The 116,088-nt window shown below is 32.4% G+C and overlaps 1 protein-coding gene across 7 annotated transcripts; it reads left to right on the top strand.

The window, feature by feature from the left end:
• Positions 1 to 27,666: 27,666 nt before the first annotated feature.
• On the top strand, positions 27,667 to 105,611 carry LOC127723032 (MAM and LDL-receptor class A domain-containing protein 2-like). Of its 7 annotated transcripts, XM_052229446.1 has the most exons (34): positions 27,667 to 27,934; positions 38,532 to 38,593; positions 39,451 to 39,519; positions 39,763 to 39,855; positions 41,944 to 42,156; positions 43,292 to 43,366; positions 44,923 to 45,024; positions 46,911 to 47,001; positions 50,609 to 50,750; positions 51,275 to 51,359; positions 56,428 to 56,640; positions 56,904 to 57,030; positions 58,098 to 58,214; positions 60,499 to 60,608; positions 62,120 to 62,235; positions 65,040 to 65,194; positions 68,408 to 68,521; positions 70,498 to 70,589; positions 74,186 to 74,318; positions 74,922 to 75,097; positions 77,445 to 77,526; positions 80,733 to 80,827; positions 83,101 to 83,230; positions 84,510 to 84,685; positions 85,486 to 85,570; positions 87,721 to 87,815; positions 89,302 to 89,431; positions 90,046 to 90,221; positions 91,744 to 91,828; positions 94,404 to 94,498; positions 96,134 to 96,266; positions 96,588 to 96,769; positions 102,650 to 102,731; positions 104,689 to 105,611. In XM_052229446.1, exons 1-34 carry the CDS (start codon positions 27,853 to 27,855, stop codon positions 104,700 to 104,702), a joined length of 3,927 nt encoding a protein of 1,308 aa, XP_052085406.1. In that variant the 5' UTR covers positions 27,667 to 27,852; the 3' UTR covers positions 104,703 to 105,611. The 7 variants fall into 7 exon arrangements, with proteins under 7 accessions (XP_052085406.1, XP_052085407.1, XP_052085408.1 ...); XM_052229447.1 differs by lacking the exons at positions 96,588 to 96,769; positions 102,650 to 102,731; positions 104,689 to 105,611 and having other exon boundaries at positions 96,120 to 96,255; XM_052229448.1 differs by lacking the exons at positions 84,510 to 84,685; positions 85,486 to 85,570; positions 87,721 to 87,815; positions 89,302 to 89,431.
• Positions 105,612 to 116,088: the final 10,477 nt, after the last annotated feature.

Genomic DNA, 116,088 nt, shown 5'->3' with positions numbered 1-116,088 from the left:
AAATTTCCCCTCATAAATTTTACCATCCCCTTTTCATTGCCTTCTTGCAATATTAAGCTTACTGTTTGTGTCATATATGTGCATATGTATGTAATCAGAATCTTCCATAGATTTCATATCCAGTATATAAAATGGTAAAATAAAATTTCTTTTTGGTGTATCCATGGCAACAATCTGCAATTTTTTGTTATAAAATATAGCAAAAAGGGGGGAAAAGATATCACATATTTCCCCAAAATTTGGCCAAAAGTAGAATTTCAATCACTTCAAGTAATACCTTTTCTGAAACTGTTTACATATATCTTTCAATTAATCCAATGAAAATCATATGTCTTTCGTCTCATTTTTTTGTAAAATTGCGTCAAAAACTTCGTGTAGAAAAAAAGTGTTTGTAAACATTACATTAATTTCTGGACCGATGACCGGTCTAGCTATGAAAATACGGAGAGTCAAACAGAAAATAGCCCATAAAACATGTAAAAAATAATCTTGATGTTCTTATAAACCACCTTTGAAGGCTAAATTAGTACTCAGCTGTCTAAAAATGAATTTTATTACACAATAACTTTCATATTTGAAAAATCCACCGGGGCCAAAATGCGAAACCAAACTCCTAACTGTGTATTGCAACCTTAATAGTAAATATTTTTTTCAAATTCTCCCTTTTAACTAATTTTCTGTGTTCTGCTAGCTAAAAGAAGTAAAATGGCCTTTTATTTTTGAAAATTGGTTGAGTAATGAATATTTTATGAAGGTTAGCAGTTGACACTGAAACGCGACAAAAACTGATTTAAAGAAAGGTGCCAAGTCAAAGTGTAAAATATTGTTTCGACATCAATTTTTGGCAAAATGTTAAAAACTATACCTCTTTTGTCAGTTTTTTAATGTTGAAAATCTTTATAAGACCTCTGATGATGCAAAATTGTACAAAATTTAACAATTTCAAGCATGAAAATGTTAATCTTTATGTTTAATGTATACCAAAGACTTGATTAAAAAACTTGGTAATGGGGAATCAATTTCTTACAGCTGAATCAACTATACATTTAATATATGTCAAAATGTAACATGAAATCTTGATAAAAATAATGAATTGATATATTCGCAAGAAAAAATACAAAACATTCAATACTTAGGCTACTACATACTGTGCAATCCTTCAGAAGCAAGGGTTTAGCAAATAGAGTACAATTATAAGCCTTGTGTCAAAATGTCTAATTTTGGTTGCTAAGGACTGTAAACAATAAAATTGACATGTATTGTCATTCTTAAACACTTAATCCCCTCAGAAGTTGATTTAGAATCTAAATATCAATATATTTGTGGTATGAAAAGTCTTAAATTATACAATTCTGAGCTTGGTAAATATGCCATAAGGTAGCAATAAACAGTTAGGAAAAAATATTAAAATTTCCCCTCATAAATTTTACCATCCCCTTTTCATTGCCTTCTTGCAATATTAAGCTTACTGTTTGTGTCATATATGTGCATATGTATGTAATCAGAATCTTCCATAGATTTCATATCCAGTATATAAAATGGTAAAATAAAATTTCTTTTTGGTGTATCCATGGCAACAATCTGCAATTTTTTGTTATAAAATATAGCAAAAAGGGGGGAAAAGATATCACATATTTCCCCAAAATTTGGCCAAAAGTAGAATTTCAATCACTTCAAGTAATACCTTTTCTGAAACTGTTTACATATATCTTTCAATTAATCCAATGAAAATCATATGTCTTTCGTCTCATTTTTTTGTAAAATTGCGTCAAAAACTTCGTGTAGAAAAAAAGTGTTTGTAAACATTACATTAATTTCTGGACCGATGACCGGTCTAGCTATGAAAATACGGAGAGTCAAACAGAAAATAGCCCATAAAACATGTAAAAAATAATCTTGATGTTCTTATAAACCACCTTTGAAGGCTAAATTAGTACTCAGCTGTCTAAAAATGAATTTTATTACACAATAACTTTCATATTTGAAAAATCCACCGGGGCCAAAATGCGAAACCAAACTCCTAACTGTGTATTGCAACCTTAATAGTAAATATTTTTTTCAAATTCTCCCTTTTAACTAATTTTCTGTGTTCTGCTAGCTAAAAGAAGTAAAATGGCCTTTTATTTTTGAAAATTGGTTGAGTAATGAATATTTTATGAAGGTTAGCAGTTGACACTGAAACGCGACAAAAACTGATTTAAAGAAAGGTGCCAAGTCAAAGTGTAAAATATTGTTTCGACATCAATTTTTGGCAAAATGTTAAAAACTATACCTCTTTTGTCAGTTTTTTAATGTTGAAAATCTTTATAAGACCTCTGATGATGCAAAATTGTACAAAATTTAACAATTTCAAGCATGAAAATGTTAATCTTTATGTTTAATGTATACCAAAGACTTGATTAAAAAACTTGGTAATGGGGAATCAATTTCTTACAGCTGAATCAACTATACATTTAATATATGTCAAAATGTAACATGAAATCTTGATAAAAATAATGAATTGATATATTCGCAAGAAAAAATACAAAACATTCAATACTTAGGCTACTACATACTGTGCAATCCTTCAGAAGCAAGGGTTTAGCAAATAGAGTACAATTATAAGCCTTGTGTCAAAATGTCTAATTTTGGTTGCTAAGGACTGTAAACAATAAAATTGACATGTATTGTCATTCTTAAACACTTAATCCCCTCAGAAGTTGATTTAGAATCTAAATATCAATATATTTGTGGTATGAAAAGTCTTAAATTATACAATTCTGAGCTTGGTAAATATGCCATAAGGTAGCAATAAACAGTTAGGAAAAAATATTAAAATTTCCCCTCATAAATTTTACCATCCCCTTTTCATTGCCTTCTTGCAATATTAAGCTTACTGTTTGTGTCATATATGTGCATATGTATGTAATCAGAATCTTCCATAGATTTCATATCCAGTATATAAAATGGTAAAATAAAATTTCTTTTTGGTGTATCCATGGCAACAATCTGCAATTTTTTGTTATAAAATATAGCAAAAAGGGGGGAAAAGATATCACATATTTCCCCAAAATTTGGCCAAAAGTAGAATTTCAATCACTTCAAGTAATACCTTTTCTGAAACTGTTTACATATATCTTTCAATTAATCCAATGAAAATCATATGTCTTTCGTCTCATTTTTTTGTAAAATTGCGTCAAAAACTTCGTGTAGAAAAAAAGTGTTTGTAAACATTACATTAATTTCTGGACCGATGACCGGTCTAGCTATGAAAATACGGAGAGTCAAACAGAAAATAGCCCATAAAACATGTAAAAAATAATCTTGATGTTCTTATAAACCACCTTTGAAGGCTAAATTAGTACTCAGCTGTCTAAAAATGAATTTTATTACACAATAACTTTCATATTTGAAAAATCCACCGGGGCCAAAATGCGAAACCAAACTCCTAACTGTGTATTGCAACCTAATTCGGTAGGTCAAATTCGGGAAAAAGGGGACGGAATTGTAGTTACGACATTTGGAACATATCCGTTATCATCTGTGAAAAGGATATCATGGGCATAACGGTCAACCGACTCGTGATGGCGTCCCTAAAATTTACGAAGGGATGATTCAACTTCACCACTTGGAATTTTGGTTTAATAGCTCTCTTGTGAGCAGCAACCCTCTATCAAGGAAATCATGATAAGAAATACAAGCCCTGGAATATCGTATCAACTGGGAGATATATACTGCTGGAATGTTGCTACATATAGAAATGGAAAGTTCGATGGGATAGATGCGTTCAACATAAGTCACCAAATATTGAATTATTTAGTGAGAGAACATCATCTATATAGCGGAAAGGAAAGTTAAAGGGTACTTCTAACTTCTTTGCTTTCTTCCTAAGATAAGAAGTTCCTGTAAGAAGTCAGCCTCATATGAATAAATGAACAAGTCGGATAGAAGAGAGGCACAGTTGGTTCCCATGGGGATGCCGATTGTTTGTTGAAGAACACGTCCCCCAAACGTACCTGCATATTAACGAACTCTGTGCCACTAAACCTTAAACAAACAACAACCAATCTGTTCACAGTTTCAAAAATAGACTCGGCTTAATGAACATATTTGAGTGAGTTAAAAATGTAGGATAAAATGTCATTTTCCTCAGTTATTTTCTTCACATTGTTTTGTTTGTATTACAGTCAATTATACAAAAAAAAAGGTAATTGTGTCTTGTAATTCCAGGCTCTGTTCCCTATCCAAATGGTTACATGTAAAGTAGGTGTCCTTTTTACTGCAACATTTTGGATGTTCAACCGAGGTGGTCCAACTATTAATGGTTCAACGTGAATTTCTACAATGAAAATGGCTGACACCTTTTTGTTTTATATATCATTTGATTTTATTGAATGTTATTATTTTAATATCACATTATAATGTTATTGTCATGTCTCAGATGTATATACCTTAATTGGAATAAAATATTCTTCTTCTTCTTATTGGATATTTTAATTACGCTGCTCTGGTTTGCCTCATCTTTCTCGTTAAATAACGCATCAATTTGAAGGACATGATTCAAAGACAACTTTACCAAAACAACTTTTAGAGTTCATTCCTTTAAAGTTTTGCCGTGTCCATTCATACTGGCCCTATACGTTCAGTATGTCTTTAAACAGAAGTTAGAATACGTTTGCGACAGCCATATAGTTACGCGTTTTAGGAAAGGTTGTAACCAATCATGAAAAATTATCCTAAAACAAAAACTAGATCCATAACTGAAGAACAAAAGTATTAATACCGAATTCCAATGTAAATTAAAAAAGGTGAAGTCCATAAAACTGACAAATTCAAACACTTAACTATATCAACTAGCGGAACGAATGAAAAACAACTGTCATATTCCATACTTGAAACATGCATTCAACAAGGGTAACTTGTTAATTACTTTATTACGTGCAGTCTTATATGACATTTTAATTATTAAACAAATTCCAAAAATACTCGTCGACGTAATTTTAAAATAGCAGTGCTGCAGTTGAAAAATCAGTATCTGTAGATAGTTGAAATAAAACATTTCACTACTCTTGTGCATGAATGTTAATAGCTCGAAATTACATTTTTTCATTATTGACACCCAACCCGATTATTTTTTTTTTTATCAGAAATGGGATTAAGAGAAGCCATCTAGAAGGGATCGAAATAACAAACCACAACAGAGCCTGTAAAACTCAACAAGTATGGTATAATATACCCCTCCCAAAAAATAGCACATCCAAATCAAATCAAAGTCAATTGGAAATTTATACAAATTTATGAACACAAACAAGATAACTTCAGATTTACCAAAAATGTGATTGGAACAGATAAGAACAAGATGTTCCACAAGTAGGGATTTAAATACTTTTGCTTAAGTCGTTTGAAGATAAATATATTGATACAACTTTTGGTTCATTTCATTTAGGATCGCCAGCTTGTTCGAATGATGCATCATTATTGTCAAAGAGCGTTTTTGAGATACAAATTGTGTTAGACATGTTGAACATTATGCTGATCGTGAACGTTATATATTATCATGGAAAAGTTTTAAGGCATATCATGCCCTAGATAAATAAAATTCAAATGCATTGTATGTTTTAGAAAATTAAAAACTTAAGTGGATTTCACAGTGCACTTATTTTCATTCCTACAGAAGGTGTCAAAATAAACAAAGTTGGGAAAGAGTTTTGAGAACTTCCCCATCGGTAATAACTGAAGGGAACTGTATTGATTGCAAAGGACAATAGAGGAACAATAGATACCTGACAATAATTGGTGATTTAAACTGTGTACCTGAGTGAACCATATCAAGTGAAACTCAACTCTTTGTTAATTTTATCATCTTATGCAGGGACGAAAAAAAGTGCACTGCAAATTGCAGTTAAGTTTTTGATTAAAATGCATTTGAGTTTTATTTATCTAGGACATGCTATGCCTTAAAACTATTTAAAACAGGTTTGTCTGTACTCAAAGTAAATTTGAGGTGAAAACGCAGCCATTTTAGGCAAAGGGTCCACATGAACCTTAATTGGCTTCATGACATATAGCTAAAAGAAGTTGAGAGTTACACTCACATTAGTATACAGAGGCACTTTACACAATTTCCTAGAGTGAACAGCACATTCAACGATGTACATTCTCCGCGGGTAGTTACAAGTAGAGTCCACGATACATTATCCAATTTTGATCAATCTTGACAGTATCATGAGAAATGATTTGTGACCGCCAGATACTAGTTAGAATTGACACCACAAATAGTTGGTTTATCCATGTAACGAAAATACTAGACCAGCATAATCTTACATCCATTCTGTTTAATACCATGCCATCTCCAGGTATACGCGAGAACATTGTGAAACATGAATTCAATGCTTATTTAAAGATTTAAAGAATATAGCGGAAAAGGAAACATCAAATAAGTCAAGTATAGTACATCTGATTCGAACTTTGACAATAAGGAATCGAACACAGTCGTAAAATTTACATTACAGACGACTTTTCTACTACTTTAAGACCATAATAAGCATGTCTCTCCCGAATTGAGACAAATAAACGTTGTATTGGCCAACCATTACCTGATGGTAGCCGTAAGAGTCAATTTCAGTTAGTCTTCCTTTCAAAACCCTACTAGAGAAATTTTTATGTTAAGAAAGAACCCCTGCTAATGAAGTCCGTACCTTAACATGTACGTGCATAACGTGTCAGATGAGAAATAAAAGCGCCACACGACGGGACAGAGGGTTCGTTCTTTCGAAGAGATGGGAAGTTGACAATGGGAAAAGTGGAATCGTCACGTTTGCCATAATTCCTACTTTGCAGTTTTCTAACTGAACTAGTTTCAAGAAAAACTTATATACATTAAACATATCTTTTAGTTTGAGTTTTCAAAACATGTAATTAAAGACTTAAACTTTTTTTCTTTGAAAAGGTTTTTGTTTTGCATTCTGAATCATGAGAGTACAAAAAAGTCGGTCAGTATGGGTGCCCAATATATACCCATTGTAATACCAAAGTAAATTACCAGTTGCCAATAAAGTTTTTCGGATTCACGATACATGAATTGTGTTAAAAAAGTAGGTTGTCACAAATAAACTTTGCAATGCTCGTACCGTTAAGAGAAAGGTATTTCTCCGAATTTATGGCCGTTCTATGGTCCATATTTTACATAACACAGTTTGATAAATGTATAGGAAGAGCTAGAGGACAAGGGACATTATGACAGCCACTGCAGAGATACATATGAAATAGCATTGAAAAGAAAATGCATCATCGTGATCACAATATAATTAGATTATTACATACCATTTGTTTAATTAGATAAATTGTAACCCCTCGATCGAAAACGAATATCATCGTACTTCCATGCGCCTATATAACCATGCCTACTCGCTCCGCAATTACCGTATCACGGTTATGGACGTTAGAGCAGAAATTATCAGTGAAAGGATAACTTATCGGCGACCGACGCTTCAATGTCATAATATTAATCATATATTTATTAGACGGTAATATAGCCTAGCGTAAAAAAATATAATGGAAACAAAAAAGAAATTGACCAGAACAAGTGCTATACACAGATTGTCGATTTTCTGTGTCTCCTTTTTTTTTGTAAAGGAAAACTTCAGAGCGGATTATGCTACGATGATATAATGCAAAAATCAAATTGCAACGTCTCATGAAATGCAATTGGAGATATAAGATCTGATATGTAGTGTCATTCAATTTGAATAAACAATGTTTATACATAGCGATATTTTTTCTGTACCTCGCTAACGTACTTCGGTCTAGATGATTTATCGCGAAGATACATTTGTTAGATTTTTTCCCCCTATGTCATTTTGCTCAATTTTTTATTTCAAAATAAACATCTGATTTATTTTGTAAATGTTGCACCTATTCAACAAAATCATCGTTAAAAGAGTATTCAAAATATATTTGCAAAGATATTCATAACTTTATCCCACCACAGTGACTATACTTATATGTTTAAATATAGCTATAAATGAATTAAAATAGTTACGTATTTACATCAAAGATACAAGAGATTTCTTTAGATTTAAGCGATTTTGTGAAAAGTACTTGACAAACACGTTTGCATAACACCCACTGTTTAAATTCTTGGATTTTATTTTAAATCATTCTGTTGAATACGAATAACAATTAAATGTTAATGAGAAATTGAAAACATGGAACTTCCTTGAATCTCACGCTTTCACCTTTAAGATTAGTACAGCCCATTGTACTCTAGACTTTTTGATTTGAAGTGTCCCTGGACATATAAAAACATTCCTTAGATTTACCGACAACTTACATGTCGTTGAATTTTAACGTTTAAAATATAAAAAAAAAAAATTAATTCAGATCAAATTGAAATATACGAAGATTAAAACCTGATACTTAAATACATCTCACAAAACATGTTTAACCCCGCCGCATTCTTGCGCCTGTCCCAAGTCAGGAGCCTCTGGCCTTTGTTAGTCTTGTATGTTTTTTTAATATTAGTTCATTTATATATTTTGGAGTTTGGTATGTCGTCCATTTTCACTGAACTAGTAAACATTTTTATTTAGGGGCCAGCTGAGGACCACCTCCGGGTGCGTGATTTTCTCGCTGCGTTGAAGATCCATTGGTGGCATTCGGCTGTTATCTGCTCTTTGACCGGGTTGTTGTCTCTTTGACATATTCCCCATATCCATTCTCAATTTTATTAAAGTAGCAATGTAAAAGCTTTTGTGAATGTTTCGAATATTGTGCTTTATGACGTCGAGAAGAACAGGTCAACGAACCAGTTGAGTCATTCAAAATGTATTACTGTTTTTGTTATCAACTGCCATATTGCACTTAAAATCATTATCTTATATCTTAATGTGAACATTTCAGCCAAATTAGGAGGATTCAAAGTACATCCTATGAGTTTGACTGTCCCTCTGGTATCTTTCGTCCCTCTTTGGTTGATTTTGCATGCAAGTCATATGACCCACAAACAACAACAAAATGCAAGAATAAAAAGTAATAGTGTTTGTCCAAATTTGATCTAAAATCCGACGGTCCCTGCTTTGAGACAGGCTGTCTATCACATCTTTATGCAAAACCCGTTGGATGTTAACTGATTGATATTTTTGTCTTGGAAAATATGATTTATCTATTAGTTGTAGTTGGCTTTTGAAATGGATTTCAGTAACTGTGAGTACTCTCGGATAGTTACTTTGTTTCCAGTTTGATTGAATAGATGCGTTCAACATATTAACCACACTTTGAATATATAAAGAGAGGGCATCACCTTTATTTCAGAACGTGAAGTTTAAAGATAATGCTACGAAAATAACGACATGTGGTATGAGACAACTATTCACGATAAACCAAAAGGACGATAATATAGACATCTATAGTTTAATGATTGAAATGTTACACATTGTTGCTCGGTGAGCAATTCAGGCTAACCGGAGCCTCTTGTTTGTTGTTCCGGACCATATTTGTATTTGGACCATACACGTATATACTCATATGGTCCGACCATACGCGTATGGTTCGGGTAATTTTAAAACACGATGAAGGTTGAAAAGTTACCTTAACTGTAAATGGCATAACGTGTGACCCTACAATGTGTCATAAATAACGAGTTTCTAAAAAGGAAAATTTAACTTATCTAATACGACCTCATTACATTTATAACTTGTTGTTTTCAGTTTTTACTGCACTGGGTCGATACCTTTGCTGGTGTACTATATCAGTCCCAAAGGGTATCATCAGCTCAGTAGTCAGTACATCTTTCTAAAATTGTCCGTTTATAAATTTTCAAATTATAAAGAAACTAAGGTTTCAACTCCCTCAGGCAAAGTTGACTTTTGATAGATTTGGCTCCTTTTTATGTCTTTTTTTGTCATATAGCTTTTCAACTGTTTCGGTTCTTAAACATCCTTAGCTTTCAAATATTTCGGCTTTGAATTTTCCTGCATGACAAAGGTAAATCCAGAAAAGCGCTCCGGACGCATAAACTATATAGCTTGTTGTTTTCATTTTTTAATTATATGGTAATCATTATGACATAATTAATGAAATAAAGTAACTTTTACTAACAAGTAAACGCACCTTTACACGGTCATTATCGATTTCTTTACGAAACACTATATATATATATATATATTTCGTCTTAACAAAAAATAACAAGAAATATCCAAACGAACTGTTAAACAAGAGGTCAACTGTTTTACATACAGACACTTCGGGCATGGAACCCTTTTTTTTAATTTTTTTGTTCTCCTTATTTTGGTATTTCAGTTTGATAAAAGAGAGGCGAAGGATACCAAAGGGACATTCAAACCCATAAGTCGAAAACAAACTGACAAAGCCATGGGTAAAAAGAAAAGCCAAACAAACAACAGTACACAAAACACAGAAGACTAAAGACTGAGCAAGGTTAGGGTAAGGGTTAGGAATATTAGTAAATTAATATTTCTTAAATATTTCAAATTATGCTTAATTATTTAATGAATGTGTTTTTGTGCCTATTCAAGCTATTCTTACATGCATTTTGAAAATATGAATAGAGGGGCAGCACGTATAAATTATTGTCATTGTAAGATCGTATGAATAGGAACATTATCGTCAGTTAAGGATGTAGCCAAGTCAGATGTTCGGACTCCTTGGGTTTTTTCTACGATACAGAATGAAATATTTTGCCCCATATCACCCACTTTTCTTTTCATATAAGACTTCAATAGCTCATTGAAGGTCATTTACCAAAAAGGAAATTCTTTTCTTACGATATGAGACACTAATAATGCCAATGCTAAATATAAGGTAAAGATACGAGTCAGCCTTTCCCGCTATTTTTTCAAAAATTAAATATCTCGAAAAATAGTTCCATAAACTATCAATATTTTAAACTTATTTTGTTCCTTAAGGATGTTTGCTCCTCTGTTTCAAAATACACTACAAACCAGTAAAAGTCTGAAATGGCCTATATCTGTACTCGACTGTACTGATTTTTACTCGACCAGTCTGAATTGGTCTGAATTTTACTCGACATTACTCGACCCCAGTCTTAACCATACTCGACTGTAGTGATTTGTACTTGACCCTTATCTTTGCCATTGAAAATAGTCTGAACTATTACTCGACCAGTCTGAAACAGTCTTAACCCATTCTCGACCTGTACTCGACCTATTTTTTTCAGTCTAAACCATACTCGACCAAAGGTCTGAACAATACTCGACCAGTCTGAACCATACTTGACCAAATAACCTCTACTTTTTCTAAATTTTTACTGTTAAAATAAATTTCTTTTTAACTGACATGACAACAGCCACAATAAAATAAAGATATATTATAAAAACAGATTTTTACATTCTTACATGATTCTCAGATTTATCGAATAGAGATAGTTAAATCAAATTATCTTATATAATAATTTAATTATATTAATTTTAAAGTTTTAGAGTTTTGTTAAAAAAGATTTTCTTTTACCTAAAAACCACACCTATACTGAGGGTAATTAAACCTTATTAAGGTGCTTCTTGTTTGGCATATGTTTTTTTTTAAATTAATTTTCCTAAAAAAATGTACAATAGTTATGTAATTATCTTTTTAATGAGGTAACAATAGCCAACAAAATCACTGAAAATGTTTAACCTTATTTTAGAAATATATCTATTATTATAATTTGGGATATATTATATACAATATATATCAAAAAGGGATAAAAATTAAAGAAATTAATAAATTGTTCTTCTGATTAGTGGTGAAGTATAAAGTAATACCTCCTGCTTGGGGCAAACTCATGAAAAAGATCACACCTGGTCAGAGAGTATTAAATTCTAAATAACATTCATTCAAAATTGCAACATCCTGTGAAACTTAAATCACAAGGCCTTTTGAATTCACTAGATAAGTAATACACGAGTTTAAGAAAAATAGGGCTTTCTTTTTACCTGTAAAACACACATGTACTGAGGTAATTAAACCTTATTAAAGTGCTTCTTGTATGCCATGTCTTTAATTTTGACAAAAATTATTTAAATTTAGTTGAAATAAATTTTTACTGTAACTTTGGAACACATTTCCTTTTTTAAAAGTTTGTCACAGGATTACTATGGAAGTTCTATTATCAAGATTATATTAAATTCTTGGTTTAACAAAACAAAGGTGTCATTTTTAAAATTTATTAAGTTGCTTTATATGCTATTTTATATATATTTTAATAAAAAAATGTTCACTGCATTATTAATAAAACTCAACTGACACCATAAATCTATACGAGGCTTATGTTAATGGTGAAAATTGTCGAGTAACCATAAAATATATCTGAAACATTCAAAACATTTTGAATAACATTGAAAATATAAGTCACAATTCAGTTTTGCGATTATTTGATCAGCTTGTTTTATTTTTATTTTAAAGGTGATATATATGTATGTATATAAGTGTTGATGAATATGGTGATGAAGTTATATATGTTTATGTGAAATTTTGGTTTCAATGCTATATTGAATACATTTTTAATTTCAAATTGTTGTTCTAGCCAGGGGAAATAGCTGTTGTTAAAAACAGTTCCTAAATTGATGAAATACAATAGATAGATACAAAAAATAGGTCTAGGTTGGTTAAGACTTGGTCGAGTATGGTTCAGACTAGGTCGAGTATGGTTCAGACTAGGTCGAGTATGGTTCAGACTAGGTCGAGCATGGTTCAGATTAGGTCGAGCATGGTTCAGACGCGTATAAAATGGTTAAGTACTGGTCGAGTAAGGGTCGAGTACAAGTTCAGACTATTAAGTATGGTTCAGACTACAGTCGAGTATTATCAAGTAAATTTCAGACCAATTCAGACTGGTCGAGTAAAAATCAGTACAGTCGAGTACAGATATAGGCCATTTCAGACTTTTACTGGTTTGTAGTGATAGCATGCAAGATATTATTTATAAAGCCAGTTATTATAAATGGCATATAAAAAAATATTTTACTTATTTGACGATTTCCCTTTCCATTCTTGTCAAAAAAAAATCTGACAGAGTCTAAAATTGAAATATCAATATATATATATCAATATTTGCATTAATATTTTTATTTCCTTTGGAAAATAACATAGAAATTTTACAGTAAGATTGAAAATGAAAAGAGAAGAAAATATTGAAAAAAGTATGGTCAGAAAGAATATCAGACTAGCTATAAATATAATGGCTGGATCACAACATCGACGATGCTTTGATTTCCATTATAATTGAAAATATAATTGTTAAAACTCTTGACTATAAAATTATGTAATTATCTAAATGCAGCATGGAAAATGAGATGTCAAATTATTACTTAACATTGTATCATTTGTGTTGTTTTCTGCTGTTTATCATCGTGTCATATATGTAATATATGTTTTGATTGCCATAGCATGTAAATGCTTTTTGCAAATAAACTCATTCATTAGTTCATATTCAATTATTTAAATTTACAAGGTAAGAGTCATATGTGCGTATATAAATTTAAGTTTATGTCTATTTCTTAATTGTAAAAATCGTTTATCTAATTACTATTTTACCATGAATAATACAGAAAATATGTTTGATCTGTTATTTACTAGGTAATATGTATTGCAGTAAGACATTGTTCAATGTCTACAATCGTTGAAATAGTTCAAATTGACATTGGTATCTAATTTATATTGACGACATATTATACAATCAGTGATATATCATATAAGGACACACTAATATTTTATGAAATAACTAGTTATTTACATATGTTATATTGCTATTCAAATTTGTTTTATTTATAATATTACTATTAATAAACATCAGAAGCTTAGATCATATTACTGTTATTCCTAATAGGAATCCATCTACTACAATAACATAAGAAAATTTGTTGGAAATGTTTTAATCAATTTTTTTCCATCAAACCTGATTGATTATATTTAATTAATTATATTTCTTTGTAAAATATTGAATTTTAAGTTTAGGACTGTTAGTTCATCTGTTAGGCATGTATAAACTTTTTTTTTATAATTATGAATAAATATTTTAAAAATTTATTTGTTTATTGTTTGTGCTGCAAATGTATGCAAATGTAAAGAAGATAACTTTACATAACAAGTTATGAAAAGGGCTACATCATTTACAGATATCTTTTTCATCTATTCTTTCAGAACTTTGATTTAATCAAAAGTTTATCAATGATATGCTGTTTTTATAGACGAGTAAAATTAACTATAAAATTTTATTTTTAATGCATCCACCTAACATACGGCTAAATCATATATCATTCGAAAGCACAACATCTGTACTATCTTTTTTGCCCGGTCGTCAGCAATTCGTATGGTGCAGTTTCCATCATGTCACAACGAAAGGTCAAGGACAGACAACTTCTAATTTTACAAGATGTCGGTGTTTATGCATATTCTGTCTTCTGAATAATAATATTTTGTATGGAAATATGGAATTCTGTTAGAACAGATGTTAATAGTTATACTTATCAAGAGCACTTTGGAATATTAATGTCGGATTTTTAATAAATAGCGCCGTTTTCCAGATATTTCATTGAAAATGACAAAAATGCATGAAAACCAAAATTTTTGTCTGTGATTCAACTGTTTTTCACCATAAAATCAAATAACATACTTTATTTAGTGCTAAGGATGTTTTTGACATAATTAGATTACTGCAATTACGCTTCTTTTTAATAAAACAGGAAAGTTTTGGAACGAAACTTTGATACTTCAATATTTCAATATTTATATGTTTCCTTGGTTGTTTATACTGCATCTTGCATTGACTTAGGAAGTGAAAATTACTATAAGCTAGCCACCGAAATGTTCTGTATGCCTGGTCAAGGTATTTAATCTTATCAAACTACGTAATTCTTTTAAATAAATTGAGACTTTCGCAATTATATTTACTTACATTAATTTTTAGATGGAAATTCTAGCAATTCGCAATAACAACACATACACTCCCTGAATAGTTTGAATATACATAAATTATAATATAAAGATGATTGATGAATTGTTGTTGTTTGACGCAATTTTCGGTTCAGCACTTTTAGCTACTAAAGTATTTAGCGGCGATCATGTTTTATTTTAATGTCCTGTACCAAGTCAGGAAAATGGCCATTGTTATATTATAGTTCGTTTCTGTGTGTGTTACATTTTAATGTTGTGTTTTTCTTGTATCATTATTCTCCTCTTAAATTTGATGCGTTTCCCTCAGTTTTAGTTTGTAACCCGGATTTGTTTTTATCTCTATCGATTTATGAGTTTCGAACAGCGGTATACTACTGTTGCCTTTATTTATTTGTTTAGGCCCACGAAGTGCCCAAGGAACCACCGACCATCGGCAGGAAAACTGGCAATCCCCATCAACAAAACATAAGTTATAGTTATTAGTATCAAGGACGAAATTACTGTGTATGTGTCACAGAAAAAATCTACCAATCAGCATCAATAACCTTTTGTAAAAGTAGGCAATCTCTTACAAAACAAAGCAATTTTGATATTGATGTTTACTTCAGCTAATATTACAAGTAATGTTGTGTAATAGAAACAGAAATGTAAATGCATTTGAACCACTTTTGTTTCAAATTTAATTGGCCATGATTTTGCATTAAAATGTCGAATTAGATGTGCCACACAATATTTTAAGGCATTTAGAAAAAATAGCACTATTCTAGTAGATCATCTGTTAAGCATTTGTTGGACATTGGCATATTAACCTAAAGATAGAACATGTACATTAAGAATAAATATGGTTAAGATGAAGTTATTTTATTCTAAAATATCAATACAATTGTGAGAAATGATAATTGTGGTTGAATTTATCCAGTTGCAGTTGTTATCTAATAATTCGTTTCTATGTATGTTGCATTGTCGTTTTTTTGTTGTTTTTATTGTCGCACTTCAGTGTTTCTGTTGTTTTTTTGTTTTCCTCTTATTGTTGATGTGTGTTTCCCTCGGTTATAGTTTGAAACCCGGATTTGTTTTCTCTCAATCGATTGATGACTTTTAAACAGCGGTATACTACTGTTGCCTTTATTTATCCAGTTTTTAATTGGTTTTATGTCATCTAATCTTAAATTATGTTTGTGGACATCTATTGTGTACTGAGCCCTCTGTTGTTGATCTGACAGAGACTTTTGGTGCTTTTCTCACTTTATTTTCACATTTTTCCGTTCGGGTTTCTATTGGTGCGAAGATCTCACAACAATAATAGGTGATTCATACGTTCATGAAGAAAACCGTACAAAATGTCATGTATAAGTGTTAAAAACATGGGTTAAAACAATCTGACTAAAATTCAGATCGTTCACGACTCGCCTGCTCATTTATTGTATGAGAATAACGATATTAGACATCCATTTTAATAAGATTGGGTTTAACTTCATGAGATTGCTTGAAATCATGTATGTTCTGGTAATATTTAAGAGATAACTATTTTCAACTCTATTTGAATATGTCTATCATGAAACAAATTCCTTCACGTATAACCTCCATATATGCATTTTGAACTTCCTTAATTCTACCAAGCAATGTTGGAGGAATATTGCTCATTACAATGTTTTGTTATCCAATCGTTTGATGTGTTTCAGTTTTTGGTTTTGTCATTCGATAAGAGACTTTCCGTTTTGAATTTTCACTTGGAGTTTGGTCATTTTTGTTGTTTTACTTTTTTATATTTTGCATCAATATCTGAGTTTTAAGTTATGTTGTCTTTGTTTCGCTCAGCTTTGAACCTTATGGTTTTTATTTTTCTTTGGTTGAAAGAAGGAATACAATGACAAGGAGACAGTCGCAAACTATAGTCAAAGAAAAACAGATGACAGCATGACAAAGGCGAAAAAGTAGGATAGACACACAAAACTTCTTAAAACACTATACCGAAAAGTGCGAACACTACATAAACCAGTATGGTGATTACAGTTGCTCAGGAAGGGTATTTGATTTCAATTAATCTGAATAATTAATTTTCAGTAAAATTTAATAAAATAACTAGTAAAGTATATAATAATAGTCTAACATTAAAAGGAATTCGCCGGATTTTAATTTTGAAAAGCGCATGGTACAAACAGTTTGCATTCGAACATTGAACGATAATAAACTTAGTTACATGTCTTTCCACATCGGAAAACTATTTTTTTTACCAAATATACATTTTTTGTTCCTTAAAGTTCTTCCATTACCCTTTCTTTTAAATATGGTTGATCATTATCTGCCGATATTGGCAATATTATCCAGCCAATAAAAACAAAATGATCCCCATTTACAGATGGTGTTTTGAAGGGCAACTGCAAAAGCGTTATTAGAAGGCTGCATTTTGACCTATATCATATTAGTTACAGTTTAAAATGATGAAAAAAATTCCCTCGGCCTATAAACGATAAATCTTTTGTATTTTTGACATACAAATATTCAAACTTCAGAAAATATTTAGATTTTATTGCAATTTTATGATTTTTGGAAGTTTTTTTTTATAAATGCAATTTTCTGTAAATAAAGCGCAATCAACAATTAAGTTTGCATTTGATTTGGAATTATGGTAATTTGTTTTATAAGGTTTAGATCATTTTTAGAAAAACAAATCCATACAAGTACCAGAAAATGGCATTTTGTATAATTGTGACAAAATTTAGGAATGTTCAATTTTAACCTTTGACCTTGATTTGACAAAAATTGCACCGTACGAATTATTGACGACCGGGCAAATCAGAAAGTACAGATAATAAGCTTTCGAATGATATATTATATAGCCGTATGTTAGGTGAGTGCATTAAAGTCGTTAACTTGTCGTCTTTTTGAAAAATGTCACTCGCCTATTAATTACAAACTGGCAGATCGCTCCAAATATTCCTAAAATGGTGGTTAATATACATGTATTTACCAAAATTAAAATACTGCATGTCATAATATTCTTAAGAACATGGACAGGACTCCATACTTGAAAATAAAAGTCAATGACGTCATGAATCAGTGCATCAAATTCATGTATTACGCGTTCATCGCACCAATTTATCAATGAAATGCATGCAACTTCATTCATACAACCAAACGACTATTTCTTTTTACTTTATATTCTCAACCAAAACAAAACTACAGTTGAGCAGACATGTAAATCAAATCTTCATTTTTTTTTCAAAATTTCAACCCCAAAAAATTTGTCAGTCCCTTTTTTTTATACCCATCGATGTCAACATAATCATGTTTTTGTGTCAATGATGAAGTTAATTTTTATCTGTAAAGCAAAGAACTCAGTATAATTATATGGCTTCACTTGACAGGTGTCAAACCTACTATTATTCAACTTCATCAAAAATTACCTTGACCAAAAATTTTAACCTGAAGCGGTACAAAAAAATGAAAGGATGCACAGACCGAAAAACATAATGCCCCTAAGTGGGGCATGAAAACAAAAATGCCAATATTCTATATGTATGACATGATATCAAATGAAACTACATTGTACCAGGTGCAAAAAGTCAGCTACAGATTAGCATAATACCATGCACATTGAAGAATATATACCCATCGAATTGGTGTATGAACGTCAAATAGGGTTTATACCCATCGAATAACTCCGTCTCATTGGTGTATGAACGTAAAATAGGGTTTATACCCATTGAATAACTCTGTCTTATTGGTGTATGAACGTTATATAGGGTATATACCCATCGAATAACTCTATCTCACTTTATCTCATTGGTGTATGAATGTTATATAGGGTTTATACCCATCGAATAACTCTGTCTCACTTTATCTCATTGGTGTATGAACGTTATATAGGGTATATACCCATTGAATAACTCTGTCTCATTGGTGTATGAACGTTATATAGGGTATATACCCATCGAATAACTCTGTCTCACTTTATCTCATTGGTGTATGAATGTTATATAGGGTTTATACCCATCGAATAACTCTGTCTCACTTTATCTCATTGGTGTATGAACGTTATATAGGGTATATACCCATCGAATAACTCTGTCTTATTGGTGTATGAACGTAAAATAGGGTTTATACCCATTGAATAACTCTGTCTCATTGGTGTATGAACGTAAAATAGGGTTTATACCCATTGAATAACTCTGTCTCATTGGTGTATGAACGTTATATAGGGTATATACCCATCGAATAACTCCGTCTCACTTTATCTCATTGGTGTATGAATGTTATATAGGGTTTGTACCCATCGAATAACTCTATCTCACTTTATCTCATTGGTGTATGAACGTTATATAGGGTTTATACCCATCGAATAACTCTGTCTCATTGGTGTATGAACGTTATATATAAACTCGAAGGCAAATATAATACAAGCCCAAACGAAAAAATATAAACAAGTCAGAATTGAAAACAACGTTCAAACCTATGACTCATTTTCCCTACCATCACTCATTTTCCTGACATCATTTGTTTCCAGTTACTCCGGCTTCCTTACTTGACTCTTACAGTTTTAAGGATTCTTTTGGAATTTTTGGAATTTTACTAGTTTAAATACCAGGGTTCTTTTCATTTGGTAGGGATATACAAGTACGCATCCACGTCCAACTTTTAACCTTAGCCCAAATTTACTATTATTTTTTCTTTTCATTATAAAACTGCTATTTATTTGGAATGATAAATACGCAGCCTCTGTTTGTCATATTTTACCAGCTTATATCGATCAGTGCTGTTCTTTTGGGAATGTATTTACATGCAGTTGTTGTAACATCTTAACTGACGTCATTTTGGAATTTAAAGTTGTGCCAGTTCATATCTATAATTACTATTTTCATTTTAGGCATGTCTTTGAGTCGTTTTTTGGAAATTCAAAAAATTTATTAGCGTCTCTACATATGATGTTCGGGTGAAACTGTTTCACTTTTTTATTGTATAGAATTCAAGATTGCTATAGTTTAATAATCAGAATAGATTTATCTGATTCATTTTACATCGTGCTCATATTGATGAAGGATATCTGTTATCCGAAATATTTATAGTTACATTTGTTCGTTTATTGTCATTTTTTGGTGATGTTGTACCCTTTTAGACTGGTTATATATTATATTTTGTAGTGTACTGTATCATATTTATATGATCCATTGCCCCGTAAGATTTATCGTTGGCTATTATTCAGTCATTTTATATATGTATAAGTATATGTCTGAAACAGTGACAACTCTACAACAGATTTATCCATCGGATCACCAGGAATCGAAACGATATTTGGAAAGCCATATAATATACCTCAATTTAGGATAGACTCTTGAATTTTGAGGAGTCAAAATAGGATGAACGGATCATATAAACCCGAAGGCAAATATAATACAAGCCCAAACGAGAAAATATAAACAAATCTAAATTGAAAACAACGTTCAAACCTATGATTGCGTTATATATATGATCACGTATAAAAATTGCGGTTTTTATCCAACGCAATCATAGGTTTAAACCTTGTTTTCAATTTAGACTTGTTTATATTCTTTCGTTTTGGCTTGTATTATATTTTCCTTCGGGTTTATATAATCCGTTCATCCTATTTCGACTCTTCAAAATTCAAGGGTCAATCCTAAATTTAGGTAAATTATATGGCCTTCCAAATATCGTTTCGATTCCTAACATCACTGAAGAGACATTAATTGTCGAAATCCGGATATGGTGTACCAATTTTTGCACCTTATGTATGCGGTATACCATCTTTTCCGCAAAATTGTTGTTTTCTGTTTGGTATTGAATTAATAATTAAGATCCATTTTGTTAATTCTGGTGATCCGTTTATTTGGCAATCACCATGGCAGTCAGTAGGTTTTAGAAATATGTTGTTCGATCTGCTAGGCAAATGCGTTTTGTTAAAATATACTTTTTCACTTTTTTGGTCTTTAGGAAAATGTTGTTGTGTTGTATTTCGACCACGTCTACCAAGAAATTTGTTTTGCATGGACACGTATAAAAATAGCGGTTTTTATCCAACGCAATCAGAGGTTTGAACGTTGTTTTCAATTAAGACTTGTAAATATAAATATAACAAGTCTAAAAGGGTACATCATCACCAAAACATAATAATAATAAAATGAAAATGTTAAATATTTCGGATAACAGATATCCTTCATCAGTATGATCACGATGTTAAAGAAATCATATCAATCTAGTCTGATTATAAAACTATAACAATCTTGAAATTTATACAATAATACAGTCAAGATTGAACATCATACAGACGCTTGTACAATTCTAAATTTTTTTAAACATGACGTAGGTTATGTAGCTATTTACATCAGACACCTCAAAGATATGCTTCAAATAAAAATAGTAATGTGCGATATGAACTGGTACAACTCTAAAATTTCAAAGGTGACGACAGTTAAGATGTTACAACAACGATTGCGCGGAAATACATTCCCAATAAACAGCACTGACCGATCCAAGCAAGTATAATATTTCAAATTTGACAACGGTAGAGTGATTAAAAGAGAGGCTGCGTATTTAAACATCCCAAATAGATAGCAGTTTGATAATGATTAAAAAATAATAATAAATTTTGACTAAGGTTAAATAATTGAACTTGACTGCGTACTTATACATCCCTCCCAAATGAATAGAAACCTGTAATTTAAAGTGGTATAATTAAAAAATTCCTTAAAACTGCAAGAGTTCAATACGGAAGCCTGAGTTACTGGAAACAAGTGATGCTAGGAAAATGAGTGACTCATTCCATGTTTTTTTCATTTATGCCCTCTGGTGAAACTGTCCTTAGCTTTCTTATCCAAAACCTTTCCCGAGTCTGTCGGCCTTTGACCAACCCTCGTTGTGGTCTATGATTGTGATGGTAAGGTTTTTGAGATCAGCTTGGGCGTGCCGAGGTGATCTCAAATGACGACTTATGGGGAGGTCGGGTTTGCGGGTGTAGTCACTTCGATGGCCATTCATGCGTTTGTTGAATGGCTGCTCTGTCTCGCCAACGTACTGAATGCCGCATCGACATTGAAGAATGTATACAGCATTCTGGGTTTTGCAAGTTACATTGCAAAATATAGTAAACACAGACCCAGTGGAATGGCAAGTAAATGTTTTGAGTATTCAGTATTTGTTGGCAAGTCAGAAATCAGAATTCTGCACTTTAAAAAGAAGAGTTCATGGATTCCAAAACCAAGCAAATCTGCTACACTGGAAGATGTTATCGACAAAATCAAATCGGATGTTGTTCATCTAGCTAGCAACAAGTACTCGTCGTTTTATAACACCTCTTCTGACGAGAAAAAAGCCATACAATCGCTGAGAAATCGAGATGATATTGTGATAAAACCAGCAGACAATCGAAGTGCCGTTGTGATAATGGACAAAGCTAACTACATCGCAGAAGCAGAGCGTCAGCTCTCTGATGAGAGATTTTATAAGAAGCTTGACTATGACCCTACTTCCGAGTTTAGTTCCAAAATTATTACTGCGTTACAAACCATGCACAATGACGGTCACATAGATGAGGATACAATCGTATATTTAAAACCAGAGAACGCCAAGCCTGGTCGATTGTATCTTCTTCCCAAAATACACAAGGTTAACAACCCTGGCAGACCCATTGTATCCGCAAAGTGCCACCCGACTGAGAAAATCTCGGAATTCGTAGACTTTCATTTAAAATCTCATGTAGAAAATCTTCCTTCTCACATTCAAGACACTACAGAGTACCTTCGTAAAATGGAATCCATGAACCCTCTTCCTCCGGAAACTCTCCTTGTCACTTAACCAACATACCTCATGATGACGGAATACACCAGCCCAGTAGTCAGCACTTCGGTGTTGACATGCATATCAATTATATGGTCATTTTTATTAATTTCCTGTTTATAAAAATATGAATTTTTCGAAATATTAAGGATTTTCTTATCCCATGCATAGATAACCTTAGACGTATTTGGTACAACTTTTTGGACTTTTGGGTCCTTAATGCTCTTCAACTTGTACTTGTTTGGCTTTATAACTATTTTGATCTGAGCGTCACTGATGAGTCTTGTATAGACGAAACGCGCGTCTGGCGTATTAAATTATAAGCATGGTACCTTTGATAACTATTAGACACAACTACAGCTATAAAAGAGGGACGAAAGATACCAGAGGGACAGTCAAACTCATAGATTGAAAACAAACTGACAACGCCATGGCCAAAAATAAAAGACAAACAGACAAATAATAGTACAGATGCTACAACATAGAAAACTAAAGACTAAGCAACACGAACCCCACCAAAAACTCGGGGTGATCTCAGGTGTTCCGGAAGGGTAAGCAGATCCTGCTCCACATGTGGCACCCGTCGTGTTGCATATGTTATTACAAATCCTGTAAATAGTCTAATTCGGTAGATCACATTCGTGAAAAGGGAAGGGTATTGTAGTTACGACATAAGGAACATATCCGATATCATCTGTGAAACGGTTATTCCATAACGGTCAACCAACTCGTGATGGCGTCCGTAAAATTTACGAAGGGATGATTTTAACTTCACCATTTGGAACTCTTGGTTTAATAGCTTCCTTGTGAGCAGCAATCCTCTATCAAGGAAATCATGATAGGAAATACAAGCCCGGGAATATCGTATCAATTGGGAGATATATACTCCGTATGCAGGCGCTGCTGGAATTTTGCTACATAGAAATGGAAAGTTCACAATTTGGAAGCTGAAATCATCTCTTTTGTCGTAAAGTTTTGTTTTCAACCAACCCTCATTGTCAATTTACAGATGTAAGTCAAGATATGAGGCAGACTTAACTGTATCTGTAGTATCCTTTATCTCTAGCTCGATGGGATAGATTCGTTCAACATAGGCACCAAGTTTTGTATTATTTAGTGAGAGAACATCATCTTTATAGCGGAACGTAAAGTTAAAGGATATTGCTACCTTCGTATCTTTCTTCCTAAGAAGTTCCTGTATGAAGTCAGCCTCATAATAATAAAGAAACAAGTCGGCAAGAAGAGGGGCACAATTGGTTCCCATTGGAATTCCGACAGTTTGTTGAAAAACACGTCCTCCAAACGTAACAAATATGTTGTCAATCAAGAAATCAAGCATCTTGATAATGTCAGTTTCAGAGAATTTTTCGTTTGAATCAGAGTGATTCTTTACAAAGTAGGATTTATTCCTTTCAAAGACAAGATACTTGTATCTACGTTCGCCATTCTTTTTAATGAAGCAAAGTAATACCAACTCTTTCAATTTTTCTTTTAGTTTGGAATGGGGAATATAGTGTCATATCAACAGACCTCTACTATAAACCTACAGATAAACATTAGTACCTTTCTCCCTAAAGCTGTCACCCCAAACACTGTACAAAAAGTATTCCGTACAGTCAAGCTCTCAGTGTAAAGCGGATTTGCCCCTCTTAGGAGGCTGTCACTAAACGGTTACAGGAACTTCGCGGATTTTTGACCAAACGAGGTTATAAGAAATGGAACATAGATAAGGGGTTTGCGCGTGCTTACAATAATATCTGCAATGACCTATTACAGTACAAACAGAAGAGTCACAGCAAAATAGTTCCGTTTGTTTTAACATACAATCCCGCCTTTACTAACCTTTCACGTTTGATTTGTGCCAAGCACCCAGAATTATCCAAGATCTTTCCCGAACCTCCTGTCTTAGCTTTTCGGAGACCAGCAAGTCTGAATGACTTATTTATGAGAGCTGACGTCTCCTCTAATAAAAGCGGTTCAACTGCAGGATGGTGCAAGTCGTGTGGTAACAGACGAAGTCTGACTTGCCAACAAATACTGAATACTCAAACATTTACTTGCCACTCCACTGGTCTGTGTACACTATATTTTGCAATGTAACTTGCAAAACCCAGAATGTTGTATACCTTCTTCAGTGTCGATGTGGCATGCAGTACGTTTGCGAGACAGAGCAGCCATTCAACAAACGCATGAATGGCCATCGAAGTGACTACACCTGCAAGCCCGACCTCCCCGTAAGTCGTCATTTGAGATCACATGGGCACGCCCATGCTGATCTCAAAAACCTTACCATCACAATCATAGACCTCAACGAGGGTTGGTCAAGGGCCGACAGATTCGCTCGGGAAAGGTTTTGGATAAGAAAGCTAAGGTCAGTTTCATCAGAGGGCATAAATGAAAAAAACATCTCGTCCTTTTTCTAAAAAAGTTTCCGTACCAAGACCTTGTTGATAAATATTACGACGCTGTTTATTATCTTAATAACGTGTTAAAGTGTTTTTTTATTTGTCTTTATTAATACTACTTTTACTGTTTGGTCTATTTTTGGTGATATACATTTGACGTGGGTCTGTACTTATGCATCCCGTCATTGTGTTGTTTGTATTATTTTTCATTTTTACTTATCGGCTTTGTCCGTGTGACTTTATATGTTTCTTTGATACATATGACGTGTCTCTGTACTTTAAACATCCCGCCATTGTGTTATTGTTCTATTATACTTTTTGCATACTTTGAACTACAAAATTATTTTATATCTCTACCTGTGTGACATTTACATTCTGACGTCAAACACGCGATTCTACGCCAGAGTTAATGTTAAAATTACGATTCGGTCCCAGTGCTTAAAAATCCCTTTATTCTTTATTGGTTGATTTGGCATACATAAATAAAATACAAAAATAAGTAAGCAATGAACAAGGTTGCTAATTGTGATATATGTTTTTTTGTGCTTCTTTGTTAAATATTTGTTTGTTTTTGTTGTGATTAAGATTGTGACACGGTGTTGACTGCTGTACCCCTATTTTGACATTTATACCTTTCTTGTCTGTTTGTTTTATTCACGCATCGTTGTCAATATAATGTAATTTGATACCGTTGTCAAATTTGAAATATTATACTAGCCTGGATCGGTCAGTGCTGTTTATTGGGAATGTATTTCCACGCAATCGTTGTTGTAACATCTTAACTGTCGTCACCTTTGAAATTTTAGAGTTGTACCAGTTCAAATCGCACATTACTATTTTTATTTGAAGCATATCTTTGATGTCTCTGTTGTAAATAGCTAAACCTACGTCATGTTTAAAATTTTTAGAATTGTACAAGCGTCTCTATGATGTTCAGTCTTGACTGCTTTATTGTATAAATTTCAAGATTGTTATAGTTTTATAATCAGACTAGATTGATATGATTCATTTTGCATCGTGATCATACTGATGAAGGATATCTGTTATCCGAAATATATTTAACATTTGTTCATTTTATTATTATTATTTTTTGGTGATGTTGTACCCTTTTAGACTTGTTATACAATATATTTTGTAGCATACTGTATCATATTTATATGATCCATCGCCCCGTAAGATTTGTCGTTGGCTATTATTCATTTTATATATATATATATACGTTTCGATTCCTAACATCACTGAAGAGACATTAATTGTCGAAATCCGGATATGGTGTACAAATTTTTGCACCTCATGTTTGCGGTATACCATCTTTTCCGCAAGTTTATTGTTTTCTGTTTGGTAATAAATTAATGATAAGATCTATTTTGTTACATCTTGTGATCCGTTTATTTGGCAATCGCCAATGGCAGTCAGCAGAGTTTAAGAACATCAGTTGTTCGACCTGCTAGTGAAATGCGTTTTGTTAAAATTTACTTTTTCACTCATTTGGTCTTTTGGAAAATGGTGTTTGTGCTGTATTTAGACCCCTCTACCAAGAAATTTGTTTTTCATGCACGAGTATAAAAATGGCGGTTTTTGTCCAACGCAATCAGAGGTTTGAACGTTTTTTTCAATTTAGACTTGTATATATAGGTTTATATGATCCGTTCATCCTATTTTGACTCTTTCAAAATTCAAGAGTCTGTCCTAAATTATGGTAAATTATATGGCCTTCCAAATACCGTTTCGATTCCTTACATCACTGATGAGACATTAATTGCCGAAATCCGGATATGGTGTACAAAGTTTTGCACCTCATGTTTGCGGTATACCATCTTTTTCGCAAGTTTATTGTTTTCTGTTTGGTAATCAATTAGTGATAAGATCTATTTTGTTACATTTTGTGATCCGTTTATTTGGCAATCGCCAATGGCAGTCAGCAGGGTTTAAGAACATCAGTTGTTCGACCTGCTTGTCAAATGCGTTTTGTTAAAATATACTTTTTCACTCATTTGGTCTTTTGGAAAATGTTGTTTGTGCTGTATTTAGACCCCTCTACCAAGAAATTTGTTTTGCATGCACACGTATAAAAATTGCGGTTTTTATCCAACGTAATTATAAGTTTCAACGTTGTTTTCAATTAAGACTTGTATATATATATATATATATATATATATGTGTGTGTTTGTTTGTGTGTGTGTGTGTGTGTGTGTGTGTGTGTGTGTGTGTGTGTGTGTATGTGTGTGTGAGGGTGTGTTTGTGTGTATGGGTATGTGTGTGTCGAATGTGTTGTTATACATAAAAATTGTGCTTCAAATTCGTAAAGAATGTAATCCATAGAAAGCAACAATTTGTGTTAAACTTTTCAATGAAATCTTCTATTAGTGTTTTAAAATGATTAAATTTGATAATAATCGACATTTATTTTAAAAAATAATTAAAAAAATTACTTAGAGTAATAAAATAAGAAGGTCCGGTTCTATTCAAAAATTTCTTTCTACATTTATTCGACACACTATCTTGAAATACAATACATAGACAACGTACATTAGATTATGTATTTAAATCGCCTACGTCATATTTTTTTTGCAACAAAAACATTCTAAGTTAATGCTAGTATACGGGTGGATGGTTCTGGTTATATAAGCAGGATTTTTAGAAATTTTATAGTGCCTATAACCAGAATAGAGTTGTAGAGAGAATGATATAACCGAAAAACACAAGAAAGAAAAGGCATTTACTATTTGTACAGTTAACAACTTTTCATTTGTCTATAATTTTCAGTATGAAAATAACACTGTTTTATGTTTTTATATTTTGGACTATTTGTTTGATCACATCGCATAAAATTCCATCGCAGTATTTGAGTAAGTAGAAAATTTTTTATTCTAATTTAAATGTCAAAAATGAAATTTGAAAAGAGGTATGATATACTGTGGATTCATTTATTTTCGTGGGTACCAATTTTCGGGGTTTGAGGAAAACTTGTGTATTCGTGGATATTTGATTCCGTTGTTTTGCCAGAGTCTACATACAAGTATATAGATAATTGGCACTTCGTTGAAAATCTAATTCGTGGTTTACCAATACCCACGAAATCTTCGAAAATTGATATCCCAAGAATATTAATGAATCTACAATATACGATATAATGTAAAAATGCAGTGGTTCAAATAAAATAAAATTGAGAATGGAAATAGGGAATGTGTCAAAGAGACAACAATCCTACCAAAGAGCAGAAAACAATAGAATATCACCAATGGGTCTTCAACACAGCGAGAAAATCCCGCACCCGAAGTCGGGCTTTAGCTGGCTCCTAAACAAAAAATGTGTACTAGTTCAATGAAAATGAACTAAAATTAAAAAACATAAAAGACTAACAAATTAAATAAAAGTTTTTTACGCATCCACATCAATTCAATGTATTATCTTTTTGTTTTGTGTGTCCGCGTCCGTGTTATTCGAATTGATCATCTTTTTGTATTGTGTGTCGGCGTCCGTATTATTTAAATGGATAATCTTTTTGTATTGTGTGTCGTCGTCCGTGTTATTTAAACGGATCATCTTTTCGTATGTGTGTCCGCGTCCATGTTAATCAAATGGATCATCTTTTTTCGTATTGTGTGTCGGCATCCGTGTTATTCAAATGGATCATCTTTTCGTATTGTGTGTCCGCGTCCGTGTTATTCAAATGGATCATCTTTTTGTATTGTGTGCCCTCGTCCGTGTTATTTCAAATAAGTTATCTTTTCGTATTATTTATTCACACCATTACAATGGATCTTCATTTTGAACTTGACCGCGTTATTCAGAAAATCACTTATCCGTTCTTTCTCATTTGGGTATTAAGATAAAACGCAATACAAATCTCCCGTCTTTATATTGGATATCTAACACGTCTAAACTGTACAGTTATCTTTTAACAGAACGATATATAGCCAGGTTGCTAAACTGTTAGACAAATAATCAAATAACCTACAGCCATTCTTTTACGAGTAAAAGATGGCTTTTAGAAATATGTTGATCAGATATATTCAACCAGCGGTGTCAATCAGAAGATTCATAAAAAAGGTTTACTGCAAACTCTTAAATCACAATCTTTGCAATTTTGCAGAAACATCAAAACTATTATCCATGCTCAATTGAAAGATCCAATACATCACCTCAATACAGAGAGCTGTTTTTTAAGTTTAGGTTTCTAGAAACACAGGAATTGTTTAAGGTCATAAACATTTTTACTTTGAAAAGAAAACGTTCCGATTAAAAAAAAAAATAATAAAAAAAACCAACAAAATAAAAATAAAAAAAAAAAACAAAAAAAAACCAAATACACTAAAGATGACATCATCAGTATGCCGGACTTTTTGATACTTGTTTAGTTTGTTGGAATACTTTTTTAACATAGAGTCGATATTCCAATGAGTACTAATTGTGCAACTCTACAGATTGAATTGTTTTTACTCATAAGCAGAATTCATATATAACCTCTGGAAACACAAAAAGAAGAAGTCCTGTCACTCAATAGCCCACATGTTAGTGAGTGCGTACATCACATATATCCAAGTGAACTTGATATTACGAATACTACCGAAACTAAAAGGTCTGCTTTATATATTAATCTCTTCCTTTATATTGACACATATGAATTCATTCAAACAAGAATATATGACACTTCTGACGAATTCAATTTTCCAATCGTCAAATTCTCATTTCTCATTAGTAACATACATTATGTCCCATCTCAATCGATACGTTACGCTCGTGCACGTTCACACTATACAGACTTCATAACCAGGTGTATGCTTTTTAAATGTTTATAATATATTTTAAGTAAGATTAAACATAGTATGATGCCTATGTTGATGATTTACAGTATAGAAACAATTTTAAGTCCATGCATAACTGGCCTTGATATTTATTGAAATAATTTTATGTTTTAAGTACTATATGGTTTAATATTTTTAAATTATAGTTAAACATAGTATCCTGCCTATGTTGCTGTTTTTACAGTAAAGAAACAATTTTATATCCATAGCTGACGTATATATTTCTTTAAATAAACGTTTTTAATGTAGTGATATTTTGTTTCTATGTTAAGGATTGCAATAACCCAGACAAAATTACACCGGGCAAGATATGACAGATTTGTTATCAGTTCTAGGTCATGATATTAACAAAAGAGCCAATTTAAAAGCTATTAAACAACAGAGTTCTAAACGTATTCATTGTTTTAAACGAAATTTACAAATTTGTTCTACTGAAAAATTGATTTAAACAGGATTACATTGGTAGAATGGTTTGCGATATTTTCATTGAACATACTTAAATAATTTAGGTATAAAATTCTATTTGTTTTGCATTTGTAATGATCTATTTCTAATAATGTTTTCTTTTATCATACTATATTGCTTGTTTTCATAGACAACAGTTTCCGAAATTTGATAAGTGGTGTCGAATTGGGTGGAGCTGATGATATTTTACGATATCTAGACGCAGAAAACCTGATAATCTGTTTACCATGTTATTTCTGGTCTTTTCTCATTCCCATTCATTCATTCAACGAACATATGGTTGAAACAGAAAACTATCCTTATATTAAATTGTACCAACGCGTGTCATCGGATGACCCTTGTATGACGTATTTTATCAGGAGAGAAAAGGATTATGTAACCATAATATTGTACGTAAATATAAAATTTAAATGTCCCTTAAAAAATGTAAGATGTAGTTTCTATGACTTGAATAAGTGTATACAACTTTTGAACAAAATAAGAATATCGCTGTGAATGTAAAAAAAAATCGTAAACTTTCACTTTTACTGTTATAACTTGCCATAGTAATTTAAACTTATACATTTAAAATGTAACTAACATGTCACCGCACACCTTTAAAACCATGTTTATTTCTAATCTTGGTATCTATGATGAGTTTTGTTTACCGACAAATCAAGTTAAACGAACTGTTATTTTAATGTATATAATATTAAAGTGAATACTCGGATATCAAGTATAAAGAACAATGATAAAAACCTGATACCAAGTGAATATTTAAATCAAACACCTCATGATTATTAACAGATATATTTAATTCGCATAGAACATGTACTAAATTTGTCAGTTTTGATAGATGATACTTGCCTTTAAATTATCATACTAGCGTTAAACTAAGACAACAGTTGTTATCAAACTGAGTTTGAATTCTGCAATCTAAAAAGAATCAATTCAAATTCCTAATATGTAATAGTTAGAAGCATATGGCATCAGAGATTAGTAGTGGCGAATCGAGACTATTTATTGGTTTTATATTCCTGTAAAAGTTAAGAAAAAAAATAAAAGTTCTAATTGTAAATGATAAATGCCACTCTGTGCATTAAAGGGGCATTAGCTGTCAAGTTCATACCACCAATTTGACTCACATTCTCAGTTGATTTATAACATAATAAAACGTATATCTTAAGTATAAAACGTCTAAAATGAACAATTCACGATGCATGGACTCACATAAAATGTATCAGCATATCGTGTGTATTTTAGTGTAGACACCATATAATTAACCACCCAGGCGACCTCGAAGTCTGCCGATGTCATATAACCCAACATAAACATAAATATAGATATAAAAAGATAGCGAACACGTGCAATAGGATTTTTCTAGGTCTGTTTGATTTCATAATGGTTAAAAATTTATGTTAAACATCGTTTTTACCTGTATAAGAATGAGTTTTTAAGGATCCAATCAGTCAACCTTTGTTTCAATTTCAATGCTGACATTCTTTTCTCTTTAATAGCTGAACACGCCTTGTTTATGCGTAACCCATCTCTAGCTAAGGGGTTAAATTGAAGGTCACATGAATACGGATTCAATGAGGTAGAATGATTCACTCGCAAGTGATTAATTCATCAGCAATGTTTCATAGCTTATTTTGACAATTTTACCAAAATGGCTGCTAAAAGCAAATTATAATTTCACTATTTCACTTTTATTTATGATTGAACCCAAAAAAAAAATCATATTTATTTTTTTTATATTTTGTAGATAATGCCCCTTTAACTTCAATTCTTCTTTGTAAAAATATATAGAGATAAAGATAAATGTTTTCGACAGAAACAAATGCATTTCAAGACACATGACAAGGCCATAATCTATGTCCAGTTTCATAATAACTTTTAATCAGATTTGTTGCAATGTAGCATATGTAGCTAAAGCTTATATGTAAGCATCTCTGTTCATTTAAAAAGATTATTAATATAAGCTTATTTGAGAGTGAAAATCTTCAGTGTACGTTATAAAATCGAATTTTCGTGACCATGAACGTCATTCTTAGATGTGTTCATTCTACAGAAAGTCTATAAGCAGATAATATATACGGAAAGCGTTTGATGAGAAATAGTTGATAGGCGTATCTTTTTCTATCCGAAAAAGGTGGATTTGTGCAATCATAGGTGCACATGAGTGTTAACAAAAACGTTTAATACAATTATATGTGTCTCAATTCATTATCAATATATTTATGTTTCTATCAATTTTAACTTAATAATAGTAAAACATCATGTTTTTAATAAAAGAAAGGAGAAAATATGAAAAGGCCACTTTTTTGCCTCTGGTGTTCGAAAAGAAATACTAGATAATCATAAATTTAATTAATAACATCCTTAAGATGATCACAAATCATTAATCTATCGGACTGAAGTATTTATATGTTTAAATTCTGTGTAACATATTGACGTTTAGTGCAAAACAACAAAAAAGTGCATAAAATGCCATATTTTAGATCTTTTCATTAATATTTAGATATGAGCAACAGCTTTACCCAACATGGTATTTTGTAACTAAATTTTAAACCAATGACCGAAAATACATTAAAAATGGTCCATCTAACACAGTTCCATGTGTCTTAGAACTGGTCATTAATACAGGTCTAATACAGAATTTTTACTGGTCTGAATACAGGATTTTCACTTCCGGTTTTTAGTTCAAAAAGGTGTAAGAAAATGAATGTGAGTATTATACGAATTATTAGATTTAAACATATTTGATGACACAGTTGTTTTTTTTTTCATATGTAATAATATTTTAAGTGGCTCAAAGTGTTATTTACCTGTGAATAAAAGGGTAATTCAACGCACATAATTACTTTTTATGGTTATTCGACCATTTAAATGAAAATTAACCCAATCAGTTCATATTAATCCAGTACGAGTCTTCCTACAGATGTATTTGTCCTCGATCAGCTTTTGGTGGTTATTTGTAGTCACTGGTTAATAAAGGTGACATAAAATGGGTGCTTTCATATTAATCCTGTATTATGTACTCGTACAGTGGTATGGGTCTCGGTCAGATGTATTGGCCTCGGCTATGCCTCGAGGCAATACAGTTAATATCAACTCAAAACGACCGCACTTGCACATACCACAGGATTAATATGAAAACACCGATTTAATATAGAATTTTACAAAGCTGTTAATGTGTCTTTATATATATTTTGTCCAAAAACTATGCGTGAATTGGCCATTGTAGGTTTAAAAAAGCAAATTTCGACATGTTTATTACGTCTTAGTGATACCACAAGTAATTTTTCTGCACTAAATTGACCAGATTATACTAACCTATTCATTTATCAATAACATAATGTTTTTGAAGGCTTGCTTAATTTGACTATTTTTGCAATTTCAAGGGCCAAGTAGGTTCTTATCATACCTTCTCTTTTATCGATTGTGTACATTTCCATATTGTGATATTTTGAACGAAAGAGTTCGTCTTGTTTTGTTTCATAAAAAAGAATGGCCAACGTAGAAACAAGTATCTTGTCTTAGGGAGGGATAAATCGTGCTTTGTAAAAAAAAAACCACTCTGATTCAAACAAAATATTCTCTGAAATTGACATCATCAAGATAATTGATTTCTTGATTGACAACAAATTTGTTGTGTTTGAAGGACGTGTTTTTTAAACAAACAATCGTCATTCCCATAGGAACCAACTGTGTTCTCATCTTCCCGACTTGTTCCTTTGTTCATACGAGGCTGACTGCATACAGGAACTTCTTAGGAAGAAAGAAAAACGTTAGCAGTACCCTTTAACTTCACTTCCCGCTATAAAGATGATGTTCTCTCACTGAATAATTCAAAATTGGTGACTATGTTGAACGCATCTATCCCATCAAACTTGAGGGAAAGGATACAACAGATACAGTTAAGTCTGCCTCATATCTTGACTTTCTTCTAGAAATTGACAATGAAGGTCGGTTTAAAACAAAATATTACGACAATAGAGTTCAGCTTCCAATTGTGAATATTCCAGCAGTGACTGCATTCGGAGTACATATCTCCCAGTTGGTACGATATTTTAGGGCTTGTATTTCCTATTATGATTTCCTTGATAGAGAGTTGCTGCTCACATAGAAGCTTACAAACCAAGAGTTCCAAGTTGTGAAGTTGAAATCATCCCATCGTAAATTCTACTGACACCATCACTAGTTGGTTGACCGGTTTGAAATATCCGTTCCACAAATGACAACGGATGTGTTCCAATTGTCGCAACTACAATTCCACCCCCTTTTCCCCGAATGTAACCTACATAATTTGACTTATCACCGGGTTTGTACTAACATGAGCAACACGACATAGTTTTCTATGTTGTGTTTTGTGCACTGTTGTTTGTTTGTTGGTCTTTTTCGTTTTTAGCCATGGCGTTGTCAGTAAAATTTTGACTTATGAGTTTGAATGTCCCTTTTGCCTCTCTTTTTGAACGAATGTGTTCTTTTTAATTTTTTTATGTTGATATGCATATAAAAATATTAGTTTACGAGTTTATAACATCGGTATACTAATATTCCTGTTACTTTTACCAATCAGTAATAATCTGTCATGTACAAAATTAAAATAACAATTGCGTTTGAATCGCTTTTCTGGATCGACCTTCAACCGAAACCAAATACTTGAAAGCCAAGGACGAATAAGTATCGAAACATGTGAAGATCTAAATGACCAAGAGGGACATATAAATTGGCGCCAAATACTCATAACGCCAACATTCCCTTTATCGACCCAGAGCTATGAAAAATGAAAATAACACTTAACATGCGTGCAAAGCGCTTTTTTGGATTTTTAGTCATCAGGAACGCTCACAGCAAACATATTTGAAGCGTGCAAAGCACTTTTTTTGATTTTCGGTCACCAGGAACGCTCACAGCAAAAATATTTGAATGCCTAAGATGTATAAGTACCGAAACATGTGAAAAGCTATAAAACCAAAAGGGACCTCAAATTACATGTAAGGTCAGTTTTGTCTGAGGAAGTTAGAAAAGAGGGACGAAAGATACCAGAGGGACGGTCAAACTTATAGATCGAAAACAAACTGACAACGCCATGGCCTAAAATAAAAAGACAAATAGACAAATAATAGTACAGATGACACAACATAGAAAACTAAAGACTAAGCAACACGAACCCAACCAAAAAATGGGGGTGATCTCAGGTGCTCTGGAAGGGTAAGCAGGTCCTGCTCAGGAAGGGTAAGCAGGTCCTGCTCCACATATGGCACCCGTCGTGTTGCTTATGTTATTACAAATCCGGTAAATAGTCTAATTCGGTAGGTCACATTCGTGAAAAGGGAAGGGTATTGTAGTTACGACATAAGGAACATATCCGATATCATCTGTGAAAAAGTTATTCCATAACGGTCAACCAACGCGTGATGGCGTCCATAAAATTTACGAAGGGATGATTTCAACTTCACCATTTGGAACTCTTGGTTTAATAGCTTCCTTGTGAGCAGTAATCCTCTATCAAGGAAATCATGATAGGAAATAATTGTGAAGCTGAAATCATCTCTTTTGTCGTAAAGTTTTGTTTTCAACCGACCCTCATTGTCAATTTCTAGATGTAAGTCAAGATATGAGGCAGACTTAACTGTATCTGTAGTATTCTTTATCTCTAGTTCGATGGGATAGATTCGTTCAACATAGTCACCAAATTTTGTATTATTTAGTGAGAGAACATCATCTATATAGCGGAACGTAAAGTTAAAGGATATTGCTAACTTCTTATCTTTCTTCCTAAGAACCTTAGTTTCTTGATAATTTCTTAATTTATTAACAAATATTTCAGAATGAAATGCTACCTGTTATCATTTCCGAAGTCTGGGTTTGGCATGTGAAGAATTCCCGGTTGCTTGAGCTCGGAGATTTTAAATGGACAAATTGTTTCAATATTTTGAATTTCGGCTGTTTATTCACATATGGAAAATAAATGCAAATTAATCAAACGATCGTATAACATAGGAATTGAAACGATTTTTTTTCGGAAACCACACGTTGTTAATAATTCAAGTATTCATTTACGTCGACTTGTCTATCTTGTTAGGTACAGATCATAAGATCTTTTTATTAGATAATCCTTTAACACGAGAAAATGTTATTGAAAATTAAACAACTCTTTTTGTTGGTTTAAAACGGATAATAACCCCATACATAAATTGCACATAAACATAACACGTTGTGATCGTTTCAATATTATAAATTACGTTTTCAGCTGAAATTATGCTAGAAATTTGTATTGTGTTTGTATTAATTTGAGTTTTTATTGTTCAATACAGGGGCCCACAAACTCAATTAAAGTTAAACGATGCTTAAATGTTAAGTGTCAATTAAATTTTGAAGATATTCACTAGTTTTAAGTTACATTTAAAAGTGAGATATCGTTTCTTTAATTGATGTTTGTGCAACCTAGCCAAGGCTTTAATCATAAAGCCAATGACATGTTGGTATTTTTGACGTGTGTACATATCTTTATAATTTCTTTTTAAAAGATATGTGAAAGCCCTTCCACATTGAAAAAGTTATTCATGGCCATTTCAATAAGATTCAAAATTATTCCATTTATTTGATTTTGTAACAAAAAATGAGTAATACTATTTAAATTAGCTTTGTGCACGGACCTTGTCTTTTTTTAAAACTTAACACCTGCCTCGTGTTAAACATGGTAATAACACTTCAGCTATATCACAATGAAAAAATTTAGATAAATAGAAGTCCTGAGACATGACAACAAAATAATGTAGATTTTGCCCAGTAAATTTACGCATGTGCATTGTTTGCAAATACCAAAAATAAATCATCGTATCAGCTGATTCACTGCCTGGTATCCTTAGGATATCAAAAGACATTCAAATATTCAGAACACTGTTTTTTACACACCATGTCTTTGTCTCCTAGATCTTCAGTCCGACACGCCTAATAAGAACAATTTCTACTATTAGAGTAATATAAGATGAAGACTTGAACGTACTAATTTCTCCATCTACTCCTACAAACGTTTGAGAGTGCTGGAACTTTTCCCCGTCATTCTCAATACATGTCATTTTCAGTCAAGCCGTTGATAATTCAAACAATTATTTCCGATTTTTGTGTTAGTTAAAGTGACGGATTAAGAACTCCCAGTACTTCGGGACCAGAATAAACTGGTACAAATGACAAGATTTCAAATATTCAGGGTTTACTCTTTCCTGATAGTAACGCACAAGGTATATGATGACCTAGAATTTTGATAGGGTGTTTATATTTAAAAAAAAAAAACCCTTGAACTGTTACTCTTTTATGGCAATAACTCAAAATTTTATAGCTATATTATGACTTTTTTTATACTAACAGAGTGTTACTCTTTTAAATATATATATTCCCTTGTCAGACGACAACCCGATCTCAACAAAAAGTAAAATCACAAAAACACTGAACATCGAGGAAAATTAAAAAAGGAAAGTCCCTAATCAAATGGCAAAATCAAAAGCTCAAACAATCCATCGTTGCCAATAAAAGGATTCTGTTGTTCTTTGTATTACATGGAAAGAATGTATTATTGAACGGTTTATATAACCTTTGCTTCGGAAACATTATTCACAGTGTTTGATTATATTTTTACTGTCATTCGTGACATTTAATGATTGATCGAAAAGGTTTAGGAGAAGACATGACCTTATCGTTTTCGGCAAACATGATTATAGTGTAAATCGTTAGGATCCAAGTGAATTTTTCACTGCCTTATTGATGGCGTTGACCTACGGTCTTAATTTATCTATTATACTCTGTATTAAGCAATTGAAAACTTTCCGCCTTTTAATCAATTTGAGTTTGGTTCTTGCAATAATGAACTATCCACAATTTATGTTTGATTATGGCATACCCCTTGTTGCAAGATCGGAAACATTTCTATTCGTTGAAATGTACTTCCATTGTTCTAGCATGTATATTTATCAGTTTGCACATATGCTAAAACTTATAAGATACGGTATATGTACAACGTGTTTTATTATGTCTTTAATCCATTGATATAAAAAACAAGCATTTGTATATATATAATGTTTACAAATATAAAAGCTTGATATCGGCTTGGCTTGGTGGGCATGGGTGCATGCTGTGGGAGAGATGGTAAATAGAAAAAAATCACATGCACCAAAATTTCGTTTTTCAGGAAAAGCCAAAGCTGTGAATAATTTGAATGAACTTGAACAGCTTCTAAAAGAACGAAAATATGTAAGTACTTTATGTTCAATAATATCATGGAGTAAATGCAGTACAGTATAACTGATTAAACATATATAAAAATCTGTCTGGACTCACCATTTTCAAAACTGATGAGTCCAAAAATGCATCAATATTGAAATATTTTATATAAACTGAACACACATATCATGATTTTATAGCAAAAGTTTAAAAGTAATCTAAATTTAGTGTCATTTCATTGCTCTATTAGGTCATGGAGACTAAAATAATAAATTATATTGCAATAAAATATCTTCTTCTTACTGTTGGACTCACCATGGCCAAAAAATGACGAGTCCCTGGACTCGCCATCAAAAATCCTTAGTGAGAACCCTGATACAACACAATTTGTAATCAGATAATACATTTACAAGACAAAAAAACTGATTGAAAGAATATTTAAGTACGAGATACCAAAACATTTCTAGCCATCAAAGCTTATAATGCAAGTCAATACAGCAATCAAATGTAACAGCTGCTAGACAGCAGACATATGAAGAGTAAATGCAAGAACAAGACAGCAATCAAATGCAAGTTTTGTTAGTTGGCAGAACATGTGACGAGAAGATGCATATTATAGTGCCTATTATAAGTGTCATTTAAAGTATACCATAATGTCATCACTGTGTTAAAATCAAGGGATGGATTATGATTGCTAATGTGACATATACCCAAAATGACTAAAAAAGGAAGTATAAAACTAGAGGCCACCACGGGTCAACATGACAACTATCCAATATGACCAAGGATGTAAAAAACAACAAGTCATCGCAGGTCAATCAACAGATGGTACAGTTTACAATTTGCTTTTTTTGTTTTATGTCATTTATTTTGTATACTTAAATCAGGAAGCACAAGATCAAAAGGAGACCAAAGAAGAAATGAAGAATACTCTGCAGACAGAAGAAGAAAAAAAGGTAAAAGAGGATGCAAAAAATCATGTTCAACAGATTTTGGTTTCCTATTGCAGATAAAGTTTATGAAAAAGAAAATTAAATGTTTGAAATATTTCTTTGTATTCAGATTATGATAAACTTTAGTTATAACTTAACCTATTGTTTCTTTAAATGTTTGTTTCCAAAAAAATCTGGAAATATTAAAAAAGGATATCGATTTGTTTTCACTGTTAGTGTTTTCATTTTTCTACATCACTGTTTTAGGAGGAACAAGAATATAGTGATGTTGAAGAAGAAATGGATAGGGCTTCACAGGAAGCGGATGAAAGGGAGATGCATGATAACGATGAAATAGAGGTTTGGCTTTCTTTTTTAGTACTTTTCGGTTTGATCAGCTCTTTAACGTTTGTATAAAGGTTTCGGAATTTTGAATTTTTGACGTGTAGCATCACGGAGGAGATATAAGTCGTCGAAATGCGCATCTGATGCTTAAAATTGGTACCGTTAATGAATTTACAATAACCACTGAGGAATAGATTTAGTCCACGTATTAAATTTATTGATTTATATGCAAAAATCGTTATTTGACACTGAAATTCGAATCAAATCTGGGACTCCCACATATATTCCTACATCATTCACGAAAGGGGAGATTCTAAAAAAATCATATATGTTTTCTATCCTATGATATAAACACAAAGGAGACGATGAAAATATCCCGTCTATATACTAGAAACCCAACAATCCTGATAAGTACCGATTATCAGGTTATCTGAATATTGATATCGTAAAATATCAGCTGCCAGTCACAATATGATGCTTTTTGGTCGAGTAAGGGTAGCAAACGAGTTCATAAAAGGCTTCATATTGTGTCGAGCAGCAGATATTTTACAATATAAATATACAGACAACCAGATAATCGATTTATCGGGTTGTATTTGCGTATTTTGCATGATAGAAACAAGTGTTTTCTTTGTTTTACCAGCAAACCGGAAGATGACTTGAAAAGTTAGGGTCAAACATTCATTATGACGTCGGTGATATGTCCGGATCAAAGTTATTCAAGCCGGGTCAAAGTATTTGACGTCACAAAGCCGTGATATGCACTTTTATTAATAGCTGAGCAGAGTGATATAGACAGTTTGACGACCGATAAGAAACTATATAAAGCCGGCTGTCTATACATAACATTTTTTCTAAAGTTCTCACTACCTTTATTCTGAATGTTAAATATTGCCGTCAGAAATATAATGATCTAGTATATTCAACCAGTTATGTGAATCGGTGTTGATTCTCAGAAATTCTAAAAATCAACTTCAAAGTCTGCAATTGCAATACTTACAATTGTTGAATTATTCTCATGCAACTGAATAGCGACACCCTGTTTTAGATATTTTGGTACCAGAATAGTCGTCTGATCTGTTAATTTACCAATTTTTGTCCTATTCCTGGTTGCGGCATTTTCAGTTTGGATTCGAAGTGGAGACGGTTACCCTGGTGTCGTTCTTTTTAGAGATCATTCGATTCAATCAGTGTTTGCTCTTTTGGATTTGGAAAACCTAAAAGACTCAAATAGTTACTTAGTAATTTAATCATCTTGTATGGAGAAAGAAAAAGAAGTGTGAAGTGGATGTTGTTAAGTCAGACAAAAAGTAGAATGTACATGAAACAGAAAATAAAGGCAGCTTTTCCACTGCATTGAAGGCCACACTGTTATATTGATATTAAGAACAGCAATAAAAGCAATGCTGCAGCTTTTGGTTTTATAAAAAAGTTTTAAACAAAAATACCGAACTCCAAGGTAAATTCTAGAAGATGAAGTCCATAAAAAGTGACAAAATCAAACGTTATCAATCAACGGAAGGAGTGAAAAACAGCTGTCATATTCCTGATGTGGAACAGACAAACAAACATAGAAATAAATCTAACAAAGACGCCAACAAAAAAGCACGCAAAGGAATTTTGTGTTATGAACTTACACGAATACACCATATTCCTTCTTTTTTATTTCAAAGTCAGAATAACGTGCAGTGATAATGTGTTCCTGTAGACTGTCAAGGGTTACCTCGATAATGATTCAATGTACGTTTTGTATACACATAATCCATGAAAATGTTATAATCCTGATAAATCAGTTTGGCCGCATATATGTCCAGACAAAATACATCTAGCATGACATTAAAGGGGGACACACTTGGTATAAGTTTCATGTACCATAACTTTGAAATTGTCTTGGTTCGATTACAAAAAACGATGTTTTGTACTCCGCCTAAAAAAATCCAATAGTTGAACCATCTCAAACCTAATTACTATAACAGGTTAACTAGTAACAATTGTTTGGACAATTGTAATAAATGCATTTAGCAAAGATGAAACAATAAACTAACATTCTGGTTCTGATTTTGTTTTTAAATTTTATGTTGTGTTAAAATTGTATTTTTTTAGGGTCGAGAAGGAAGATTTGGTCATAATTTGCATACCTCCCAAACATATCTTGACAGACCCGGCAAGTATAATGCAAGAAAAACTGAAGAAAGCATGCCAACATTTACAGATAAAGAAGGGTTTTTGTTAGAGAAAAAAATCAAAGAATGGAGAACGACAAATGAAAATGAAAAAGAAGAAGACACAGAAGAATTACCTATAGATCATCCGGAGGTATAGAAAATTGCTTTCAAAATCTTATATTTTTCTTTTGTAGGAAACAGATGGATTTGAGAATTGATTCTCCTTTACATGACAATATGATTAAAAAGTATTGGATTTCAAATCTTTTCTAAGCGAAGGCTGCAAGACTGAATATCTTGAATGATTTGTCAGATTGAAAACAATTCTCATAAAACGTTTGGTAAATTTTACATTTATTTTGGTTAATAAAATGGATTTATAAAATTCAATATTTTGGGAATCGACTTTTTACAAATGCACGGAGAGCACATGGACATTTACGCGTTAGTTGGTATTTGATTATAATCCCAAAACAGAGGTTAGCCTTTGGCATTATCCCATATTTGTCTTATTCATCTCAAGGATGTAGGGTAATTGCATACCTGAATTCAGCACCTAAACGCCCATTTGTCGAAACAAGTTTGAACATGAATTCAGTTCTTATCATTGAAAACCAGGTTCAACCCACCATGTTTTTTTTAAATGTCCTGTACCAAGTCAGGAAAATGGCCATTGTTATATTATAGTTCGTTTCTGTGTGTGTTACATTTTAATGTTGTGTTTCCGTTGTGTCGTAGTTCTCCTCTTATATTTGATGTGTTTCCTTCAGTTTTAGTTTGTAACCCGGATTTGTTTTTTTCTCAATCGATTTATGAATTTCGAAAAGCGGTATACTACTGTTGCCTTTATTTAGTGTAGATATGGATATGGTTTATTTGTTTCAGCTTTTTATTATTTGTCCTGGTCATTTTGAGGCATTTGTTGCCAGCAAATTAATGGGATAATTAGATACTAGTATTTTTTTTAATAATGAATTGTAGATTGGCTTTCATAGATTTTCAATATGATAAACAACTTTTGTATTTTTACTTTGATAATGGAGTCAACTATTTGCTAAAATGAAGAAAAAAGAAAGAAGTCTATTAATGTTTTATGCAATTCTTACATTTTACTGCAAATTTGATATTCAGATTTCTTTGTACGCATGTTTTACCATTAAGGATAATAGCTTCTTTTTTGGTTCGTATTACAGAATTCAAAAACATGCTTACATCTGACAATTTGTTTACAGATGTTAATGTACATTTTAAGAGAAATCATCTGTCTTGTTTAAATCTTTTTTTAGAATATTGATCCAAATGATCCTTTATCTAACCTGCTTGAAGGTATGGAAATTGAGAACAAGGGGAAACTTCATCTTGTAAGTATTTGTACATGTTTAATAATTATGACTTCAGGTAAAATGATCCTTAACCGCATTCTAGTAGCTTGAAACAAGAAAATAAATATAAATACAGCAATTCAACACGATCTCTATGTTTTGTGTTCAATGGTATCAGAAAAATGAACAGTTTTAACAAAATAGATAACAAATTCTCTAGTTGAATGCTGTTCTTCATTCTTTTTACAGTTGGCCCTTTTGTCGTTTTCTACAGGAAAAAGGTTTTTCTCTTTTTATTTACTTTCTATTTCATAAACTGCTTATGAGCATATAAGTTTTATGTAGGTAATGACGAAAAGCGTGGATGTATTATATTGATGAAATTGATTTATGGCATTTTAATAATGGATGATAATAAATAGCATATAACAACGTTCTAACATGTTGTAGGAAAAATACTGCTATTTTGTGTTGTTCGACTATATTTTGGAAAAAATGCAAAGAAATTATTGCAAAAATGAAAAAAATTCCTATTAAGTAAAATGTTTTGTTTCGTTTGATTAATGATTGAGCATCATTCATAAAAAGTACCAATATAGGTAAATGTATGGTATTCAGCATTATGACTTCGCAAACATATAATGCAACGTTCGACTGTCTTTGTTACGTAAACAATGGAATGCAAGCACGTATCGTTACACAAATAGAGGTCAACCTTTGATGCGTAAAAGTGATATTTTTTAAGTTCCAGTCGCTGAAAGACAGGACCATCCAACCGTACCACAAAGCATTATTTTTGATTCAGATCAATTTTAATTGCTATGAAAAATATCTGGAAAGTACATAAATAGCCGTACGAATTGTTAAATGTGTATATGCATATCCCAGGTTGAGACGTATTGGATAGACATATGTCTATACGGATTGTTTCCTTGTAGAAGTCTTTTATATTGTTGGGTGGGTGGTCGCAGTCTAATTGATGCATACCCACTTTTGTGTTTATTTTTGTCATTCAATTAAAACAAAAACCTCGTTGACCAACCCTGCTGAGATTTGTTACCAAAAAAGGCAACATAATGTGATACCCATAGTCAAAACATTTTCACTCTTTCATCAACTTTGCAATGTTCAATAGGTTTGTTTTAATCCATTAAACATTAATGAAAATAGCATGTAAAAATTCACACGGTACTCTTTAGAAGTTTGATTCTTCAGAAGATACTGAAGCCAGATATAAAGGGAAAATCTTGATTAAAAAAGAGAGCCGAAAAATACCAAAGGGACATTCAAACTCATAGTCGAAAATAAACTGACAACGCCATGGCTATAAAAGATAAAAACTAACAGACAAACAATAGTACACAAAACACAACATAGAAGACTAAAGACCGAGCAACACGAACCCCACCAAAAACTTTGGGTTATCTCAGGTGCTCCGGAAGGGTAAGCAGATCCTGCTCCACATGTGGCACCCGTCGTGTTGCTCATGTTAGTACAAACCCGGCAATAAGTCTAAATCGGTAGGTCACATTTGGGAAAAAAGGGACATGATTGTAGTTACGACATTTGGAATTGATTGTAAATATAATGAACAGGTTCAGGGACTTCATCCTGAAAATAGTGCTAAGACGTACGGTGATTCCCACGACACACACAGACTAACACCAGAGCAGATAGCAGAACTTGAATTAGATACAGTGAGTAAAGTATCAATGTGAAATTAAATCTTGATTGTGATATCCGTACAGTACCGTATTGAAATTATAGTAACATTGGTGATGCTATGTAAGATGTAATGTAAAAAGATTAAAGCAGATACATCAAAATTTTCGTTTCAATCAAAAAAACATAGTTATATGTGCATTGTGTATCTTAAAAGCTTATATCCGTTTAAATAATATCTTAGAAGCTTATATCCGTCTAAATTAACATCTACCGCATGATTTTGTCATTAATTTGTTAAAAATCAGATTAAAGACCGCTTACGATGCGTTTTATGGCTTCACATCTTAAAAGATAATCTTGATACTATAAAAAATATAAATTACTAATGAAAAGAATATATTAAGCTGCAGTGCTTTAATAGAAGCCGGCATCCTTTTAAATAACTTTCTGCTTTTTGAATTAAGGGAAACTGATTTTGCATCTGACAATTTTTATGGAAATCCGTAGCCCATTTTCTTTTTTGCAATTGTGTTGTAAATTATGGTATATATTCTTAAAATGAAAAGGTTCACAAATGTACTATCATAGTCTTATAATTGAAGTACATGTATACTATACTACAACATATGTATATATATAATCAGATATTGTGTTTTATCATATATCCTCTTCATAAAATAATGACAATTCTTTTTTGATACCCTCATATCAATGCATACGAAGTAGCATTTGTTAGTCTTGTATGTTTTTTTTTTAATTTTATTTCATTTATATGTTTCGGAGATTAGTGTGACGTCCATTTTCACTGTGTTCATAGACCAGCTGAAGCCCGCCTCCGGATGCAGGATTTTCTCGCTGTGTTGAAGACCCATTGGTGGCTTTGGGCTGTTTTCTGCTCTTTGGTCGGGTTGTTGTTTCTTTGACACATTCCCCATTTCCATTCTCAATTTTATCTTTAAAATTCATTATTTTAAATAAAAAGATATCGATTTTGCAAATTCATTTTGCCGCACTTTTTTAACCGGACAAATTACGAAACAAATAATTTAAACAATAAGATATGTGTGTCAACAAAAAGATATGTATATCCACAAAAATCATTTTGGTTTGGTCATTCGTCATTGGTTCTGTGATCAAAAGCTGTGCCCAAATATCTGGAAATTTTTGCTGTATATATTTGCCGAGAAGTTCATGCCGACACCGTATTATGATAAATTTTAATTTTGTGTAAATTATGCAATGGTTACGATTTACTTTCTTATCTTTCCAGTTTTATTATTTATGACAAAATATCTTTTTATATTGTTGAAGGTAAAAGCTTTGTGAGATACACAACACATTGCGTATTACATGTCATATTATAACAGAGCTAAAATCAAGAGTTGGAGTTCGGTATTTTTGTTAGATTTTTTTAATACCTAGTATAGTTGCTAAATATAATTCGATTTGATTGTTATCAGCTGGATTACATGTACCTGTTCCAATTGATTCTATCAAAGTTGTCAATATTTGAAATCGCCTTATGTAGTGATGTATATGACTGAATATAGAAATGAGAACATTTATTATAAAGGTCTTCCTGTCTCTTTTTCAATCCAACCCCCACCGACAATCACACTGACAAAATAGATTGTGATCTTTTGTCAACAGTTGAAATCATAAAGTTTCTTCAAAATAAAACAAAACCTTTATTTTGAAAAAAAAGATATTACTCAATGCAGGATTTAGCAAAATTAATTCAGCGTTATTATATGTTTCTATTGTAAACTGGATATTTTTAAAAACAAACATATTGATTTAACCTTATATACACTTAACAATAGCAAAAGTAGACGATGCACCAGATTCTGATAACGTCCCTGTTTTGTTTTATCCTTATACTTGGCATAATAACATATGGCATAATATTTTTTTCCAGGAAGATTCAGGCACAAGAAAGAGAAATTTTTTAACTAATACCAAATATCTTTGGAAAAATAGCATTGTTCCCTATAGGTTATATAACATGTGTAAGTACTTGACTCTTTTTACAACACTAGTATTTATATTGTCACTCGTTGGTCCTTATAGAATATATAGCATATAAAAAGAAGATGCGGTATGATTGCCAATGAGATAACTATCCACAAGTGACCAAATCACACAGAAATTAACAACTATAGGTCACCATACGGCCTTCAACTATGAGCAAAGCCCATACCGCATAGTCAGCTATAAAAGGCCGCGAAATGACAAATGTAAAACAATTCAAACTAGAAAACTAACGGCCTAATTTATGTACAAAATAATGAACGAAAAAAAAAATATGTAACACAGCAACAAACGACAACCACTGGATTGCAGGCTCCTGACTTGGGACAGGCACACACAGAATATGGCGGGGTTAAACTAGTTTGAAGTCGCCAACCCTCCCCAAACCTGGGACAGTGATGTAACAGTACAACATAAGAACAAACTATAAAATTCAATTGAAAAAGGCTTAACTCATCAGATGGATACAAAAACATGCATGTATAAGAACGTAATTCCTTTTTCAAGTACAAAAACAATCAGTTACGGAGAGTCAGGACAGTTTGACATAGTATTTATTTTGTAATTTTGAAAAAAAGTTTATAAAACAAGAAGGAATCGTCGAAAAATCATAAAATCAAAAAGAGTTTACCCACTATTTATTTTTATTTTAAATATGATGCCCAAAGGTCGAAAGTATTGTAATTTTGTGGGAGAAAAAATTTGACGACTTACAATAATAATAACAAGAACAGTACCAATTTTATTGCACCAGATACGCATTTCGACAATTTAAGCCTTCAGTTATGCTCGAGGCCAAAATATTTGAAGGTCCAAGACTTAATACAAATGTTTGAAGAGCTGATCAAACCAAAAAGACATAAATTAATGCCAAACCCAGACAAAGAACAAGAGCTAAGCATGAGGGAGATACACTCCATAATTTAAGGTGATACCCTCTAGGACTAACATTCCACCAGAAGCGGTATCGACCCAGTGGTAGTTATGACATCAGAAATTTTGTTAAAACTAGTTTTGGTGCAGCAATAGCTAAACAATCTTTTTTGGAAATGTTTAACACTGTCTCCTGTCAAATTTGACAACATCTCAATATTTCTTTCAGATTTTGAAAATTGTCAAAACATTTACTATGTTAAATATTATAATGGTAAGGTTATGCTAAATGCTTATTTAAAATTGTATTCCCTCGATTAGAATCCATTACTACGATAATCAATAAAACGAGATGTGGGATATACGTCAATGAAACAGCAACCAAAGACATAAATAAACCATACGATATTTAGAGGGCAACACACAATTTACGCCATCATAAGGAAAAGAACTCACAAAAAAGAGAGGTAGAAAATGTGTCCTTGCATAAACAAGTATCTCCCCTAAAACTGTATCCTTAATACAAACGTAATGATCATTGTTGAAGACTTAATGTTGACCAGTATCCTGAAATGGATAGTTGTATCGCGTTGATTTCATATTTAAGGCAATGTTCGTCGTCTTGTGATCTAGGAACAAGGATTTAAAATATTTACAATGTGATGACAAATTATAACGAAACAGTTAGGGAAAGAAATTCCCTTCAATCTACAGGCGTGGAAAGCTGTACACTTTCAGCTAGGTGATGCTAACGAGGAGAGGCATCACTCAACAAACAAAAGCTATATTTTTGTAAAGCCGGGTTTATCAGGCGATCAGGTCGAAGGCCACAGTACAGACGGAGTCGCCATGATGTATCAGAAGCAAGGACCTCTGATCCTAAATTCCGGCGAGGGAAGGACAAACATTTCCTACTGCATATTTGTACATCTCATATTGTTGGGCTACTTTAAATATTAAATGTTCGCCCTGTTGCCGACGATGATCATTTTAGAAAAATATCTTCTAAAATTGTTTTTTGAATAAACTATTTATGAAAAAATGGTTGAGGTTTACGGGGGTACGATATTTTTTAAAAATTTTACCGCCCTTAAATTTATACGGTCACATGGCTTTTCTTAGTGAATAATTTTTATTTTTTTACCATACAAGCGATTCTGCAGAAAATTATGTTTGATCAATGTAAAAATGTCTCCGGTATTTAAGCATACTCGTGAGGTCACAATTGTGCTTGCATGAATCTTTATCATAATGCTATACATGTTAAAAAAAATATATAGAAGATACAAACCAATCCCAGATAGTCAGTTATTTGATCTTGGTGTCATATTCCTGTTACATAAATGGCTGCGTTGTGAAACGTTATTTGGAACATTGTTATACTAAAATTGACAAAATCTGCAGCAGTTCAACTACTTGCCAAAATAACCCTAGATAAAGGAAAAATATCACTTGTCTAAAAAAGATGTTTTTATATAGCCTTTTTGGCCGAGTTGTCTAGTGCGCTAGACACAGTGCAGGCAGGTCCAGATGAATGGGTTCAAATCCCGCTGAGAGAAGGACAAAAAGCGGCAGACCTAACATAATTAGGACAGCACCTCCATATGGAGTATGCATCACCCAGTTGTTACGATATTCCAGAGCTGGTATTTCCTGTCATGATTTCCTTGACAAAGGGTTACTACTTACAAGGAAGCCATTGAACCAAATTTTCCAAGTTCTTGAGTTGGAGTCATTTCTTCGAAAGTTAAACGGACGTCATCACGAGTCGGCTGGCCGTTATGGAATATCTGTCCCCTTGGTATCTTTCGTCTCTTTTTTCAGACGAAGTATATATATATACTATATATAAAGTGCATAGACAATCAACCTAACAATGTTAGAGTAGATTTGATTCTTTACTTCCTCCCCTTGCAGGGCTGGAACCTGTACTTTTCACTTCATACTTCTACGGCAACACCGCCTTGCATTACGCAGACGCCATAAATATATGATATGCATATAGTCATAACAAAAGCTATTTGTTGTGCCAAAATTCTTGTTAATACGATTTCATTTCATCTTGTTCGTACATTTTGATCTTTTATTAGCATCGTCGCACAAATCCTTAGACTTCTATCATATTTCTGTTTGTGCAGTATTGTCAATTTTATACGATCCGTCATTCAGTAAATATGCTCGTTTGTAGTTTTATATAGACTCTTATATATACATACACGCATATAGATATAACTCATCTGTGTATTAATTTTCTGTCAAATATTGATTTTTTTCATTTTTGTGGGCTAAGAGGAGCATAAGTTTCAGTTCTTACTTTCACCTTCTCCCTTAGGTTTTTTTTGGTGGAAACTTGAACTAGGTTTTTGTATCTTTACTGTCTCTCTTTCGCTTAGATTATATTTTTGCTTAAAAATGAATGTAGTACATTGTACTATGAATTCATAATTATTTGTTGGTTATCAATTACGTGAATTTCGGGGGTATAGTTGAACAACGAATTTAAATGTTCAATGAAGTATAATTTTCTAATAAGATTGTATGCAAACTTTGCAGAACAACGAAACCAAGTATCAACGAAAATAAAATGTTTCATCAATCCACGAAAATTGGTTCCCACGAAAATAAAGGAATCTACATCTGAATTTACATTGTATTTACTTTTGTTTGCTCTTAAATCCACAATATTTTTAACATCTCATTTTCTAATTGCAGCCACAAGTTCTGTAACAGTTATAAACAAAGCCATTAAACAATTCCATGACTATACATGTATCAAATGGGTAACAACATCTGATCCCTTGTTCAACCCATCAGCACTTGGACACCAGAATGTTGTAACATTTATAAATGAAACGTAAGTAACTGAATGTAGAAACGTTTTGATATGTAAATCAAAAATTTTCATTCAATGTTGTAACTTTCCTTTTGAAAATGTTAAATACAGCCTAACGTTTGATTTTGTCAGGTTTAATGGACTTACCCCTTTCCCAAAACTGAGGTAATCGTATGAACTTCAAACGGAGCAAGACCGGATGCATCGGCAGGTAAAGTGTCTAGTGCTATGCATGCACCACCCGTGATATAAATCCAAACTCGGTCTGAATATGCTAAAGAATCGATCAAAACCATATCAATTACCGTCACTGTGTTCATTGGTAAGATACAAATGGTGGATTTCTATATGTACAATACTAGAAATTGGTGAAAACGCAACATTTTCTTGCTTGTGACCACACAGTTACACCCTCCCCACCCCCCATCCCCCCCAAAAAAAACATAAAAAAACAAACAACAAAAAACAAAAACAAAAACAAAACAAAAACAAAAACAAAACGAAACAAAACAAATATTTTAAGTCTCGTATTCTTGAAATTTCAGAGGTTGTTGGTCCTATGTAGGAAATGTTAATCCTCAAGGAAACAATATACAGTATCTAGGCTTAGAAGAACCAGGTTGTATAAGTGTAAGTATGTCCAATGCTTGATACATGTAAGTTTATCAGCAATTTGTACATTTTCCGTTTGATCTTACTGCCAAATATTTTCAAGATGATGGACAGGACTTCATACTCGAATATATTAAGCAATGACGTCATGTATCAGTGCAGCAACGGCACGTGTTCATGTCCATTCGCGTCAATTTATCAATGAAATGCACGCGACTTCATTCATACAACCGAACATTTATCACAATGTTTTTTTCACGTAAAAATAGTTTTACTAACTATTTCATTTGATTTCATATTTTCAATCAACATACAGTTAAGACAAATTGCCGATAAAAAGAATAATGGCATTTTCATTTTTGATACTAACTTTATCAGCTCGAATATCAGCTCACCCTAGCGGGCTCGCTTGATATTCTTGCTGATAATGTCGTTATCAAAAAGGAAAATGCCATTATTCTATATATATCAGTAACAGATCTCATTAAACATTGAAACTTGTCAGGGGAGCAGTTGTGCACTTGCAATTAACATGATTAGTAAAGTTGATTTACCTGATATTAAATCTGTATTTAAGGGGTGATTTTAGAGGCTTGGGAGAATTATCTTATAGTACTTATCGCTGTCAACTTTTCGGTGACGCCTAAATCAAGATGTTCATCTTACAAACAAAAAACAATTGTATTGTTGCATCAGATTTCTGCAATGTTTTGTAATGTTTGACAAATAGCGACATAGCTCCTATAAAATCCTATGAGCCATTCTTTTTTTTATATTTGCGATATACAATTAAGACATAAGATAATAATGATTGATTGTTGTTGAACGTACAGTGGCAAATTAAATGAATATAGAGAACATTATATGAATCCTGCTTTGAACTGGACCGACACGCTGAGCCGGATTATAAACGTCCTGGTTCACAAGATAACATAACTTTGGGAGACACTTCACCGTTCCCGGACACATTGTTTTTATGTCTACGGGTCGACAACTCTTTGCTCTTACCCCTTAATGACGCGTACTCAGTGGATAAAAAGCAAATACCAATTTTCAAGTCTTTATTTTGACCAAGATTAGAGAAAAGAAAAAAACATATTTTCAAATATTTTCTGTTGAGGTGCACATTTAGTTAACGAACTTTCGTATCTTTGATATCAACCCATTCCTTCATAAACTTGCCTATAATTGTAAGAGGAATTATTTAAAAAGGATTTTTTAAATATTTTTAGAACTTCTAATTATAAGTTACAGTTTTCATTTTGATTCTTTGGCAGAATTAGAGATTAGAGGTCAATGAAGTCTCCCTACACTTAAATCTCAGAAATGTTTTAAGAAGATACAAATCAAAAGACAAAAGCAAAAACAGAGAGAATCGCATAAAATAAAAAAAGACCGGGGCAGGGTGCGATTTATATTTGTCCTATATAGAATAGGGCACAAAGGATTTACAGAAGCAACCAAACTTCCAAGGCAAATATTTGTCTCTATGAAAATATTTGTAAAGGTTTTAAGTATTGTAACGGAATCCCTGACTTAACAATTTACCAGCTATACAAAGAATATGTTCGTGGGAATTTAAAACAACTCTGCAGACACGGGCATAGCAAACAAGTTTATACACCGTAATTAGGGACAAGAAACATCGCCGTCCAAAAAAAGAAAATAACCATGGGAAACGAAAAATCGTCTATTTGTTAAGAGTTTCCCCGATGGAGTAAACAATATCAGAGGTTTAACAATCCGGAGCCGCACACTACGTGTATTTTATTATTTAGTGGTACTTTTAAAACAGGTATCATTTATGAGAATAATGCATGTTTTATAGTTTTTTATGATTACATTTAGAAATGAAATAGTGTCGTAGTGTGTGATTGAACTATTATATATGCGAGAGTTGTACACTCCAGGGCCGAATATAAACAAACTTGTTTGATATTTTGTGGTACAATGAGGAATCTAAAGACTTAACAAAGGTCGTATTCATGGCATTTTGTAAGATGATTTTAGGGACCCCTATATTTTTCGGAATTGGGACCTTGATAGCTGATTATTGACACCTGTTTATCATGGGTGACGTGTCATCTAATATATATATTCTTTGTCCTCTATTCGGCATGCTGTTAAGGAATCAATATCCTTAAAACACAAAGGTCTTCTTAACAGTAGGTTTGGAAATCATAGCGAAAATAAAAAAAAAAAAAAAAAAAAAAATTATTTCAAGCTTTTTGCCCATGTTAACAATTGAGGGCATTGTATTAAACAATATTTCATTATAAGCGTTGTAAGATATCGGCAAACGTAAAGCATCCCCATGTTACAATAAGCATAGAGCATGGTACAAAAGAATTACTTATATGTTAATAGGAAGATTCGGAACTTTTTACGTTCGATGCCGACCTGTAGTTAGCAGTTTTGGTTTGGTGAAGCCCAAAGCTTCTAGCGAAATAAGCTTTTAACGATTGAGTTAATGAAAAATATATATTTGCTTTTCTAAAGTTTTAATGGAATTTCATTGCGTTCAATTCCCCAAAAATTGTACATTTTGATAACTGGTATCGTTTAAATAACAACTAATGTTGAATATTCAAGACTTAGTCAAGATTTGATCCGTCCACATAGGCAATTCCATGCTATGCAAGTTTGAAAAACTTATTGTGATACACTATATATCTGAACTAGATTTCAATTACAACAAACAAAATGAATGCATTCAGCTGCGCAGATCATGAGCCGACATTTAATGCATTTAATGCATGTATATATATAAATATATATGATGTAAATGTACATTTCAATTTGCAAGAATATATATGTAGAATATATAAATAAAAAAATATCACAAAAGTACCAAACTCCAAGGTAAATTAAAAAAAGGGGAAGTCCACAATAATCAAACGTTATCAATCAACGGAACAAGTGATACAACTGTCATATTCCTGACCTGGTACAGGTATTTTCCGAAAAAAAAGGTGGGATAAACCCGGTTTTAAAGCTAGCTAAACCTCCCACTTGTATGACAATTGTTTATAGTTCTGATATAATGACAAAATTGTGTAAACATACATCACAACTGACTGAAAAATTCAAACGAACATACAAATATATCTAACAAAGACGCCAATAAAAAAGGTGTTGTAGTTTATTGTATGTATGTATGTACGTAGATCCCTCCGTTTTCGGAGCACCCCTCGAGAGCTGCGAGGATACAGTGGAATACGTGTACACTCCCTATAGGGATAAATGACGTATTTACAAGTCAACAATATTTACAAAGACAATCCCCACCCCAACACAAAGGGAGTGCTATGACACCGCGCAGTCTGTTATTATGGTGGAGGAAGTCGAAGTACTCGGAGGGAACCACCGAGCTTCTCGGCGGAAACTGACAAACCGAAGAGATACCAGTAGATTGATCTCCAGGTCAAAATCGGGGGCAACTTTGACCAACCGAGGCCTCAAAAGTACCCATTCTAGTTTTAACTCCGGTCTGGGTACCAGAGATGTGTGTGGGAGGGTGAAAATCACCCTACTGAAATTACCACCGCCCCGAGTCAGACCTTCAGCACTGTAGCCATCGGTCTTAACCACTAGACCACGTACCCACATGTTTATATAACAAAGCCAACTAAAAAGTTTTTGTAGTTGTTAGTAAATTCATAATGTCGCCGGTAAAAAGTTTTTGTAGCCGATAGTATACATCACACATAGCACACACCTTCTCGATAAAGTACAAACCAAGCAAAACACAAATACAAGGCAAACAAAATGGAAACAACATGGTAAAAAAATATCCTCTTGCGTGTGAATCGCACCTGTTCCAGAAACTCCCAAAGTAAAATAACCCGATAGCGGGATGCACAAGCACCGAGTCAAGTCAAAAGTCACAAGACCAAAAGAGACACAACATCACGAAGACAAACAAAGGGAAAACTGCAATGCAAATGAAAAGACACACAACTAAATATGTGAACAATGGCAACTATAAAGCATAAAACCTCTTATCTCTATAAATGTATGTATGCGTCTTGAACGTAACCTCGCCGTCAAGGAAAAAACCCAAATATATTTTCTAAAGAAAACTGATATGGAAACCTGTGTTATGGGGCGAGTGCAAACCACATCTCACGAAATTAATGTCAAACCAAATAAAAACCAAGTATCAAATTTAAAACTAATTAATACATTGTTGAAGTTTTGTGTTGAACGTTTGTGGCTTGCTTGATTTTCAAACACTTTCACCCATTAACATAAGAATCCTATTGACGGTATAACAAATTATTGCTTTCCGTAACCACGTGTTAAACTACAGAAAACCGCCAAAAATATACTGTGATCAAAATCGTTACTTTGGACAACATTTTCCCCGTTATTCTCTGAAACGTGGAAAAATCAATTTAAATGGGTAATTAAATGTATGCATGAATAAAAAAATATCCTCAATGCACAATCATGATTTTCACTTAGAAAGAAGAATAAATCGTTGAAAAACTTCTGTTTTATAATTACAAAAAAAAAGAAAGATTTTGGTTTATTGTTGGAAGTTATTTATTTTGTTTGAAATGTGTTAATGAGCTTTATGATATGCAAAATTTGTGTCAAATATGTTTCATTTTGAGATCCTTCAAAGATCTTTTCAATAAGACGATTTATTGTCAATTATGAAAATTATTAAAATAACAGATTAATTGATATCTGCAACAAATGCCACATGGTGATAGTTAATTGAATGTAATATAAAGATACTCTCTTTTCTAACTGATTATAACTATTTCGTGTTGACCAGGAGAATTGAACCAAATCATTCACACTGCTAGTAAGCGCTCTACCAGGAGACCAGCAGAACAGCTAGGTGTTAAAATAGTATTGACGTCAAAATGGCAAGCCGAAATATACTTCTTTACTTAAGTGCCTGAACTCTCTAGTAGTAACACTAGTGACCATCACTCTAGAATAAAGGACGTATTTTTGTAAAAAATCTTTAATAAAAAATTAATACATTTCTACAATTTTATCACATTTGTTTTTTCAATTTTTCTTGTCCAATAGTTATCAAGTTCAAGTTAAAAGAATGCTTTATTTGCAGGTTGGTACATCTGTTCATGAAATGTTACATGCCATTGGAGGAAAACATGAACAATCTAGAGCTGATCGCGATAAATACGTCACAATTGAATGGCCAAACGTAAAGAAAAGGTGGAATGGACAGGCATGGGTAAAAAATCACAACATGGAGAAGTTTAGCACACAAGACAATAACCCCTACGATGCAGAATCAGCCATGCAGTACAGTTTGTTTGCAAGTATTTCATACAGTTAAAGAAAAAAGATATGAGTAAAAAAAAGATGTGGACCATGGTGAATAGTTCAATGAAACAATAACATAACATAAACAATCAGAGTACATATTAAGGCTATTCTCCTCTTGTGTCCTCTTTTGCACTACATGATAAATTTTCTATTATCTTGCATGTATGTCGTATAGAATATATGTATACTAATTAGTTTGGTGTGCATTGACATTGTTTGGTACTGGACTTAATTGCAATTTTTCATTTTCAGGCTTTTTCCTCGAATGGCAAAAAAACTATTAAGTTTAAAGATCAACGATTAGAGTTCTTGGCAGATTCAGCTGATGGTCTAGAGTTCTATGATATACAAGATGTTACAGATGCATATAAATGTACTGGTAAGTGCATTTACAGAATTTTCTATATTGCCATGTATATGCATGAAGTATGTTGCCACTATTTTCTCTTTTTGGGAAAATCTTCAAAAATGAATTATTTTTTTGATTTCTTTCCTGAGGCTCGTTTTTTCTTCGCCGAAAATGGTAAAACTTATTGCGGATATCTATAACATATTCTTTAAAGTTTTAAGCATTAAAACGTGTACAATGCATCGTGAGGTTTCACACCTATGAGGACATGTAAATAATTTGGTATATGACATGTGATATGTCGATTTCAGTAGTTCGTCCTTAAAACTTTGTTGGATCAGTTTTTGTGTTGTCAATCCATCAAACTCAACAAATATGTTGTTTATCAAAAAGTCCAGCATTTTTGATGATATTATCCTTGGTATATTTGTTTTTTTTTAATCTGTACGGTTCTTCAAAAAGTAAGATTTTTGATGACCTAAAATAAAAAATTTGTATCTACGATTCCAATTTTTGTAGAAAAAAGCTTTGTCTAAGGATACGATGTGTTTGATCTTTCAATTGAGATATCAAAAGTTTTGATTTTACAGCACAAATGTAAAGATTGTGATTAAAGATTTTGCAGTAGATCTTAATAAATTTCAAGTATCAACATCTGATTGACACCGCTGGTTGAATATATCTCATCGTTATAATTCTACAGGTCATCTTTTACTTTAGATGGTGGTAAGGAGTTCACAAAGATGTTAAGTCAAACATATTGACGACCCGGCTACATCATCCATTTTTAACATACAAATCAGAACTAAGACTGACGGAATCGTATTAACTTCAAAAGGGGATGTGACTCAAATTGAATGTTATACATAATTACCTAAAATATATCGTTTTAACAAATTTGTTAAAATGTAAACTTTTAGCTATTTATTGGCAAGTAGAATAACAAAATGGAAACCCGGTTCAAATATTGCAGCAGGTTAAAGATTCGAGAATGTTCATTCTTGTTTTTGCATAAGAAATGTTAATCTATAATATAGTAATCTATTTTTGGAAGTCACACATAACTATTGATATATTTTTCACAATTTAATTTGTAGACCACTGCACCAACATACCAAACTGTCAAAATGGTGGCTTTTTTAATTTTCAATGTACATGTACTTGTCCAGATGTCCTAACTGGTGCTACCTGTGAACGGACTGTCTCTAATAGTCGTAAGTTACTACTTCGGACGCATTTTTCAAATGAGATTCAATATTATCCATTGTTAAACAAACAATCAGAATAAAAAAATAAAGGGAATCGTATAAACTTCAAAAGGAGGTGTGATTATTATTGAAATTTATAAATGATACGGACGCGTGAAATTTATGAAGTGTTATTTTTATTCTTAGCACTGGGTCGATACAGCTGCTGGGGGGAGGGGGTGTTAGTGTCCGAGGGTACCATCAGATCAGTAGTCAGTGTTTTGGTACTGGTCTAATTTATAACATATCCAATTTCATTCATTATACGGTTATCTCCCCATGCTTTATATTGAATCTGATATATGCTTCAATAAACATAAAATTTTATCAATTTGGTTCATCTTACGCGCTTTAGGTTTACATTCATCCAAAACAAGAAAACGTTAAGATACACCATGTGAGCCCAGTTAAGAGAGTACTTTCAAGCTAAAAGCATACTGTCATATATGCAAGATATTAGACTCAGATCGACGTCCAGTCTCTAAACGACGTCTGTTCCTCTAATCGACGTCCAGTGTGACGCCACGTTCTCTAATCTGTGTCCAATATTTTCCCCCTCTAATCGACGTCCAATGTGATGTCATGTATTACCAAAACGACGTCCGATCGATCGGAGTCTCCTCTCATCAATATATAATATCATTTAATCTTTTATTTTTAGTTGGATCTTTGTTTATATTGTCTGTATTGTAATATCTTTGTGAAAAGGTGCTTAAAGAAACTAACTGTTTCTTATATCTCTATCAAAATAAAAGGACGAACATCGAAAATTACAATAAGACAACCACCCAGATCATATTACAAGTACATACATATTATTGATTTTGTGAAAGAAGTTCATCCTCAGACGTCGATTAGAGACCAGACGTCGATCTGATTCTTACATATACTACAAGTTTGATTCTATCTAAAAAAACAAAGATTTCATATTTATATGGACGATTGGTCTTGCTATTTTTTTCATAAATAGCAATCAATTCAAATCAATGTGATGTAAAATAATTAATGTGTGCATGACTTTATTTGAGATGCAAAGTCTTTGCATGGGAAAATTTTTAATCATTTTATTTGAGATGAAATTGCAAAACATTTCAACAATAAATTAGTAGTATTGTACTGGTTTGATATGACTTAAAAGCGCATTATAGATAATTGGCTGGTGTTTCAAAATTTTGGAAATTTTATATCCATTTAAAACTAGTTACATTGTATCTTTATATATTTATATAGAGAAAGTACTGTCTAAATCATTTAGGTTTGAGTGATGTATGATAGCAATAACATATCACTTTTAAATAAAAGTCTATGGAAACATCACAGAGGACCTTCAATTAGAAGTACTAGTAGGAGAAATGCATGTGACTTCGCTTTTTACATAAAAATGTTTTACGTACATGGAATAACTTTGTATAGATATGTTTCATAAATTGTTTGTACTTCTGGAAAAATATATGCTACCTATATATGAACAAAGGACAATTTTGCTATACGTCGATTAGACAGCAATCCATCGACGAAAAATCTAAAGGACAACATACCGTCTTCAACTATATGCAAGTGTCTGTTAAATATTTCTAGGTCTAAATCGTGCCGAATCAATTAAAAAATTGTGAATAATTTAAACAGAAACTATTAAAGGTCCTTCATCTATATAATTTTGGCTTTGAGCGTTCCTGGTGTAATTTAATCCAGAAAAGATTTTCGGACGCAGGAAATTAGTTTTATTGTCTTTTTTTCGATATTCAGATGCCATTCAATGAGTGCCGAATGCATACAAAATTTCATAAAAATTCAAGATACCGCCACATTGCATACATTAAGCCTAAGTATTGTTAGAATAGAGTTTTAAAATTACAATTAATGTTGAAATTTCAAGATACGTTTGCATTGCTAAGGTTTTTGTTGATTTGTCGTTCTATTATTTAGGCATATTGCTCTTTAGTATTTGATACTTATGGCTATTTTAATATTTGGTACTTATGACTGTTTTAATATTTGATATCCAGCACAACTGATGAGATGTTTATTTTTAAAATATGCATATGGTGCATCTAATTGATATCTGATTTTGAAATTTTATAATTCAGCTGTTATTTTGGACTGATTAAATTGAAACAGGAACATTATCAGCGATCAAATTTAAAAAATAATAATATTTAAACAACATTTCTTGAATGGACTTCAAAATATTCAGGTATAAGTTTATACAGTTTGGCTTTGACTAAAAACAATCAAAATTAATATTTTATAGAAACTTGTGGTGGTGTTATCAACATAAGGGTAGGAGAAGAAAAGCTTATCAAATCACCAAACTATCCATCCAACTATCCCACAGGATTAGAGTGTACATGGTTAATTAAGGTAAGAATTGTCATCTTTAAAAATAAAACTATCAAACAAATTATCTCACAAGATTAGACTTCACCTTGCAACTCGTGAATTTTCACCAGGTGAAATCTATACACTATTCAACCAATTATTCTACAAGACAAAAATATACCTAGTTAATTGATGATTTTCGATTGCTGAAATCAGCATACTATCCCATAGAACTAGGGTGCACCTTTTTTGGTGAGATTCATCTATTGAAAAAAAAAAACAAGTTTCAAACAATACAACAGTGTACTCTTCCCTCGCCTGCATGATTCCCCAATTATGCGTATAGATTTGTTCAATCACGAAAAACACACCCTATTCCCAAATACAACTGCAGCAGGTACAATATAATTTGTGTTCCCGATTGCCATTAAAACAAATGTGTTGTTGTCGTGAACATATAATAACATTAACGGTACTAATTTTGTTGCAACAGGTGCGCATTTCAACAATTAATGTCTCTTTACTGCTGCATTGGAGCCAAAATATTTGAAAGTCCAAAACATTATACAAACGTTGAAAAGCTGATAAAACAAAAATAACCGAAGGTAAAGCCAACCCCTGACAAGGAATCAGAGCTTTGCTTGAGGAGATACATTCCTGAATTTGAAATGATAATGACATTTTAAAACCGCAACTTCAAATAGACGTTTGTCTGCTGTTCCGATTGTCAGTGCATTACAACGGATTTTGCAATCTTGCATTACAGATAGCCGGTAACAAGAGTAAAAAAGGTTAGCCATTTTAGAAGACTGATAGCCACTGCTAACATATACAAAAATATTCATACTTTGTTTGGAACATTTCATGATTCAAAAATACAAGTTCTAGTTACTATTGACCTTTAAGGGAAAATCTGTTCACTATTTTGGAGGTATTGTCGCTGAAATGGGCATTTCATTGTCATTGTTTCGAAGCATATAGGAACGAAGCTGAAATTGAAAATACATAGATAATCAGCATGAAAAGTTCAATCTACCTTAAATATTTCAGAAAAAAATGTATGTAGTTAATGCCCCTGAAAAATAAGTTTCACCAATTAACACTGTTATCTTTAAAACTACATGAGCTAGGTTAAAAGTGTAAATTGCAAATGATCAGTACAACAATATGTTTACCCCCTGAACTATGGAAAAATATAACTGCTTGTTTATGAGAAATTGCCGCCGAGAGATTGTTTTTTTTTCAATAGGAGTTGTTGTTGGCTTTTCTCGAGAAAACTATTAAGCTAAGTTTAAATAAGTGTAAATTATAAAAAGGATGAACATGAGAAGATGTATCTACCCTAAAAATCCATGTCAGTCTGTGTTTGTCTTTTTCTTTTTTGCCATGGCGATGTCAGTTTGTTTTCGACTTTTGTGTTTGAAAGCCCATTTAGTATCTTTTGTCTCCTTTTTGTTAGCTACCGAAATCAATGCAGTTTTGTTGAATAATACGACTTTATATTTAAATAACACCTGAAGCATTGTGCAGTGTACTTGTTTTATCACTTTCAGGGAACTGCTAATAATATAGTGAGAGCTTCAGTTCAATACATGGATATATCTTCTGATGCTGCATGCAACCATTGGCTGGAGTATAGATATAATTTATTGGGACAGAAAGGCCCAAAGTAAGTATGTTACAATATTTCTTACCAGACTTGATCGTCAACAATGAAAGTGATAAATATTTGTAATCTGTAGATAAGATTAGCTATTTTGTCAAGAGTGTCCCATCTTTTGTAGATAAAAATATATCAAAGATACAAGGGTTATAATTTAGTACGCCAGACACACGTTTCGTTTTTATTATAATCATCAGTGGTGTTCACATCAAACCCATTTGAGGGTCATACATAATACGAAGTTGACGAGCATTAAACACCAAATATTCCGCCAAAACATAAGGCCATTTACAGCTAAGGCAATCTATGCCTACAAGTATAAAACCCTAAGTGTTTCGGTTTTGAAAAATTCAACATATTAAACAAATGATGAGTTATATTATGTATTATGTTTTTAATGGTCTGACTCTAGATGTATTTAAAAGTGCGAAGCTAGGCCAGTTATTGTTAAATTTTAATTATGTGACCGTAGATCTGTTGTCTTATGTTGAAAGAAGACTCGAAAATCTTTAATGCCTGATTTCGCCTGATATCTTTATATTGCAGTGTAGGCAATTAAATATTTAGACATATAAAGTATAATGGTCTAGATAGAGGAAAAAACGTGAACATCAGACTCAAATACTTGGTTTTGCCTATACAGATGCGAATAAGGAAGCTCCGACAGTGTGAATTATTAATTATTTATAGAAGGTAGAAGACCTTGATAATCCATTGGTATTATGTTAACATATGCTTTATTGTATAACAATTCCGTTTGGCAAATGTCTGTTGTCCTTGATCTCATTTAAATGGTGCAATGACTGCACGAAAAGGTTTTGTAATCAAGTGACTTTTTTATTTATAAAAAAAAACTACATTTTGTACATAGAATCTTTGTTTATATATCCGTCTGGTTCATTGGTTAATATTACGGTCACACCATCCCTTATCATTAGCAATAGGGCATATGTATAGAATAAATTTAAGATGTACATGTCTGTTTTGCAATGCTCAGTTGACTTTGAATCAATTTTCATGGTGCAATGATTAACGTTCACGTGTTGTGATAAGGTCATTCTAAGTGTAGATGTTTTCTTTCCTTTACCTTAAGGTTTTGGTTCATGGATCAACTTTGATTCTACTTGAATATATTAGTGTCTCAGTTATATTGTAAGACAAAGGTTAATATTATATCGTCTGCATAGTGATTGTATGGGGTGAATGTCTGTCTTAGTAGCTTGACTTGCGCTTAAGCCTATTTTCTCGTTTCATTTATAAAAGTTTGTTTTTCTGTTACTATTTGCGAAAGAGTAACCATATGTTTTGTATGAAGTCATTTGTAGATGTATATAACAAACTTACATCGTTCATCATCTGACTTTGATCACCAGACGAGTAGTAATGAAAAATCATTGACTCTGCCATTTCTATGAATTAACTGTAACCACGAATAATCTGAATTGTTTGAAACACCGAGGTTTTTCTACACCAAGTTGTATATGGCCTTAGGCAAAGTTCACAGAACAACAATTCTTGTTTTTCAATGCTCTTCAATTTAATTTCATTTCAGCTTTCCAACTGTTTTGAAATTTGAAACTACTTTTTGGCAACTCTTTGTTTTTAATACTCTTTGACTTGATCTTCCAAATGTCTTGATTCTATTGATTCTGTAATGATGAGTTTGATGTAAACGAAACGCGCTTGCAGCTGACTACATATTAATATAAAAAAGAAGATGTGGTATGATTGCCAATGAGACAACTCTCCACAAGAGACCAAATGACACAGAAATCAACAACTATAGGTCACCGTACGGCCTTCAACAATGAGCAAAGCCCATACCGCACAGTCAGCTATAAAAGGCCCCGAAATGACAATGTAAAACAATTCAAACGAGAAAACTAACGGCCTAATTTATGTACAAAAAATGAACGAATAACAAATATGTAACACATAAACAAACGACAACCACTAAATTACAGGCTCATGACTTGGGACAGGCACATACATACAGAATGTGGCGGGGTTAAACATGTTACCGGGATCCCAACCCTCACCCTAACCTGGGACAGTGAATACTACAAATACAAATGGACGTGGCCGGGTACTTGTACATCCAAACAACAAAAAAGACAATACGTACAGATCTGAGAGTAGTCGCAGTTACTGACAGCTAGTTCAAAGCCACTAAAAACTATTAAAAAAAATCATGCATCTAAGACTAAATTATCAATCCGTACACATCCAACATCCAATGGATTTAGTGTAAAGACGTCATAAACAGTCAGAGAAAAACATGACCTTGTGCAATGCCAAGATACAGGTATCGACAGATTGTAAATCCATGAATGTGTATATGTATATAACAATAATATTTAGTTTAAGCATGGTATCTTTGATGAGTTTTTAATTACCTCATTTTTATGAATCATTTATTATTTCAAGTTTTGTGATACCAGTAATAACACATTAATCGCACTTTCGACATAAAATTAAATCATAATCAACATATCATGATAGACATTTCAGTGTGTGCATCCCATTTCTCTTTTAATATACCAGATGTGTGGTACAAATTTTGTTGCTGATGAAGAGGTATTGGACAGTACACCAGATGAGCTGAGCAATACCATGATAATTAGGACAATTTGACCACATTTTCCTTCCCCTTTTTAATGTTTATATTCATAATACAGGGTATGTGTACTTAACATTGTTGCTGATGATGAAGTTATGGGACAGTACATCTGATGAGCTGAGCAATGCCATGATAATTATGACAGTTTGACCACATCTTCCATTTTTAATTGTATATTTTTATAATACAGGGTATGTGGTACAAACTTTGTTGCCGATGAAGAAGTATGGGATAGCACACCTGATGAGCTGAGTAATGCCATGATCATTAGATTTGACAGTAACACATTCTCAACAAAACCAGCTGCATCAGGATTTTCCATTAAAGTTAAATCGATTGGAAAAGGTTTGTAGTTATTCTAGAAATAACTTTATTTCTACATTTTAAGCCCCACTTTGCAGAGCTGTATGGGAGATATAACTTTAAGCTTTGTGTGTCTATTTGTCCTTATGCTAAACGTTCTTGTTTAATAAATATTTTGAATAATTGGATTTCGACGATAGTTTATATGAAGGCTATTAGAAGATTTTTAGATAGAAACAATTTTTTTTTCTTTATTCTAAAATATTTTTTTAAAAATGTTATCAATTTTCAAACAGCTCATCACCAGCAACGTCTTTTTGTCGTTTTTACGTTTTTTTGTGCCATAGAATTGTCAGTTTTTCTTCGACCAATGGGTTTTGAATGTTCCCTTGGTATCTTCCGCCTATTTTTTTCATAAACGTTTTCCTTTGTAAACGTTCACTATCAACATGATTAAGTTCATTTGTCAGTAAAATTAAATACTCAGTTTCAATAACATCAAGGATTAATTGACATGCTCTAATGTTTTTACATGAGTATTGTTTGTTTCTTATTACAATTATATTTAAAATTTCTGAATAATCATGTACCTGTAAAATGTCGATATACAGTTCATACTGATTAAATAGCACATCCGGCAATCTCTGGTTGAGTGTTTGTAGTTCCAAAATACTCAAATAGTATATGGCTCTAGAGTAAGTTTGTCTACTATCTTGGTCCTTCCTGTTCCAAAAGACTGTTGAGTAGAAAAAGTAGGAATAGCGATCCGCTGTTTTGCGTAGCGTGACCTGGTGGCCCGTGCCTTTCGAGGATCTCTTACGAGCTTGTTTCTCCTTAGCGTTAGCGGACTGAATCTTCCTTACTGCAACCAATCTAATACGTTTTTCATCTCTAAAGCATCATCTGCAAGATAAATCTGCACATGGTACTTCGGTACAGACATGATTTATAACAAACTATCTAAAATTGTCCGTTAATAAATTTCGAAATTATTAGAAACTAAGGTTTCAACTCCCTAAGACAAAGTTGATCTTAGATGGATTTGTCTAATTTTTGTTTCGTCGTTTTTGGTAATATAGCTCTTCAACTGTTTCGGTTCTTGTACATCTTTGGCTTTCAAATATTCGGCTTTGAGCGTTCCTGATGAAGGTAAATCCAGAAAAGCGCTTCGGACGAATAAAATTTATAACGTGTTGTTTTTATTTTTTTTCAGCCAATCTCTGACTTGTCCTCTATTCTAATTTGCTTTAATAGTTTAAATAGGGTCTTCAAGAAGCTTTGCAGGTCGAACATACCTCTTATTTTTAATGTACTCAACAGCTTGATTATGCATAATGCATATTTCATTGGATGATAGCTGTTTATAAAATTTTGAATTTTAGTAACACGGCGGTTGAAGCTTCATTCTTATATCTTTTACCTTTTTATCAATTTTTTTAATGCTTGGGTTATGCAATTTTTAGTTAGTAGATAGTTAGGCCAATTTAACAGTTTAAACTGGTATGCATCCTTACAAAACTTCACCGATGTAATAAATGGATCTTAATTATAAATTTAATACTAAACAGAAAACAATAAACTTGCGGAAAGATGGTATACCGCAAACAAAAGGTGCAAAGGTTTTTTGTACACCATATCCGGATTTCGACAATTAATGTCTCGTCAGTGATGTTAGGAATCGAAACGGTATTTGGAAAGCCATACAATTTACCTCAATTTAGGATAGACTCTGGAATTTTGAAAGAGTCGAAATAGGATGAACGGATCATATAAACCCGAAGGCAAATATAATACAAGCCCAAACGAAAAAATATAAACAAGTCTAAATTGAAAACAACGTTCAAACCTATGATTGCGTTGGATAAAAACCGCAATTTTTATACGTGTGCATGCAAAACAAATTTTTTGTTAGAGGAGTCTAAATACAGCACAGACAATTATATATATATATATATAAATCGTCTAAACAACAGCCCAACAATGTTAGATCTGTAAATTTGCGTAACAATTCCATTTTCATGCCTTATATATCATGTACTGTGTTACGACGCTAGATAAAAACTGACGAGGAAAGGTAACACCCGGCCACCGAAAGCTTTATTATTATAGAGCCTAGGTGGTTGAGTGGTCTAGCGCGTTGGGCATAGTGCAAGGTGATTTTGTGCCACGATTTCGCAGTAGCATGAGTTCCAATCCCGGCAAGGGAAGAACAAAAAATTTGCTTCCGCAAATTTACAGATCTAACATTGTTAAGCTGTTGTTTAGACGAATTATATATATACAGAATGTATTTTCAGCCTTGTATCACCATTACTGCTGTTGATCCGATGGATAAAATCTGTTGTAGAGTCGTCACTGGTTCAGACGTACTTATATATATGCCGCAGCTTTATTGTTTTCTGTTTGGTATAAAATTTATAGTTAAGATCCATTTATTACACCTTGTGATCCGTTTTTTTGGCAATCGCTTTAACCTGCTAGTCAAATGCGTTTTGTTAAAATATACTTTTTCACTTTTTTGGTCTTTTGGAAAATGTTGTTTGTGCTATATTTAGACCCCTCTACGTAGAAATTTGTTTTGCATGCACACGTATAAAAATTGCCGTTTTTATCCAACGCAATCATAGGTTTGAACGTTGTTTTCAATTTAGACTTGTTTATAATTGTTTGTGCTTGTATTATATTTGCCTTCGGGTTTATATGATCCGCTCATCCTATTTCGACTCTTTCAAAATTCCAGAGTCGATCCTCAATTGAGGTAAATTTTATGGCCTTCCAAATACCGTTTCGATTCCTAACATCACTTAAGAGACATTAATTGTCGAAATCCGGATATGGTGTACAAATTTTTGCACCTCATGTTTGCGGTATACCATCTTTTCCGCAAGTTTATTGTTTTCTGTTTGGTAATAAATTATTATAAGATCCATTTTGTTACATCTGGTGATCCGTTTATTTGGCAATCGCCAATGGCAGTCAGCAGGGTTTAAGAACATCAGTTGTTCGAACTGCTAGTCAAATGCGTTTTGTTCAAATATACTTTTTCACTTTTTTGGTCTTTTGGAAAATGTTTTATATATATATATATATATATTTCAGTACAAATTAGCATTTTGTTCTTGTGCATAATTCATTTGCAATCACTACATGGTTCTCGTGGTATTGTAGGTTTGATAACCACTTGTGTTAAATTAAAGACTTTGCAGCTGTTTCGTAAATGGACATAAAATGTCATGACTCTTAATTTTGTTTCAGGATGTATCAGCAACCCTTGTGTATATGGAAAATGCAGCAGTCCTGAGGGTACCAGTGACTATACATGTACATGTTACCAAGGTATAACAGGGAAAAACTGTGATGTACTAAGTAGTGAGTATGATGTAACCATAGATCTTTGTTTTTTACAGCCCCTATCACGGAGTATGAAGTCTACTGCAATAACATAATCTTCCCGTTCATGAATCCGGTTTTTTTCTATCTGATTTTGTGTCTATATTTTTTGTTACATATTACTTGGATGTCGTATGTAGCATGATTTGAAATTTGATCTGGATTTTTATACTTTTGATTTTTTTTTGTCCAATGAGACTTCAGACATGTGAATAAGTTTCTCTGAAACGCGATCATGTGCTAAGAGCTCTTTTTGGCCTAAAAATTGATGTACGATATTTGCATCAAATAATTGATAAAAAATTTCTGCCTAAAAATCTTAAAATTGCACAGTTTTGATACTTAATTTACTGTCCAAAAACCATTTGAAAGGTAAAAAAAATCTGTATTTTAACGCATATTCGTTTTACAAAAAATCGAATCACAGATTCAAGGCTTATATCGATAGTTTCGTACGTCAGACACACGTTTCAACTACATAACGTTCATCAGGTGCACCCAAATTAAAACAGTACCCTCTTTTTTATTATCCGGTCATAAAGCTAGGAAACTAAAGTTCCAACTCCCTCAAGCAAACTTGACCTTAGGTGAGTTTGGCTATTATTTTTATGTAATTTTGGGTCATATAGCTCCTCTCGTCGTTAAAAACTTATACATCTCTGGCTTTCGATTTTTTTGCTTTTAGCGTTCCCGATGAAGGTAAATCAAGAACAGCTCTTCGGATGCAACTGGTTCATATTCAAAAAGTTTTATTTTCATTTGGAAGGCAAAACAAATAACAAAGTTGAAACGCATTGAAAACCAAAATTCCAAGCAGAGTGCCAAATCTTGTTTATCGCCATCTATGCCTGGTGGTAGAAAAACCTTAGTATTCGAATGATTGTATTATTTAATGAACAGTAGATTTACAGAAAATAACCGTATCAATGATATATCACGCCAGCACATGAGCGCTGGCTACTGGGCTGGTGATAATCTCAGTGACGAAACGTCATCCAGCCGTGAATTGGACCCAGTGGTTGTAAAAACTCATCAAAGATACAGGTCTTATGATTAAGAAGGATAGACAAGCTTTTCGTCTACATATTCATCCGCAGTGCTTGAATTAATTGAAATGCTATTAAATTTCATAAAACTCCTTAATATCGCCCAATTACGTATAATTTGCCTCAAGGTAATTTTTAATGACGTGAGGATATTCTCCTGCAATTTTTCTGCAGTGTAATATCACTGTTCTCTAATTAAATGCCTTCTTGAACATTTCGTTTTATTCTTTAAACTAATTTGAATATGCAAATGACGAGTTGTGTCAATACCTTGCAGCTGTTTATTAGTTTTATCTTATTTCAATTAAAAAAAAATTGAAATCTTCAAATTAAAAGTTTAAATTTCATTTAAAAACAGACACGACCTTTGCTAGCCAACAATTGCTTAGTTCGTTCTAAATGAATGACATTTTAAATGGTTTGGGTAAAACCTATTATGGTAATTTCTAGCATTCAAATTTATTTTCTATGTGAACTTTCACATGACTATATATATTATTTATCAATTATGACCACTAGAAAAATGAGGAAGATACCAAAGGGACACTGAGACTCATAAGTGAACGAAATACTGGCAACACCATGGCCAAACAAATGAAATTCGACGAAGAGACTAACAACAGTTTAGTAACTTGTCTGATTTCATTGTGAAAATAAGTACTTTATTCAAAATATTATATCTATTACATCTGAACCAGGCTCTGCTTACCAGTTCGGAAAAAGTGAGATCTGGCCGATATCTTGTAGGATTCGTGATGATAAGTAATGAGTTTTCTATGTACGTTTTGGTAGAATGGTGTTATTGTTTTTTGCCATTGTATTGCCGGTTTTTCTTCGACTTTTGGTTTTTGGTTGTGCTTTTGGTATATTCTGGATCTGTTTTTATCTAACAATCAGTACTTTCTTTAGGATCATCAGTAGTCAAATGTACGTTTGAGTATGGAGAAAGGTGCATTTTTGAAACAGAGGCAAATCATCAGCTTAATTGGGACTATCAAAATGTAAGTTAAGAATAATATGCCATTTCAGAATCTAACGCCTCCTGGGAATATATTTTAAAAAATTACAAATAAATGTTATTTCAATTTGGTGAACAAACAATGAAATATTCCTTAGTCCTTTAGATGTTGAAATGGTAAATAACTAATACAGCAAATTTCATACTTGATAGAAATGCGATCGTGAAAGAAAGCACTCTTCACCAGAACGAAAGAGCGTAAGTTATTCTATTTTCGAAAGCTAATAGCTGATGTGAATTTTTGGATCTCGTTCCATATAATTGTATGAATTTCAAGATTACCGGTGATAATATATACGTCACTTTTTGTGGCGTTGATCCATTCATGTGACGCGCAATTTGTGATGTCATGTGCTGTCGTTAATTCATGGGAGATGTCCGTTGTTATTCTGCGGTTTACATGTTTTAATGTACTATAATATTATTTATTTATGTATTTCTTTGTGCTGAGTGTTCTTGCGTTTGTTTGTACTTTATTCCTGTCACGTAGTATTGTCATTTTAGCGGTGTTTTTTAACATTGCCATATAAACGGGAGGTTTGTCTAGCCATAAAACCAGGTTCAACCCACCATTTTTTCTTAAAATGCCCTGTACCAAGTCAGGAATATGGCAGTTGTTATCAAAAAGTCCGTTTCTATGTATGTTGGCGTTTGTTTTTGTTGCAGTTCAGTATTTCTGTTGTTCCGTTTTTTTCCTCTTATAGTTGATGTGTTTCCCTCGGTTTTAGTTTGTAACCCGGATTTCTTTTTTAATCGATTTATGATTTCGGAACAGCGGTATACTACTGTTGCCTTTATAGACTAGGATTTGGTGGTGTTACATCTTACAAAGTCTATCCAAATTATTTAAGCATAGAATTCCGCTCAAGCCGGTGCTAGGGGTCGTATTAAACTTGCAGTGAGGTTAGATTTTGTTTGCTACGTGTTGAAGGCTTCACTATGACTTGTAGATGATGAACAGCAATAAAAGCGGTGTTCCTTTACTTTTTGTGTGTTTTGTGCTGTGCATGTACTGATTTTGTGTTTTGATGGATACCACATATCGTTTGTTTTTCTATTAGGAATCTTAGTACAAGTACAATCTACACCATGCAGGTACACTTTTCAATCTTCTAATAAATATTTGCATCGATTAATCGTTAATATGCTGTGTCCTAATCTCGCATGATATAAGTCTCCCAGAGTATTATGGAAGATTATGTTCCTGATAAAAAAAGACGTATGTTCAGTAAGATTTAGCGAGGGGATCAACGTACGAAATATGCATGTAACATACTAAAGATCGACAACTTAGTAACCCCCCCCCCCCCCACGCCCCCCCCTATATTTTCACTAACTGGGTATTTGCCGCAAATGGGTGTATAAAGTGGAGCATCAATGGAACACACAATGTGGAAGGAGAGGTTTGATATTGACGGGACATTTTTTGAACTGCCTGAATGACCCTGCAGTCCCCGACTTTATTGTTAATATGCTTACTTACACAGAAACACGGTGTAAAAAGTTTTATTCATGTTTGTAAATTTGTAAATTAGCTTATATAACTGTTGCGAAAATAGTTTCCAACATCTCTGTGTCAGTAGAATTTTGGATACCGACTTAACAAAATTTTGTGAAAATAGGATTCTTTGTCCGAAAATTTGTGGCTGTGTGTATGTTTGTTATTGGTATTACTATAAATTACCATTCATCATTTCACAAATTCTATGATTGATGCTTTTGGAGTTGTCTCTCTATACTCATTTGTTTTTATATCTTCACATAACGCTGTATTTTATCCATTCCCCGGAAGCCTCCAGGTACCATCAAAGCGTGTGAAAATTTAACGGAGATTATATTCCACGGAGATAACATTTCGACGATTATGTCACTTATCAAAATAGTTAGTATTTTTGAAGGGAAAAGTTGTACAAAATTTTAATGGAGACACGGATACAAAACTTTTGGATGTTTTATTTATATTCAAAATTGCCGTTTGTTTAGAATACATTATTCCACGGATATACCATGCTTAACCAATCTCTGCAGTTTTCATCTGTGTTTTCTAGACTAATATGAATTAAACTAAACGACCATTGATATATACACAAATATTTGTGGTTACGTTAAAATCAAATTTAATTAATATGATGCCCTAAACACTGCGGATAATTTTGGCATGCATGAGTCTTTTTACTTGTGCATGAAAGGAAATTACACGTTTACGAAGGAATCATTATCATGGCCTGTACGATCATTATCGCAGTTCCCTATGTACTAAACTTTATAAAAAGTTTCCTCAGCTAGAAGTATAAAAAGGCCCGGTTATATAACGCGAAGTCGTTAGTTTTGTCTTGTTACTGTAGGAATGCCAATTAATGTTAGGACTTTTAACAATGATTAGGGACTGCATAATTTATGGGCGTTTGTTGACATAAATATAAAAATCACTGGTGTAAGTATCGAGGGTTAGTATACAAAAACAATATATGCATATAGTCATTCAAAATCTCGCGTAGTAAGAAATCTGGGACATATCAGTTTCAGTCCAGTAAGAGGTTCTGCTATCACTTTGTTTACATTCGTAATTAGTATAGAAAATCTTAAAGACAAATATGTTAATTTCAAGGTCAATCTACATTCTATTCATACCAAATTTTTTTTTTGGAAAAGTTCATGACAATATTTTACCAATTTTAGTGTATTTGTCTTTTAACTTGAAAAATATGATAGATAAACAGAAACTGTAGACAGGAAAACTCTTGAGTTTTGCAAGATCTATAAAAATATGAATATGAATGAAACCATCAATTGACTTCTGACTGAAGTTATTATACTCAAATAATGAATTTTACACCCCCACTCTAAACGTGTGGACTATATTTCATTTACCTTGCCTGTCCGTCCTTCTGTTCGTCCAGTCGTCCCACAATTATTCCGTCAAACATTTTTCAGGTACTTCTGAAGATAAGTGATTACAGAGTCAACTGGAACACTAGTAACTGTTTCCGGAGATAACAGTAACAAGTTAGCTCAAGCCTTCTAAACAAAATTAGAAAAAAAAAAATAGTTTTGCAGCTGTATATATATAATGCGTGATTTTATTTTGAATAAAAACTATTTCAAGAGTGCATTATTGATTTTACAATTTATCTTTAAAACACTTTAATCATGAGTACTGCAACTTTGATATTTTTGGAAATATCCTGGATGAATGGGAAAGTTTCTTCTTTAATCGAAACTACTTCATAGCTGAAGAGTTACAAATAAGAAACCAGAAAAATTACAAATTTAAGAAAAAGGGAATTTCAAATCAGGATAAAAGGAATTAACAAAAAAGAAAAAGTTACACATTTAAAAAAGAGATACTAATATCACAAGTCAGGAAAGATATAATTAAGAAAGTGGAAATGTTCGAATGGTGTTATGAGATTTGACATCGGTAAAAGACTGTTATTTCAATTTACTTGCTATTTGTTGTTAAATGTTTCAATCTGTATAAATGCATTGTTGTTCTTACTCATAAAAAGTGAAACAAGTGAGGGTATATAAATTAATGCTATCACCTGTATTGACATTTTCGATATCTTTTGTGGACAGAAAGGTACACCATCAAAAAATACAGGACCAGATAATGCTCACAAAGGGTACCAGTATGTGTATATGGAAGCATCAGGCACAAGCAGACAGGCTGGGGATAAAGCTGTGATGTCTACAAATATACAGTTGCCGAGTAAGTTTAGAAAATCCTAGCCGTATTTATTTTTCAAACCAAGCTGACAACAGGTAGAAAACAATTTGACAAATTTCGCAAACAACTTTAAAAAGTGGCAGATGTTATATGTACCAAGGGGACATCCAAAATGCATAAGTCGAAGAAAAACTGTAAACGCCTTTGCAAAAAAACGAAAAAACGACGAAAGACGAACAAGTCCACAAAACAAAACAAAAACTAAAGACTGAGCAAAACAAACTTCACCAATACCCGGGGTGAAAACAATTGACCCGGATGTGTAGGAAGTTCCTGCTCCAAATATGGAAACCATCATGTTGCAAGTATAGATCAGGTGACTAGTTTCATTCGGTGGTGTCACAATCAAGGAAAAATGAAGTATCTATTTTTGTTTTCTTGATTTTTGATAAAAAGTTAAATATAGTTGAATTGCGATTTTTTTTAAAGTTTTATCCCTTCCTACCGTGAATTTATAATATTTCAACAAAAGTTGTTTCCGTATGGCTTACTCATAGATATGAACATAAGTTTTACCCTGCCATACTCAAATGTTAAGATCTTCATTTTAATGTAGTAATTCTGCCTGATTTGATGTATTTATAGATGTCAGCCAAGTTATGACGTTCTGGTATCACATGAAGGGTACTGGTATGGGTACTTTAAATGTATACTCTGAAGGGCCGACTACAGTAAGGTCAAATATATGGACTAGATCTGGATTTCAGGGCAATGATTGGATCAAAGGACAGGTCAACATACCTGCTATTAATGGTCTTAAGGTAAGTAAATACACTCATCATAAATACCAAGATTGACATTTTGTACACCAGACGCGCGTCTTCAAAAGTCTCATCAGTGACGCTCGAATAAAAAGGTAAAAGTAGCCTTTCCACAATTTTTTCAACTAGAGGCTCTAAAGAGCCTATGCCGCTCACCTAGGTCTATGTGCATCTTCAACAATGGATATTCTCCATCTTTGTGGACTAGAATAGAATTCTGACAAAAACCTCTTCTTTGTTGATAATCTTGCTGATCATTTTAACTTATTTAAGTTTCTATCTTTCTAATATAGTTTTTCAGATAGTAGGCAACAACGCAAAAAAAATGATAAAAATCATTATTAAAGAGAACAACTCCAATAAGGGGTCATCAGACAAATTGAACCACGTTGACTTATTTGTAGATCTTGTCTTGCTGATCATTTTTGCTTATCTATCTATCTACTATAGTTTTTCAGATATAAGGTAAAAACACAAAAAAATGGTCAGAACCATCATTAATGGACAATAACTCCAATAAGGGTCGTCAGACTATTTCAACTATACAACATAATTGTAGATACTGTCTTGGTGATAATTTTTGCTTATTTAGATTTGTATATATCTATTATATTTTTTTTCAGATATTAAGCAAAAACACAAAATAATAGTAAAAATCATCATTTAAGGGCAATAACTCCAATAAGGGGTCATCAGACGATTTCAACCATGTTGACTTATTTGTAGAACTTATTTTGCTGATCGTTTTGCTAAATAAAGTTCCTATCTATGATCATTTTCAAGATGATAGGAAAAATTTAAAAAGTTGGTAAAATTCGTCATTAAAGGGTAATAACTCCTATAAAAAGTCGTCTGACAGTTTGGAAGTAATCGAAAATATGTAGATCTCATCTATCCAAACATTTCTGCCTTTGGAAGATTTTCTCTATTTATAGTGGTTTTCAAGATAATTGACAAAACTTGCATTTTACCCCTATTTTTAGCCATGTCGGCTATCTTGGTTGGCAGGCGGGGTCATCGGACACATTTTTTAAACTAGATAACCTAATGATGATTGTGGCCAAGTTTGGTTAAATTTAAATCCGTAGTTTCAGAGAAGAGGATTTTTGTAAAAGTTAACGACGACCACGACGGACGACGACGACTGACGACAGATGCCAAGTGATGAAAAATGCTCAGTTGGCCCTACGGGTTAAAAAAAGAACAGGGAGGTAAGATTTGTTTGCTTGGCCATATTTTTATGGCTTGTACAAATCTAAACATAATGTGTTCACGAACAAGCTGCTTATCGCATTGTTTTAATCACCAAGCAAAAATACCGTATTACCGAAAAATTTACATGTAATAATGCTTTGTTTGTTGATTCAGGACTTCACAATAATACCTCTGAAGGACAAACCGAAGGTTGAAAAACGGGCATGCTTTCTATACTGCCAATCGGATTGTCATGATCGCTTATTAACTCACTTATGATTCCCCACGCCTAGTTTATGTTTTTTTTCAAAATGGCTTAGGTTCTAGGTTGCACAAAGTCCTGTTTTGTGCAACTAGCGCCTCCCCCAGTTATAACCTAGAACCAACAAACTTTCAAAAATATTTGTATATACATCACCAACGCACACTCCAGTTAATATACAGATTTAGAGAAGTTCACTGATTTGTCAGATGCTCATTTTTAAGCAACATTTTGTTTGAAGGTTTTTTATTTTGTGTAATTACCTACTTCCCAACTCTTTGTCCCCTTGTGGAGATCTTTTGCTGATTTTTTTTACGATTGATTAATTTACCTATTTGTCAACTCCATTCTTTATGAAGAGTACCAACTTTGTGTAATTACTTCTTGCAATTTTCAACACCAAATTCTTCTGAAAACATACCTTCTAGAATGTTCGTAGCATTCATGGATGATGTGTACTTTATTTATAGAATTTTTGCTGATTTTTAAAATGGTAAAATTTAATAATTTTTGACAACATTCTTTATGGAGAATACCATATTTGATGCAATTACCTCCTACAATTTTCAACCACTAAAATGGTTTATAAACGGATTTTCCTTGGAGTTCGGTATTTTTGTTATTTTACTTTTTATTAGATTTGACTTTAAGCATGCATGAATATATCACCTTTAAATATCACACTTGCCACATTCCCGGTTTCCATTCGCAATTCTTACTAAAAAAATACTAGCTTTAACTCTATGTCCTGTTCTAAGCTTGCTAGTGAAAATCATATCTGCAAAAACTTATTTTTGCCAAAAAAATGTCAAAAAGGCAACATGAGAACAAATAACTTGTCTGTAGAATATTGTGTGCCTATAAACCATAATGAATTGTAATTTGTTTTAGATATCAATTGAAGGTATTCGTGGATCTGGCTGGTCAAGCGACATTGCAATAGATGATATTTCACTTATCCCTGGAACAAGCGGTAAGATTTGTAATACTCTTCCTAAAAACATTCTTAATAACAGAATTTACTTCAAACATTCGAAATCAATTTAGATATAGAAATAAGTTGAAATTTGTCATATCCATAGTTCGAACTAACAATGTATTCAAATTACGGAATTTCTCACAGAAATGTTTAGATAACGTCACACTAATGTAATTATCTGCCATGCTCACCATAAGTCTGTAACACGGCTCTGATTCGTCTCGTCATAAACTGAATTAAGCGTCGAATTCAGTCCCAAGGCATTCTACGTCATTCTTATTGAAGAGCCTGCTGGAGGTCTTGGAGATTTTGAGCCACTGGTTGTTGACTGCGCTCGTGCTTATCCAAATCATCCCTTAAATGGTCTATTTGGTTAAATTCTGGTGATGTCGGACGATCTAGGAAAGACTGTAACGATCTGGTTCCCAACAATGTCAACTGTAGCACGGATAGTGTGCGGTCGAGCGTTGTCGTGCCTGAAAATAAACAGACGGAGGTCCATGAGAAATGAGGTCGTAAATCTTTGTCTCTGTGACAACATGGAGAAGCGGCATTTATACTGCCTGTGATGTGCAATAGCCGTGTTTTTTTTGTGTAGGATCAGGCTTCCCAAATAATCACACTTCATCCATCGAAATTGTAGACCTCGATGACACAATTCCATGCGAAACTTTCATTCAAGTGTCTGTATCCTTGGATACGGCAATTTCGTCTATGCAAAAGGAATCTTGATTCATCACCGAATCAGACGCACTTCCAGTTATTCAGGTCGCATACCCATACTGTATTGCACCATCCGACTCTTTGAAGACGGTGATGTCTTATCAAGTTTGGCATGTAAACCATTTTCACTTACACGGTTCTTGATAGTTTGTACCGATATCCTACGAAGACCTGGAATTTTCGAGGCTGTTATAGTCCGTATCCTCATGTTAATTTTTGTATTAAATGATATATCTATGAAAAGTCGCAAGAACCTGCTATAATATTATTTCAACTAATTTAAGACTTGATTCGACAATCAAATCTTGGTTTTATGTTTAAATAGAATAGATCCTCTTTTTTCAAAATGTAATGAGGATGTGGATTGGGTTTACAGAATAGAGAATAATGTGCAAAAATTGCAGAATAAAGGGTCCAAAACATAATGAATAGAGAAAATAGGGTAAAAAGATAAAGAATAGAGAATAATGGGGTGCTAAAATATAAGAATAGAGAATGACAGGCAATAGTTATAAAGAATAGAGAAAAATGGCATAAAAAATGATAGAATACAGAAATGAAGGACCCCCTATCCAGTCTCCTGATCAATCCGCATCGATGAATTTGAAGAATTAATGTATTTAATACAAACTTAATGTTAACAAAGATATATCATTAGATATTACTTAATAAGTAATTTTGGAATGAAACGTTTTTCATGTAAAAATCCGTCTTTATCACTTGAATGACATTAATCTGATAATTTTTCTATGTAATTGATTTAACTGACTTAATACATTAAACATGCATAAAAGCAAGATCACCATAAAAGGTCCTTACATCCTGTATTTAGTGTGCATAGTGGGTACCCAAAAGTTCTTCAAATTCGTACTTTATTTGGCCTTTTAAATTTTTTATTAAGTCTTTTGTAGACGAAATGGGTGTCTGGCGTACACAATTATAAGCCTGTTACTATTTTACATGAGTTTTTATAAGCATGGTTTTGTCATTCCTATAAGTCCATTATAAGCCTACTGGCATGGTATCTTAGGTGAGTTTCTGTAGGTATGGTTTTGTCACGACTTTATATCTATCATCTGTATGTTGTTTAGCTTTGTCATCTAAACAATTGACAAGAGGAGGGACGACAGCATAGACGCTGTGTGCAAAATTTGTCCGGTCACATGGTTTGAATTCAGTTTCCGTTCGGCAATTTCAAAATAAGGTGAAAGGTCGATTTGTTAATATTTTTATATCAAATGTACTCTATATAATTCATGGGAAATATAAAAAGATTTATCGATGATAAAAAATCTGTTAAATATCAAATATTCACTGCATTTTTTCTTTATGTTGGGTAGATTATATCATTAAAGAATATTTCTCGTAATGGCTAGATTTTTATGTAACCTCTGCCAAAATAAAAAACATAAATTATTTTTTAACGTTTGCTAGTAAAAAAACTCAATTATATATCAGTTAAAGAATAATGTCCATACATTCTAAAATGTAAAAGGTCTCCTTTAGTTTTCATCCGCTGCTCCATCATGAGTTGCTAAAAAACCGACCATTTTGAAATAACGTGTCCCAATACATATACGTAGGTAAATACGTTAACCTTATTGCACAAACTCTAATGTTTGTATATTTGAAATTAAATAAAATTTTGTCATACTACATACTATGTAAAGTAGCTTTTAATTTTTTAATTTTGCGTTATTTGTGTATTGGACGTGTTGCGTTCGCTCTTGGGTTTTATTTTTAGATACAGTCCAAAATTGGTAATTTATGTATTTAACATGTTTAATGAAATTAATAAAATGGTATCGAAAAAACTGAAAATATTATGAATAAAACAACGAATTGATTATTCAATGCCGAATTAGCACTTATTATAATCCCACGGGAATTACAAGTTAGATATGTAATGAATTTGTATACTTCCGGCAAATAAACTGATAATCTCATTTAACAAATTTCGAATGTCCAGGTGATGTTCACACTACGAATTTCATGAAAACAATGACTAATCACATTCTCCGACCGTTGACAAAATGTGTACTATCTCTGTGTGTAGTCATCAATAAAAAAGTGCGCATTTCCCAACAAACCATGGAATATTTAAAAATAATTATACTAAATGAAAAAAATAAGGGTTGATTAAAGGAAAAATTAAATGTAAGCTAACCTGAAAATGTTTGTGAAGGAACATTTGCAATTACACTTTAACGTCTTCAGCAGCTACAGCAGGTGCTACAATAAAAATTCTCATATTAAGGTAATACGAGTGAGATCCTGTAACCAGCATTAGTTTCTAAATATAATTTTCTTATAAACAATAGAAACGAACAATAGAACTGACGAATTTTTCGAATTCTTTTCATTACTTATGTACTTATGATTTGAGATGGATTCATATATATTTTTTAATTCGAATGTAATTGGAGTAATCCAAACTAATATCTTTCTTAATTACAGGATATTCTCTTTCTTAACAGGTGGCAGCCAATTGCAAACATGTTCATTTGAAGTTGGTGCTTCATGTTTTTTGGTTGAAGCTACAAATGACGATTTTGATTGGACTTTTATATCCGTAAGTCGTAGCAAGCAATTTAATTATTATAATGATTAATATTATGATCAAGTTACCCTAGTGGATATGTCATAGTTGGCAGCTTTCTAATTTTCTCCTAAAGGGAGTGTCACTTCAATATTTAGAGTAATTCTTTGGTGTTAACCGTTTCTCTATGAGTTTTGATTGTCCCTTCGGTAAATTCAGTCACTTTGTAAAGCAACAGATTTTTAAGTTACTTTTGGGCCTTATATTGTGACAATAAAAACAATGATATTCTACAATCATTGTTCATAGTTTTCTCACCTGTTAACAGCAACATTTTTGCTTGCGTCCTAGCATCCCCTCGACTCCGTTCGTCCGTTTAGCCACTGCCTGTTTGCTGATAGTTAGATATTTTACAACACTCGTTGTACAAAGAAAATTTTCATCAAAGTGTTCTTAGATATAAGAAGATGTGGTATGAGTGCCAATGAGACAACTCTCCATCCAAGTCAAAATTTATAAAAGTAAACCATTAGAGGCCACAATACGGTCTTCAACACGAAGCCTTGTAAGCTATAAAGGGCCCCAAAAAATTACTAGTGTAAAACCATTCAAACGGGAAAACCAACGGTCTAATCTATATAAAAAACGAGAAACGAGAAACACTTATGCACCACATCAACAAACGACAACTACTGAACATCAGATTCCTGACTTAGGACAGGTGCAAACAAATGCAGCGGGTTTAAACGTTTTAATGGTACCAAACCTTCACACTTTTTCTGAAATAATAGTGTAACATCACAACATAAAAAGACACACTATAAAATATCAACTGAAATAGCTTAACTCAATCAAAGGACATATTAACACCATTGCACATACACTGAACAAATAAATTTGACCTATGACACAATGTAAATACAAAATAAATAAACTAAGGGAAGAATAATAAAAGTAACATGTTATATCGGTAAGAAATGTTAAACAATTAAAGAAAAACAATATTGCCTATAATTGGGAATGGTTTAATATTTTGTCCGCAGCTTGGTAATGTTGAGTTGTAACGAGTAAGAAATCTTTACAGCTATTGTGCAGTCACTTCTTGTGTACCGATAGTTATAGTTTTATAAAACTCATTGTACAAGGAACATTTTCGTCAAAGTCTTCTTGGCTTCAAGAAAAAGAATAATCAGTGATGCGCCAGTATAAATGTTACCTCAATCAATTGTAAGACCAGACCCAAAAGTGGTCTCTTGTAATTTTTTTTAAGTGTTCTATTTTAACAATTCCTTTTGTTCTAAAAGTGATTGGTTTTGAACAATTTTGTTCTTAGGAAAGGATTTTGTTTTAGAAAATTTCTGTTGACAGATCGTTTTGCAATGTTTTATAGTCGTTGATCAAAGCTGTCACGTTGAGATTGAGTTTGAATTTGCATGACGGGTGTTGCATGGTTAGCTGTAGACGTTTGCAATGTTGAAGCATCGGATCTTGCTTCGTTTCGAGTTCGCGCTATTCCTTCAGTGTTTTTTTTAAATCTTGATTTGTTTATTTAACATTGATTTATGAGTTTGAAAATGTTATACCGCTGTTGCCTCTTGCGTAAAAATACGTTATAGTCATATAGTCTGACTAAGTTCCCTGTTCATGTTTCTTTAATGACGTTATATCTGACCACCAACTTGCGCTCATAAACTTGTTTAACCCAGCCACATTCTGTATGTCTTTCATATGCATTTATTTGAATTATTTTGTTATAAATAAGGCCTTTTGTTTTCTCAATTGAATTGTTTCATATTTTCCATGAAGGTGCCCGTCATAGCCGACAATACAGTATGGGTTTTTCTAATTGTAGAAAGCCCTACGTTGGCCTTTAATTGCTTACATCCACTTCTTGAAATTTGGTGGAGAGTTTTCTCTTGGCAATCATACCATATCTCCTTAGTTTTATAACCTCCGTGTTCATGTCACTTTGATGACGATAAATCCAGTTTAGTTCCCTGTTTATGTCTAATCATGTCATTAACAGAGGCTATTTTTTATATTTTTGGAATGTCATTATACAGAACTTAATAAATTTGTTACTATACTGAAGTTACCAAAAGCACTCAATCGTATTTTTTTTGGTGAATTTTTAGGTGCCAATTGAGCTTCTAATGTTATTTTTTCTCTTTAATTTGTATAAACTCACCCTGTTCAATCCAACTGTTGCCCTTAAGTTGTTCAGCTCATGTTTCTGAAAAATTTATTACTATAGGTCTATAAATTGAAAAGTAGTATTATAATATTATACATATAATAATATTTAGGGAGAATCTCCATCTCCTGGAACAGGACCAAAAGCGGCATATGAAGGAGGCATGTACAAATACATAGAAGTATCGTCCCCATTGAGCAGCAACTCTGTTGCTATGTTGATGTCGTCTTCATCATTAAATGGTAAATAGTATTTTCTTATTGCTTGTTGTTTTTATTTTTTTCAACCATTCTTCTCTTATATATCACAAATGTTTAAGGCTATCAGTTAACCAACATCGTCGGCATTACTGTAAATAGAACGCATTGATAAAAGCAGTAAAATCGTGTATTTTCTAATTTCAAAGTCATGCAAATGCCCAATGGTCACCTGACAAACTGCATTCAAACTTGACCGACAACGTTACACTAAAAATATGCAATATGACATCCAAAAAAAAAATCAAAATCTTGTCAAAACCCATTTGTGACAAAACGATAGGTTTTTAGTGATATATATAATTATGTTAATTTTGTAATATCTATGGCTAATGTCTTCACAAGCTGGTAATAACCATAATTGACATAACAATGTTAAGCCCAACATTCAATGAAAATGTGTCGACAAATTGTATATAAGACAAATTACACAACTTTAATGATTTCTATTTTAAACTATGGTATTTTACCAAAATGGACCTCTGGTATTGAATCAACATCACTTTAAATCACAATTTGGACAAAAGCATAGTAAATCTTTTACACATCAGAATGATATATTTGAGAGCGTTATGAAATATAACTGATGGCTCAAACTGCCGGGAAAGAAATGGACATAACAGTGAAAAAGAGATCTAAAAAATTTAATTTCCTAATCCCGATTTCCTGTTTAAGTCTTTTTACAAATCGTGCTGTTGTTAAGTTTTAACAAGACATTTTGTCATGTGTCAGGGCGTTTTAAAGCTTGCTATTCGATAAGAGCTTTGCTAAACTTCTATGTCATTTGGTCTCAGGTGGATAAGTGTCTCATAGCCAATCATATCACATTCTTATGTATATACAAAAGTTTAATCTAGTGACATTATGACATAATAAGTTAATTCCTCCCCTTATCAAGATTGGATCTACCCTGTCTATGTAAAATGAAAAAATCAATCAGTTCAAAACGTTTATGAAATTAGACAATATTCAATTTGATGCTCTTAGTTGTCATTCTGGCGCTGTTTTTTGATTTGAAGATGACCGTTTGGCCTTTGACATTTGTAATTGATGATGACAGCTTTTATTTTCAGCTTTTAAACACAAAATTTTCTATATTAAAAAAGGCACGTTGAAAATGTGTCAAGCAAATCACAAACAATGTGCTTTTATATATATAAATGCTTCAATTCATAAGAGTCGAAAAATTATACATGCAACTTAACTTTAGTAGATCTAAACGCAAGTTGGTAGGATGAATTCGATCCGAATTGAATCTTTACAGGTGGTGACCACTGTTTGACGTTTGCATATCACATGTTTGGAGATGATGACATGGGAGATCTGACAATATCAACTGGAGTTACAGCCCCTGACAATGAACTGTTTAAAAAATCTGGTAACCATGATGACCAGTGGAACAAGGGGATGGTTACATTTACTACTAGTCCTGGAATGAAGGTTCTCTCAGTTGTTCATAAGAAATCATGTCTCCATATTTTTATATCGTTTTGACATCAGTATACTGTTCTAGAATAATTTTGATTTATTACTGAAAGTAATAGCTTTTTTGTAAATGTTTTAATCTACAAGTGATTAAGTCAATAATCTTAAAGATACTAAAGGGACATTCAAACTCATAATTCGAAAATAAACTGACAACCAAAAAAAAAAAGACAAGCAAAAGAAACAATAGTACGCAAACCACAACATAAAAAAACTAAAGACTGAGCAACAAAAACCCGCAAAAAAACTCGGGGTGATCTCGGGTGCTCCAAATTGGTTAGCACATCCTGCTCCACATGTAGTACCCGTCTTGTTGCTCATGTAAGTACAAACCCGGTGATTTCTGTACAATTCCGTAGGTTATATATAAAGGCAACAGTAGTATATCAACTTTTCCGCAAGTTTATTATTTTCTGTTTGGTATTTAATTAATAATAAAGATCCATTTTGTTACATCTTGTGATCCGTTTATTTGGCAATCGCCAATGGCAGTCAGCAGGGTTTAAGAACATCCGTAGTTCGACCTGTTAGTCAAATGCGTTTTGTTTAAATATACTTTTTCACTTTCTTGGTCTTTTGGAAAATGTTGTTTGTGCTGTATTTAGACCCCTCTACCAAGAAATTTGTTTTGCATGCACACGTGAAAAAATTGCGGGTTTTCAATTTAGACTTATATATATATATATATATAATTATTTTGGTGCTAAGCCCAATTACTATAAAATCAAATTCTTTATACGTATTTTCTTTTGCAGTTATTTGTAGAAGCTAATAAAGCAACAACATGGAAGGGAGATATTGCTATTGATGATATTCAACTTAAAAGTGGGAGTTGTGATGGTAAGAGTTTTACTCAAAAACGTTTCTCTATATTCTAAGGGAATGTGTCAGAGAGACAACACCCCGGCCAAAGAGAAGAAAACATAGTCTTGTATAGTTATGTAAAACAATAAGAAGCATGTGTACGCTAAAGGTAAAATACATGGAAATAAATTTAAAATAGAACTAAAAAAGACAATCGTTTATTACATTTTTGCTTTGAACAAGATCAAGTTTTTTTTTCAGACTGCTTAATATGAAGTCTTTACATATATTGATTGATATATTCATCTGAAAATAACATTATGCATCTATTACTAGTAGTAAAAATTTGTTTTGTACTAGCTGACAGTGACTTTGAGAACTCATAGATCGGTGTTTACTGTCCTTTGTCTTTCTGTTTGTCCTTAATGTTCCGATCTGTTGTGTGAAACCCTTTCAAATTGTTTCTTACAGTTGGTCTTATACTATGCTGTTACAACTGTCCCAGGTTAGGGAGATAGTAAAGTGCTCTCAAACATATCTATCCTTTCCTCATTTTTATGATCCTGTCCAGTTCAGGGTCTTGTGCTTAAGTGATTGTCGTTGGTTGCTGTCTGCCATAATTATTTTGTTTTATTTTCTGGACTAGGTTCAGACCGTTGGGTTTTTCTTTAGCATTGGTTTCGCCAATTGTGGAATGCAGTATGGAACCCTGTAGTTGTTTTCATCTCCGTATACTTTCGTCTGTTACAAATGGTTTTTTATTGAATATCCTGCCACATTCAAATATTTATATGAATGAGATCCAAAAATTCAAAACTTCCAAATAACATTTTCTGTCAATTTCGACGAATGCTGAATTTTCATGAGTTAATCTTTTATGGTTGAAATATTTAAGCAAAGTCAAAAGTACAAGGACATTTATTCATAGTTTGACTTTAAATTAACAGCAATTTGTTCTTTAAAGACCATGCTGGCTAAGAGCAAAACACTTTTGAGAAACCATTAATTTGATTGGTCTGTGAAAAGTCATTTTGACCTTCAATAGTAGAGTGAAATCGATCATAACATTTCAATAAAAGCACGTACTAGTACCTAACATATGGCTAAATGATATACCGTTAAAAAGCATATTATCTATACTATCTGTTTGGACGTTCATACAATATGGCTATGGTACAATTTCCTTCATATACAAATCGCACTAGTAAAACAAAAATTCCTAACTCAAAAACAAATTCAAAAAGGGAAGTCCACAATCACTGTCGAAATCAAACGTGATCAAACAAACGGAACGAGAGTTGTAAACAACTGTCATATTCCTTGCTTGAAGAAAATGATGGATTAATCCTGGTTAAATAGTTAGCTAAACATTCCAATTGAATGATATTAAACCAGTTTTGATCTGAAACTATCATTTTGATGTTAATAGCTCTGAAAAGACTAAACAATAAATTGATTAGTAATTTTTAGTTTTTCAGTTAATTTTATTCATTTCGGGAAATTCAGAACTATTCGCTTGCAGTCAATTAAAATATGTTCAGTATATAGCCATATTGTTCAGTAGTTGTTACTTACTTGAACACACCAAAATCATACTGAAATGTATGAAAAACTACCAAACAGTACTCAATCGACTGCACGCTATTTGACTGAACAGTACTTATTTGACCGCTTTGGATAAGTTGGAAAAATAAGTAAAAGTCTGATCATGAATGAATTATTTATTGTTTAGATATTTAAGATTATGTTTAGATCACTATGACCGTTTAAGACTGAAATAGATTTACTCTGTATATTCATAATCGCTTTATTTTACTGCTAATGTTTATTATATCATTCAACAAATTTCGAATGTCCAGGTGATGTTCACACTACGACTTACTTGTAATTAATGACACATCACTTTGAGATGTGCCGTGTGCAGTATATCATCCATTCTCTGACCTTTGAAATCAATTTGGACCATATCTTTGTGTAATCATCCATAAAAAAAGTTTACCTAAAAATGGTGATTAATTTGCCCACATATAACCTGTAAATATTTAAACATAATTATACTTATAATGAATTCTATTCATTGCTTATATGCCAATGATGTGACATGGGTTTATCTATATTTTCGAAAGTGATTGGAATAATCAAAACTGATATCTTTCTCTATCACAGCATATTCTCTTTCTTTACAGGTGGCAGCCAATTAGAAACATGTTCATTTGAAGTTGGTGCTTCATGTTTTTTGGTTGAAGCTACAAATGACGATTTTGATTGGACTCCTTTATCCGTAAGTCATTGCAAGCCATTGTATTATTTATAATGATTAGTATTATGATCACGATACCATAGTGAACATGTCATAGTTTGCAGCTTTTTAATTTTCCTAAAGAAAGAATTACCTCTAGAGAATTTTTAGAATAATATTTTGGTTTATCGGTTTTTCGTTGTTTAATGCATTCTGATTGTCCCTTTCATATGTTCCGTCTCTTTTGAAAACAACAAATTGTTACGTTATTTAAAGGCATGATAGTATGAAGAAAAGAAAATAATATTTTCTAAAATTATTGTTTATGTTTTTCTCACCTGTGGAAAGCAACATTTTTGCCGGCGTTGCCAAAGGCAAAATCAGGTCTATAGTAACCCCTCGACTCTGTCCGTCCGTGCATCCTTTTAGCCACTTTCTGTTTGTTGAAAGTTTACATTTTACAGCACTCGTAATACAAAAAACATTTGCATCAAAGTTTTATAGGTTTCTATGAAGGGGAATGGTACTATTTGTTTTGCAGCTTAGTAATGTTGAGTTGTAGCGAGGCAGCAGTGTTTACATTCACTGTGCAGCCACTTCCTGTTTGTCCTCATTAAGCCCCCTGTTCATTGCATTTTGATGAGGGAATATCCGACTTAACTCCCTGTACATGTCACTTTGATGACTTTATGTCTGACTTAGCTCCATGTTCGTGTCGTTTTGATGACATTATATCCAACTACGCTATCTGTAAATGTCACGTTGATGACGTTATATCCAACTAAACTCCATGTTCATGTCACCTTGATGACATTATATCCGACTAAGGTCCCTATTGATGTCATTTTGATGACGTTATATCTGACTTAGCTTCCTATTTATGTCATTTTGATGACGTTATATCTGACTAAGCTCCTTGTTCATGTCACTTTGTTGACGTTATGTTTGATTAAGCTCCCTGTTCATATCACTGTGATGACGTAATATCCAATAAAATTATATTCCTTTGATGACGTTGTATCCGACTAAATGCCCTGTCGATGTCCCTTTGATGACGTTATGTCCGAATTAGCTTTCTGTTCATGTGTCTTTCATGACGTTATAGTCAAATGAAGCTCCTTTTTTATTTCACTTTGATGACTTTATAGTCTGATTATTTTTGACTAAGCGTCCTGTACATGTCACTTTGATGACGTTATATTTGGCTAAGCTACCTGTTTCCGTCTCTTTGATGACGTTATAGTCAAATCATGCCATCGGCATAAGTTATTTTGTACATTTTCGGAATGCCATTATTCTGACATTAATAAATTTCACGCAATTTTTGTTTTTTCATGTGAATTTGCGATGTCAATTATGCTACTAAATGATTATTTGTTCATTGATTTGCATAACCTAAACCCCGTCCAATCAAAATGTTGCAGTGAAGTTGTTCAGCGTATGCACATTTCACTGAACAATTTACCAATATAGCGTCTTTAAATTGTAAAATAATATTATAATAATACTATACATATAAATATATTAGGGCGAAACTCCATCATCTGGAACAGGACCAAAAGCGGCATATGAAGGAGGGATGTACAAATACATAGAAGTATCGTCCCCTGTGAGCAGCAACTCTGTTGCTAGGTTGATGTCGTCTTCGTCATTAAATGGTAAAAAGTATAATTGGTTAAATGGAAATGAATTGGAAGAGATGCAGAATCACAAACCAAATAACATAATTAAAACAAAACATAAGTTTACATTACATGACTAGTGATACGTTCTTTATTGTCCATATAACATTGTTAAAACAAAACATAAGTTTACATTACATTACTAGTGATACGTTCTATATTGTCCCTTCACAGATGGTCATTATAAATTTTTTATATTGCTAGGTGCTGTTATTTTTTCAAACATCTTTTCTGAAACATCAGACTTGTTTGAAACTATTAGAAAACACTACCAGGTAATCAACATTGCCGTCATTACTATAAATAGAACGCATTGGTAAAAGCAGTAAAAAATCCTGATGTTTGTTTTATTTCGAATATCACCAAATGTCACCTGACAAACTACTTTTCACATGACTAACAATATAACACTAAAAATAGGCAATGTGGCATCCCAATAAAAAAATCTTAATCTTGTTAAAGTCCATTTGGGACTAAACGTTAGGTGTAGGGGATACAAATAATTATGCCTTTTGTAATAATTATGGCTAATGTCTCCAACTGCGGTCATAATCATTACTGACATAAGGATAGTATTTCTTTATTTACAGGTGGTGACCACTGCTTGACGTTTGCATATCACATGTTTGGAGCTAATGACATGGGAGATCTGAAAATATCAACTGGAGTTACAGTCCCTGACAATGAACTGTTCAAAACATCTGGTAACCACGATGACCAGTGGAACAAGGGAATGGTTACATTTACTACAAGTCCTGGAATGAAGGTTCTCTAAGTTGTTTTATTGTCAATCATTTCGAATAATTTTTAAATGTTTTAGAACTATTTTGATTTGTTATTGAAGTTATAATAAGTTTGTAAATTATTTAATAGATATAAGAAGATGTGGTATGAGTGCCAATGAGACAACTCTCCATCCAAGTCACAATTTATAAAAGTAAACCATTATAGGTCAAAATACGGTCTTTAACACGGAGCCCTGGCTCACACCGCACAGCAAGCTATAAAGGGCCCCAAAAATTACTAGTGTAAAACCATTCAAACGGGAAAAACCAACGGTCTAATCTATATAAAAAACAAGAAACACTTATGAACCACATCAATATACCTATATACGATTAAGTGAATAATTTGAATTAAAACGACATGTGCATTAGCTGTCGAATTCAATTTCATTGATTATAGGCAAATTCTCATATTTGTTTAATTACATACTAAAACGTCTAGTATACAAATTACAAAAAAGTCCTTAAGAAATAATTTACAATGCATGGACTCGTTACAACATGTTTTGTGTATTTTAGAATAAATGCCATCTAATTAAACATCGAGCTGATGTCCGTAAAAGCCTTTAGGTTATATGACTTGATGTAAACATAATTAGTAATATAAATACACAAACAAGCACGTGTCATCAAATAATTACGTTTTTTTTTCTATTTCAATTTGATTTCCAAGATTAAAAAAATATGTAAATTATCGTTTTACTTGTATTTCAAAAATTGTTTTGTGAGCAAAAATAGTCAACAAAAGGGATCTTCCCCCTTGCAGCCTTGTTTCACTTTTTTATGTCTTTTCATTTTTTGATAACTTTGAATGCTAAACCCATGCATAGCCGATCCTTGTTAAGGTTTAGATTTATGTTCGCATGAATACGGATTTAAATAAGTTCAGTTATCGACTTGCAAGCAAATAACCAGGATATCATTACCCTGTCGACGCACCCCGTCTCGCTCCGTTCGGAGTTCATGTTATTCTCATTTTGCTTTGTTGCCCTGCTTTGTCCATTCCTAATCAATTTACGAGATTTGAAATTCGGTAAGCTACTGTCGCCTTAATTGATTATTCATATGTCAATTTACTTATCGTTTAAAGTCTTGAGAAGATATCAATAAATTTAAAAAAAAAAAAAAAAAAAAATTAAAAAAAAAAAACGATATCAGCATCACATTATTTAAAGGACCAAAAACACTAATGATATGTTTGGCACATAAAAATTCACTTGTTAAATTAGAGTTGGCATGATAACATGAGTGTTGAGAGCATATTTGTTGTTGCTTTATTCTATGTACCAATAGAGTTTGTTCTTTTACCAGCTTGTGTTATAAATTACCAGAAAACGTTTCCCCTGAAACTGCAAATGTAAATGTAATGAGACAAGGTCATCATTTGTTTATCAATTAGCATGAAATTATATTCCGTATGTATATATATATATATATTTTGAGCCAAGACCAATAACTATGAATTCAAATTCTTCATATGTATTTTCTTTTTTTCTTTTGCAGTTGTTCGTTGAAGCTAATAAAGGAAAAACATGGAAGGGAGATATTGCTATCGATGATATTCAACTAAAAAGTGGGAGTTGTGATGGTAAGAGTTTTACTTAAAAATCATCTCTATACTCTAAGGTAGAAATTACTTCCACAGTGTTAAACTGCACAAAACATTAAAAAGATAAGAAGTATGGTTAAGGTTCAATATACGACAATAAGTATAAAAGAGAATTGACAAAGCTTGTCGATTCTTATATTTTACCATTGCACAAATTCAAACTGCTTATTACGTATTTATATATTTATATAAATTAGTAGTTTCGTCTGGAAAACATAGTTATCTACTACTATTAGTTGAAAATGGGCATTGCGACATTGACTGTGAGTTCTCTTCAACCAATACTATGCTGTCGTTTGTCTTTCTGTAAGTCGTTAATGTGCTAAGTAGCTATCTGTTGTGTGAAGCTCTTTTAAATTGTTTAGCTCACAAAAAATATATTTAACCCTGTCCAAAGTCAGGATCATGTACATAAATGGTTGTGGTTGGTTGCTGTCTGCCATGACTGTTTTTGTAAGGTCTAGGTTCACATAAGGCTTGATATTTAGACAGCTGTGAAAATATCGAATTTCTGTTGAATATTTTATGTTTTTCATTGGTTGCATGTCATCTAAACCCACTTTTTTAACACGAATAAAAATATTCTTTTGAGTTAAGACCTCTCTTGTGGACATCGCAGCGATTCTTACTTCTATTTTATATAAGACTGTAGAGTAGATGGAAAAATATTTTATTCGTGTTTTTGTTCTACAACCTGAAGTCGCGTACATTATTTGCTTGCCAAAGTTTATTGCTTTGAAGCATTATCTTCGTAAAACTTCAACCAAATCATAAGAAAAATCGATATTTGTTTTAATAAAAATGCTTACCATGCTATAATTTATCCTTTTGATTTCCTACTGGTACGTAGAAATTATTACTAGAATTAGTGTCTGATATAAATTGACGTAAAACAATTTAAAATTTTGGTATTTTTAAATATTGAGACAAGCGTATAAATGAGATAACTTGACGGTTCAGTTGAAGGACTGTTATGATCAATTTTAATTGATTAATATCTTATTCTATTCTATTCTTATTCTATTTCGGTCCCCGAGGGTATCATCAATTCACTAGCCAGTACTTCGGTGCTGATATGATTTATAACAAACCTTTCTTAAATTGTACGTTCATAAATTACAAAGAATTCCCTCAGGCAAAGTTGATCTTAGGTGGATTTTTAGGTCTTTTTTCATATAGCTCATCCGCTGTTTCGGTTGATATACATTATACTTATTCAGAAGGAATATAGTTACGTTACTGTTGTCAGGTCATTAAATATGACATTTTTCGGAATAAATATTGATTCACTCATAGGGTCTTTGCATCGAAAATAAACACATTTATTCTGAAACCAGTTGTTGTCATAAAACGGGTTATGTTCTTCTCGTATATTTTATTATGGTATGAAACTAAACCCCTAACGGGAGGGATTGTGCTTTTCATATGATGACGACATAATCTTTTAATCAGTTTAAATGAGGTCTGGAGCTGCCATGTCAGTAACTACTAGTAGTCCTTTATTAATTTATGTATCATTATCATTTTGCTTAGTTTCTTCTGTTACCTATTCTAAGATCGGACTCGGACTTCTTTTAAATTGAGTTTTACTATGCGTATTGATAAATGTTTATTTTACATTGGATAGAGGTATAGGGAGAGAGCTGAGATCTCACAAAACATGTTTAACCCCGCCGCATATTTGCGTCTGTCCCAATTCAGGAGCCTCTGGCCATTGTTAGTCTTGTATGTTTTTTCAAAAAAAATTAATAGATATAAGAAGATGTGGTATGAGTGCCAATGAGACAACTCTCCATCCAAGTCACAATTTGTAAAAAGTAAACCATTAAAAGTCAGAGTACTGCCTTCAACACGAAGCCTTGGCTCACACCAAACAGCAAGCTATAAAGGGCCCAAAAATGACTAGTGTAAAACAATTCAAACAGGAAAACAAACAGTCTAATCTATATAAAAAATCGAGAAACGAGAACATTTATATGTTTTGGAGTTTAGTGTGACGTCCATTTTCGCTGAACTAGTACATATTTTTGTTTAGGGGCTAGCTGAAGCCCGCCTCCGGGTGCGTGATTTCCTCGCTATGTTGAAGACCCATTAGTGGCCTTGGGCTGTGTTCTGCTCTTTTGTCGGGTTGTTGTCTCTTTGACACATTCCCCGTTTCCATTCTCAATTTTATCCTTTGCATTCAAATATTCGGCTTTGAGCGTTTCTGGTGAAGGTATTTGTAGAAAAGCGCTTCAGATGCATGAAATTTATAACGTGTTGTTTTCTTAAATTTTTAAAATAAAATCCCTGTATATACATCATCACAGATGCAGTTTTCAATTGTGAAATTTCACCAAATTCTGATAAGTGATGTAGGAGGAGAATTGCTTTTTGAAAAAATTATATACAAATGAATTGACTTAAATCTTTAAAGATTTATGAGGGGTACAAGTTTGATATCTTTCCAGATTGATCACGAAGTACAAGTTTGTTATCTTACAGATTTATTAAGAGGTAGAAGTTTGATATTTATACAAATATATCAGGATTTACAAGTTTGATATCTTTACAGATTTATCAGTAAGTTTCAGATGTGAATTTGAAACTGATGCACCGTGTATTTTTAAGGATTCCTCACAGGAGGATTTTGATTGGACTCGACATTCTGTAAGTTCTTTAAATACCTGGTTTAAAGTTTATTTTCAGATCAAATAAGCATTGGAAGAACTTTATAATGGGTATCCACGCCTATATAAATATATTTATACAGTTATATGGCAGTTTATTAAATTACATACATACCTCTGTGTTGACAGTTTTATATCCTCAGAGTTATAGAAATTTCAATATTAGTTCCCCAAAATTGGACAGTATGAGTATCAAGACCATTTGACACTAACACCTAAAAGGAACATAGCTTCACATATGATAAACATTTTTCTATTGTTGAAGAGTTTGTGTTGACTTGTCAATTAGAAAATCTCCTTACAAAGTGATGTTAATTTTGTTAATACATGAAAAGAATGATATAGCATAAGTATCTAAGTGCAGAAATGCCATTTAATGAAATGTCACTATGATGTCATAAACAAGACAAAATTTGCACACAATTGTTAAAAAATAGCCATTATAAAATAGTTTTTAGTATTCTAATCGAAGCAACAGTCCAGAAAAGACATTTAACTCACATCAAGATCTCTGTATAAAAAATGTCGTCGTAGCAAAATGTCTTTTAGGATAAGGCCATGTCTATAATTTTGATGATAATTAGTAGACTTTGAAATGAGGCGATGCGATGAATTCGGTTTTGTCGAAAACTCAGTAATATTTTTTTTTTAGTCATTTATGTTTAAATTCCCATTTGTTCATCGTATTATTTACTCTGAAGAGTTGAACTAGGTTTATTGAAGTATATTATAAAGTTTTCTCAGTGCAAAATGAACGTAGATAATTTCAATATGTGGAAGTTCATAGTATAAAAATAACTGGGAAGAGGATAAGTCAATACATAATGTTTTATAACAAATTTAAAAGGAAACGAATTTTAAGTTTAAAGGACCGAAGCCCAGAAGCTCCATAATTTCCCCCCAAAAAATCATTGAAATTATAATTAATCGATAAAAGTAATCTAAAGATTAAGACTGAATTTCAATAGAAAGTGGACAAGGCGAAAGTCTAATGCACACATCTCTGATTACCTGTTTTGATCCATTAGTATAAGTGGATATGGTGAAAGTTGAATACATACATCCCCCTTGACCTGTTTTGATCAACTAGTATGATATTTGTTAGATTTATAATCCGTTTTGATTTTCAATTCAAGGAGCCAAAAAGGAATGTTCTCATTTAATATTCTTTTCAATATTGGAAATGAAAAAAAGTATCAGTAGATATACATGACACAACGATATCATAAAATAATTTTACCGGGATAACATACAAAAAATAAATGCATAAATACAATTAACATTCAAGAAATATCAATAGATATACATGACACAACGATATCATGAAATGCTGTTAACGTACAATCAGAAAAGATAAGAAGGATTTAGACTAAAGATAAATTATACGCTACAATCTGAACAATGTATTTTTGTAGATGATGTTTTAAGCCTTAATGATAAAAATCATCATGAACCACTCCGCTTTGAGCAAAAAATGAGTGCTGTGCTCCCTTTTACACACATACACGATGACGCCTTTCGAGAAAATGTACCGAAAAACATCTTTTTAGGGATTTTGTTGTAAGAAAGTATTGTTGTAAATAAAATTTGATATCATTTAGATGATGATTTTTAGTTGACAACCCCAAGTTCAGGTACTGGACCCGAGAAAGCAGCTGTTGGAACTTATTACATATATACAGAGGTGTCATCCCCAAGAGTGATTGGAGATAAAGCTGTGCTCACAACTGAAGCTACTAACTTACAAGGTAGGCTCTTGTTGAATATATATATTTTGCACTGAGATTTTAAAATATAACTAATAGAGAATAATAGGCACAGAAAATTAAGAATATCGAAAAAATAGCCAAAATATTAAGTAATACAGAAATGAAGACATCCTATACATACCCTCATGTATTTTGAAATGAATAATTTTCTATCACATTGTTATATAAGGCACATATAAAAAAATTAAATGAATTCAAACTATTTTGACTGGGCAGTATTTTAGTATTCTTGAAAGATGGATTTCCCGCTGATGACGATTCCTAATGTCGTTCTATTGAACATTCCCTTTGTTATTTCAGTTACTAGTTGGTGTCTGTCCTTCCAGTACCATATGAAAGGGAGTGGCGTAGGAACATTAGAAATATTTGCTGGGGATAAAACAGCCTCTTTGACAAGTATTTGGAAAAAAACTGGAGAGCAACCAGATTCCGACCAATGGAAAACTGCTACTTTTGACATACCACAATTTACTAATCCTGTAGTAAGTATTTTACTACTGTTGACAACTGCTAAACCACAATTTAGAAATTATGTTGTATGTATTCTATAACTATAGCTTCATGAGCTTTGACATAGCCTTTTGTATGTATTTTGTCAATAGTAAACACTTCTCACTTCAAGGCTATTCCAAGAAATGGTAACGTATCTCAGAGACAAATACTCTCCATTCAGGGTTACGATTTCACCCAAATACTAGCAATGGAGCAGCAAAGGAGTGTTTAACCCCTGGTAAAGTTAATGTCATGACCATTTATATCTGACTATACACTAAACGTTTTTCCTATTGTTGATAACCTATATTTGCTTAAATCCACTTCATTTGGACTCTTGTAGATAAATGACTCATTGACACTCATATCCCATCTCCCTATTTTATTTCCGTGCGTTTATGGAATGAATACATTTAAGTTTACTGTAATTACTTTGATGATTTTTATCTACTTACGTTTGATATTTAGATAAATGAAACATTAGAATCCCAGAAATTGTCAGTTTTAGTTTAAAACAACAATTAAGTTTGATGAGGCTCAAGATTGACATTTCCAAGTCCAAGTGTTTAACTTGAAATTGTAGCATAAAATAAATATTAGCGTGACAGTGCAAGATTCTATTTATTGTCTCTAAAAGTTTATCTGTTTAATGATACAGTTTTGCTCCGTTGTGGATAATGGTCGGATTCGTAACAATGATTAGAGAGAAGATTTTACATTGTGATGTCTATGTTGTTCCCATTAAAAAAAAAAAAGTAAAATCACAAAAATACTGAACTCCGAGAAAAATTCAATCGGAAAGTCCCTAATCACATGGCAAAATCAAATGACAAAACACATCAAACGAATGGACAACAACTGTCATATTCCTGACTTGGTACAGGCATTTTCAATTGTAGAAAATGGTGGATTGAACCTGGTTTTATAGCGCTAAACCTCTCACTTGTACGACAGTCTTATCAAATTCGGTTATATTTACAACGATGCGTGAACAAAACAGACATTATAAATAAAATAGTCAAAATATTGGTATAAAATGTCAGTTTACATACTTGGCTTACCAATATTAATACAAAAATGTAATGCTTAGACATTATTTTAATAAAGTATTTCAATTTAAAGTTGTCTGATTTTTATTTAGATCCACAAACAAAATCCGTTTATACAGTAAACATTTAATACCAATTACATCATACATATAAAAAAAATTCATACATGAAATATTGTTAAAATTATGAAAAAAAATATATTTCTTAATGATTTTCTTAACATTTCTCAAAAAGAAATTATAACATATATACCAAACTCCAAGGCAACTTCAAAATTGGGAAGTCCATTAAACCTGACAAAATCAAACGCTATCACTCATCGGAACAAGTGAAAAACAACTGCCATATTCCGGACTTTGTAGAGGCATTTTCCAAAGAAAATGGTAGTAACAATGCTTCTAAAATAATTCAATATTGCAACAATTAAATAGAAATGGCAACCATTCCATACCTTGATTGATGAAAACATTTCTTTGCTTTGGTCTGTATTCAATCTGATTGAAAAACAGATTCTATGTCCACACTTACAGTACGGGTAGAGACTTATTACTATAAATAACGGACTGGGACATGTCGGAAATGAATAATCCGACTTTTTTATGGTAGGTAGTATGGTCATTAATCAACAGATCCAGGTGTGAACCGTAATATAATTGTCCTTTCATCTCAATCCGTGCTACAAGATAATTACGCTTCACTGATTTCAGAATCAGGTTACCTGTGATTTAAACCTCTCAGTCACTTTATTGATTAGTTCTACATCGTATTTGACATAAAATATTTTTACAGGTGAAGTACTGGAAACAACTTTGTTTTAATAAAAATAGCCTATTTTTTAATTATGGCTTTTTGTATTTCAAATGCTGTTTATATTCCTCAAAATATTATTTTCTATGTTCCCTGTTTTTTTTTGTTATGTATGTTTTTCGTATTTGTTGGCATACAGTTTTTAAAATATTTTCTCTTTAATTTCTGGAAGGTTATTTTTGTTTTACTGATTTATTTTCCACGTAAACCCATTGATTAGCAGAATGATGTGCAAAGTGCTGCTGCATACGTTTTAGTTTGACAACACTACATTTGTATTTAATTTTCAGTCTGCGTTGGGTCAGTTCTGAAATAAAAATAATTACAGTGAGCAATAATTGTATACTAGTAGTTAGGTGATTCTTTATAATTGTGAATTTACTTTTTACTGTAAACAAATATTGTCCGAAAGTTGGTGATATATAACTAAAGTAGTACGCAAATAATAACACTAGAAGAAGATAACGATATTTCTCGTGGATTAGGTTTATTTTGATATTTCTGTGTTTGTTAAATATGCATGAAATAATTGCCACTGACATGAATGGACATTAAAACTAGAAGCATTCAATCGTTTGATGACCAGTTAATTAAATATTTACTATGATTTGTAGTCTTAAAGAAATGCAATTTCTCCTATTTAAATAATTTTATGGTGCTGCATTGACTCTTAATTGCATAATATTAATTTACGCACAATGCATGTTAACTTGTATGTTGTATTTTTGACACCAATCTAAAAAAAATATTTGCCGTGAAAAGACAATTCCATGATACACTTATCAGTGATCAACAGCATGTGGTTGAACTTTGAACTTGACTTCACTCACAATACAATGATGAATGCTAAAAATAGCTGGGATTAATTTTGTCAAATGCACGTGATTTTCATATGGCGGGAAATATCGTAACAGTTAACACAGGTGACATTACTGACCGACCGTGGGAAAATCCATTCATGATTTAATTTGATACGTAATGATTGGCAGTACTGTGAGTTAGTTTTGAGGCTCATGATCGAGATCCATTAATAATTGATTTACCAGAATAGAAAATTTAATCCTTGTAATTATAAACAAAACAAGCTTTAGTCTTCTTTAACTATTTTATTTATTATATTTATTAGTCAACACCCAGATTCCTATTTAAATAATTTTCGGACACCTCCTTTAAAGTTCGCGAATTATACAATTTAAACTGCCGACATCAATTTACAAAATCTTACTGACTGCACGAGCTTTAGAGAATGGCTAGAAATACGACGCAAAAGTAAAGACGGCTGATCGTGAATAGTGTAAAACTTTGATTTTCATGTATTGATTGACACAATTCGTAAAATATGTTTATAAAAAACACGATTTTCATTAAAATTTCAAACATGAAAATAGAAAGGCAATATCTTTGTTATAATACAACGAGTGTCAACAAATCTGTTATTTCCATTATATGTAAATTTATTAACAAACAAAATTCAAAATAATGCTGGATAGTAGAATATTGACGTGCATATGAAAAGTTTTTTTTATATAAAAACTAGGAATCGAAAGATGATCACTGCGTTATAAATATTGTAAAAAAACAATTGTTTCAAAGAGATTAACGGGAAATATATGTCAAAATAGAAGCACGGATGATCTGGCTGACCAAATTGTTTTACTTGCGAGAAATGATTGACTGGTATGAATAGACGTAGAGGCTCCGACGGGGAACGTGGTATCGAAAGGAAAAGAACAGTTTATTCACAATGCCTATATTCAATTTGTTTATATACTTTATAAATATGATATGTTGGCCTTAGACTTAAAATTGTGTTTCTATTAATAACTTTAAGGAACAGGACGTTAAAAAGGGGAAATATTGTAACCATCAACGAAAACTCGTATAATTTACGGGATTGATGTCTCAACATTTTGATTAAAACTTCGATTGAAAACAGTCCTGGTTGTTATGATTTTGAATAAAATGAAATATTTACGGTTTACAAATACAAATACAAATAGTTTATTGGCACAAACACAATTATTATAATTGGCAACACATTTTTACAGTACGTACATTGTTAAAAATCGTCTTTCTTTCATTTTCAAGTTAAAAAAAAGTTGATCCCATATTCATGATATTACATTTTTATTTTTATTGTAATTTTTTCTTTGAATACAAAACAATATTTTACATTTATTATCTATCCTCCATAATACTAAAATATCTATACAGGTAAAATTTAATTCTAATCAACCTGGTACAGATTGATTTACGACCTTCCACTCAGATATTGTACAGGTTAATATCACAGCAGGTGTTAATTACACTGAGACAACTGTCCGGCCAGTCTGACATCTAGACGGATTAAGACACCATAATAATAAGTCTCTACCCGTACTGTATCTTAGCTTACAAGGATCAGAAAACACTCCGTTTTACTTTCTGTTCTGGATATTATTACACCAGCCAATGGCATTTCCGACATCAAATTTTTAAAGGTGTGGATCATCACGACAAAACCAGAGGATCCCGAAAAGTCCTTAAAACAGAAAGTAGCACGAAGCGTTGCCAGATCATTTTTAGCAAAGTGTGAACACATTTGTTGAAAAATTAGATTGGTCTGTATTGATAAATAACCAGATAAAAGTTCATTTACAATTTCAAATATTAAAACATATTTCTGATGTTTTACTCTTTCTGTCAATGGTAACCGCTTCACTTATTATTATTGTAATAGCGACTGTATGTTAAAATATCATTTGCTTGGATTTAGGTATTTCAACTTGTAACAATAAAGTCTCTAAAGAATTAATAATTCAGGTAGATTTTTAAATTAAATAAATCCTTTAAATAAACTTATCATCAATCTTTTTAGAGATGTTACACTTTTTCCGTTTAGAATCAGGTTTTCAAAAGATTTCAACATATTTAAACAAATCTATATATCTTTTGGTTTTAGTCTTCGTATCTGTAAATTCTTCATACTTAAATCAAATGGATCTGACATTCAGGCATACGGCATTACACCTTTTAAGACAATTTTTGTAGAATTCTACGTACAATTTTATTCTAATGTATCTCAGTTTGATACAAAAAATTAGAAGCATATCGAATGAGTTTTAAGAAGTATTGATTTACTTTGTTTTGAGTTTCTGCCTCCAGATTGGGATACATAAGTTTTATCCTACCATGCAGAAGTTATAACAAAAATTGATGGACGATACAAAAGGAATATTCAATCTCATCAATCGATGACCAACTGACAACGTCATGGCAGAAAACGAAATCGAAAGACAAACCGTTGTTATAATGTAGGCATACGAGCATATCTCTCACCATTGAAAATGTTCACACTAGTTTGTCTATTATCATGCTGTTCATTCTATTTACTTTTGTCTTGGGAACAAATTTTGCGGATGAAAAACATTTCTTAGCTAACTGATTTATGTTTCTGAGTGAATTAATGGTATCCTGATTGTTCACGTGAATTCTAATCTGATTAAAGAAAATCATACCCCTTTGCTTACAAGCATTTGACAACGCAACTTCTACTTCCTGGTTCCAAGACCTTTCATGATCCTCTTTTATTGTTATAATGATACACATCTTCAAAAAATTGTAGGCAGAAGTTGCATTGTCTGATGTATTAAAGTATAAAAAGTGTTGTAGGTCCTTGTAAGCGAACCTGTATTTCAATCAGATTGTATGAATTCTATCACGGGTTTTACCTTCTGAAACACTTATTCACTTTATTCAAAATACATGTGTCATGAATTAGTTAGAAAGATATAGGTAGCCATGTTCATAAAGAAAAGTCTTCGTAAAAATCACTCAAAGTTAACGAACAATTTGATATTAAACGCAATTAATTTTTCAGAATATCTATAAAGTATACATGATTTATAAATATTAGTGTTGTATGGAATTTTACATAAAAGTGAAATGTACGAGCTTGAATCAATAGAAACCCTTAATGTCATAGAAATAATTATTAATGAATGATTTCAAACATTTCATCTGCCTTTTTTTCAGATCACTATAGAAGGAAGCAGAGGTTCGTCATACCGTGGTGACATTGCTATTGATGATCTAACCCTCAGTTCAGGCGGATGTAGTAAGTACAACTCCATTTTGTTCATTGTCCTGAATATGCATGAAATATTCCCGACTTGATGTTTAGTTAATAATAGTCAATAAAACTTTCGGTTAAATATTAATATTTAAAGGGGACTATATGCTTAAATTAGAATACTTTTGGTTAGGATGATTGATTAATTAATTGATTGCTGTTTAACGCCACTTTCAGTACTATTGGTTATTTCGCGGTGGCCAATTTTGTTTTGCGGAAGAAGCCGGTGTCCCCGGTGAGAACCACCTAAATTCAGTCGGAAAACTGGCAATCCTTGTTAAAAAAAAAATTGGTGTTGAGCCAACCTGCCACGTGTGGGACTGAACTCATGACCACAGTGTTGACATGCCAGTGATGCATTAGATAGATAAATTAGACCACTCGGCCACCGAGGTTAAGGAAGTTTGTTGGTGAATTTTTATTTTATAACATTTTAATAAATAAAATTTACGTTAAAAAATGAAAAAAATGAATAAGTCTATACATACACGACTTTTTTTTATTTCCTCCACTGAAAACAAAGTTCCAAGACAGTTCCAAATCATCGACTTTGAATATCATAATGGCAAAATTAGCTTTTCTTCTAGTGATAGTGTTCTTTATTTGCTTAATAAATTCCACTGTTCGCAGTTAAAGAAGGTCTTTAGAAATATTAGGAAACTGTTTACTCGCGTAGTGGTATTAACCATATGTAGATTCGAAAAAATTCTATAGAACTTTTGGATAATTTTAAATCTTTGAGATTTATTGTATCAAAACCTTTGATTTTCAACCCTTTAAACCACCATTGCCCATGTGAAACTGAAAAAAAATAGAAATATTATTGCTTTTGGATTATGGCATAATTTGTTAATAGTGAACAAAAAGGTAAAACAAGCTACACCGAGGAATAATTCATCAATATGCTGGGGTTTCTTATTGACAACATATTTGTTGAAGAAGGAGGTAGACTTTTTCAACAAATTGTTGGCATTCCTATGGGAACGATATGTGCGCCTCTCCTTGCATACCATTCTTATTTTCATATGAGTCGGAGTTCCTTCAGACATATATCAAAAACAAAAAGATCAAAGACGCCAGATCATTTAATTTCACATTTAGATATATTGATGATGTTACCATTAGCAACGAAACTTGTCTAATTGTGTTCCATTATTATATCCTCCAGAATTGAAATTAATGAAACAACAGACACGGCTTCCTCCGTCTCAATTTTAGACGTATACCTCGAATTGAAATAAGCGGTCATCTAAGCACCAGAATCCATGACACAAATATGACTTTACTGCAATTCTGCGGTTATCAAACGTAAATCCGAAACACGATGTTTTTGCTACAAACAAGCGATAATAAAAACTGTCATCTTAAATGCAACATGTGATATTCTACTTGAACATTTAAATCAGTTGATTTTGTATTAATATTGGTTGTCATAAATGTGAGTATTTATTTCCTGATTAAAATGAAAAAAAAGAAATAAAAAAAGGCTACATATATATTATCATTGCACTTTATTAAATAAGCAGAATGAATAAGAAGAAATAACTGATAAAAAATGTAAAACAGTTGAATTGATCAAAAAACTTCAAAACTTATCTTTATAGAATTACAGCAAACTGTAAAAAAGGGACGAAAGATACCAGATGGACAGTCAATATATGATAAGAGCTCTCGAAGGTTATTGGTGCATATTTGTTTTATTCAGGAACATTCTTTTCGGTAATACGATTAACAAATTTGCAGGAAATCGTATATTCCTCCGATACAAATTTGCTGGAAGTTGTATGTTCCTTAATGAAATTTTACGAGAATTGCCGAAAAGAAACGAGATCATAAAGATTTTTATCGCCCACAATGTTGTTCAAGGTCTTTTGATACCATAGTGGTAGTTTTGCTCCTAACAGTCTCATATATATAACAGTTAATGTTTCCTCTTTTGTAGATACAAGAAATTAAACAGAGAGAGAATAACCCTGCATAATGACTTAATGATCATGTGATATAACAAAAAGAGATAGTCCTACATAATGACTTAATGATCATGTGATAACAATGACTTGTACTTGATCTTGTCTATAAGTTGAACAAAAAACACTCAAATATATATATATATATATATATATATATATATATATATATATATATATATATATATATATATTCATTTTGTAACTTAATCAAATGAAATTTCCATATCATATTCTTTGAGAACCCTATATTCGATATATTTACACTTTTTATATATAAGTATCGTTGATTTGGATTGGTTGATAGCTAGTGTGTTTCGCATGCATTGTCTCATATTGGATGCATTTTTTTCTTATTTAATCGCCATTTTTTACAAAACGATATGTCTTACCTGGTATTTGTCTAAATGTAACTATGTTTATCATTCATTAGAATAAAATCATCCTACATTGTCATAATGGCTAAAACGAATCTATGCAACACATCCTGCTCCAAAACACATTGACTTTACCAATGCAATAATAATTTTACAAGTGGTAATCTTTTACCACTTTTTACAGCTCTTATGAGAATTTCTTGTGTCTCATTTAGAAATGTTAATCTACGATACCAAGTATCAAGCAGAAAGTATTTGTCAACAAAATTTAACATGTAAATTCTATAAAAAATCGTAATATGATTTCCAGCTTCAGTTTCGTCGTTTGTAAATCTAAACAAATATTTTCTTCTGAAAATGTACACAGGGATATAAAAAAATAAAAGAAATTGATTAAAATTGTTTAAAATCTTAGTTTTTACCATGAAATTTATTCACACATGCATGACATATATGTATATTTTTTTTAGACGTATAAGATATATTCAGTATCAGTTAGTTAGTTTAATAAAATATTCATTAAACATTATTGTTTATTTAATCATACAATTTACTAGAAAATGTAATTTATAATTCGCATGTAATTACCAACCACTTATCTAAAGCGTTGTTGTGCATTTAATACATTTATTGATGATATCTTTGGTGTATTCGATTTTTGTTTTGAATAGTAAGATTTTTCATGACCTAAAACAAAGAATTTGTATCTACGATTCTAATTTTTGTAGAAAAAGCTGTGTGAGTTAATAGAGCAAGGAATTCTTCGTCAGTGTCTCATCAATATTTGGATTTACTTTGCAAGACATCGAATAGAATTTTCTGTTTTACTATGTTTTAATTATCACTGTTTAAACTATCATTTACATGTTTCCCCTTTTCAATTTGTGATTTGGTTACGTTTAAAGGTAAATGATGACTTATTGTATCCTCCAAAAGAAATAAACAACAATGCCTTTCAATATATAAATGGTAGCATACGCTATAAATTTATTGCCTTGGGATACCATACGGCATACTTTGTTAATAGTGAACAGAAAGGTAAAACATGCTACACAGAGGAACAAGTGATCAGTATGCTAGAGTTTCGTATTGAAAACAGATCTGTTGAATTTGGAGGTAGACTTTTTTCATCAAATTATCGACATTCCTGTGGGAACGAACTGTTCGCCTCTCCCTGTCGACCTCTTCTTATTTTCATATGAGTCGAAGTTTCTTCAGAAACTTGTCAAAAACAAAAAGATGAAAGAAGCCAGATCATTGAATTTAACATTCAGATACTGTGTATTAATTTTTTTATATTTTGCCGACGTCTGAATACAAGCCTATAGAAAATTTGTTATTCGTTGAACATTTAATTTCTAGGTTCACCTGTACCCACGAAATCCACGAAAATTGGTATCCAATGAATAATAATGAATCCACAGTATATTGATGATGTTCTTTTCATTAACAATCCAAAATTTTCTGATTGGGTTCCATTAATATATCCTTCTGAAATAAAAATTGAAGAAAAACAACAGACACGGCTTCTTCCGTCTCATTTTTAAACTCATACCTCGAATTTGATATAAGCGGTCAGAATCCATGACACACGAGTGGATTTTAATTTTGAAATTATAGATTTCCTCCCCCTTAGCAGCAGTATACCAACTTCTCCTGCATATGGGATATACATTTCCCAACTCCTTCAGTATTCAATAGCTTGCAGCAGACTTTATAAACGTCACTAGTGTCAAGAAATTGATGAACCAGGGTTATGTCAAAGAAAATCTAGTCCTTTTTCTAAAAAAGTTCATCGGAAAGTACCACGACCTTGTTGTCAAATAATACATTAGTATATATTTTAGGTACTGACGTTGTTAATCATCTTAATTACGTGTTAAAGTGTTCTCTTTATTTGTCTTTGTATTTTTTTTTACCTTTACTGTTGATTCCATTTATTGTTATATCCTTTTGACGTGGCTCGGTATTTATACCCCCCCCCCCTAAAATTGTGTTATCACAGTAGGTGAAGTGACCGGCTGGAATCGTGTTTTTTCTATTGGTTTGATCGGATTTTTTTCGAGTGAATATGATCAAAAATGTATATAAACCCAACATGAAAACATTGAAACATTTGAAACGAGAAAACTAACGACCTAAGTTATACAATACAATGTACGAAAAAAAAACAATTATGACGGACACGAACAAACAACAACCACTGAATTACAGGCTTTTGACTAGGGACAGGCATATAATGATTGTGGTTGGGTTAAACATGTTTGTAAACCCCCCAACTTTGAACAGTGGTGTTACAGCACAAAATAAGAACAAACTGTAAAAATCAGTTACAAATGGCTTTACTCAACAGATCGGTACGAAACACAGACAAACCAACTAACATAAAAACAATAGATACAAAGAATCTATATAAAAGGGCACTCGCGGTTACTGAAAGGGGTTTGGGGTTGCCAGGCCTCTTTTAGAAAAATTTTTGTGGTATATTGCATTTTACTGAATTCATAACTTCTGTCCCTTAGTTTTTTTAATCCTATTTTTTAAACTACAGGTGTAGCCACTGTAATATATATAAATCATAAACTATTATTTACTGTAAAAAGTATTGCAGCATGAAATGATATTGAAAAGATTATGAGTCCCTGTTCTCGGTTCTAAAGATAGTTTGTAAACGAATCCAGTAATTTCTATTATATCTTAATACTGCAAGGTTATGGTAAAATGATTCAAGTACAGAAAATTATCATTAAATTGAAAAGGGATAAATTTAATCAAAATTGTTACTAATTATAAATATATAATATTGCCCTTCGCGAAATTTCAGTTACAAACTAGAAAAAGTTAGTTTTTACGCCTTAAGAATGTCTTCATTTTTATTCACATTTTCCTTGAAAAACCTGGATCATTTGTTTAAAAACCCGGATGTTTTAAATGTCGCTCTCGAAAAAACACGGACAATGTAAAACACTGAATTGTTAGTGAACTCCAAGGAAATTGAGCGTCGTTTGTGCTCAAACATGTTTAGTATTCAGAATAAGATGAACAGTCATGAATAAAACATATTATATACTAGGCAAAATAGGAGAAAATTGATCTGATCACTCGAAAAAAAAACCTGACCTACACTCGAAAAAAAATAACCGACTCCCTCGAAAAAAACACGATCCCCGCCGGATAATATACCTACCGTGATAAGATAAGATAAGATAAGAAAAATTTTGATTCGGCATGGTTTAAAACATACAAACATAAGCTCTCGAGAGCTTTTCACCGAATATATAAAACAAAACACATAACATAAAACAGATATACATACACATACAAATATAGAATGAATATGATACACATGCAAGGCAATAAAAGCATACATATATAAGCAGAACATATAAGCACACATAAAATGAATAGAATAGCCATGCAAAGCAATCAAAATCATTAAGCACTATAAGCAACTAAAAAGTAAATGAAAAAATTAAAAACTATGAGAACAAATTTTAAAAATACTACTTCCATGCACTACATCAACATTCTGATCCATTCCAGGACTGAATGAAGCTTTTAAACTGGGAGAAGTAATTTTCAGTCCTGAAACGGTCAGGCAAGCTATTCCATAATGTAGGAGCTGCAAAACGAAAAGAGTTTTTGCCAAAAGAAGAAGTTCTTACCCTTGAAATATCCAAAATGTTTACCAGATTATTGAGACAAGAGGGAGCTAGATTGTTGAGAATTTTGAAAGTTTCCAATGCCATAGTCCTGATACGACGGATCTGTAGGGAAGACAGCTCAGCTCTCTGTAATAATTCCAAATATGACGAGGTGTCATTGTCAAAGACAAAACGAAGTGCTCGTTCCTGCACTTTCTCTAGTTTTTTGGTGTTAGTTTTCGAGCAAAAGTGCCATGCCAAAGGGCAGAAATTAAAGTTGCTTAAAATAGTAAATTTATTTAGCCTAGAAAGATATGGTCCTAAGAGTTTTAAAACACTGAGTTGCTTAGCTGCCTTTCTACAGATATTTCAAATATAGATGTCAAATGTTAGTTTATAGTCAATTTCTATACCCAACAATTTAACTATTTTTTCACAAGTTAATATTGAATTTTGAATTTCAATTGATGGGTTCATGTCAAAAGGTTTTTTTCCCAACTGCAATCATTTGAAACTTGTCTGGATTGGGTTGCATTTTATTTATTCTAAACCATTCTATCAGCTGATTTGACTCCAGTTTTAGGGTTGACATAAGATTGTCATAATCAGGACTTGAAAAAGACAAAGTTTTGTCGTCTGCATAATTATACAGCGAGCCATATTTTATAAAATAAAAAATATCATTTAAAAATACATTGAAAAGGATAGGGCCTAATATAGAGCCTTACGGTACCCCTTTATGAATGCCAGCCCAACTGCTAAGAATGCTTCTCATTTTGATTTGCTGTTTTCTACCAGTTAAATATGATTTTAGTGAAGAGACTGAATGTGGCTTAATACCATATGAGAGCAATTTTTCAATTAAAATTTCATGTGGAAGGCAATCAAAAGCTTTTGAGAGGTCCATTAGAACAGCAGCCAAATGATGATTTTTATCCAGGGCCTCTCGCCAATCTTCAAAAAGAATTAGCAGTGTGGTCTGGCACCCATGTCCCTTTCGAAATGCACATATATATGGGTTAAAAATATTTTTTGACTAGATATTATAGATAATACACTTACAGGTCTATACTTGGATTTTTGAAGCGTTAAAAGTATCTACTACCTGTTTTGTGTCATGTAGTATGTTGTAACCTTCTGCAAGTACTATGGTTTGGTCTCCATTTTCACATTTCTTAGATAAGAAGGGTTTTTTACATTTCCAAAAATCATGTGACTAAACAGTAAAGTTTAAAAATATGCGAAGACCAATAGAAAGAACACTATAACAAGTAGTTAAGATGATTAACAACGTCAGTACCTATCACATATATTTCTAGACCTTCATTTATTATTTGTGAAGTTGATACGGAATATTTATCAACAAGGTCTTGGTAATTGTTTTTTTTATAAAAGACGAGACGTTCTTTGACAAAATCCTGGATCATCAACTTTCGTTTCAGACACTGGTGACGTTTTATTAAGCCTGAGTAGCATCAGAAAGCTCTAGAATACCGAATGAGTTGTGAAATGTTTATACCATAGTATGCAGTTGAAGTTGGTATATTGTTGTTAAGGGGCTGGAAATTTATAATTTCAAAGTTGAAATCGTCTCGTTTTTCATAGATTCTGGTACTGATATGACCGCTTATGTCAAATTCGAGGTATAAGTTTTAAAATGAGGTAGAGGAAGCCGTGTCTGTTTTTTCTTTTAATAACTAGCTCTAGAGGATATACTAATGGAACCCAATCAGAAAAGTTTGGATTATTATTGAAAAGAACATCATCAATATGTCTGAATGTGATCTGGCTTTTTGATCTTCTTGTTTTTGACATGTGTCTGAAGGAACACCGACTCATATGAAAATAAGAAGATGTCGGCAATGATAGACGAATAGTTCGTTCGCATAGGAATGCAGACAATTTATTGATTACATTTACATTACTGCATGCTGGACTTGACAAATTTCCTACTCCTTTGATGTTATCATTGCAACCATATGGTATTGCAATACCTAGTTCTCTTATCCAGAATTTTTCTCTATCTTTTCGAAAAGGACTACATAGTATAGCGTTATTGGTGTGGTGATACATTTTCTCGATGATGTGTATACTTTCCAAAATAAAGAAGGATCATGGTCCGGTTGATTAAAATGTTTATAAAGAACCCTGAATTGCGGATCTTTATTATCAGCCCGGTTTTGATTCATCCTTTTACGCAAAGACTGTCGAGGTTCACAAACATAGAGTAGCCCACAAAACGTACTTTCAATTCCATAAACGACATTGTCCATGGTACAGTCCAGTAGCGACTGTCTTTAAACAGTCGGAAATATTAACAGTACATTGTTTTAATTTTTGAAAAGTATCTGAATTTTTAAAGTTATAATTACCTACTGGCTGTACATGAGTCATCAGGGGTATCCCGTAGGATGTTTCGTGGGACACACAAATCAAAAGCTACAGTGTTCTGTGTATCAAAAGAGGACCTTGGTAACCTGGGCGACGACCTAGCTGGTTTGTTCTTCGTATTCTTTGTTAACATCATGTATTAAGCTACCAAGTTAATGATGCCCTCCGGGAATTATCCACCAGCAGTCAAGTTTCTTCCTAAGAAACTGACATCGACTTGGTTGTAGTGAAAAGAATAAAAAATACCGTAGAAAGATTCAAAACGGAAAGTCCTTTATCAAACGGCAAAATCAAATGCTCAAACCCATCAAAGGAATCGAAAACAACTGTCAAATTCCTGAATAGGTACAGGCATTTCCTTATGTAGAAAATGGCGGATTAAACCTGGTTTTATAGCTAGCTTAACCTCTCACTTGTATGAAAGTCGCATTGAATTCCATTAAATGGACAACAATGTGTTAGCATAACAGACATAATCGGTAGAAATATCAAAATTTGGGCTACAGCAGTCAACATTGTATTATAATCTTATTCACTAAAAAACAAATAATGGGGTCAACAAAGAAAAACAAAATGACATATAGACACTCTATAGCTAAAGTCAAAGCACAGAAGCACGAAAGACAAAAAATAAAAAAAAATTACCATAGTACAATAACACAATGGCGGGATGTTTAAATACCAATCCTCGTCAAAAGGATATTATCAAAAATGAACTAAAATAATGTAAGGGATGAGGGATGGATATATACCCTGTCACGTCCTGTCTGTGTCTTTGTTTGACGTTTTTCTTTGTATCGATCTGATGAGTCTTTTTCAAATGATTTTTATAAACTGGTTTTCTACATAAGAAAATGACTGTACCAAGTCAGGAATATGTCAGTTGTTATCCATTCGTTTGATGTGCTTGAGCTTTTGATTTTGCCATTTGATTAGGAATTTTCCGTTTTGAATTTTCCTCTGAGTTCGGTATTTTTGTTATTTTACTTTTTAAAGTTTGTTCTTATGTTGTGCTGTTACACCACTGTCCCAGGTTAGAGGGAAGGTTGAGCGCTCACAACCCCGCCACATTCTTTATGTGCCTGTCACAAGTCATGAGCCTGTATTTCAGTGGTTGTCGTTGGTTCATGTCTGTCCTATTTGTTTTTGGTAAATTATTTTGTAATAAATTAGGCTGTTAGTTTTCTCAATTGAATTATTTCATATTTTTCATGTCGGGCGTTTTATAGCCGACTTTTTGGAATTGTTTTTTCTCATTGTTGCCTATAATTGCTTACATCCACTTCATTTGAACTTTGGTGGATAGTTTTCTAATTGGCAATTATACCACATCTCCTTTTTATTATATAAACCGTAAAGGTTAGAAATATACAAAGACAAATAAAAAAAACCCCACTATAACACGTAATCAAGATGATAATAAAGTCAATACAAGACCATCATGCATTTTTTGTGAAGTTGATACGGAATATTTATCAAAAATTTTTCTAAAACTTCCAAAGACTTTTTTACACTCAAATATTAGTAAATTCCACGATTTTTTTTTAGAGTTAGAAACTAGTTGAAAGCACTGAACAAATAGTTGTAGAACACTTACTGGAGGCCGTATGCCGAGATGACACGATATTTTACAGGTTGTCTTGTAAAGTTTACGCAACCAATACGTAGTAGGGTCATCCAAATGTCAATCTAAATCAGGCCTTAAGCTGAGATGTGGTAATGAAAAAATTGGATATATGACTCTCTGTGTAGCGTACGAACCTGAATGTAGAAGATTTTATAATTGCATTCTTAAGAACTTCCCTGTAGTATTTACGTCATACCACAATCACTGTTGGCTGCTTTGTCGAGTACTTGAAGTTTGTGTCTTATTCTAGAAATAGGCTTATTATTTACCCTTTTATTTAATTCTATTTTTTTTCAAAATATGATATTTGAATTTCCATAATATTCATACATTTATTTACATAAGAATCAAGTTTACCTAATAGTTGATGCCAACAATTGTATTTAAATACATATAGGAGAGCGGCAATTGTATGAATAAAGCGCTCACGTTCACTATTGACCTAACAGTATTTCAAGAATATAATCTAGAGCAGAGTAGTTATTTTTTGACATTGCGCGGGAATGTTTGTGGATATCCACGTGCTTTGTTTAGTAATCTGGCTGCGGCGGCATTGTCATCTTTGACACAATTGTGAAAAGTGCTGAATTGAGAAGGGGCATTTCGATTGACGGCTGTTGATTTCTTGTAAGAAATGAATGTGGGTCTATCAGCACGAGAATATCCCTGAGGTAACGGTGTATTTAGTTTATTATCATCATGTTCTATAACTCTTCAATGTTAAAAAAGTTATTTAAATAACCGTTCGGTTATATCTGTTACAACAGGTCCTTAGATTTGAGTAATTAAACATTTCTTTTTTATATGCATTTAAAATCTGATTTCGACAAAATTTGAGGATGAACTATACAACTTGTGATAAAGATGTTGTTCTACATGTATTATCCGATTATGTTGGAGGATAACATAGGTACACCAAGTAATCCTTTTAATACCTAATAATGTAACCAAATAACACATAATTTTCTTAAAACCTTGTTTTGTCACGAACAATCTGAAGTTTCAGGATTTTGTTTCAGTGTTACATTATTCAGCTTTAACGGGCTTTGAACTATTCATAACTGAGTATTCATAAATTGTAACTTCGGGTCTTACGTCTTTTTGTTTAAGTTGATATTTGTTCTTGGTATCCATCTGACGAGTGTAGCCAAGTGATGTTTTTTTAGCAGTTTTAAAATACAAATACACTGTATTCACTTTATTTTAATAATTATTTCCAAACTTTATAGTTTAATTGACGTTTAAATGTCAAATTCTCATACAAGCGAAATATCATATTCAAATTAACAGACCATCAATACTTCTCAATGTGGCTCGATATTGTATCGAACTTGCACTACAACTTCACCCCACTCCCACTAAAAAGGCATAATTTTTTTAAATATTAAAGTTTGTCTGCAAGAAAATCGATATTTAGATAGTTGAAGAATGATATAGCCTTCAAAGTGGGTTTACATGAACATCAAGACAATTTTTTGCATGTTTTATAGGCCATTTTTCTGTTTGATAGTCCGTATTTTCACATCCATAGGTCTAGAAATTACTGTAGTGTTTTTCAACAAATATTTGGCCCTCGAACTTTTCAATTAAATTTTATGGAAAAACGAGGTGAAATGCATATGATTTTTTTTTACCTTTTGATAGATAAATGTCAATGGTTTCAGAAAAGGTATCACTCTAGTGGATTGAAATTCTACTTTGGACCAAATGTTGGGGACTTTTACATGTTTTATGACATTTTCGACCCCTTTTTGCAATATTTTGCATCAAATAAATGCAGACTGTTGTTAGGGTTACACCAAAAGGGATTATATTTCACCACTTTAATTATTGGAAATAAATCTATGGAAGATGATATTTCCATACAACACACAAACATTAAGCCTTATTTGTCAGAAAGCAATGGAAAGAGGGTGGTTAAAAATTATGAGTTTCAGCTTTAAATTTTTTTCCTAACTGTGTATTACTACCTAATTACAACATTTTACAGTCAATTCAGGATTAATTTTTGAAGCTTGTTCTTGTATTGTGTGGTTACGCCGATGGCCCAGGTAAGTGGAAGCTGAGCGCTCAATTTTTGTTTAAACCAGTCACATTCTGTATGTGCCTGTCCGAAGTAAAAGTTTACCATGCAGTGGTTGCTGTTGGTTGCTGTCTACCATATTTGTTTTTCGTTAAGGGTCAAAACATAAATAAAACCGTTGGTTTGCTTGTTTGAATTGTTTTTAACATTTGCATTGCCAGAACAATTTATAGCTTACTATATGAGGTATGGATTTTGCTCATCTTTGAAAGCCTTGCGATGACATACTGTTTCTAATATTCACACCCTTTGGTCTCTTATGGATAGTTGTCTCATTTGCAAAAATATACCGCATTTCATCTGATCTCTTTATGTTTACATTCTTTACATCGATTATTTGCCATTGCTAGGACAAACATGGAAATAAACTCATCATAGATACAAGGATTGAAATTTTGTATTTGCGCCAGACGCGCGTTTCGTCTACAAAAGGCTCATTAGTGACGCTCGAATCAAAAAAAGTTAAAAAGGCCAAATAAAGTACGAAGTTGAAGAGCATTGAGGACCAAAAATTCCTAAATGTTTTGCCAAATACAGCTATGGTAATGTATTCCTGAGGTAGAAAAGCCTTAGTATTTCAAAAATGTAAAGTTTTGTAAACAGTTAATTTATAATTATGACCATATCAATGATAATTCATGTCAACACAGAAGTGCTGACTACTGGGCTGGTGAAACTCGTACACGATAGTTAAGATAGTGATAAATAAAACATAGCAACACAGAAGGGTCCATGTGATGTCATGCAAATTATATCCAAATCGTAGTGAAACATTGACAAAAAATCATTTCTTAATCAACGAATAGAGTAGTTTCTATGGAAATTGGAATCGTATATATATAAATGCCCTGTTTGAGGTCATGAAAAATCTTAATTAGCGGAGAATAACACTTCCCGAAAAAAACAAATACATTTGTACACCGAATGATTGATATTATGATCGACAACATCTTTGTTGAGTTTTATGAATTGATATTTCAACAAACAGTATCTTTTACGATAGGTACTAATTGTTCATTCCTGTTGCCGACTTTGTGTACTCTTATAAAGCAGAATTCAACCAAACCTTTTCAGAGACAAAATAACAAAAAAAGACACCTTCCATGATTTTACTTTCAGATATATTGATGATGTCCTGTCACTCAACAATCCACATTTCAGCGAGTGCTTGCATCTCATATATTCCAGAGAACAAGAGATTAAAAATACTACCGAAACTACAAGGTCTCCTTCATATCTTTTCTTTTTCTTGA

The sequence above is a fragment of the Mytilus californianus genome, unplaced genomic scaffold (genome assembly GCF_021869535.1).
Source record: "Mytilus californianus isolate M0D057914Y unplaced genomic scaffold, xbMytCali1.0.p SCAF_13, whole genome shotgun sequence".
In the NCBI taxonomy this organism is placed as follows: domain Eukaryota; kingdom Metazoa; phylum Mollusca; class Bivalvia; order Mytilida; family Mytilidae; genus Mytilus; species Mytilus californianus.
This window is presented reverse-complemented; position numbering and strand designations above follow the sequence as displayed.

Bases quoted from the DNA above. Each gene is read 5' to 3' on its own strand.
- LOC127723032 (XM_052229446.1), top strand. From the start codon at position 27,853: ATGAAAATAACACTGTTTTATGTTTTTATATTTTGGACTATTTGTTTG. The intron at 62,236-65,039 runs GTAAGTATGTTA...TTTATAATACAG, and splicing joins TTGGGACAGAAAGGCCCAAA to GGTATGTGGTACAAACTTTG. The intron at 70,590-74,185 runs GTAAGTTAAGAA...TTTTGTGGACAG, and splicing joins TTAATTGGGACTATCAAAAT to AAAGGTACACCATCAAAAAA.